This window comes from Emydura macquarii, unplaced genomic scaffold (genome assembly GCF_026122565.2).
Source record: "Emydura macquarii macquarii isolate MOO-44397 ecotype Brisbane River unplaced genomic scaffold, CSIRO-AGI_Emac_v2 contig_1937, whole genome shotgun sequence".
Taxonomy (NCBI): Eukaryota; Metazoa; Chordata; order Testudines; family Chelidae; genus Emydura; species Emydura macquarii.
In genome coordinates, this window is record NW_027132074.1 from 1 (window position 1) to 109,227 (window position 109,227).

General features: G+C 46.1%; 1 protein-coding gene across 1 annotated transcript; it reads right to left on the reverse strand.

Moving 5' to 3' along the window:
• Window positions 1–28,927: 28,927 nt before the first annotated feature.
• On the reverse strand, window positions 28,928–97,947 carry LOC137159814 (complement factor H-like; the record flags this gene model as incomplete). Its single annotated transcript, XM_067558277.1, has 9 exons — window positions 97,539–97,947; window positions 93,832–94,044; window positions 92,027–92,200; window positions 88,357–88,566; window positions 87,385–87,561; window positions 61,965–62,141; window positions 57,648–57,824; window positions 30,294–30,476; window positions 28,928–29,128 (listed from the first exon to the last, which is right to left on the reverse strand). Coding segments are annotated over exons 1-9 (1,921 nt in total), but the record flags the coding sequence as incomplete, so codon positions are not given.
• Between the last annotated feature and the right edge of the window lie 11,280 nt (window positions 97,948–109,227).

Below are 109,227 nucleotides of genomic sequence, written 5' to 3' on the forward strand. Positions count from 1 at the left end.
CCTGAGAGTCAACATTTCACCAGGGGAGGCTTGCAGTGTCTACTTCATTGTTTATCACGTTGATCAGAAGTTCATTGACCAAAGAGCCACTTTGAATTCTGGCATGAAGCAGCACTAAATGTGGTAAATCATGTTTAAAATAGAGAAAAAATTGGCATCATGGATGCCTCTGAGGTGACTTATCCTGGGGTTTTGAGTGGAGTCACCCACTCTTCCAGCTACAATAAAGCCAACCAACTACCTAAAGAATCTGACTGTTGACTACAGTGTTTCACGGTGGACACCTCTGCACAATGTCTGCCAGAACTGACCCAATGCTTTCTAACCTTCAGCGAAACATCTTCATGACTATTTATGTGGAAACTTTTTAGATAAACCAAAGAGTCTAAGCATATTGATTCAAACCCCAAATATGTATTCAGTTAATAGAATGAACAGAAAATAATACAATTGACTGCAAAAGAAAAGAAATTAATACAATATTAAAGTGAAATTTCCATTGCACACAATTTAGAGAATGCAGAATTACTGAGATGGTGCTCCTAATAGACTCATTTGCATTGAGAGTGGAAGGATAGCAGCAGCTGCAGGAAAGGGACATGTGTGACCCAAGATCCTCTGGAAGCCAACTGGCAGAGAGCACTGGGATCTATTGGGGTATGGATCCTCTGAGTTCACCAAAAGATATCTTGTAAGGTCTCTAACGAGGCCTGTGTCACTCCAGACAACTAAACCATTGCAAGATATATGTATGGAAAATATGTGAGGAGTTATATATATACACTAATAATTATGTTTGCTATGACAGTCACTAAAAGTAGGTCACTCAAAGTTCTTCAGACAAACTCCTCCAGACAGGAGGTTGGAGACACTCATCTCAGCGTGGACCATTGTGATTGTATGTCACACAGTCTGAGTCTATTAGCATTTTAAGTCAACTGCTAATGAAGAGCTGGAGGAGACTTCTGAAGGAAATTAACAGGAAGAGGTAAGCAGTTGCAGGGGAGCGTATTTTGAAGTGAATATAAAAGGCCTTTTCTGAGGTGCAGAATGACCTGGCATTCCTTCAGTGTTTGAGGACACAGTGGCAACAGGCTTAATCTTATGAGAAGGGTCTTTGAACCAAACTGATTGAAAACACTGGGGAAAGAACTTGGGGTAAGCTTTCTTGCAGGAGATAGGGGAATGCCTTGTTAGTTAGGTTTAGTCGCCACAAAGCATATTTTGATGATGCCATATATGTAACCTCTCACACTGGTTTTTATTTGAATTTGTATTGTTTCTTAAATAAATTTCCTTTTGTTTTATAGTTGAACCCAAGCAGTGGCATAATATGGGAACAGTAGGCGAAGGTGAAATTGGTAAACTGGAGTACACTGTTACTTTGGAAACAGGATCTAGGATTTCTGTGGGTATCCAGTGATCAGGGGCTGGGTACCACATGTGGATACTTTGAAGAGACTCAGGGTTGGGGTGCACCTGTTGTCAACCTGCAAGGCAAAGACAGGGCTGGTGAAGCCCAGAGGGGAGTGGTAAGAAGTTAATATCCAGCTAGTAAAGGCAAGACTCCCTTACACTAGAGGCAGGTGGTAACAAGGCACCTCACAGCCCAAGGCAGCCCATGAAGTGTCACAGTGGTCTAGTTGGCAGGACCAGTACACTGTGTGCTAACTAACTTTAAACCTTGTTTTCAACACCTATAAACCAGTGACTAAGAGATTCAAAAGGAAAAAGGGTCGAAGCAAACAAAGAAGAGGCTAGGGTATGTTATTTTCTGTTTGTTGATGTGGTATAAAGAGAGATTAAAAAAAGAAGAAAGTATAAGTTGAAAGCAAAGAGTTCAGACTGATCCATCCAAAGGGACTGAGCACAAGGGTGGAACAGGCTTATAGGACCAACATGACATGGTTCTCAATGAAGTAGCCATATATATCAATCTGGTTAAAATAGAGCTCCAGAAGGCAGAGATAGCAAAGCAGACCAAAAGACTGGAAATGGAAGGTAAAATTAAAAGCTGGGAACAGAGAAGCAGAAATGGGCAGCAGACACAGCAGCCCACCAGTGAGCATTGGAGCCAGAAGACAAAAGATGGGAAGCCTGAGAAGCAGAAACTTGAGTAAAGAAGAAGAGGCAAGAAAGAGGAGAGGCTGTATGCCCTGAGCATACTGGAAAAACAAGGACAGATGGCTTCAGCAGCCAGGTACTTCTCCTCTCTAGAGATCCTATAGATGGGATACATTGTGCACTAGTTACAGGGAGATGGATTTCACTGAAGAATATTTAACCTTCTTCAAAGGGATCTGCAGTGTACATAGCATCTCTGATGACCAGAGAATGACTGTTTTGCTTTCCAAAATGACTGGCAAAGCTTTGCAAATGTTTAAAATATGGACATAAATGAAGCTATGAGGTATGATATTATTAAAACAGTTTCAAATTACACCAGAGGCATATCGCCTCACATTCAGAAACCTCAAAAAAGTTGATAAATTACATCACAGGGAATATGAGCATAAAATAGTGGATTATTTGAGAAAATGGATAAAAGAATAAAGGGGCAGACACTGTGGGCTAGCTGGTAGATCTGATTGCTCAGGGGCAGTCCTATGAGGTCTACTTTGAGGAGGTCTTAAATCACTTTGTGGGAGAAAACTCCAGCATCAGTGGAAGCAGATATAGCCAAAATAGCTGCCTTGGTATATACAAATGAGACTATACAGTGAGCACAAGCCCAAAAAGGAAGGGCAAAAACCTGGAATAAAAGGAGGTTCCTGGTTTATCTCTGGGAAGAGGGAATGAAGTCCACACCACCTCAGTACCAGACTCTTGCTAATAACCCTAATTACCAGACCTCAGCTCAAGAAGAGGGCCCAAGAAAGTGTTACTCATGAAGGTCCCATGTTCACATGAGTAAGTAGTGCCCTAAGTATAGGGGTTCCAATTCACTCCCCAATTTTGTTCAGGTTAACACAGCTTCCCTTGTTGGAGACTTCAATAATAGCAAAGAGAGTTCTGGTTAACTTTGTCAGGTTAACCAGACCTCCTGGAGGTAGACAGAGTTCATTTAAAAGACCAAAATAAATAAAAAGTGTGCTGGGGTGATGAGACATTGGTGCTCAGATTTCTGGTCAGGAGATGTGATTCAGAGAGAGACATGCTTCCAGGAAAGGAGGTAACACTACTAGAGGATTTAGGACAGTTTAAGACAATGGTATCTTTAGCCTGCATCAGATTGGAGAGGGAAGGTTTAAGGCATACTTTGAAAGTGAGTTCCTAAGAATTTACCGGTTGAAGTGGTTGGTTGGTAATGTGACCTATCACTGCCCAAAGCTGTTAATATTGTGACCCAGAGTAAAAGGAAATGTCTCTGAGGCAATATCTACAGGGCATGCTTCTTTCAGCAGCATGTAGAGTACATACTCAAGTAGCTCCCTTAGTTTTGGTTTTGGTAGCTGTGTAGATTGGAGAGGCATGGCTTTGGAAAGTAGAATACAGATACCTCTGTCCCCTTATCAGCAGAGAATAGCAATGGCAGGGGAAGGAGAGTCTCTCTCTCCCCTACCCCCTTGTGACAGTCTCTCCTTACAAGAGGAATGGATTTCACTGCAGAACAGGATATCAACCATCCTTCAACCTCCAAGAAGCATTCAAATGGCAGTCCTTGGTAACACCCCAGAGGCAAGAAGGGAATGTTCTTTACAGAAGAGGGAAGGATATGCAGTCTGGTGGGCTGTGGTGCTGGAAAGCCCTATAAACATTTGATCGTGCCCACTAGGCATTCTGCAGAGTTGATGCTACTAGCCCACGACTGCCCTTTTCAGGTCACTTGGGAACAAAGAGGACATATGAAAAGATGAACGAAAATGTATTTTGGCCTATTATTCAAAATGAAGGTAAGGTATACTGCAGGATTTATGTCTTGCAAGGCTCCCTTGTATCCATTACCAGTAATTAAGGAAACATTTTTCAGAATGGCCACAGATATCATTGGGTCATTCCCCATCCAACCCAGAGGGGAAAGAAATTTATATTGGTCGCAATAGACTTCGCCACCAGGTACCCAGAGGCAGCTGTTCCGGACTAATGGGAAAACCAAAACAGTGGTTAGGACTCTGTGCACTATATTCAACTGAGTAGCTTTTCAAAGGAGTTCCTGTCAAGATCATGGAACAAATTTCTTGTCCCAGCTAGTTAGTGAATTATGGAAGATGGGTGTGGTAAAGCAATTGAAATCTGCCACACAACACCCTCAAAATAATTGTTTAGTGGAGAGGTTTAATGGGACCCTAAAATCTATGCTGGAAATATGTGAAAAAAAGAGGGCAAGCTGTGGTGATGTAACATTGCCTTATCCATTACTTGCTTACCTGTAGGTACCCCACGAGTGCACAGGGTTTGCCTCATTTGACCTTTCTAAAAAAACAAGGTTACTTACCAGTAACTGTTGTTCTTCGAGATGTGTTGCTCATATCCATTCCAATATAGGTGTGTGCACGCCACAGTGCACGGTTCCCGGAACTTTTTTCCCCTTAGCAGACCCCGTGGGGCCGGCACTAGTGCCCCCTGGAGTGCCGCGCTCATGCCGCAGCACATGAGACACTGCCGGCCCTACCCCCCCTCAGTCGCTTCTTTCTGCCAACTCTGACAGCGGGGACGACAGGTGGGTGTGGAATGGATATGAGCAACACATCTCGAAGCACAACAGTTACTGGTAAGTAACCTTATTTTCTATCTTCGAGCGATTGCTCATATCCATTCCAATATAGGTGATTCAATAGCCATTCCTCGGAGGTGGGTAGGAGTTACCGGTGAGCTGCCCTCAGCACGGCTCTGCCAAATCCTACGTCCTCTCTCGCCTACTGAACGATGGCATAGTGAGACGTGAAGGTGTGGACCGACAACCAGGCGGCTGCTTTGCAGATGTCCTGCAGGGGCACTCTCTCCAGAAAAGCCACAGACGAGGCCTTAGCTCTGGGTAAATGCGCTGTGATGACACCTGGCAGCAGCACATTCGCTTGTTCATAGCAGCACCTGACGCAGGATGTGATCCACATGGAGATGTGCTGGGTGGAGATTGATGATCCTTTCATCCGGACAGGTAGTTTCCTTGCAGAGCGGCAGGGAGGACGCCCCTCCCTGCCTCTTCATGTGAAATGGCTGCAGTGTAGTCCGGCAGTGCCTGCACCACTCTGCCTGTCAGGGATCGGAGGAACAGCCTGCACGCTAGGCGAAGGGCTCTCAGCTCCCCCACGGTGACCTGCAAGCACTTTTCCTCCACTGACCAGAGCCCCCGAGTGCTCAGGTTGGCACCCATGTGGGCTCCCATCCCACATATGAGTGTCGGAGCTTAAGGTGACCGACGGGCTCAGTTCCATGAAGGGAACACCTTTCCCTACTGTCTTGGGGAATCTCCACCAGTCCAGGGAGGCTAGGGTGGGCAGGAAACTGGACCATTCAGTTCAGTGGGTGTTTGCTCAGCAAATATACCGAGGCCAACCATGCCTGAAGCAGCCTGTGCCTCAGGCGAGCTAACCTCACTATGTATGTGCAGGCCGCCATGTGGCCTAACAGCAGTAGGCAGTGCCTGGCTGTTGTTGTGGAGTATCTGTGCAGCTGGGAGATGACAGAGACCAGCACCTGAAAACATGTCTGACGCAGGAAGGTTCTGGCCTGGGGAGTGTCCAAGGTGGCCCCAAAGAACTCTATGCGTTTCACTGGGGTCAGTGGACATCTGTTCGTTTATGAGCAGACCCATTCTGCTGCATGTGGAGCAGTATAAGTCGCGCTGACCTGCACTGGGAACCTGGACCTACCCCTATCAACCAATCGTCCAGGTAGGGAAAGATTTGCACACCCTTTCCCCTGAGGTGGGCCGCCATTACCGCCACGCATGTTGTGAACACCCTTGGAGCCAAAGATAGGCCAAAGGGCAGGCTGTAAATTGGTAGTAGGAGCCAGCCCCTGTTGGCTCCGGAGGATGGATCCATGAAAGTATGCGTCCTTGTAGGGCAAGGCCAGCATACTAGTTTCCTGGATTCTGGATAGATTGCTGCCTCTCCTAGACAGGCCTGATGGTAGCAGCCATGAGCAAATCTTCATGGAACTTGAGCGATCTATGACCCTACCCGCCGCAGCAGCAGCGTCGTTTGCCGTTTGGAGCGTTGCCTTAGCCAGCGTGATTCCTCCATGCAGGATGGCTGAAGCCAACCTCAAGGTAGGGGACCCACTCTTGGGCAACTCCTGGTGTGCCCTGAAATCTTTCAGTGGCACCACATGGCCCCGGAGACTGCCTCGTCCGGGAAGGGGTAATAGGACTACCGAGGCAAGTCTTGCGGGTGCTCCCCTTGCCAAAGGGGTGCACCAGTAGGAGGATGTTTCCACGGGGTCCGACTCCTCAACTGAGGAACGGTGTTTATGGGCCTCAGACTGTGCCAGGGCACGGACTGTATCCCTACTAGCACTTTTTCCACCTGCTTGGATATCTTGAGGGGGCGTCGGCTGTTCTGACGACTGCCCCCCCCGTGGAACCGGAGCCTCCACACAGGCAGTTGTCCTAGGTCCCGGATGCCTTGTCCACGCTGGGGAACGTGCTTCTGCTGCCTACCGCTGAGGGGAGCTCCAAAGAGCCCTCAGCCTTGTGGCATGCTGCAGCACGGCGTGGAGTCCCGGTGCCGCGTGGACCCCGGTGCCACGCGGAGCTGCGGGGCAGCTGCAAGCTCCGGCCCCGCTTGGGGCTGCGGCACCGTTGCAAGCTCCGGCCCCGCTTGGGGCTGCGGAGCCAGCAGGGAGTGTTGAGCTGGCAAAAGCCCCACTGCCGCAGGGGGCTCCAGCCCCGCTTGGGGCAGCGGTGCCGGAGGAAGCCCAGCTGCCACCGGGGGCTCCAGGATCGCCTGGGGCTGCGGAGCCAGTGGGAGCCCAGTTGCCGCCAGGAGCTCTGGCCCCACTTAGAGCTGCGGAGTCGGCAGGAGGTGCAAGCCGGCGGGAGACCCACTGCCCCGGGGAACTCTGGCCCCGCTCGGGGGTGCAGAGTCGGCTGGAACCCCGCTGCCACCAGGGCTTAAGTCCGTCAGGGACTTCTTCCTAAGCTACAACACTTAACAACTACTTAAACTAACTAGGTACTTCGATTAACAAAGAGATAAAAGAAGGGGAATGGCACTTGCAGAGAGCAAGTGCTAGTTCCATCCAACCGTCATGGGCAGAAAGAAGAGACTGGGGGGGGTAGGGCCGGCAGTGCCTCATGTGCTGCGGCATGAGTGCGGCACTGCAGGGGGCACCAGTGCCGGCCCCACGGGGTCTGCTAAGGGGAAAAAAGTTCCAGGAACCGTGCACTGTGGCATGCACACACCTATATTGGAATGGATATGAGCAATCACTCGAAGATAGAACACTCTCTTCTGAGGGTGGTAGGCTCCATTATTCACTGATGGAGGATCACATCTAACTTCTAAACAGAAATAGACAAACAAGTGAAACAACTGGAAACAGGACTTTGGGCTGTAATAAGTCTACAGCTCTTCTCCCCTCTTTGATGAGGGGAATATTGGCTTGGGGTATTGTATTTTATTTTGGGGATGAGAAGGGGACAGTTCTTGTTCTAAGTGTCATTCTGATTGTTGTGGGAAAACTTCACCAAAAAAATGATGTCTTGTAGTGAGACCTAAAGGTGATCAGATAAAATTTGTCTAATCTATTCTGACAGTTCGTTCCACACCGCACCCCTATTATGTTTGGTTCGATATAATAAGTGGGCCAAGAGCAGGGTGACCAGATAGCAAATGTGAAAAATCAGGATGGGGGGTGAGGGGTAATAGGTTTTTACATTTGACAAAGCCTGAATATCGGGACTGTCCGTATAAAATTGGGACATCTGGTCACCCTAGCCCAGAGAGCCCAAGGACTTAATATGACCTTTTCATGGTACAACACAAACATGGTTCAATGTTTTGAGTACAGAGTCCTGGGCCTGCTTGGTACCAAGACAATCACATCATAAAAATAATTTTAACCTTTTAAAATACAAAAAAAGAAGGAAAAGCAGTTAAAGCATTTGAAATGTAAAGTATGAAGAAAGGCTTTTATTTTAACAATATCCTTATGCCCTTTCCCTTTAGCTGCAGAGAGGTTTTTTTAGAAGGAAACCCCCGACTGACAGTCTTTTAAAGATGGTAATAACTGAGATGGGCTGGAGCTTGCTGCTGCTCTTAAAGTCTGATCCTGCTTCCTTTAAGATGAAACAAGACGAACACATACAAAAGAGGGGAGAAAGGAATAGAGAAATAGAAAATGCAGCTTCTGTCTCTGGTGCTGACTCTTACTTGCAACTTTTCTCCTGGAGAAAGACAAGCACAGCATACCTGCTTATCGGCCACGTAGAGACCTGGCAAACTTGTACCAGCATCAGGTTATTTAGGGCATTGCTTTTAGTTGCCTTTCTGTTCACAGGCTCACAGCAGTGTTAAAAATATTCAATCTTGGCTGGCTAAGGAAGACTTTTACAAAGCAGAAGGCAAAATGAGAGACAGATAGAAAAAAGAATAAGACAAGGGTGTCAAATGACACAAGGGAGGGAATGAAATGGAGAACAGGAACCAAAGTCTCACAACCCAGGATCTAGCTGGAGACCGTGAAGGTGGTGTTGTCTTCTGTGTCTGTATCTCTGGCCCAGTCTGGTCAGCACATCTTTCAGGATCAAGATGAAGGCCCAGCGGTGTCATAGAATCCCAGGAGATGATGGGGGTTGCAAACCTGATGATGGATGCTCACTCTTTCCAATCCACCTGTCTCTCTCTAGCCAGCTAACTCTCCCTGAGCTCTTTAAAAGAAGGTACCCAGTCACTGGATGCTTGCTCAGCTACCCAGTGTGCTGTACTGCCTGGTCCATTTTCATATTCATTTAGAACGTTCAGTCCATTTCTTTCCCCCATGCGTAGCTTTAATCTTTAGATTCCAAGCATTGCAGAACATAACAGAGGCATGTCAGGCGGATTCTTCCACCTAGCTTTCTGTACCACACCTCAGCTCACTGTCTGAGCTCTCCACTACTTCCTGTTCCTACCAATTATGTATCTTCTCCTTATTGAGCTAGCAACCTAACTAGCCCAACCATTGCCCCCAAACATCAACAATTCCCACTGAACAGGTTAAATTATTCCAGTTAAGACCATAATCTTCTCTGTTATGCAATTACCTAAGTGACCAGTGTGCTACAACAGAGACCCCCAAAGGATGAAAAGGGTGGAACAGCCCATCCCCTCATTATTTTGTCCATCAATTAGGCTTACTTTCTGACACACCAAGTTTTCCCCACTGATTTCCATTCCAACACTCCTCTGGTTTACCAGACATGACCTTAACACAGTCCTTTAGTTACATTAATAGGTCTTTTGTCGCCATTTTGTAATTTTTCCCATTAACAACTATTATGAGTAGACCATTTTATAGGCTTTTTCCTACTTTTTCAGAGTTGAGTTTATAATTAGGGTACTCTTGCTAGAATTCAATTATTACAATACATCTTTCAGCAAAAATGTTTTATATCTGGTTCACATACACTTTTTCCTAGGCTTGGTGATTGACATTTTCCCAGAGTGCAACTGTCTTCACAAGTCATAAATGGAGATGCAATTTGTTGTATAGCTGGGACCTGATCTATTAATGGCTTTGTGATCAACATCAAGGCCTTGAATTGGCACTGGAAATATTTTTTAGTCAGGGAAAGGACCAGAATACAGGCTTTATGTGCTCTTGACATATTTATGATACAGAAGGCAGGCAACAACATTCTGCTTTGGCTGGAGCTTCTGCATTGTTTTCATATTCAGCAAAATACAGTGATCCAATATGCAGGACATAGATGCATGGAGTGCTGTAAGCAGTCCTGAGGTGGAAGGAAGGTACTTTAACAAGCTGAAATGGAAGATTTATTTTATTTTATTGTCATTGTTGCTTCTGGATCCCCTGGAGTTAGAGTGATGACTTAAACATGATGGTGAGGTTTGCACCTCTTCAGAAGCTGAATGAGATAGAAATTATGGCACTCATTTTGTAGATAATTCAAAAAAATTAAGAATGCATCTCACAGGGGACTGAGAGGATTAAGAGATTTGTAGAGAAATACAGATTCCTTTCACCTCTGGTTTGAGTATGACCCAGTTAGGTTGATCCGCAAAGTAATAACAATATCATGGTTGGTTGGTAGTTGATGAAATGAGTTATGTTCTGTTTGGCACCTAGTGGACAGGTACCTGTATCTTATAAAAGTGCAGCACAATTAACACTAGTTAGCACCTTTATTAGCGTATGAGGCAGAAAGGCTAAGGATTGAATAGGCACAAGGACTAATATACTAAATACTAAAATATCCTGGCCAATTTCTGGCATGAGTGCCAGAGCTCTATCCTCACCCCCTGCTGCTCCTCCTCCTCTCTCCCAGGGCCCTAACACCCTGCTCCTCCCTCTTCCCCCTCCCCCCTCTGCACAGAGCTGGCCTGGCCAGCCTCTCTCTCCCCTATCACTCCTCTGCTCATGAACGTTGAAAATACGAAGGTCAGCTCTAGGCGGGGGAAGCACTGAAGGTACTATGCCTAGAGATGTGCAAAGTGTAAATCTAGCTCTGAATACACCCATGACCTCTCAGTGGATTGTAGTAACAGGGAAAGTAGAGATATCATATTAAGTTCATAGATGAGCCTTTAGAAAGTTAACTCCTATAAAAATAGGAATTTGGAAATGGACTCTGATAGTTACTGACGGGAATTTTGAAGAATATAGATGACTTTGTTGTACAATTATCAATCTTGGTGCATATTAAACAAGTTGCTGTCTTCATTCATTTATGGTTATTAAATACAGAGATCCTCACATCATGTCACTCTTAAATGATCCCACTGGCTAAACTTGACAAAGGGTTTGGCAGGCTGCAAAGAAAAATGTGTCCAGTTTTCATTGGCTGGGAGGATGTTTCCTCAGTGTAGGACATTGGAGGGTCTTTAACAGTGGCCACTGGAATCAGGAGCTGTTGACCTTTGTAACATGACAGGGTATTCATCTTTGGACCCAAGAGCAACCAGGAATCTCATGTGGTTTCAGTACAAAAAGGAAAATGCAAAAGCTCCACTGAGTGCAGATTTTACATTTGGGGATGTTCTCTTCAATAGCAGCATTCATGATTGATCAGAATAGGATAACTTGAATTCTGTACTTACAATTCTCAATACCCAGATGGGCACTGAGGATTATAGTTAGCATTTCTGACCTTCTGCTGTGTCGTATGATGACATAATATCCTTTATACAGAATCTCATTCTATGCGGCTTTATGTGCACGTACTTTCTACTGTTCCAATATAATTTTCTCCATTGGCCATTCATCTGTCTCAGGCTATTGCAAGGATGGGTCATTTTGTATTTATTGTTTCCGGTTGAGTTTATTTTGGAAATGCTCATATTAAAGTCAAATTAGTCTTCCTGTAGCTCCTTCTTTTTACTATTTATAAGGCACTTCATAAGGCTATTTATAGTGTTCACTTCAAAAAATTCCTTACCCAGTCTGTATTTCATATGTATAATTAGCACTTTGTCAGTTTCATTATTATTTCCTGAAGGTTGTGTGGTGCATTTATAACTCATTATTTCCACTGTGTTGTTGGGGCGGGGACCCTTTTTCAACAGTTGCTCTTAGGTTGGAGCTGATTAGGTCAGATATAGGAATCCAGTCTTTTTCTAGACAGGCTACATTCGTTAGCAGGCAGGCATTTGTTCATCTTACATTGGGGTAGGAATGCTCAACGGACTGAGGGGAAAATATCATGATCATCTTATGAAATACAGACAACGTTCTACTGAACATATTGAGTGGGAAAACAGCCACTTAAACATACTGCATACATTCAGGATAGCAGATAGCTTGTTGTCCTTATATATACACACAGGTGACAAGAGAAAGAACTAACCAGTCTTTCTGAGACGAGGAGGGAAATGGCTACAATGAAAAAAACTCTGAGGTAGGGCAATAGCTGGAAACAGGGCTCAACCAATTGCACTAAATAATGGTAGGTCAGCAATTAAAGGGCTCTCTGAAAAGTCTGTATGTTGAAAATAGTGTTTCTGCATCCATTATAGGGTTAGAGTAGTAAGTATTTTTTAATGTGGGGCAGGTTTTTTTTTTTAAATGAACAAAATGTGATTGGTGGACTTCTCTTCTCAGGCAATGATGATTGATACCCTCATTGGGATTTGTTCACTTAAGCTGTTTCACTCTGCCTATCAGCAAGACTGGTTAACACATTAATACATAATAATATAATAAAGTAAGTAAAAACACAAAATGGATCAATATCTAAGATTAAAACAGATAAATATGTAGACCTCAACTGATGGGGAAAAAATTACATGCCACAGCTATACAATATTTTTAAGGCAATAGGTCAATTAGAGATAACACGGGTATGTCCTTAAAGTGTACATTCCCTAAGAAAATTATCCTGAAATGTAAACACTATGTCCTGTAGCCCTACAGTGGAATCAGAAATCATATATTTTGAGATTAATAAAGAGTCTTAGATCTCAATTAATGGGGAAAAATTACATGCGTAGGGGCTATCCTGCAAAAGAAGAACTAAAATTCACATAAAACACAACAGAACTCTGCTCAAATTGAAAAAGAAATGTTGTCAATTGCTTTTGAATGTGACTATTTTCCTATATACATTTATAGGCAAAAATTGGTCTAAGTAGAATTAAATCACAAAACCATTAGAAGCATGTTGAATAAACCAATCTGCAAAGTATAGCAGAGATATAGGTTATTTTGCACAACTCCATTAGATTCATTCGATATCTGGACTGATCTTTTTCCTCTATGTTATGAAGTGAATTTCTGTTCAGATAATAACTATATACTGCATTACACAAACCTTCATTTACATTAGAAACGATGTGTCACAGTAGCTGACTGTGATATTCCCCTAGTGCAATCTGGGTTGGTGAATTGCTGTTTCACCCCAATCTCCCACTCCTGGAGTCCGTCTTACCCTGCTTTGCTGTGAGATCCCCCACTCCTGTGCACTTCACGCACAGCCTTCAGCATGCAAGTGGCTCCAAACCTAGTGAGAGTGCTCCTAGCCAGCTTCTCTTTGGATTATGCAACAGAATGACCCTAGTCAGACCCCAGTCCCAGATGCAACCCTAGGAAGTTCCATCATACAATGTTCAATGCTGCCCACTGAACAGTGCAAGCTCATATAAGTTTGTCAGTTTAACAAACAAATTGATATGCACCAGCCTTGTTACTCCTAGTGTAGTCTCTCACACACTTCAAACCAAATACATTGCTTTCGATAAAACAAATTTATTAACTAGAGAAGGATTGTAAGTGATTATAAGTCAAAAATAGCAAGTCAGATTTAGTCAAGATAAAACAAAAGCAAAAAAGCTTCTTAACTACGCAACCTTACAAACTCAGGTGTTTCTCACCATAGACTGGCTGGTTTCCCTTCAGCCAGGTCTCCCCTTTGGTCAGCACTTCAGTTGTTTAATAGTGTTTGTAGATGGAGGAAGGAGGGAGAGAGCATAGCCAATGTCTCCCCTTTTTAAAATGTTCCTTCTCCCCTCTGGGCTTTGCCCCTGCCCTCAGGGTCAGGTGAAAAACAATGTCCTTAAATGGACTCATCCATGTCCTGAGTCAATGAGCATTATTACCTCATCCTGGTTCCAAGCTGGCTAAAATAAGGGAGAGTCTAATTGGTTCTGTGTTGATGCCTAGGCCAGTCCTTTGTTTCTGGAATGCTGAGCCGGGTTTGTCCTATACAAGCCTTGATGAGATGTTAACTGCCCCTCTGCTTCCAGAGACTTTTGCTTGGATATGTTTTAAGCTATGAGGACACATCTTCGGGAATATTATATAGCGAAGCTCCATACCCATACACATAACATTGCAATGAACATATCACTATAACAATAATCCTCAGTATGTCATGAGCATTCCAAAAACATCTTACATGACATACTTTGCATTAAACAATACACAATTACACTATAAGAGTGACCGGGGGGAAGGGGTCCAAAGAAAATAAATGAGTTAATCACTAACCCCAGTTGTATTTGGAGTCCAGAGCAAAGGAAAAAAATACAACATAACCTTTCGAGATACTCTGTTTAGTCAATCAACATGGTGTTTAGTATGAGGAGGACGCTTCTTGCAATCAGTTATGATCACTTTCTATTTTGTTCAATTTCTGCTCTAAATACATTATGAAACTGCTCACTATCAGAAAATAGCCAACATTTCTTTTTCAATTTGAGCATGATCATGTAGGGACACATTTTATCAGCCTTACTCACATTGTGTAGTATTAACCTGGTAATTAGTCATGTGAATAGGGGTAAGCAGAATCTGGCTCATTTTGACATAATATTTCAAATACTGAACATGTTTCAGTAGTTTCACTTGCATCTGCTTTATATTCATGCAGTGAAGAATCCCCACCTCTCCAAACCCTTGACTCTAAAAGCTTTGCCAGTAGATCATGATAGGCAGGTGATGAAATGCGACTGTTATTCCCCTTTCTTTTCCTAATTCTTAACATCAGAGATTCATGATTTTTAAGGCACTGCTCACCTAGTTTGACTTCCCATGTAACACAAGCCATTGAATTTGACCCAGACGCTCCTGTTTTGAGCCAATAACTTGTGTCTGACTAAAGCATATCTTCCAAAAAGGCACCCAAGTCTTGATTTGAAGACATCAAGAGATGAAGAATCCACCACTTCCCTTGGTAGTTTGTGAAATGATTAAAATGTGTGCCTTATTTCTAATTTGAATGTGTCTGGTTTTCACCTCCAACTATTGGGTTCTTGCTGTGCCTTTCTCTGCTATATTAAAAGTTCTCTTTAATACTTGGTACCCAATAAACGTAAAACAATGCAATCAAGTTACCCTTTGCTCTCCTTTTAGTTAAGCTAAACAGAATAAGCTCCTTAAGTCTCTCACTGTAAAGCATTTTTTCCAGACCTCAAATAATGTGTGTCTCTTTTATACATCATCTCTAATTTTTAAACATTCTTTCTAAAACGTGGACACTAGAACTGGATGCAGTAATTCCAGTATTGGTCTCATCAATGGCTTATATAGAGGTAAAATCCTCTCTCTACTTCTACTCACTAATCTCCTGTTTATGTGTACAAGGACTGGATTAGCCTTTTTTGCCACAGCATCATACTAGGAGCTCAGGTACAGGTGTTTTTCCACTACGACCCCTAAATCCTTTTCAGAGTCACTACTTTCTGAGATACAGTATATATAATAATTATGTATTTGAATTATTGTACCACCTAGGAGCATTAGTTGTGGACCAGGACCATAGCTGGCTAGCTAGATAAAAATAACAGAACATGTAGCATAAAATTAACAAAAGCTGACCTTTACAAAATGGTAGTGGATTCCATCCTTTTTCAGTACAATCAGCATCAGGTCTTTCACTGAATGTAAATCCTGCATTACAGGTAAACTGCAATCATTCATTCTCCCTGTAAACTCTCTTTGGTGCCACTAAGTTTCCATTCTTAATTGTTGGTGTCTTGCAGGTTATCACTAAAGATAAAATAAATAAAATCCATAAACAGTTGTGATGCCTGACTCAGAAGAATGCACCCACTGGAAAATAATTACAAAACTTAATTTTGATATGACTATTTTAAAATTATGTTAATGAGGAAATAGTAAATCTGTGCTTCAGCACAGAATTTAAATCATAAGTCCCCATAAGAACTGTTACTCAGGTTGATTGTGGTGACTGAGCGGATGGTAAGGTAAGGGCTTGTCTACACATGAAAATTAATTCAGAATAAGGGAAGGTATGAATTTAAAGTGGATTAACTATTCTGAAATAACTCCCTGTGTAGACAAGCCGTAAGAATATAAAAGCCCACCTAGACCATGGGATAGATTTCATGAATCTTTCTTTGGATCTTTAATGTCTATTTGCAAGTTGGGGTAAATATACAGAAGACAAAGTCGGCTTACTGGCATATAAACATCAGGACCCTAACAGCAGTATTAAACACATTTTTAAAACACGTTAAACCAAAAGCAATTTACAGATACACTTTGGAACAGGTAACCAGCCATTGTTTGTGCATTCTGCTGTATTTTCCCTCTTCTGTTTCAAAGTTAAATCCATGATTACAGTCTACTCTGATTCCATCCTCTTCTCTTAGCACACTCTTAAGAACAGTAGGTTCCATTATTCCAGTTTAACAACTGGAAACAGGAAATTCAGTTGTAAATCCCCCACTTCGTTTAAAATTATTTGTATCTATCTTTTTTTTTACTAGCTTAACTAGGATTGTCATAGCTGAACATCTTCGGCATAAAACTGGCATGGTGAGATTCTTACGGACTAGATGAAGTCGACAGCTCTTCTCCCATCTTTGGTGAGGGGAGTATTTGCTTGGGGTAGTGTATTTTATTTTGGAGTGAGAAGGGGGAAGTTGTGGATATAAGTGTCCTTCTGATTGTTGTGGGAAAATATTGTAAAAAAATGCAGTCTTGCACTGAGACCCAAAGGTGATCACCACTGGATTTACCCAGTCTCTTCTGGCACATCATTCCACGCTGCATTCCTGTTGTGATCAGTTCAATGGAATAAGTGGGCCCAGAGAGCTCAAGGTGTTGTTACGTGCCAGAGTTAATGACAATTAGAGATTGTTGACTAACAGGCTCAACTGGAATTATTTAATCAAAGATTATCAGAGATTAGTACAGCACGATACAAAATGCAGAAAGAATAGATACATTACCACTCTCGGGGTAAGATAAAAAGCTGACTCTGTCTCTTCTTCATTGTAACTGGTGGGACACAGCAGTTCATTCCCTCAATAAATTCCAACATCAGTGTCATAATATAGGGTTTTTAAATAAACAAACCCCCTTTGCTAAAAGAAACATATGTTCTGATGTCATTGCTTATATTCTGATGAGATTTCCTTTAATATCTGTACACTCTCAATGTACCTGATTTAGGTGTAAAGATAATTACTTACAGCTAAGAGGACTAACAATTCACGATAATGTCTTTCAGTGAGTTTTTCTTCCCCCATAATTATTCTCCCCTGTTGATTCTCTAATAGGAAAAATCTACTGTAACAATCATCCCTTATCAGTTTTCTAGGTTTATATGTGCTTATGTAAACATTATATTATCTGGAGTTTTATAACCATGGAATCATGACAAATTGTTAGATACAGTCTAATGCATAGAATTCCTGAATAGGGTTACTTACAGGTCAAGGACCAGTGTTCTGAGCCTTAGAATTCAACACACTCTTTGTTAATATTCTAGTTGATATATAAATCAATCAAATATACAGAAAGAGAAGGACTAACAGGGTTAATATTTACCAATAGATACCAACTGTGTTAGCATAACCCTGTTTTGGTACAACACAAATATGGTTCAGGGTTTTGAGTACAGAGTCCTGGGCCCATGAAAAACACACCATTAAATATCATTTTAACCATTTAAAGATATAGAAAAGAAAGAAAAGCAGCTACAGCGTTTGAAATGTAAAGCATCAATTAAGGCATTTTTTTTAACAATATCGCTCTTCTTTCCCTGTTCTCTGAATCAAATAAGATCCATGATTACAGGCTACACTGCTTACATCCTCTGTGGACATGAAGTCTATAACTCTTCTCCCATCTTTGGAGTTGGGAGGATCTGCTTAGGGTAATTTTATTTTATTTTTTGGGTGGGGAGTGGGTAGTTGTTGTGGTAAGTGCTGTTCTGATTATGCTGGAAAAGCTTTATCAAAAGAAAAGTGAGACTTAAAGCTGGTCTGACTGGACTCATCTAATCTCTTCTGGATGTTCAGTCCACATCTGGATTCCTTTAATCAAAAATGCCTTGTATGCAGCTGATGCACCCTTTCTCCTAGGCTTGGTGATCTCACTGTCCCAGAGAAAGCCACTGTCTCCCCAAGTCCTAAATGGAGATGTGATTTCCAATGTAGGTGGGACAGGATCCATTAATTCCGTTGTGATCATGCTCAGGAGACCCCCACACAATATGCGAGTTCTGGGGACAGAACCTTCTGCTCATTCCAAGACAATTTCTATCCTTTGCTCTAATGGGATTATCTGGGTAAACTCTGAGTGGGCCCTTTAAAAGTGAACCCTGAGGATAGAAATACTAAACATAATCCTTAGTGCTCAGATGAGGCAAGGGTCCTATAAATAAGACCGTCTCACTATACAACCCTGATTCATGCCCACAGCAGATCCACTCTAATAGTCAGGTTTCAAATGGACCTTCCTTTGACTCTACCAAACCCAAATAGCCCTGATCTACTCAGGAACTCCTCCTCCCCATCCCCAGGCCTCCTGGAAAGTCATCCCTACATCACATATTTTACTATATGTCATCAAGGGAATGGACAAAGCAGGTTCGGTGTGAGAAATTAAAAGGCTCACTCACTCTATAGGACTTCTATTGTTCTACCTATCAGTATATGTCAGGCACCTATCCCCACGGTACCTATATATCAGGCCCACATGCCAGGGCTTTTACTATAATCCATAAAACACTGCTATGGGAGTGATACAAAACACAATTTCTAATCATGAACACAATGAATATAATTACAATTCCCTTAGTGGAATAGATAACTCTGGAGAAGAACCGGAAACAGGCATTTGAGTACATAGTAAATCTCATGGCTGTTCTGAATACAGAAGTAACACACAGAAATACTAGGAAGGCTCACCTGCTTTTGCACTCTGAACTGTGCAGTATTTGGGGGGATGCACTCAGCCCTGTTTTATCAGGCAGCAGCAGCTCTGACATGCAGAAATATTCTGTAGAACTACACAAAAAGGAGGCTGAATAACTTACCTTCCCCCTTCAAACACGTTCATTCATTCTGTTTTTAGCTGCTTTCTCTAGCTTACTGTGCATTCTACTGTTTTGCCCTTTCAAAGTGAGGTTGGAGATGTCACCACTATGAATTGGTTCAATATTATGTTAAATATTGTGTGTTCACTGCCCTCACAGTTCCCCACACACCACAGAAGGGTTAAGCTAAAGTTTTGTTTAATCTTTTCATTCATTTTGCCTCTTACCTTGTCCCTTAGCACAGAAAGCCCAGAGTATCTGAATGATGATACAGCTCAGCAAAGTCATCCTGTGTTTGACTAAGTAAACCCAGCACTTGTAATGGCTAATGTGCAGCCCTGATCATCTCTGAATCCTGTCTCACCAACTCCTTGTAACCCTCTACCCACCATAACTCTCCCCACCCCACTCAGTCAATATCAAGGTACAGAGATAACATGTGTAAACTCCACCAGGAATGCAATCCAACTTATTTTTCTTCAATGCTTCTCTTTGATTATGTGGAAGGGCTTTCTCTCTTGGGTTGCTCTACTTGCCAGACTTTCACTCCCCAAGTCTGTAAGCCTGTACCTATAAATGTGAATATGCACAGCCACTTGATGAAGAAATATACATTAAAGAAAGAGGAGAAAACTAACTGAGGAAAAAATATCCCCTTTGACGGTCCTTTACCCCATCTCTTCCCCAAGCCCATCATAAAGGCACTGTAAAGGACAAAAAATTGTTTTGCCTCAAAGTTCATCTTTAATTATACCGATTCAGCTAGGGAAATGACTGGTTCAGCACACTTATAAAGACCCAAGAGCAAGGGAAAACTTTCTATATTGAATAACTTTTCCACGAGACCCTTCCAAAAACAGGGGGGAGAGAAGGGATGGTGGAGAGGAAGGAGGAAAGAGCAGGAAGACACCATGAGAATTCAGAAACAAGACACAGACATAACCCTGATCAAACCACACACACTAAAAAGATCTCTACCACCAGGCTTCTCATTTCCTGGGCAAAGCTGGCCAATAGTGGGCATCCACTCATCATTGAGTGCTGCAGCCATATCCCACTCAAATAGGCTCTACCACAGAAAGCAGAAGAGAGAGATGGATCTATTATAAGGCTCCCAGCCAGCTATCTGTATAAACTAGGCTACAGCTAGTTTACCTGCATCAACAGCCTGCTTCTCAACAGCCGGCTGCAATCCAGTGAGGAGTGTAGGGGGCCGCTTGCTGGTTGTCAGCATCTTCATTTGTGCAGCACTATTGATGTAACTCCTGTGGGAAGCTGTAGAACCAGTTTGAGTGAAAGGAGATTCTTGTCACCACAAGGCTCCGCCACAATGTCCTGTTCCTGTAGCCTCAGTGTTCCGCACAAGCCTGGGGTATTTGGGCTGTTCTCTGCTCTACAATTCCTGGAGGTGGTTCAGTGTTGCAGTGTAGTCTGTGTTGGCCACATCCCTTTCTCCAGCCTTCTACCAGGTTTTCTGCCTCCACAGCAGCAGGGTAGGGATTTGCTTTGCTTTAGGTGCACCTCACATTCAGCATGGGGCAGACTCAGAGGAGAGAATCTTATATTCAGGTTGCTCTCTGGACCTGCACCCAAATGCTCAACTCAGACTCCCAGCCTGTGGCATCCCTGCAGCCGCCAAGAGAGCCTTCATGTGTTTTCCACTTCTGCCTATGGTATCCTTTCTTTCAGTGAGTGCTTGCAACATGGAATTGAGACAAGATTTCCTGTTATCTCCTGCTACTCAGCCACAGCTCTGTCCATCAGACTTCCAGATTCCTTTTCTGGAGTTACATGCCTCTGTTCCAATAAGGATTAGCTGGTTTATCGCCTGTCTCCACTTGGCCAGAGCTCAGGATCCATGCTGCGGAGTGAAATTCCTCCTTTCCAGTGAAAGGAAAGTCAGTAACAGGAAGTAGAGGTAGGATTTCCTTCCGGTCCCCTATGCAGCTGTGGATCTGGGCTGGCTTCACTCCTGATTAGTCAGACCTTGTATAGATAGGGCTTTTCCTAGTCTGGGAAGTGATTGCTCTACTCTGCACTATTGACCTAACTGCCAGGAGAAGCCACAGAAGGAGTTTGGGTGAAAGGTTAGCCTCTACTCCAAGAATCAGCTACAACTGCCAGTTCTAATCGGTTCTAATTCAAAAACCTTGATTAACTTCCCAAAGAGAGAATGGCACCTCTTCTGTGTCTTAATTGCTGCTTTGTAAGCACCCCGGGTGGCTAATGCCTGCAACTAGATAGGGTCCCTTGAGATAGCTGGGCCAACAAATTTACTATAATTGTGAATTTATCTATAAAAAGTGAGTAAAAATTGATAAAATGTCACAATAATCTGGAATAACAAATGTCGATGGTAAAAAGTGTGAAAAGGAGACAGACTAAATTAGTCCAAACAATATGATTTACTGATACAACTCAGAGACTGTGTTAAAATCATGCCTGATAAACAAGAAAATGTGGGCTCAGAAATTAATGAGTCAAAATTGCTCTATAGCCTATGAGGCCTAATTGGTGAACAAAATAATGAGAAATGGGCTATTCCACCCATTGCTCCCTTTTGGTGTCCTTAAAGGAAGAGAGGGTTTTTTTGGAGGGGAGAAATATGGAAGACCAGACTGAGGTTGCTGGAGCAACAGACCTTCTTCATCCTAATCCTGAGGGATGTCCTGACTAGACTGGGCCAAAGACAGGGACCCAGATGACATCCCAGAGGAGCCTTCTCCGGGTGCCAGCTGAATCTCAGCCACAATCTAAGATAAAATGGGATTGAACTTTAACAACATTAGCAACACAGCAGCTTCAGTCCATCTCACCTAATACCATCTAAGAACCTGTCAAACAAGGGGGGTTTTCCTTCTAAAACTGTCTCCAGCTAACTGGAAAGAGGACACAGTATGATGTTAAAATGAGAGCCTAATTTAGTACTTTACATTCATGCTTTAACCATTTTCCTTCTCTGTATCGTTAATAAAAGATTAAACAATTTGTAATAGTGTGTTTACCATAGTACTAAGCAAGCTGAGACCCCTTCCCCACCCACCCTTCAGACCAAACCCTGAACCTTGTTTTACACTATTTAATGTTAAACAGTGACTAGATTATATTAACACCTTTAGCCCATGTATTCCACCTAAATTAATACAACAGATCTAACAAAGTTAAGACAAGCTCTATGTTTTGCTTTCTCAGTACTAGGTGAAGACCTGAAACTTTTAGTCACTGGATCCTCCTTGTGTGTGTGAAGGCTTTGTCAGCAAAGAGCTCTCACGCTTCATCAGCAAAGAGCTCTCACACTTCATGGAGATTTGTCTTTCTGTTTTGTTAAGGACAATTAATGCAAAAACGTCTGTGTATCTGTTTATAGCCAGCTATGTGTTGTCACCTGAGGGTCACGGAAAGTGACTCAAACTGTAATAACTGTACATATGCACTGCTAGGACTGACCCATATATTCATATTTGTGGCTTCAGGGACAAGGAAAAGCTCACCAAATGTATGGAAGTTGTTAGCAACGGTCTTCATTACTGTGTATTTGATAACCAACCTTCCCACACATGCTTTCCTCTTTCCCTGCTTGGCACTGCGCATTTTGCATATTCCCTTATTGGTTGGTTTTTTTTCCATAAGAACCTTGTATATGTCGTATATTGTCGTATACTGTACACTGTAATTGAACTCAGACAGCACCCTCCACCCCCCATTTTATACCTGCCCTCTGGACGCTTGAAGCTCTTCTTCTCAAAGAAACCTCATTGCTTAATAACATCTGACCCTGTTGCCAGGGAATAGGCAATGCCAATCTGAAGCCAGTACTCCGGTCACTGACAGATCCAGCTTCTGTTCAACCTTGTATTTAGCTGTGACGCTCTGAGAACCTTTCCTAGACCTGAAGAACAACTCTGGCGCAAAAGCTTGCCTTTTCTCTTTCCAACACAAGTTGGTCCAATAAAATATATTATCCCATCCACCTTGTATTTCTAAGATCCAGACCCCTCATTTATAAACTAACACCACGTGGGGAATAAAGTTACATGGGGAATGGCATTGTACGTGTGCTTGGTGAGCGCATGGATCTCAGCTGTACATGGACGTAGGCCAGTGTACTGGGATATGGGTAGAAAGCTGGAACATTTTATCACCCAACTTGGCCATCAAATTAACATAGTGTTGATGTTGTTAAATTTCCAAATATACCTCACTATTTTTCTTCTGAGTTTTAGCATTTTGAAATATTTTTGCCTTAGATTATTCTAGATCTTATCATCTGCTTCTTTGGAGAAGCTGAATGCTTGGTAATAATTTCTGTTTTAGACTATTTCTGAAAGTAATATATCATACTGTACTTTATACCCCCTTTTAGTCCTTTTCTTTTAGGAAAATAAGGATCCCCTCTTCTCCAAAGAATGGAAACATCCCTCTCTGCTTCTGCTGAAACTGAAGTTTACTCTGACAAATGGAATACAATTGACAGACTTCCCAGAAAACAGTAGGATCTGAAACCCCAGTTCAGCAAAGCATTTAAATATATGATTAGTTTTATGCATGAGCAGTATCACTAATATCAAACAAACCATGTAGATTTCAAGTAGTAATAATCTTTTAGTGTGAGCCATTCAGGAGCAGCAGCAGCAATATCGGTGTGACACTATCCCAGACTGAAACTCTTCCTATTAACGCTGCCCCCAGATAAACATTGAAAATAACCGGAGATGTAAAAAGAGGATTCCATTAGGACACGACTTATCAAAAAACTAAATGACAGTGACCAAACTGTGATTCTAAAGTCAAATATATACTTTAGCTACTATCCATACAGTTCCAGAATAAGAACACTGCACAGATGTATGAACTGATGTCTTCAACGTTTGTTGTAGTTGCCTTTGTCTATGCTCCCATGGCTCTTATATTTCCCTTGTATTGTGTGTATACCTGCTTTCACATAAACTCTTCCAATCCTTAAACTGTATCTCTGATTTCCCTGGAATTATAGTTTTAAGTATTTCTTCAGAGCTCAAAAACTATAGTACAAGTAGACTCCAAACAAGACAGGGTGTACGGTGAAACTAGATTCTTTTGGAATATCTTTGGTTCACTGTGGGATACAATATGGCCTTGTTTTTTAAGCTGCCTGAGGACTCCAGTATGACTGCAGCACTAGATCAGGCCAGATCCACAAAAGGGACCTAGACTCAAAGTTACAAAACCAAACAGACTCCACAGCCTGAGTTAGACATCTAGGTTCCCTATACAGCGCATGGGGAGAATTAGGTGGCTAAGAATGAGATTTACAAAATCCAGCACAGTAAACAAGGAGCCACTGAAGCCAACCAAGACAAAATGCCAAGGAGTGGGGTCTGGCCTAAACCCATTCCTCAAAGGGCTTAGACACCTAGCTCCACTTGGCATTCACCGCTGTGAACCTTTTCCTGGAATTAGGTGCCAAAGCTGTTTCTCACAAAAAAACTGAGGAGGAGATGCTGCTGCTCTATGTTGTAAGTTTTAGCCCTTTTGGTCAAGTACTCACCCTTACTGTAGGAGACTTGGGTTCAGTCCCCCCGATATGGAGCAGGGAGTTGAAACACATCTTTTTCCGCCCAAGAGCATGCCCCTAACCCCAAGAGACAGTACAAGTGCTCCCCGAACAGAAATACAGCATAGGGAGGCAGTACAGTGAAGAAGTACAGGCTCTCCCCCTATAGCATAGGGAGGCAGTGCAGGCTCACCCCAAAACACACCTGATGCACAAACACAATCATGAGAGACAGTACAGAGGCACCCTGACCTTCAGATAGACGAAACAGGATGATGGATGAAGACGTTATACTTGATTTGGAGACAAGATATGGAACAATAGCCGACGTCAGAGATGCAGTGTGAAACTTGTTTGTATCAGGGATTAAGAAGGGGATCCCAGAAGGGGCATCTTTGTCCAGCCTAGGGAATAACGGAAACTCCCGCCGTTAACTGAGCCAGTCCATTGTGATTAGCATACATGTCCTAGTGTACCTGTAGCTCCTATGGGGCACTAGCACCGTGCTTTGCTTACAATAAACCTGGCCAAGTGCCTTCACCGCCTAACCGAGTCTATGGTTATTCCTGGGCATTGCTAATGAGGTCTGCCAATTCAGCTAGCTGAAGAAGCTGAGAAGTTTCTGCCAAGTTCCTGTGAATTTACAAACAGGCTCACAGCTTAAGTCCTGCTAACTTTGCTTTATAACTGCAGGGCTTGACTGCTGCTCTAGTTCAGGCCTCATACCCGGCCTGTTATGCTAGGACTCACATCTCAGGATCTCACTACTACAAGGGCAATCACTTGGGGGACCTGAGTTCAAGTCCCTGTTCCACATCAGGCTTTGGACTTAGGTCTCTACCTACGAGGTGTGCGCGCTTTAGGGTAAAATGGCACCATCACACAGTCGTGTGAGTTTTATGAGAAAAGGCTGATCTGACTTAGGTACCTAACTCCAGGAAAGAGTTCACCACTGTGAATCCTGAGTGGAGAAAGGTGCCCAACTCCCAGAGAGGGGCCAAGCTTGGGCCACATCCCTGTCCTTGGCATTCCCTACTGTCTGGCTTAGGTGCCTCCTTGCTCAAAGAGTCTGGCTTTTGTGAATCCCAGTCTAAGGGTACATCTACATTTGAGCTGGGAGGTGTGATGCCCAGCTCCCATTGGATGTACCCACACTAGCTCTGCCTGACCTAGTACCTGAAAGCAGCAGTGTGTTGCAGCAGCACCGGCGGTAGTTTGGGCTTACCCACAGATTAGGTAGCTGGGGGTCTGGCAGGGTTGTTCTCAGGGCAGTTAGGCCCAGATGCTGCCTGTGTGGTGCTAACCTGAGCAGAGCAAGGGCACGTATATCTATACAAACTGGGAATGACACCTCCCAACTGCAATGCAGATGTATCCTAGGTGCCTGACTCTCCATGCATTGAATGTATTAGGACTGTGGATTCCCCTAGGAGAATCAGTAACAAATGCTACAGGCAATCATACAACAATGTGAAATACTTCAGCCTTCACACAATTTTGGGGAAAACACATGTACATTTTTTCAGCCTTTACAGCACAAGTGAGTGCTTGTTTGTGTTTGCCACAGCTCCAGAATTTGGTCCAGTCACTATATACAGCATCCTATCGATATTTACTTTATCTTTATTAATTTGTCTGTGTAGATTCTGATAAGTTCATTTCTATCACAGTACTAGTCTAATTTCCAGCTTATTGCAAACAGGGGAAGATAAAAATACACAATTTATTCACACACTGTAAAATGCATGCATCACATTGCTATTCAAATGAGCTGCAGGCTTTCATCTCTTGTTTCCAGTTTTTTTAACAAACCCTAAGATTCCATCCCACTTTACTTCAGGATGATGGTGTTAATAAAAACCTGAAAAAGTACAAACAACAGAATTTTTAAGAAGAGTGGTAAATGATCTACACAAATTTTTATTTTTAAAATAGGGAAAATAATTAAGATACTATGTGAGTTTGAACTTCAACCAGAGAAGTCAATGTTTTCTATACACCTGTGCTAGATTATTTGATCATTTTTGGGTTGCATGGACTAAAACGTCTGGAAGAACGATGACCAACTGCAAATAGTGATGAGCAGAATTCAAAAAGGGCTCAGTGCATACCCCAAACTTTCTGGTGTGGTGATTGGGCTACAAGTCTCCTGAGGTTTCTAGTTTCTGATTTGGGCCAGATGGAAATAAAGCTTCTTTATGTTTATCCTTTATGCTTTCTGTTTCAGCAAGCAGGAAATGTGCAGTTCAGAGTGTGCAGATGTGTACAATTAAAGTTAAAGTTTCCTTTTCCAAATATCACTAACAGTTCTAGTTTGAGCTAAGTTTGAACCTATTTGCCCATCTGTTGTTACTATTTTATGACTGATTTAAAATTAGTTTTAAAATATACATTGTGACCAAAGACCAATAAAAGTTATTATAAGTATCAGTTCAGTCAAGCTATGCTAAAATACTGACAAAGGACATAATATGTAAACATTAAGAGTAACTGGTCAATGGAATCTGAGATCGTCAGATGTGAGTTAAAATGATTGCTTGATGCTTCTTTTTATTCACCCTGAAGTATCTGTCAGAGAGAGAACAAATAGAACAAAATTAATTTAGTACTTGTCAATTTTTTTAAATAAGTATTAAATACAAATCCCCTACGGGTCTTGCACAGAAACAGAATATTGATTTCAACAGAATGGCATAAAATTCACACTGGATGATTTTAACCATCTTTGGAAAGTAAATGGGAACAAACTCCATTCTATTTAATTGCAGTTACTGCTGAACTGCAGTGTTTCAACTACTTTTCATACTGAAAACAAACATTTTATATGAAGTGGAACTTAAAAGCAGCACAGAAAACAACGTATTGATTTTATACATATCACTGTATTTTATCAGTATCCATGGTGCAGCTACCAGCTGTTGAAGGTGATGGAATTTTTGAAGCAGAGATCTTCAACCTGTTTCATCCTATGATTCCTTATCAGCTGCTTCCAGCCAGCCCTCTTTTTATGTATGTATGAATTATTTGCTTCTGTTCACATCATGCTATAAAGGTGGTATTTCTCACAGCAGTTTACAAGAGGTGGTGTGGAAATTGCCATAATGATAAAGGAGTAATCCTAATATGAGAGGAAGATGGGTAATTATTTTTTTTCTTTATCAGAAAGAGGAGAACTAGAAGGATGCAAGACAAAATGCATCTTTACATCAGTAGGTTTTTTATAGTACTGTTGTGCTGGAGGTTGCACAGTTTGCAGTAAGTATGGATTTGATCTATGGGCAGTCACAGACCCCAGCGAAGCTGATGGTGAAATAGCCATCTTTCATTCAGGTTAAATGAGGAAGCAGTTACATGTCCCTTTGTTCAGTGATAGCTGAAACAATGAAAACAACTGCCCATAGACTAGATCACATGCAATACCTGGGCAAAGAACGGAGCAATTTTGGATGAACTTATCTGGAGACTGACAATAGAAGGACTGGGGATGAAATGGTGTGTGTGTGTGTCTGGTGTGTGCACTTGTCAGAGTAACAAGCAATCAGAAAGCTGCAGAGAGTCAGCAAACCACAAGAGAAGTACAGGTAGCATGGCCCTGACAGAAATCCAAAAGAGAACTTTTTTGTTCACAGTGGTGAATGTAAAGGTAGACTTTGAGCAAGGAAACACTTTTTTTTTTTTTAAACACAAATTTTTTTTACACAAATTTTTTCCTTCCAACACAAAAAACAAGGTGTAAGACTTATGAGCAAGAAAATTGCCTCCTGTTGTTTGATCCAACTGTGTTCAACAAAACAGGAACTTATGTACATTCTTTGTCAATAAGGACTGTGCCAGGGAAACACCTGACTCTATCTCCATTTTTCCTTCCAACACAAAAACAAGATGGAAGAACCTGAATATTCACTACCCATTTAGAGAAAAAAAGGACTAAGTCAAGGATGGGCAAAAGGAATTAAAACAAGACCTAAAACAGGAGTTGGAGACTTTGCAAAAGGTATTGAAGTAACAGTGGCAGGTTTCCCAGAAAGGACCGAGAGATGACCTGCTGTCTAAAATAAAATCTTTCATGGAGCAGCAGCTACCAAGTGTTTGGGGCAATTGAGAAGCCCAGCTGTAATATCACCAGTCTGGAATGGCAAGGTAGATAATTGACGTGACCAACAGACTCTCATGAATCAGAAGGTTTCCCAGAAACTAGAGGAGATCAGGAAAGCTTTGCCCAAGTTGGAACTTGTTCAGAGTAATAGCTGAATCAAGGATTTAGGAGCTAACAATTACCCTCAAAGGGAAATCAAGAGTGCAGATGACCATGGAAATCAGCTGCCTACATGAGGAATTAGGCCAGCCAGAGAAGTTGGATAAGACAAGACATTAGCAAAACTTTTCTTCTCTGCTTTCAACCCACAAAGGCCCAGATGTGAGAGGATCATTATCCCAGCTCATGCATTTTTTAAGTCTTAGAATTCCTCAGTATAAAGTAAGTTTAATTGGAGATTGCTTACCTCTTCTTTTACATTTAGGATATGCCAATTTCCCCTCCACACACTGCACTCTAAATGGAGAAGATGTTGGGTCCTCTGTATGTTCCTCTTTACATACAAATTCAATTGAGTCTCCACTCTCAGCGTACAATTTTGTATCCGATCTCCATTTCAGCTGAATATTGTTTTTATCCATATCTTCTGGGGATGCTGTACATGGCTCTGGAAACAGAAAAATGTAACATAATATGTACATATGGACCTGTCTCTGGAAAATCGATTCACAGTAACTGCTCCAAATGTTTGCATAGTGAAATAAAACAGGGAAATACTTTGAGAGAAGATTTGAAAAGTAAAGGAGAGAGGGTAAAGTTGAGAGAAGCAGAAGGAACTTTAGAGAAGGAGGCTTTCAACCAACAGGGGTGATATTGTGGGAATGACCAGAGCAGAGGAGAGAGAGACAAGGTTAGCTTCTATTTTACAATCTGGTCCTTTTGTTCCACTTAGCTGATGCAAGTGGGCCAGAAGCTAGCCATAAGCTGGCCAAAAGAATACTCACTTTGCAGAAAGATACTCTTTGCTGGTATAAAGCTGGCAGATCAGACTCCCCAGTATCCTCCCCCACCTCCTCATACAGGTGACATGGCAGGAGAGAAAGGGGACATGAGAGGCTATTCCTGAGTTCTGAAGTGAGGTTCAGGACACACTGGGACATACCAGCCCACATGACCAGTTCACCATAATTTAAGAGCCCCATGGACGCAGCTGTACAGCTGGGGATCACTGCACCCCAATGTACTCCATTCCCCCCTCTCACTCTCAACATATGGAGTTTGGAGAGAGGTGGTGTAGAGTGGGCTATGTTAGATTTATGCCAGGTAGAATTCCCTCTAGGCAAAGGTGGAATCCCCTGCTGCTTAGACCAGCATCATGACTACTCCCAGCACTGATGAGCAGTGGCCAATATTTATCATGCTTTTCCATCACTCACTGGATAAGATTCATAGCATCTGCTGTAGTTGAAAGCTTTTCAGTTAATGTTTGAATATATCTGTCCATCTACTGTACATGTTGATTTCATTATAATGGGTTTTTATAGGGTTTAGTGGAGATATTTTGGGGGTGCGTTCTAAATGCTAAGAACCAGTGGGCATGTGTCATTTTCTCATCTTTTCTTTTGAAAAGTCTGCACTGACGTCCCTATAAAGAATGTGAGTCTTCCCCTCATATATTCTGGTGTAAAATAGGAGCAACTCCATTGAGGTTGATGGAATTAATCCGGTGTTACGCCAGTATAAGTGACTTCAGAACTAGACCCATAATATGAAAAACACAGCTGTATAGCACATCAGTTTTCTTTTTTCATATAATACATATTTGTACCTACCGAAGCAAATTGGTGGGTCTGTCCATTGGCCAGATTCACAGCGAACATCTGCAGATCCCTCCATTACATAAAAACTTTGGCATTTGTATTGCACTCTTGAACCTGATACATATTCTTCCTGTGGGAAGGCAGTGTTGTCACCATTATCAACAACAGGTGGGGGCCCACACTTTCCAGCAGCCGCTAAAATTAAGTATAGAAATAGTGAATATAGACAGTGATTACTTACAGTAAATTCTGTGAGATCACAAATATTTCACAACAGCGATATCAATGTACTCCGATTGAGCAGGAAAAAAATCCAAATGAAAATGAATAAAAAGCATCCTGATATGGTACTGAATACAAAACACTAAAAGTTATATCTTTAAACTCAAAGCAGCCTGATATTTGTTCATTAACAACTTACAGTATCGAACTGATGGCAAAATTGGCAGATGAGATTTTCTAGCTTTTTCAAGACATGAATCCAGATTGCTTTTCAAACAGGGAATGTAGGATAATTTAGAATTGTTTGTCAATCATCTCTGCCCTACTAATCCCACCATTCTGCCTTAAACACTGATTGATTGGCAGGGGAACAATGTGAGACCCTTTGGTCCGGCTCGTCCCCTCACAAGGCTCAAGTGAACCAATCAACCTGCTTCTTGTCACTGAGAAGTGCATCCATGTACAATGCTTGCTCTGTCCATGGCTATATTACCATGAGGGGTATTTTATGCACCAGCACTTGTCTCAGAGTATTGTGAATGATGACATTCCCATGGTATCCAAATACTGAGAGAAGAGAGAGATTGAGAATAAAATAATGGTAAGAGGATGCAGGCTAAATAGAAGTTTGGATAATACAAACCAAAGGAGTGGACTTTAAAACACAATAATGCTAAATACATAAATGAGTGTGAATGGTAAAATAAAGAAACACCACACAGAAATGAAATGAAGGGAGCAAGGAAAGAAAAAGCAAAGAAAGGATTCAAGGACAGAAAAACCTGTTGATGTCTCTAATTGATTAAATCATAGATACAACTAAAGCTTTGCCATTTGGAAGGTCCTGGGCCCAGGAGGATTTTAAAAATAATTCAAAGTGAAGCCAAATACATCATTTGAAATTGACTCAAATGCCAGTGGCCATTTCCTCTCACTGCTCCTCTGATGATAGAAAATGTAATGGGGTTGAAAATAAGGTAATGTTTAAAAAATAATAAGGCTAAAAATTAACATGAGTAGGAAAAATGATTTCTTTATTCATCATATAATTTTTGACAGGTTTCCCTGCCCCCCTTTTTGCTTTATGACCTGCCACTTTTGCCTAATGTCTGTCTGTCCTCTAGGATCTCATTTCTGGACACGTGCATTTTTGGCACTGGTGGCCATTTTGAAAAAGTTTTTCCTTTCTACTTTATTGATTTTTATTAGAAGCATAAAAACTAAATGGATAAATAAAACTTTCTTGCCTTTTCCTCATTTTTAACAAGAAAATATGTTCATGTCTTTATTGAAATTCTAATAGTCTAGTCAACAGGCATACAACGTTTTAATAACAGAAGACTAAAGAAAAGGAAAATTGCATTTAAAAAAAAATAAATTTTGACACAGTATATTATTAATTTACAAAGTCATTTAATGCCAGAATAAAGTATTCCTCTCTCTCTCTTTTTATATATATATATATATATATATATATATATATATATATTCCTCTCCTTAGAGAGACAATTTTTAATTTTTAGAGAAAAATATTTTTATATGAAGTTAATGTATTCCTTAATAAAGCCATAAGATCAGAGGAATAAAGGATGTGTTAATAACATACACATTTATAAATAAATCACACATTTTTATAATAAAGTATCCTTTTATGCTTTCACTGTATTTAAAATAAAGTAATTCTTAATTGTACCAAGTCTTAATGACAGGGGAATTAAGAAGAAATTTACGTATGTGCCCTATGCATTATTCTTATTTTTAGAGAAAACTATATTATGCATTTAGTACACTTTTAAATAGTCAGATAACTTAATTACTATCACTAATACTTTGACCTTTGTGGAATTGTTTCTTTAATCATCTTTATTTAGAATTGCACTAACTGAATACAATTATTTTTTCTAAAAAAGCATAATTGGAAATGTATTAAATGCATAAAATAGTTGTCCCTAAATATGAATGATTCTCTAGATGTATTAACAGTTCTTCTTTATTTCTCTTACCTTAAGGCTTTATTTAGAAAGGCACTGATTGCATATATAAGAATATTCTAAAATGAAAGAATGCATGTGAACATATACATACATAGCTATATATATATATATATATATATATAGCTAACACTTTATTCTGTCCTTACTAAGATTTTTGTAAATTAATACGTTTCTAAATAACTGCATTAAAATTTTTCTCTTAAAAATACTTTTTTTTCCTTGTCATTAGCACTTTGAACATCTGTTTATTAGATGGTTTCAAAATGGCTGCCTAAGCTTAAAATGCACATGTTAAAAATGAGAGCTGGGGTGGGATGTAAGGCAAAAGTGGGTATCGAAATCTGCCGAAGAGCATATGATGAGTGACAAGAAGGTTACTCACCCTGTGTAGCAACTTACGTTCTTTGAGATGGTGTCCCTGAGGGCGGTCTACTTCAGGTTTTGGTGCATCCCTGCACCTTTGATTGGAAAATTTCAGCAGCAGTGTTCATCTGGGTCGTGCATGCACTCTCCCCATCTCGCACTGTTGTCAGCACCTATCTGGTGCATGACCAGAAGCGCCCCCCGCCTCAGTTCTTTCTCCACCTTGAATCCATAGATTGAACTCCAAAGTAGAAGGAAGGAGAGTAGCTAGTAGAGCACCCACAGGGACACCATCTTGAAGAACTTCAGTTACTGCACAGGGTGAGTAACCTTCTCCTCTTCTTCAAGGAGTGTCCTTAGGGGTGCTCCACTTAAGGTGACTGTCAAGCGGTGTCCTCCAGTGGATGGAAGGGGCTTTGGAGTTGTGTGGGTAATTCATGATAGTAAAGTAAGTCCTACCAATGCAGGGAATATGGATTGGTTGGTTCAAGTGGAAAGTGGAGGGTACTTCAGGTAAACATTTAGAATGAGGTCTTAAGGTAACCTTGTCCTTGAAAAAGATGGTATATGGTGGGTATGCCATGAAGGCCCCTTACTCTTGCCATCATTGGGCAGACATGGTAATGACTAAGAATGCCACTTCATTGACAAATGTCTTAGAAAGCATGTTTAATGGTTTGGAAGGGGCCCTGGTAAGGCGGTGTAGTACCAAATGAAGTCCCTAAGTGAGGTAAGTACTCCTATTTCAGGGTAGACATTTCTGATATGCCTAAAAAGCATTTGGTGATAGGATGGGCAAATATCGATATCCTGTCCACTTTGTGGTGAAAAGCAGTAATAGTGGCGAGGTGTACTCGAAGCAAGCTAAGGGATAGGCAGGAGTTCTTTAGTTTTAGCATGTATTCTAAAATCATTGATAAGGGGGCAGTAACAGGCCAAGCTAGTTTGTTTGGTACCACATGGTGAATCTCTTCCATTTGTGCAGTTAAGTATTATGTGTGGTTGTCCTTCTACTATTCACTATTATGTCCTCCACCTGCTCCGGGCTGGGTCAGTTTATCATGCTGGAGCTAGGTGGGAGCCATGCTCTCAGGTGAAGCCTTTCCAGGTTTGGGTGGTAAACCTGTCTGGCATCTTGTGATAAAAGATTCGGCAAAAGTGAAATAGTGTGCAGTACACATATTGTCATTCTCAACAGGCATGAGTACAAAGTTTGTCTGGGCCATGTGGGGGCTATCGGGATGATTTTGTTCTTATTGTCTCTTATTTTGTGTATTGCTCTCGATAGCAGGGGGTCAGAGGGAAATGCTCATAGCAGAGGTCTGTTCCATTCGAGGAGAAAAACGTCGCCCAAGAATCAGGAGCCCAACACTGCTCTGAAGCAGAATTGTGGGCATTTGTAATTCTTGGATGTCATGAAGACGTCCATGGATGGGTGACTCCAGTGTTTGAATATGTTCTGCAGAACTCTGTTGTTTAGCTCCCATGCATGCTCCTAAAATAATTCCTGGCTCAACATATCTGCTTGGTGTTTTGATGTCCTGGGAGATACGGGCTGATATGTTGACTTTATGTCGGATACACCAGTCTTATAGTTTCATGACTTTGGTGCATAGGGAGCGCGACTTTGTCTCTCCTTGTTGGTGCATATGAAACATGCAGGCAATGTTGTCCATCATTACCTATATAGTCTCGTTCCTGATCAATGGCAGGAAGTACAAGCATGCAGTGCAAACTGCGCACAGTTCCAGGATATTTATGGGTAACAGTTTCTCAGGGAGAGCACCACCTGCCCTGAATTGTGTGGTGCTCTGGATGGGCTCCACAGCCTATCAAGGAGGCATCAGTTGTGAGAATCATTGAAGGTGGAGTTTATGTGAAAGGGATTCCCACACACACATTGTTGGGTGGTGTCCACAAGTGCAGCTCTTTGACTTTGAGAGGTATTATGAGGTGTCTGTTTAGGATGTGTTTGTGTGCTATATAGCCAGCCTTGGAGGCAGGTACGTTTCTTAGCCAGCCCTAGAGATAGTGCATGTGAAGATGTGCATCTCATATCATGAATGTGGTTGCCACCATATGGCCTAATAGTTGGAGGCAGATCTGTGACAATATCTGTAGGCTATTCAGTACAGTGGAGATCAGATTGGCACCTGTGTAGAAACTGAACTTCATCATGATCTCGATCAGGATTTAGAGGCCAAAGTGTCACTTCCACCAACCGGATTCCTCACTATAGTCAATGATGTTTTTTGTATGTTTAATTGTAATCCCAACCACGAGAAGAGGGTGATTTTCCTGTGCGCAATGCATATGGGATCTGCCTAGGTGAGTGCTTTTAAGAGGCAATCGTCCAAATAGGGAGAAATTGTCACTCCCTGTTTGCAGAGGTGTGCTGCCATTACCACGAGAACTTTCAAAAACATGTGTGGTGCTGTTAAAAGGCCATAGGGCAGAACTTAGCATTGATAATATTCTGTCCTCAGAGTAAACCTGTGGAACCTCCTGTGCGCGGGATATATGAAAACAGGTGTATTGGAGGTAAAGGCTGAAAACTAATTCCCTGTTTCAGTGCTGGTATTGTTGCTAATGTGACCATCCTGAACTGTTGGACCCTTATGAATTCGTTGGGTTTTCTGAGGTCTAGAGTAGGCCTCCATCCACAGTTCTTTTTCTGGGTTAAGTAGTAGTGGAAGTAAAAACCCTTCCCTCTGAATTGTGATGTTACTATTCCATGATGCTCATATGTAGGAAATAGTTTACTTCTTGCTGTTGAAAGTGTTCATGAGATGGGTCCCTGAAGAGGGATGGGGAGGGAGACTGGGGAGGGGATTAGAGATGAATGGTATCATATAGCCTGAATGGATTATTTCTAGAAACTATTTGTCTGTGGTGATGGATTCCCATGCTGGGTAGAAAGGGGTCAATTGGTAATGAAAATGGGAGTTGGTTAGTGATGGTGTCAGTACTGAAGAATGGGGGAAGTCTCTCGGGCCCTTGACCAAACCCTCATAATTGTTGTTTTGCAGAGGGTTGGTGGGATGTTGATGACTCAGCTGGAGGTTGGCGACACTTTGGAGGTCTCTGTCTTTGCCTTTGTGTGTCATAGCGCCTTTGATGTGAGGCATACGGGACAGACATTGCATGCTGAGTGGAATAGCATTTATCCTGTTTTCTTTTTGATGCAGGTGTGTATATACCCAGGGAGCAAAGCATTGCCCTTGAGTATTTCAGGGTATGAATAGACTCATCAGTTTTTGCCATGAATAGCTTCTGGCCGTTAAAAGGGAGGTCCCCCATGGTGGATTATACCTCCTTTCGGAAGTCGGACAAATGAAGCCACAAACCACGACGCATAACTATAGCAGTGGCTGTAGAGCGTGCTGCTGTATAAGCCGCCTGTAAGGCTGTTCTGGCTAGGTGTTGGCCCTCCGAAATGATGGATTGAATACGTCTTTTTTGTCCTCCATTATGATGTCAATAAATTCTGCAAGTTTGGAATAATTTGTGTCGTATTTTGCCATTAGAGATGTGTAACTGGCAATTTGGAAATGAAGAGTGGCTGATGAATAGTCCTCGCAGACAAAGAGATCTAACTCTTCCTACTCTTTATCATACAGAGTGAATCTGGGTTGTTGTTGCCTGCCTTTTTGGTTGACAGCACCAACTACTAAGGAGTTTGGTGTGGGAAAATAAGAAAACCAGTCCTTTAGAAGGGACGTAGTACTTTTTATCTGCCTTCTTGCAGGTGACTGGTATCGTAGCCGGTGTGTGTCACATGTTTGTAGCCAGCTCCATGAGTGCGTCATTTATGGAAAGCACAATTTTCAATGGAGAATGTCCAGGAACTTGTACTGGGACTCTGGGACCTACCCTAGAGTGATCTCTAGAGTATCAGCGATTCTTTTAAAACATTATTGAAAATCTTTGAAATAGTCTGGTGCTGTGTGTGGCAGTGGCATTATGGCCTCGTCCAGGGACAAGGAAGAAATGTTGGTTGCTGGTGTCGTGTCCTGTGCCAGGGCCTCCTCCTGTTCTTCAAAACTTTTATCAGGGGGCTCTAAAGCTTCAGCCACTGAGGATGATGGGGGAGATCTCATCCTCTCTCCGGCTATGTCTACACTGATCCACTCAGTCAATCCAGAAGTCAATGCTATTAATCCACCCCCGCCAGTGGCACAGTGCAGTGAAGACAGCACACAGAAGAGAAGCACAGAAGTCGACAGGAATTACACAAGTTTTTTGTGTAGTTTGCGTAACTCCCGTTGATTGCCACCAAATCGCTGGGGTAAGTGTAGACCAAGCCTCTGTATGGGATTGGGTGTCTAGGGTACTGTCTCCTGTATGCCCTGCAAGGGATCCAGTGGAACCACTGGGTGGGGAATGGCACAGGTGGTGGTATCCATGCCATAACAGGTCTGGGTATCAGCCCTGTGACAAGCTTTAGGCTGTACAGATGGTCCTAACGCTGCAGTAAATTGGATGGGAGAAGAGCGGTGTGATAAAAAGGCCGTATTCTCCTCAGTATATTCCTCCTTGCTAGAGAATGGAGGGGCAAGAGTTGAAGTGGACTGACACAGTGCCGGGTGGTGCCAGAGAAACATCGGTGCAGAAGAGAGGTGATTCTGGTGTTGATGAAACAAAGGCTGCATGGTATAGAAAAAGGTGCAGTGCTGATGGTTTTGGTAGCGAGGTGGTTGGTGCCAATGATGTTTTTGGGGCAGGAAGTGGGACCAAAGCCTGTGTAGAGTGTCTCGGTATAGCATCTTTAGGCAATTCTGTCGGTGCCGTAGTGGAGGAGGTAGGTTTCTGTTTGACCCTCGACTCCAAGACTGCTTCTTTGGGGTCAATAGCTTTCATGGTACCCATGGTACCAGAGGATCCAGGTACTTTGTAAGTACTCAGCCATGTTGTGGTCTGCACCGAGGAAGTAGAGTGGGCCAGAGACTGCTTCTCTTTTGGCAGCTTCTTAAGGGGGAAGTCAATGATCTCTTCCTTGCTATTTTTTTGGAGGACTGAGCCTTCAGTTGTGAGGAAGGTGAAGTCGCCAGATACTGGTATCTAGAGGGTTTCTGTGGACCGGGATCAGATGCAGGGAGCAGAGACTTCTCCATTAATAGAAGTTTGAGATGTAGGTCTCTTTCCTTCCTGATGCGAGGCTTTCAGTTGGTGCACTGAGAGCACTTTTGAGGAATGTGGTCTCACGGGATGCACTGAGTGTGTCTGTCCGAGATCGGGATTGCCTCTCAACAGGAAGCCCAGCTTGAAGCCCAGTGAACCGGGGGCGACTCGAATTATAGTGGTTCAGCCCTAACAATAAACACTAATTATGCTAAGGGGGTAAAAAGGAAAAAATACGTATATTGTTAGAAACAAATGGTAAGAAAGGTTTACTTATCCCTAACTGGGGTATTAAAGACTGCTATAAGCTATTTTAAGCACGAAGTATAGCTATCAGTCTTAACACTACTGGGAGCTTTGTCTCAGGCTGAGGATGGTTGAGAAGGCACTGAGGGGGGTCTGGTCACGTGGCATCAAATAGGCACCGACAATAGCACAAGACGGGGAGACCGTATGCGTGACCCAGACGAGCACTGCTGCTGAAATTCTCTGATCAAAGGTACAGGGACACACCAACACCTGGAGTGGAGGGACACTCCTCAAAGAAGGTATAGCTTTTCTTATTACGAACACGTCGACTTTCTCTAGATATGGAGAATGAAAGGCATCCAGTAGGTGAGAGCAAAAACTCTCAAAAGGGCACAGAGCTATGGCTTTCTACATATCACTCAAAATTCTATAACAAAAAGTTAGTGTTTCAAAGTTAGCTGATTCAACCTAGCATGCAAGCACCTGGACATTTACAACGTGAGCCTTTGCTGCTATTCAACAGCAGAGTACTGTGCTCCTGTCTGGTGTTGTTCATCTCACATGAGGCTGACCGATGTAGAGCTGAGCAAAGCTATGCATATTGTTACAGGGACTTTATAGGCAACTCCATTGCCATGGCACCTGATACTTAGCAACATTGCACAATCCTACATTAACTGTGAGAAGGCCTCTGCCACGCTGTTGGCCAAGACCCATGAGTATAGTGACCTGCTGTTGTACACATACCTATTCAACTATCCACCAGCTCACCCATCTTCTAGATGCTCTTTATGTTCATTTATGCTACCACAGGACATGAGTGGAATCTGCTTGGTGCAGAGAGTGGTGAACGATGACAGTAGTTAATCATTCTCTAATCACTAATCCAACCATCTGTCCACCAGGTTTTGATCTGGCAAGACACCTGTGGTCACCTCTGAACCACTTTTGAATAGGACAGGGCAACTATGCAGCCAATCTCTTTAACGGGTTTTTTCTAATGACTCGCGATGCAGCTGCAGTCAACTCCAGACTATGTCGCATATTATTGTCGAGTGCCCACTGACTTATTTCAATGGCGGGCACCACCGGATCTCCACCTGGCTGATAACTCTATTAAATGGCTGGGCACATTGCACATACACTGTTTTATAGTGTTTAAGGCAGGGAGTACATGTTTGTAACAGCATGGAGGCTCTCCATCCCAGCAACAGCTCCAAAGCCAAATGTGTCTTCCTTCAACACAATGATTTATCTTGGTGTTCTGTGTGTGCACAGGGTGCATTGCATGTTGCACTACAAGTTTAGAGGGAATTAAATGTACATCTTCTCCTTTGTAGTTGCCTAGCTCTTCTCCCAAGGCCCTGCCCATTTCCATCCCTATGTGTGGAGTAGCAATCCATGGTGAGCAGCGCTAGCGTTTGGTACTGAACCTCCTTTGTTTAACAAAGACACATCTGCTGAAAGGACACCCACTTTGAGAGGCTCTTGGAATTTCTTTCCTTCTGTGACCTGCCATATCCTGAACTCTTTCACCGCTAGGAAATGCTGCAATTACCAGCTAGTGTCAAAAGGGGACTAGGGTCATTGCAGTTGTTAGACATGGTGGTCAGTTTGTTTCTATTTGTGTATTTTTTGCCGTCTTGAATTATTTTAATGATGTGACTGACCTGTGTATTTAATTGTGTATAATCTAGGATGAATATTTTTACCTGTTTATTTTTATTGGTATTAATAATCACAATACATTGACTCTGATATTTTAACTTTGCTTGAAGGTCTTTTATATTTGTAATTTTTTTCCTATTTTGCTCTCTATGCTGTATCTTGTGCTGGGAAAAGCTAAGTAAGGCCGAGACATTAGGCAAAGCTGAGAGGCTCTGGTTTGAGAATTAGTAAGACTGTAAGAGGGAGAATTCAGAAAACAGAAACATGAATAGGGACCACAGTCTACCACAATGGAGGTGATATTAAATCATCTGGTCTTTCTGCATCGTTCTTACTCTAAACCTGTGCTGTTGCTTCGTAATAATATGAGCCTGACTGTGCCATACTAATTTATATTGAATGGTGCCTTGCAGTGGGAGTAACTGCATTGATTTCCACAATATTAGTCATGGTACTATTCAGTGTGAACAAGGGTGACAGATTAGTATCTAGCTAGTTTTTTAGAACCACAATTTTGGCTTCCAGAACAAACTGGTGTTGCTCTGCTACCCTATGATATTTGTTTTTTAATATTCATATTCACCCTGACAGCCAATGAAAAACAGGGTTACTTGCCAGTAACTGTTTTTCTTTGAAATGTATTGCTCATATCCATTCCAATATAGGTTAGTGCGCGCCCCGTGCACTAGTTCCCGGAACCTTTTTCCCCTTAGCAAGCCTTGTAGGGTCGGCTCAGGCGCCCCCTGGAGTACCGCGCTCATGCCGCGGTCCATAGGGCGCCGCCGACCCCGTGGGCCCTCAGTCCCTTTTTTCTGCCAACTCCGGCAGCGGGGATGGAGGGTGGGTGTGGAATGGATATGAGCAAGACACCTCGAAGAACAACAGTTACTGGTAAATAACCCTGTTTTCTATCTTCGAGTGATTGCTCATATCCATTCCAATATAGGTGATTAAATAGCCATACCTCGGAGGTGGGTAGGAGTCAGCGTTGAGCCGCTCTCACCAGCACAGCTCTGCAGAATCCCATGTCCTTTCTCACCTGCTGCATGATTACGTAGTGGGATGTGAAGGTGTGCACCGACAACCAGGTGGCAGCTTTGCAGATGTCCTGCAGGGGCACTCTTCCCAGGAAGGCTGCTGATGAGGCCTGGGCTCTGGTTGAGTGCGCTGACACAGCTCCTGGAAGCAGCATCTTCACCCGCTCGTAACAGGTCCTGATGCAGGCGGTGATCCAGGGGAGATGCGCTAGGTGGAGACAGGTGAGCCCTTCATCCGGTCTGCCACTGCTACAAACAGCTGTGTCGACTTCCAGAACGGCCTGATCCGCTCGATGTAGTAGGCCAGGGCTCGTCTGACATCCAGAGAGTGCCATCTTCGCTCCTCCTCCGTACCGTGCGGTTTAGGAAAGAACCTGGGGAGGAAGATATCCTGGTTATAGTGAAACTGAGACACCACCTTAGGCAGGAAGGCAGGGTGGGGCCTCAGCCGCACTTTGTCCTTATAGAAGACAGTGTAGGAGGGCTCCGAGGTTAAAGCTCTTATCTCAGAGACCCTCCTAGCCGATGTAATGGCCACCAGGAAGGCTACCTTCCAAGAGAGGATGAGCAACGGGAATGTAGTCATGGGCTTGAAGGGGGGTCCTGTCAGCATGGCAAGGACCAGGTTCAAGTCCCAGGGAAGCACCGGGTCATAGACCTGCAGATATAGCCTCTCCACCCCTTTGAGGAACCTGACTGACATGGGGTGTGAAAATAAAGATCTCCCTTCCATCAGCTGATGGAAGGACGAGATGGCCGCCAGGTGCACCTTCAGGGAGGCCCGTACTAGACCTTAGAGCTTCAAATGGAGGAGGTACTCCAAGATCACCTGTATGGACGAGCAGCTCAGTGGGATACCCCGGGATTGCACCCAACAGGCAAAACGCTTCCACTTGGCTTGGTACACCACCTGAGTGGAAGGTTTTCTGCTGCTCAGCAGAACCTGTTGGACTTGCATGGAACAGGCTCTCTCTCCCTCCATCAGCCATAGAATCTCCGTGCTGTCAGGTGGAGGGAGTCCAGGTCCAGGTGGAGCAGGTGACCCTGGTCCTGGGAGAGCAGGTTGTAACGCCTCGGGAGCGGCAGCGGGGGGGCTATGGACAGGTCCAGCAACATGCTGAACCAGTGCTGCCTCGGCCAAGCTGGGGCAATCAATATGATGTCCGCCTTGTCTCCCTTGATCTTCAAGAGGACTTTGGGCAGCAGCAGAATGGGGGGAAACGCATACATCAGGGTCCCCGTCCATTTTATAAGGAACATGTTGGAGATGGAGCCCGGCTCGCGACCCCGGAGCAAGCAGAACCTCGGGCACTTCCTGTTCCAGGATGATGCGAACAGGTCCAGTTGGGGAACACCCCACTTGCGGAAGATAAAACTTAGCACCTCCGGGTGTAGTGACCAGTCGTGTCGGGGTAGAAACGACCTGCTGAGGCGATCCGCCTCGTCGTTCTTGACCCCCGGGAGGTGAGGGGCAGATATGTGGAAGTCGTGCCTCACCGCAAAGTCCCAAAGTCGAATGGCCTCCTGGCAAAGAGCCGAGGAGCGCACTCTCCCCTGCCTGTTCATATAGAACGTGGCCGCTATGTTGTCCGTAAGGACCTGCACCATTCTGCCCCTCAGGAATCTGAGGAAAACCTTGCAGGCCAGGCGGAATGCTCTGAACTCCCGGACATTGATGTGGAGGCACCTCTCGTCTAGCGACCAGAGCCCCTGGGTACTCAGGTTGCTGCTGATGTGGGCTCCCCATCCCACATCCTAGGCGTCTGTAATCAGGGTTACTGATGGTGTCAAATCTCTGAAGGGAACTCCCTTCAATACCTCCCCCTGGTCCTTCCACCAGCCCATAGAAGTCAGTATTTGCGTGGGAACCATGACTACTCTGTTTAAGGGGTGCCTGGCTAGTGCATACACCGAGGTCAGCCACACCTGGAGAGGCCTGAGTTTGAGGTGAGCCAACCTCACCACGTATGTACAGGCTGCCATGTGTCCCAACAGCTGGAGGCAATGCCTGGCTGTCGTCATGGGGACCTGTAAAGGTTGTCGATTATGGCAGCCATCGCCTTGAAGCGAGGCTGTGGGAGGAAGGCTCTGGCCTGGGTGGCATCCAGGATGGCCCCAATGAAATTTATGCGCTGCACCGGGGTGAGAACAGACTTCTGCTCATTGATGAGCAGCCCCCGTCTGGTGCATGTTGCGCAAGTGAGTTCCAGGCTGTTCCTTACATGGGCCCTGGACTTGCCCCAGATCAGCCAGTTGTCTAGGTATTGGAATATCTGGACCCCTCTGCAGTGCAGATGGACCGCCACCACCACCATACATTTCGTGAACACCCTGGGGGCGAACGAAAGGCCAAAGAGGAGGGCCAAGAACTGGTAGTAGCAGCCAGCTACCACAAACCAGAGGAACCTTCTGTGACCAGGGAGGATAGAAATATGAAAGTAAGCGTCCTTTAAATCGAGGGCAGCATACCAGTCCCCTGGATCTAGAGCAGGAATGATGGAGGCTAGGGAAACCATACAGAACCTGAGGCGTCTGATGAACTTGTTCAGACGGCGGAGATCTAATATGGGCCTTAGGCCTGCCTTGGGAATGAGGAAGTAGCGTGAATAAAATTCCCTTCCCCTTTCCTGTGGAGGATCCTCTTCCACAACCCCTAGCTGGAGGAGGGAGCAGACCTCCTGTGTGAGGAGATGCTCGTGAGAGGGGTCCCTGAAGAGGGACGGGGTAGGGGGAGAGTCTGGGGGGAAGGCCATAAGCTGGAGGGCACTCCACCGCTCCGCCACTCGGTGTAGTACGGCCAGAGTCTGTGGGCAAAGGGCCAGGCGAGATCCAGGGGAAAAGGAAGAGTGCCACCCTCGTGCGTACCACCAAAATGGCTTTTTATTACTTTGGCCCTTGCCTGGGCCATGCTGGGGCCCCGCCGATGAACCCAAGCGGTCGCGGCAGTTAGGCGCCCGGTACCGGTCCCAACCCCTCCTGGGCTGAGCAGGTCTGGGGGGGGCGGCCTCGAGGGAGGCTGAGGCTGTCGCTGGGTCTGCGGCTGAAACTGATGCTTCGAGGCCTGCGGGGTATAAAGCCCTAGGGATCGCAGCATGGCCCTAGAATCCTTAAGGGAACGGAGTTTGTCATCGGTTTTGTCCGAAAAGAGGCCAGCGCCATCGAACGGCAGATCCTGGATGGCTTGCTAGACCTCTTGGGACAGCCCCGATGACTGTAGCCAGGAGCAACGACGCATGACAATGGCCGAAGCCATGGCCCTGCTGGAAGAATCCGCTGCGTCGCTGGCTGTCTGTAAGGCAGCCCCTGCCACTGCAGCGCCTTCCTCGATCACGGTAGTGAAGTCCGCTGCCTGATCCTGGGGTAATACCTGGAGTAAGATCTTTGCAAGCCTCTGTAGTGAGGACCAGAGGTTAAGATTGCACCTCCCGAGGAGCGCCTGGTGGTTAGCGATCCTCAGCTGCAGGGTCGCAGTCAAATAGACCTTGCGGTCAAACAGGTCTAACTTTTTACAATCTTTGTCTTAGGGGTGTTACCCTGGGCCCCCTGCCTATCCCTCTGGTTGGCAGCATCCACTACAAGTGAACCTGGGGCAGGGTGGTTATATAAGAACTCAAACCCTTCCGCGGGTACATAGTACTTTTTTTCAGCGCCCTTCGAGGTAGGGGCATCCAAGGCAGGGGTCTGCCAGAGGGCCTTGGCCAAATTGTACAGGCGTAAATACCTGCCCTTTCCTGGTTACTATGCGGCCAGTCCGCCATCCAATCTAGTATTCAGTAGCTAAGATAATCTAAAATCAAGATCTAACCTATAAGTAATATTTATTATTCAATTAATTTAATTAAATTACATGAAAGAACAGTTAAACATAGCCAACAGGTCAATAGTATAAAAACTAAAGCCCATTGATAAAATTTAAAATATGGAGAATAAATATATCTATATCTAAAATATATCTAAAATCCACAGGATACACGAAATGAATGTTCGGGTTCACTGTTTATCACTAAAAAGAGCCAACATATCTGTCGTAGCCTACATAGCAAGTCTGCACACACTTTCTTTAAAACTTTTAAATTTATCAATACCTAAAATTTTTAAAATTTCATCATTTCTTTCACTCCATTTACCTCTTCCCCAACCACAAATCCAAGGAAGTGGATGATCTTCCCACCAGTGAGCTGCAGCACCTCCTCCTCCAACTCAGAGTAGTATGCCTCCTTCTCACTGTGGGCTGCCCTCCACACTGTCAACGTTGTCTTCCCATCTAACTGTGATATCCACAACGGCTACCACTCCTTCCTTTTCAATAATGAGGTCGGGTTTTCTCAACTTCCCTTCTTTATTATGAAGGTAAGGTTCAATCCAAATTTTACATCCTTTATTTCCTACTTTATCAATTAGTGCTTTAACTATTCTATTATGTCTTTTAATTCTTGCTTCTTTCGTTTTTATGCACTGACCAGAGATATGAGGAATTGTCTCTTTGACCTTACCACACCATCTACATAACCCTTCCTCCAACTTCCGTCCTCTTGCTAGAGCTTCCCTGGTGGGAAAAACATTCGCTCTCATTTGCAATGCCGCAATCAGAGAGGAGGACCTGGCCAAGCAAGGATATTTTAAAAACGAATTACTAATACAATCATTTTTAAAATATTTAATACCAATTCCCTGACATCTTAAATTACTCTATTTTAAAAACTCTTCATCTCTCCACGTTTTAGGATTAGCCGTTTTAGCACTATATATTAAAATTTTCTCCACTAAATTTTCCCCAGCATATAAAAACGAGAAATCTATCCAATCATCTTTGGAGACAATATGTCTCCTCCATTTACGAATTAACTGTCTGGAATTTGTAAATTAAATTTTGTAACTGCTAAACCCCCATCTCTAGTTCTAGCATAGAATAGCCCATCAGTTGTACACTGGGGGAGATGTAAAATCTTTTTAAGAGTGTTCCTAACTAAAACATCTAATTCATTTAACATATAAAGTGGCGGCTCGATTAAAAGTAATTCATAAAAAACTCTCGTTAAAATGTAAACTTTTAAAATTATCAATTTCTGCGCAGGTTTTAACGGAGCCTTACATAAACTTTCACACCAATCAACTAATTTTTCCTTAGGGGAATTATTAGCCACTCCCACCCATGGATCTATTCTTGCACCTAGATATCTTTCAGACTCACCAGGTTGAATATAATCAATTAATTCATCACCTAATCCCCATTTATCTTTTGGGTTGATAACTTATGTTCCCATGCTTGGGAAAATATAAAAGCCCTTTGTCTTTTTAACATTTACTTTTAAACTTGAATTTTTACAAAACTGATTAAGAATTTTTAAATTCTTAACCATCCCCTTATAGGACCTACTTAATATAGCGATATCGTCGGCAAAGGCCAATGAAGTTATCTTTCTACCCTGCACTATAAAACCATCTCCTTCATCTTCCAATTTATATAAAAGAGGGTCCATGGCTATATTAAATAAAATAGGGGAGAGCGGATCACCTTGCTTAACTCCACTCTTAATTAAAATAGATTCTGTCTTATCCTCACCAACACTAATTTCAGTGTAGCAATCTATATACAAATCCTTTACAATATCAATAAAACTCTCCAATATCCCAAATCTCTTTAACCCCTTTAAAATGTGACTATGGCCAACCGAATCAAATGCCTTAGCAAGATCAATAAAAACAACAGCTATTTCGTCTTTATTTTCCTTGGCCCCTTTAATTAACTTTTCTAAAATCGATATATTTTCCTCACAGCTAGAGGCTGCGATAAAACCTTTTTGTCTGGGGCATAATTTAACAGCACTTGATAATCTTTTAGCTAAAATTTTTGTATACAACCTAATCCAAATCGAACCAATAGTCAATGGCCTCCAAGATGATATTTTCTTCAACTCTTGTGGATCCTTGACTTTAGGAATTAGAATTGTACGATTGCCTTTAAAACACTCTGGAATCTGTCTATTTAAAAACCAAATATTAAAAATCCTTACTAAAATCCTACTGTCTAAATTATAAATATCCCATAAATCCTTAACCTTAATTCCATCTGGTCCAGGAGCACTACTATTATCAATCTCTCTTAAGGCTTCTCTAATTTCATCAATTGATAAAGGCCAATTTAAAATTTCATTATCTACCACTTCTTTTACTTTTGGCCATCCTCTGGTATTCCCATGTCCTTCTCTACCCAAAATTTCTTTATAATAAGTTTCAATCTCCTTAACTGCTATCTTACATGTCGCTTTATCAGGTTCTCCCATAATGATCCTAGCCAACCTTTTCTTATCTTTTTCAAAGAGGGTTTGATAGAATCTAAATTTAGCTTGTCTCCCAGCATATTTTCTATTTCTATTATATTTATCAGGAGGCTTACCCACTTTTCTTCCTTGTTTCCCATTATCATTCTGTATATTATTTTCTTTATTATTTTCCAAATTCTCTACATCTTCATGAGGAGAGTTGATCAACAATTTACATAATTCCTCAAATAATCCCCAACTTTCTGCTACAGTGGCAGAAGCATTTAATTGCTGTTCAATAAAATCCAATTTCTCTAAAATACGAGCCCCATTACACCTAACTCCTGTTAAAATCCTATCAATTAAAATTTTATCTTTTAAGGGTTTAATTTTTTCACGTGGAGGAATATCTTCTAAAATATCTCCCATCCCGCCCACTTCCCATAAAACCATAGAATCTTCATCCTTTTTAACCTTATTCTTGGCCAGGTCCCTCCTCTTATCTGATATTTGCTTATTTGTTTTTGTTTTTAATTCACTTTCTATACACTTATTAATATTTCTAGTCCCTGCATATTTTATTTCAAGCTGAATCAATAATTCAATTTCCTCTTCTGTCCATACCCGAGAGCGACTTGTTTTCCCAACCACTCTAGCTTCCTTTCTTTCCTCATTCCTCACCGCAGGATGCCTATGTCTGATGTGTTGACTCCGCCCCGAGCGAGTGTAGAAGGCAGACCCACAGACCGTGCAGGCATACTTCTTCTCTGAGTTATCCACCTCCTTGGGCCTGCACTTGGGGTAGTGGCAAGCTATGTTATGGAACTGCAAATGTTTACCACATTTTTTGCAAATAACTCTTACTGAAGTGCTTTTATGTACATTATTTATATGCTTCGCCCATTTACCGAAACTAGCTAAAATTTGTGAACATATAGGACAATTAAAATAATCTTCGGGATATTCTAAATAAAATATTCCCTCTTTAAATGAACTACTCTCTTTAAAACTAGCTGTATTCATAAAATTTGTATTAAAATTATCTCCTAAAATATTTCTTCTATTTTCCATAAAATCATGTTGTAAATTATTAAAATTGGTAGTATTATTATTATTAAGATTATTAAATTCTATTAAATATGGATCATCAAAAGAATCTAAATATTTGTCATAAAAGCTAGATTTAGAATAACAAGGTTACTTACCAGTAACTGTTGTTCTTCGAGATGTGTTGCTCATATCCATTCCAATGTAGGTGTGCGCGCGCCCCGTGCACAGATTCCCGGAACTTTTTCCCTAGCAAGCCCCGCATGGCCAGCTCAGGCGCCCCCTGGAGTGCCACGCTCATATCGCGGTATAAAGGGCGCTGCTGGCACCGCGGGTCCCCAGTCCCTTCTTTCTGCCAACTCCGACAGTGGGGACGGGGGGTGGGTTTGGAATGGATATGAGCAACACATCTCGAAGAACAACAGTTACTGGTAAGTAACCTTGTTTTTTATCTTCGAGTGATTGCTCATATGCATTCCAATGTAGGTGATTGCGTAGCCGTACCTTGGAGGAGGGTAGGAGTTATCGGTGACCTGCTCTTGACAGCACGGCTCTGCCGAACCCTGCGTCCTCCCTTGCTTGTTCCACGATGGCGTAATGCGATGTGAACGTATGGACTGACGACCAGGTCACTGCCCTGCAGATGTCCTGCAGGGGAACCCGCTCCAAAAAGGCTGCGGAAGAGGCCTGGGCCCTAGTGGAGTGTGCTCTTACCGCACCTGGGAGGGGTACCCCTGCCTGCTCATAGCATGCCTTAATGCAGGCAGTAATCCACTTGGAGATACGCTGGGTGGAGACAGGTGAGCCCTTCATCCTGTCCGCCACCGCTATGAAGAGCTGTGTCGACTTCCAGAAAGGCTTGGTCCTCTCAAGATAGAAGGCCAAGGCTCGCCTGACCTCCAGCGAATGTCCTCTCCTTTCCTCCTCCGACCCAGGGGGTTTTGGAAAGAACACAGGAAGGAAAATGTCCTGGTTACAGTGGAACTGAGACACCACCTTAGGCATAAAAGCCGGGTGAGGCCTCAGCCGGACCTTATCCTTATAAAAAACCGTGTAAGGGGGCTCCGATGTTAACGCCCTCAGTTCGGAGACCCTTCTAGCCGAGGTGATAGCCACCAGGAAGGTTACCTTCCATGATAAAAGGAGAAGGGAGCATGTAGCTAAGGGCTCGAAGGGGTGGCCCATCAGCCCATTGAGGACCAAGTTGAGGTCCCAGGGTGGCACCGGGTCCCGCACCTGAGGGAAAGTCCTCTCCACCCCTTTAAGGAACCTTACCGACATGGGGTGAGAGAATAGGGAGCGGCCCTCCATGGGTTGGTGGAAGGCCGAGATGGCCGCTAGGTGTACCTTGAGGGAGGCCAAAGCCAGGCCCTGCAGTTTAAGCTGCAGCAAGTACTCCAAGATAGCCTGTATAGGGGATAGGCTTGGGTGCAGCCCTCTCTCTTCCGCCCACCCCGAAAACCTCCGCCACTTAGCTTTATATGTGAGTTGCGTGGACGGCTTCCTGCTGCCCAGGAGGACCTGTTGAACCTGCATGGAACAGGCTCTCTCTCCCTCCGTCAGCCACAGAGTCTCCAGGCAGTGACGTGGAGGGAGTCCAGGTCGGGGTGCAACAATCTCCCATGGTCCTGGGAGATCAGGTCGCACCGTCTGGGTAGCGGAATCGGTTCGGTGGTGGAGAGGTCGAGCAGCACGCTGTACCAATGCTGTCTCGGCCACGCTGGGGCGATCAGGATGATGTTCGCCCTGTCCCTCTTGATCTTGAGGAGAACTTGGGGCAGGAGCGGGACGGGGGGAATGCATACATTAAATCCCCTGTCCAGGGAACCAAAAAGGCATCGGACAGAGAGCCCGGCTCGTGACCCCTGAGCGAGCAGAACCTCGGGCATTTTCTGTTTTTCGCTGTAGCGAACAGGTCCAGACGGGGAGTACCCCACCGCTGGAAGATGAAAGCCACCACGTCCCATTCGTGGCGGGGAGAAAAGGATCTGCTGAGGCGGTCCGCCTCGTTGTTTCGTACCCCCGGGAGGTGAGAGGCAGATAAATGAAACCCGTGTCTCACCGTGAAGTCCCAGAGGCGAATAGCTTCCTGGCAGAGTGCCGAGGAGCGTGCCCCTCCCTGCCTGTTCACATAGAACATGGCTGCCGTATTGTCTGTGAGGACTTGGACTACCCTGCCCCTCAGGTATTGAAGGAAAGCCTTGCAGGCTAATCGGACCGCTCTGAGCTCGCGTACGTTGATGTGCAGAGCTCTCTCCTCCGGTGACCAAAGCCCTTGGGTGCCCTGGTTGTGAGAAATGTGGGCTCCCCATCCCCGATCGGATGCGTCTGTGATGAGCGTCACAGATGGGGTAAACTCTCTGAAGGGTAAACTCTCGCCTGTCATCACTTCCCTCGGGTCCCTCCACCAATCGAGGGACGACAGAACCTGTGGGGGAATCAGGACCATTCTAGTTAGAGAATGCCTGTGCGGTACGAATACCGAAGCCAGCCAGCTCTGGAGAGGTCTAAACCTCAATCGTGCCAGTCTTACTACATATGTAGAAGCTGCCATATGTCCCAACAGCTGCAGGCAGTGCCTGGCTGTCGTCATGGGGGACAGGTGGAGATCAGATATGATGGCTGCCATCGCCTCAAACCTCGCTTGAGGGAGGAAGGCTCTGGCTTGTAACGCATCCAGCCTGGCTCCAATAAATTCTATACATTGCACCGGAGTAAGTGTGGACTTCTGCTCATTAATAAGCAACCTCAGTCTAGCACACAATTCGCGTGTGAGAAGCAGACCATGCTACACATGTGAACTCGACCTCCCCCTGATCAACCAGTCATCCAAATAGGGGAAGATTTGAACACCTCTACGGCGCAGGTGGGCCACCACCACGGCCATACATTTAGTAAACACCCTGGGAGCTGAGGAGAGCCCAAAGGGTAGGGACCAAAACTGATAATGGCGTCCCGCTACCACAAATCTCAAAAACCTCCTATGGGCCGGTAATATTGAGATGTGGAAGTATGCATCCTTCAAGTCCAGGGCGGCATACCAATCCCCCGGGTCAAGGACCGGAATAATAGTGGCGAGGGAGACCATACGAAACTTAACACGCCTAATATACTTATTTAGGCGACATAGGTCCAAAATGGGCCTAAGGCCTCCCTTCGCCTTGGGGATTAAGAAATATTTAGAATAAAATCCCCGGCCCCGCTCGGGCACTGGGACTTCCTCCACCGCCCCCAGCACAAGGAGTGACTCGATCTCCTGCACTAGGAGTCGGATCGAGGCTAGATCCCCAATGGGGGACGGCCTTGGAGGGGTGTTGGGGGGGGAGGCTGTAAGCTGGAGGGTGTACCCCTTGGCAATCACCTCCAGGGCCCACCGGTCTGTAGTAATGGCTTCCCATTCTATAAGGAAAGGGCGAAGCCTATCCGCAAACGGCCGGCCAAGATCCCAGAGAGAAGGAAGAGTACTACCTTCCTGCTCTGGGTCAAAAACGTTTATTAGATTGATTACCCCCTTTTGCAGGCCCCTGCTGGCCCCCGCAGAGGACCCCTGACGGCCTCCTCTGCTGGGACCGCGGTAGCGCTCACGACCCCTCCTCTGCTGGGCGGGTCTAGGAGCCGGCCTGGGCGGGGGTGGTGGTTGCCTCTGGGCCTGAGGTCTGGACTGCTGCCTGGAGGCCTGAGGGGTATACAACCCGAGTGACTTCAGGGTGGCCCGAGAGTCCTTGAGTGCATGGAGTTTGTCGTCTGTCTTCTCTGAAAACAGACCCAGGCCATCAAACGGCAAGTCCTGAATGGCCTGCTGAACCTCCTGGGTGAGGCCAGAAGCCTGAAGCCACGAACAGCGGCGCATCACGACCGCCGAGGCCATTGCCCTACTGGCGGTGTCCGCCGCGTTGCTAGCAGCTTGTAGCGCAGCGGTAGCCACCACAGCCCCCTCCTGGAGGACAGTGGAGAAATCTGCCTCCTGGTCAGGGGGCAGCTGGGAGGCAAACCTCTGCATCGAGGCCCACAGGTTCTTATTGTATTTCCCAAACAGGGCCTGGTGGTTCGCTACTCTAAACTGCAGCGCCGCAGTAGAGTAGATCTTCCTCCCGAATAAGTCCAGCTTACGGCCCTCCTTGTCCTTAGGAGTGCTACCCTGGTTCCCCTGACGGTCCCTCTGGTTGGCCGCATCGACCACCAGGGAGCTTGGCGTGGGGTGGTTGTAGAGGAACTCAAATGGTTCCTTGGGGACGTAATATTTCTGTTCCACCCCCTTGGAAGTGGAAGGCAGGGAGGAGGGGGTCTGCCAAAGTTTCCTTGCGATCTTCATGACGTTGTCATGTACTGGCAAGGTCGCCCGGGAGGGACCCAGAGAGCTCGAGGGCCCAAAGAGGAGGTCCTCCTTCTCGGACATGAGCTTAAACTCCATGCCCAAGTTCTCAGCAGCCCTCTTTAGGAGGTCTTGATGGGCCCTGAAATCGAACAGGGGCCCCTTACGGTCCCTTGCTGCAGCCTCATCAGGCGAGGATGAGGAAGAGAAAGGTAGGGGTGCAGTAGAGGGTCCCTCCCCTGGGTCCGAATCCTCCGAACCCTGCTCTTGAGCCTTAGGGGCCGGGGGTACTAGGGGGGCCACCACCGATTGTAGTGACACCGAGCCCTGGGGCATAGGGGCATTCCAAGGTCCCCAATACGGCCACTGCCAAGGGCCCTGGGTCCACCCGGCGGCCTGCAGGGAAGGCTGATGCAGCCGCACCGCCTTCTTATCACTGGAGCCCCCCGTGCGCCGCTTATGTCGCCGGCGCATGGAGTGGTCCGACGAGGACGACGTGGACCGGTACCGACGTCTGCGGTGCCGGCAATACGAGGAAGTCGGGGACGATGACGACGATGCACCCGACCTGCCCCTGCGGCGAGAGGACTTGCGGTGCCGCTTACCCCCTCGAGACCGAGAGCGGTGCCGACGATGGCGACGCTGAGGGGAGTCCAGTCGCCCTGATGTCGGTGCCCGGGCCAACACCGGTGCTGGGCCCAGCGGTGCCGGAGCAGGCAGCGGTGCCGAGCCCATCGGTGCCAGAGCGGGCAACGGTGCCGGGCCCATCGGTGCCGGAGTCAGCGGTGCCGCCAGATGTGAGTCGCTGCGTCTCGAGACGGCCGACAGTGACCTGGATCGGTGCCGGGACGGGCTCCGCACCGAAGATTGCGAGCCCGAATCCCGGTCCCTGCTCAGATCGGAGCTGGACCTGCGGCTCCGGCGATGGACTCGGAACCGCCCACGGTGCCGCGGTGCTGAGTCGCTCGACGACCTAGAGTTGGAGCTCGGAGGGGAGCCGACGCTCTCCACCCTCCGTGACCGTCTGGAAGGAGACTTAGATTGGGATCGTCTCCAACCACCGGGACCACCCAGCGCGGGTTTGCCCCGACACGCAGGTCCCTTGTCCCTCGGCCGAGGGGGGGACGGAGGCGTAGGCAAGGCCATGAGGGCTCGTGCCGCAGTAAACGCCTCCGGCGTCGACGGCCCTTGCAGGTGCACTCCCCCACCCCCAGGAGTCGGGGGAGGCAGCCCGCGCGGAGACCCCGGTGCCGGAGTAATCTCTACGGCCCTTGGCTGGGGCGTCTCCGTACTCCCTCCGCGGGCCGGGGGGAGTCCTTCGGTGCGGCCAGGGGCCGTGCCGTCTTCTTGGGCCCCTTCGAGGCCCGCGGCGGTGCCGAAAGCGGTGCCGGTGGGGGGGCGCTCCGCACCGACGACACACTCGGTGCCGACGGAGACCGGGATGGCTCGGAAGCTGGATGGAGCGCCGACTCTTTCAGAATTGCCTTTAGCCTCGCGTCCCTTTCTTTCTGAGTCCGAGGCTTAAAGGACTTACAAATTTTGCATTTGTCTCGACGGTGTTCTTCGCCAAGGCACCGGAGACAGCGGTCATGCGGGTCACTGAGCGGGAAGGCTTTACCACACAAGTCACAGTTTTTAAAGCCTATGGAACCCGGCATGACTTCCTCGTAGAAGGAACCCCGTCCGGGGTTCTAACCTTATCACTATAACTAACTAACTTATCTAACTATATGACAACTAATGAACAACAACTCTGAAACAGTAAGAAAAAACTAGGGAATGAGCTACTTGCACGCAGCAAGAGGCGATAGTTCCAGCAACCGTCACAGGCGGAAAGAAGGAACTGGGGACCCGCGGTGCCAGCAGCGCCCTTTATACCGCGATATGAGCGCGGCACTCCAGGGGGCGCCTGAGCTGGCCATGCGGGGCTTGCTAGGGAAAAAGTTCCGGGAATCTGTGCACGGGGCGCGTACACACCTACATTGGAATGCATATGAGCAATCACTCGAAGATAGAACAATTATCTTAAGGTCACTATATAAAACATTCGTAAAAGCCATCGGTAAAAGATTAAAATCTAAAACTTGGCTCTCACTAAAATCCTCTTGTTCCTCCCAAACAACACTCTTCTCTCCAACTTGGAGATTAAAATCATCCATAAAACCAGCTATTCCATCTTTTACTCTATCTATAGCATAAGGAGATAGCATCAGTCCAGCTCTATGAATAATACCCCTAATCACTTTAACACTACTAGCCAGGGTGTCGAAACTAGTAGCGGGGGTGTTTTTAACCCGGTCCAGTGCCAATCCGGTATGAAATAAAATTTCTGTTTTCTCCATAGATTTAAAAGATACTACCCTTCACAGGGGGAGGCTTACCCTTACCAGGGGGAGGCTACCCTTTCCAGGGGGAAACTAACCTGTTACCAGGGGGGACTAAGGGTACCAGGGTTAAGACCCTCTTGTGTACCAGTAAGGCCACCCTTGATGGCCCTGCCACCCCCGACACCCCAAGAGGGGGTCTTCCTCCTCCGACATCTCCTTGAGCTCCAAATTTAAGTTGCTCGCCACCCTCTTGAGCAGATCTTGGTGAGCTCGGAAGTCTGGTAGCGGTGCCCTATGGTCCCTGTTGGCCACATCGTCTGGGGACGAGGAGGACGACTGTGGGAGGGACCCCCTGGAGGGATCCTCCTCAGGGTCCGATCCCTCCTCGGAGGGATGGCCCTTGTCCAGCTGGCTCAGTGGGGGGGTGCTAGTTGGGCAACTGACAAGTGGACCAACGTCGTGGCCTGGTCCAATTGGGTACCCCAAGGCCCCCAGTATGGCCACTGCCACGGGCCTTGTGGCCACGCCAGTGCTGGCATTGGTGCCGACTGGGACACCTGGTGGCGGGTCCAGGACCCAGAGCTGCTGGACCTCTGCTTACTGCTCCTGACAAGAGAGCGGCTCCGAGAAGATGATGACGACGACGACCGCCGGTGCTGACATCTACAGTGCCGTCAGGGGGACAAGCTACTGGAGGAGCTGGATGACCGCCTCCTCCACCTCGATGTTTTGCAGCGACACTTCCTACCTCGGGACTGGGAACGGTGCCGCAGAGAAGCTGACCGCATGGAACATGACCAGCTGCAAAGTGCCAAAGACGCCAGTGCCGAAGCCGCCGGTGCCGAAGGCTGCTGTGTCTGCGGTGATCGACAACTGGTCTTAGTGGGCACTGGGATCTGCTCTGGGCTGCGTGCTGGGGATCGAGACCGTTGCCATGTGCTTGTCGGGGTGCACGCTGGGGATGACAATCGGTGCCGAGCAGGACTCTCTACCGAGGAGCGAGAGATGGAGCTGCGACCTCTGCGCGAGGCAGAACTGGAGCAGCGTCGCCTCGCGCGTGAACCTCTCAACCACCCTCGATGCTGAGGAGCTCAACAACTCGGTGTCAGAGCTGGGAGGGGAGCCCACATTCTCTGCCCTCTGTGACCGTCTGAGGGGAGACTTCGACTTTGTCTCTGCCACCCACTGGGGCCTCCCAGCACGGGTTTACCCCAAGACGCCAGTCCCTGCACCCTCGGCCGAGGGGGGGACAGAGGCGTGGACATGCCCATGAGGGCGCATGCCGTGGCGAACGCCTCCGGCGTTGACGATCCTTGCAGGGGCGCTCTCCCACCCTGAGGAGTCGGGGGAGGCTCCCTGTGCGCATCTCTTTCCTTTAGCGTGCGGGGCTTGAAAAATCCTGCACTTATCTCTCCTATGATGCTCTCCGAGGCAGCGGTCGTGAGGGTCATTCACGGGGAAAGCCTTTGCACACGCGGTGCATGCTTTGAAGCCGGTTGAGCCAGGCATGGCCCAACCTGAAGCCCCGAGGGCTACTATCTAAGTATTCTAACTAATTAACTACTTAACACTACTAAAACACTATACTTAACTATAACAATCTACTTAAATGACAACAGTCTATGCACAAAGGGGATGCTACTTGCTGAAGCAAGAGGCAGATGTTCCAGCAACCGTCACAGGCGGAAAGAAGGAACTGAGGGCCTGCGAGGTCGGCAGTGCCCTATGTACCGCGGCATGTACCAGGGGGCGCCTGAGCCGACCCTACGGGAATTGCTCAGGGGAAAAAAGTTCCGGGAACTAGTGCACGGGGTGTGCACTCACCTGTATTGGAATGGATATGAGCAATCACTCAAAGATAGAACTGATATATGCAAAGACAGACAAAATGAATGAGCACAGTGACACCTCTTTTGTCTGGAAGCTTAAATGGAAGTTTTTCCACTGACTTCAACGGAGTGGGCATTTCATCACTAGTGTATTGTCTAGCTCACCTGGAAGGGATAGTGAAATTGTGGGCCTTAAAAATCAAAAATAAAGAACAATCAACCACTCTTAGTCCAATTATATAGTGGGTCAAATCCTGAAGTCCTAATATTGGACTAGGTTAATCAAAATCAATGTTAACTATTCATCGTGAGCAGGGTTGGCAAAATTTGGTCCTCTGCCTTTACTCAGGATTTGCTCAGTCCAAACTCCATTTGAAATCTACTGGGAATTTGTTTAAATAAGAAGCTCAGGGTTTGGCCCAGTGTGAGGATGCTTTCATTAAACCTATATCACCATTGCCATGGAACATCACAGAATGGAAACAGATTTGTTTTCGGGCTTGCAAGGGATATTATATTTGTGCATTATAAAAGACAGAGAGTATGTCTTCACTGATGGCAGCAGAGTCAATGCCGCTGGATTGATTCTTCTGGATCGATTGAGTGGAAGTGGAGACCCGCTCAATCGATCAGGAAGTCGACAGAGTAAATCCACCCCCATAAAAAGATTAACCCTGCATCGATAGGAGGGCATTTCCCATCAGCACAGCATAGTGGGGATACCGCACTAATTAGAATTTAGGAAGCTGACAGGAGATACGCTAGCTACTCTATGTAGCTTGCATATCTCCCGGCAACTGCCTCCGAATTTCGTGGCAAGTGTAAACTAGGCCAGAAATACAGGGAAGTAAAATACTTCTCAGTGAGAGTGAAGTTTTTGATTTCAACAATATCCTCAGTACTAGGCTATGTTAGAAATAGGAAATTAAAATACCTTTGCATACTGGTGGCTGGGACCATTTCCTATCCTGACATGTTGCTGTCAGAGATCCAAAAAGGCTCAGACCTCGGTCACATCGATAACGCACCCTATCGCCAGGCAAATACCTTTGCTTGGAAGCACCTTGAACCCAACCATCATGAATCTGAGGTGGAGTTCCACATGTCATATCTGAAAAAAAAAAAGAGATGAAAACTCGTACAGTCACTGACACATTCCCATGAAGGACCTCAAGTTTACAGAATCACTTATGGCATTCCACTAGATGTGTATAAAATCAATTCAGATCATCTAGTACTTAACTAATCCTGTTTATACAAACATTTTAAATTGCAGGGAGGCATAAATAAGGTTATCCACTAGTGAAAAAATTTGGGTTAGGATGCATAGAATGAAAAATGAAGGTCAAACAATGATGAGGATTTGTCAAAATCATAATGTTTCTGCAAAACATTTCAAATTTGATGAATCAGCATTTATTCTGTTTGGAAATTTTTTGACCAGCCTATCCACATCATCCTCTGCTTTTCCTCCCCAACTCCCAGAAACTGGTCTCTAGTTTTCCCATGGAGTTCATGCTCTGTAGCTGAGGTGGCTATGCCAACTAGTTTCTGCCAGTTTTTTCTTTCTCCACCTCCTCAAAAAAACACCCAAAACCCAAGGGCAATGCCATGTAAGCTACTGCAATAACTTGTCCTGTTTCTTCTCCAAGCAAAAGGGGTACGGTCTTCAGACTTCAAATCTGTGGCTCTCAGGTGATTGTCTCAAGCAAAGTGGTGTCTTTGCAGGGGCCACTTGTCTCTGCATAGCTGACTCTATGTCCTCTTACAATGCACCTCCAACGTGTGTCCAGCTAATGGTTCTCAAACTCACAAGGAGATGTTGTAGAATGTTAGTAGGCCAGTGTTACAGCTCTGCCAAAGGAGACATTGTAAAAAGAGCAGACGGAAGCTGGGACGCTCCCTTGGAGCGTCAAAGTTAAAAAGGAGGGTGCTGTTCTGCATTAGTAGCACCATTAGCTACTAAAATGATCCACATTTTATACAGCTACAGCCTAAGGCATAGTTTCTCAACCTGGGGGTACGCGAGACACAGGCAGGGGGTAACCAGAGAAAAACTGAGTGAAGGGTTGGTGGGCAGCAGCCGCTAGCTTCTGGGGAAGCCGGGCAGCATCCCCCCACTTCCCGTCGGGTCCCAGCTCCCAGGTGGGAGTCCGGTGGCAGCCTCCTGAGTCTCGCGAGCTGGCCTCGCAGCTGGGTGGCAGCCACCTGTGCCCCGGCTCCGAGCCGAGGGACAGCCTCCAGTGCCCCATCTTGAAGACCTGCTCTTATCCATGGGTCCCAGCTGGCATGCAAGCCTCCTCTGCCCCAGCTCAGATTGCGTGGCAGTTGCCCACCTCCCATGCTGGCAGCTAAGTGGCAGTCCCCTCTCTGACCCAGTGCCCAGAAAACTTGTTAATTTCACTGCTCTAGATGAGCAGTGAAATTGACAACTCTGACAGTCCCAGATTTTACCAGTTACCCTCTTTTCCTGTCTCTCTCTCACCCTCCATCTCTGTCTCTTTCTCATCCCTTCCTCCTCTCAAATCTATGGCAAAAAATTTGGCACCGTGCTTTATATTCCCCAGCATTGGCATGTCACTCAAAGCCTCTTAGCCTTGGCCGACATCACCTCTAGCCCAGGTACATACTTGAGTTGTGCACCCCGGGTGTAAAGATGGTAACCCTACCTACACTAGATCTGACATCTGTCATATCATGGCCTTATATACTCAGCCCTTCTTCCAACATCTGGCTCACATTAGTCTGTAAATATAAAATCCCATGCAATATTGAGTGTTGGGGTACTTATTAAAATTTTGAGAAGTTAGGGGATACTTGCTCCTTAAAAGGTTGAGAAACACTGGCCTAAGGAACAACAAGCTGCCTGCCTGCTTGAGAGACTGCATCCTTTCCCAAGCGATGTAGGCACTATTGCAAACAGTGGAGGTACTTGAGCTGTGGCAAGTGCAAGGGCTTCACAACACTGGCCTGTAGCTGACCACTCAGTAGGTCAAAAGATTCTAGGAAGTGCAAATTAAGCATCTGCAAGACCCCTCTGCACTAAAAGTAGGAAGCATTTACTTCTTGAGTGTTCAGGTAGGTCCTGCAGAATGCAAAATATCCAACAGTTTGTGTGGTTTATCCAAGACAATTCCCTTTGTATTCCCAGGGAAGTAGTTATCCTTTTAATAAATTCCTGGTATGTCTTGTAATCATCTAAAACAGGGGCCTCATCTAGAGATTATGAGAAAGTTTTGAGTGGAAGCATTACATTGTCAGTCTGCTCTTCTCTCTGCTGAACATCCATAACTGGAAGATAAGATACCAGAGGGATATCCTCCCTCAGCTCCTGGGTACCGGAATTGGTACTGAGAATGATAGCAGATGGAAAACGATGCAGAACAGTGACTAGGAGAAGATGACCTGGAGTCTGAGAAACCCTCCATAAATTCAAAGAATGGCCACTGCTGTACTTGATCTCATACTGGGGCCCAACCCCAAGGGACGCTCTCTCTACGTCTCCTACAGTAAGAGTCACATGAGGAAGAATAAGGAGATGCTTGAGACTTCATTTAATGGGATCCCAGTATGTGGCATCCTACTTCTAGTCTGAAGAAGAGTCAGCATTAGAATGCCAAGCTGGCACAGTACCATGTGGAATAAAAAGATGGTGGGACCTGGACCAATGCAAGATGGATAGTACCAAAGGAAGATTCTGAGGCTTTCCTAATAAAGGTATCTGCTGCATAATAGAGCTTCCAGACTCCGGTGGTACTGAAAAAGGCTCAGTTCGTGATGGCACTAAATATGTTGGTGCCAAGGAAGATGCCAGTAGGGCTTGCATGGTAGGAATTGTTGGAGCCTGGACCTTGTCCTGTATCAGTGGTGAGTTCATCATCAACAGGCACAAAAGGTCCTTAGCTGCTGGGTGTGGCTCAGATGTTGTAGATACCAATATAATAGCATTAATCGCAGAGGTATTTTGGTGCTGTTGAAGCTCTTGGCCATCTTGGCTATCTCAGTGGTACCCTCTGAGGTGCTGAAGTCAACAATTCTACAGTGTGCAAATGTGGGAATACTGGGAACAGTCTCACAGAAGCTGGTTATCCTTCACCTGACTACTGGCCTTCTTATATAAATCTATTGGGAATCTATCCCTAGAAGAAGATGAAGATGAAAAAGAAGAGGACTTCTTCTGGCCTGAGTAGGTCAAGGTGCTGGATGACTTCCTTTGCCTTTGTGGTATCAGAAACACAGAATGTCTTCTCTCCAGCTGTCTTGGACATAGGGTTGTCACCAAGTCTGGTGGTGTGCTCTGAGACAGAGTTGAGTCCGAATCACTGTGTGCTGAGTGACTGGGCTCCAAATGGGGGACATCCACTAGGATGTCTCAAAGTCAAACTTCCCTCAACTTCCTGGTTTTAACCCCAACGTGTCCTTCTCCCAACATTTCACGCAATGGGAGTAAGGATCGTTGACTGGCATAGATTTGTTACAGCCAGAACAGTGCATAAATCACAATCATTTAGGCATACCCTGATATCCAGCCAAACGTTTGAAGAAAAACAAGATAAGAAGAAAATATTTGAAAATGAGTACCATGACACTATTTACAGTTAAAGACCTCTAAACTGATTTCTAATGGAAATATGGGAAAGTGTAGGAGAATCTCTCATGCCTCAAATATTGACTACTGTGTCAAAAAGGAATTGAGGAAAACATCCACCCCTTCATTCCCGTGACCAGCAGCACAAATATGCGCCACCCTGATGGGTACCACTATGGAAAAAAAGTTCTCTGGTTTAATGAACTGGTACACTCACAACCAAAGTGCAATGGACAGGTACAAGCACTCAAAGAAGGTCTACGTGCTATAGTGGAGCAGAAATTGAATATAAGTAAAAAATGTGATGCTGTTGCCAAAAAGGGTAAATGTCATTCTGGGATGTATTTTTAACAGGAATGTCTCCTGTAAGACAAGGAAGGTAAATATTCTATCCTAACTACTTTCTAACTTTATATATTGTTAAGTTCTGAAACAGGTTATTTTAGGAGGTCCTGGAATCCCAATCTTTGGAGGCTTTTAACAACAGGTTAGACAAACACATGTGAGAGATGTTCTAAGTATATTTAATTCTGCCTCAGTAGAGGGGGATGGACGAGATGACCTCTCAAATTCTCTTCCAGCCCTACATTTCTATGATTCTATGCTCCCAGCTCACCAATGTGCACTTTGTCTTACTTGTTTAAATTAAAATACAAACTCTACCTTCACAAATTGGCGGTTGTGACCATTCTCTACCTTCACAAGTTGCATAATTCAATCCCATACTTTGAAAACCTTCATGACATTTATACTGCACTTTATCACCAGGCAGATATCTTCTCTCTTCATTATTTACAATCTGAGCATTGGTAACTTCAGGTGGAGCTCCACACGTTGCATCTAAAAGGGGAGAGATACATAAATGTATTAGTAGTGAAACACAATTAACATAGTATCTTATTTTAATGAAATATATTATGTCCCATTAAAAAAGTGCACTTACATAAATGAAGGTTACTTGCTTGTAATCAAAGTTCTGCAAGATGGCTCTGTATATGCCCACTTATGGGGTATTGTGCTGCTTACGGGTGCCTAATGGTAGAACCTTCTCCAAACAGAATCCATAGGAGCACTTGTACATTCTCCTTCTATCCGCGCCTCTGAACATTCAGAGGACAAGGGTACATAAGGAGGTATAGCACATTCTATCACCTCAGTTCCTTTCACTGCCAACCCAGAGATACAAAACAAAAGAATGTCTGGATGTATACTGATTAATACTGGAAGATTGTCGAGTTTTAGCCTGTAGTCCTGACACATTCAGTGCTGCATTGGCCTCTTTTTTGAGATGCACAAATGGAGTCACATAAGAGGTTACTTACCTTGTGCAGTTACTGCGGTTCTTTGAGATGTTTCCGCCTATGGATGCTCCACCTTTGGTGAATTTGCATCCCTGTGCCTCAGATCAGTGATTTTAGGTAACGATGTCTGTTCGGCCCACACATGCACTCTCCCTATCTTGCGCTCTGCCTTGATGCTAGATAGCGCCATGAGGGCAAACAATCCCCATTTTCTGAGATTGCAATGCATAATTGATGCCTGTCCTATCTGAGGAGAAAAGCATCTCAGAGAATGGTGACCCAGTCCTGCTCTGGAGCAGAATTAGGAGGATTTCTTGTTCTTGGCTGTGGCGAATAGACCTTTTGGAGTTCCCCAATGTATGAATATGCTCTGAAAGATGGTAGTGTCTACTTCCCATTCGTGATCTTGGGAAAATTTTCTGCTGAGAATATCTGCTGTAGTGTTCTGTATACCCGGGAGGTAGGTTGCTGAGATGCTGATGTGGTGACAAGTGCACCAGTTCCATAGTTTCACTGACTCAGCAGACAAGAAAGTTGATCTTACTCTTGTTCTTCCCAGGCAGATTATGTAAAGACACATGCAATTTTGCCTTCAATCAGCAGAAGGAAGTCTGAGCTCCAGTAAGCTTATATGTAATGTGGATTCAAGAGAGGACCATTTTCCCTGAATGTTGTAGGTGTCCAGCAGGGCATCTATTCCATTAGGGATGCATCTGTTTTCAGTATGAATGACAGAGGTTATTGAATGAAAGGGACTCCCATGCAGACATAGTTAGGATCTATCCACCAATCAAGAGAGTTTTTGACCAACAAGGACATTGATAGTAGTTTGTTTAAACTGCTTGCTTGTGACATATGTCATGCGGGCTGGCTTGAGTGGGGGGGCATTTAGTATATTGGGTGACATCAGTATGGCAGAATCATAATAATCCATGTGGGATATGCCATGTCAGGTACTGTCAGGAAGGTTATAATGTGCTAAGTAAGATAATAATACTTATGTTCATGTGTGATATGTGAAATGGAAGTTATAGATGTATTTGAGATGTCTGTATTTCAAACTGCTCTGCCTGGGCAACACCCCAGATAGGAAGGCTGTAGAACAATGGCCTGCGTAATGGCCCATTAAGGCATTCCCAGGTGCAAGGGGCCCTGAGGGAGAAGCCAGCATCACCACTGAGTCACCAGAACCTGCTGACGTGACTCTGGACTCCATGGCAGGCAGCATACCTGATGAAGCATCAGGACTGTCCCATGTGACTATGGACCCCTGGCACACCGGAGGAGTCACCAGGATTGGCCCATGTGACTATGGACTCCATTTTGGGTCTTGTGACTTCCCACAGGCCACATGGCCGGGGGGGGCGGTTTATAAGATCAAACCACAGGATCCATCTTTGTCTTTTTTCCTGTCCAGTCTGCAGACACACACCTATCTCTGGACCAATTCATCTTGCAACTGAACCGAAGGACCTAGACCCATCCAGATACTGGATGTGAACCAGAGAGAACTACACAAGCCTGCAACTCCACATTTCTTCCAGAAACCTGAAGTATATGGACTTTTAATCATTTGTATATCTGTGATTTACTTTAACCCTTTAACATTTCTCATGGTTTATTTCTTTCTTTTTACAATAAACCTTTAGTTTAGATACTAAAGGATTGGCTGCCAGCATGGTATTTTAGGTAAGATCCAAACTTATATTGATCTGGTGCTGTGGCTGACCCTTTGGGGTCAGAGGGAACCTTTTTAGCAAAGAGCAGAGAGTTTAAGTAACTGGTCTCTTTGCTGGACCTGGTGCTGATTTGGGAGCCTGGAGCTGAAATGCAGTAAAGGGGGCTGTGGGCAATTGTGGACTGGCTTCGTGATATCCAGTGTGGGGTAATCAGAAGCAGTTCGTGGCTAGTTGGGAAGCCAGGCTTTAGTGTCACCCACCAGCATGGGGAGAATCTGCTCTCCTTTTGCAGCCTCTGCCCTGACCTTGGCATTGTCAGTTGGCTACCCTGGGCACGGGTCGTATCACAACATATACCATTCGGAGCCATCCTTGAAGGCAATGCATATGGAATCTCACATGATTTATGACAAACGTGCCCATCATCTGTTGCCCCAGTAGTTGAAGACAAGTTTGGGCTGAGATCTGAGGACTGGCCTGAACCATTGAGATTAAGCTGGCTAAAGTGTTGAACCAGTGCAATAGGAGGAAAGCTTTGGCTCCATTGCATCTAGGTAGGTTCCTATGAATTCCAGCTGTTGGCCTGGGATCAAATTGGATTCTAGGTATTTAGTTCTAGTCCCAATTGTAGGAATAAATCTATAGTCTTTTGTATGTCTCTCAAGGCATTGGTGAAGGAACATACTTTGAGGAGGCAATTGTCTAGATATAGAAAGATATGTCTAAATATGGAAATCATATCTTGTTTGTGAAGTTGAACAGCTACCACAAAAAAGATCTTTAAGAACACCCTGCGTGTAAATGATAGAACAAACGGGAACACCTTGTATTGGAAATGATCTTGACCCAGAGTGAATCTTAGAAACCTCCTGTGAGATGGGGGGATTTGATATGAAACTAAGCATCTTATAGGTTGAGGGACAAGAACCAGACCCCCTGGTCCAGAGATGGGATTATTACTGCCAAGGTAAACATCGAATTTTTATCAATTGAGCGGCCTTAGATCCAGAATGGCTCTCTAACAGCTGTTTCTTTTTCTGTATTAGGAAGCATTTGGAATAGAAACCTTTCCCTCTGTGTTGGGTGAGAACTGGTTCTCTAGCACCTAGAAGGTGGTTTGTTTCCTCGCGTAAAAGGTGCTTGTGAGAAAGGTGCCTGAAGAGGGACAGGGATGAGTAGAGGGGAGGGAGGTAAAATGGATTGACTATCCCTTGGCGATGATCTCTGATATCCACTCATCTGTAGTTATACTCTCCCAGTTTTGACATAAGGGAGTAAGGTGGTTGCAGCAAAGTAAACTGGGTGTGGTAATTTGGGGCCTCAATCAACACATCAAAATTGTTGTTTGGATGTAGATTATAATGCCAATGATTGTGGGAGCTGTCTGTCTCTGTTTTTGTAATCTCTGTGTCTTTCTTTGCGGTTCATACTGTCTCCGGGGAGGAGGAAAGTAAATAGACTGAGAGCTCTGTGTCATCTGGTACTTTCCTTATCTCCTTTTTGGGTTGGGGTGTAAATACCCAGATAACATAATGTGGCCCTGGAATCTTTCAATGTGTGGAGGGATTTGTCCTTTTTTTCTGCCAGCAATTTTGATCCTTCAAATGGGACCTCCTCCACTATGGCTTGTACCTCCTTTTGGAAAGCAAGAGAGGTGAGATCAAGCAGCTCTCCTCATGGCCACTGCTGTTGAGATGGAACAAGCAGCTGTATCAGCATCATCCAGAGAAGCCTGTAATGCTGTTCTCCCAAGGAACTGACCCTCAGCAATAATCACCTGAAATTGCTCTTTTTGATCTGATGGGAGGTGCTCAATAAAGATGTTCTAATTTAGAGTAATTGGCATGGTTGTATTTTTCCCATGGGGGCTTCATAATTAGTGATCCTAAATTGTAGGGTCACTGAAGAATGATTTACATCCAAATAAATCCACTTGCTTCCAGTCCTTGTCATATGATGGTGTTTTAGTATGGTGCTGTCTGCCATGTTTGTTAACAGCGCTGATGATCAGTGAATTTGGGGATGGGTGAGAGAATAAAGAGTCCACATCTTTAGAGGGCACATAACATTTTTTGTCCACCTGTTTTCACATTGGGGGGGTATTGTGGCTGGTGTCTGCCATATAGTTTTTGCCAGGTCAAGCAAATCCTCGTTGATGGGGAGTGCAAATCTGGCTGATGACTATGTCTGCAATATGTCAAGCAGTTTGTTGTGTGACTCTTTGACTTCTTCAAGTGGGATTTGTACCAAATCTGCTACCCTCTTAAAGAGGTCTTGGAACTGCTTAAAGTCATCTGCTATAGGTTGTGGGGGAGGCATAACCACTTCAAGAGGAGAAGATGAGCAAATGTTGGTCACTGGAGAAGCCTTCTTGTCTAGTCTTCCCTCCTGAGCCTCAAAGGTCTCGTCTTGAAGATCCAGAGATCTGGGTAATGAAGCTGAAACAGATCATGCTCCTTTATCTCTTTAGGTGATGCTAGATGTCCTCAAAAGTGGGTGTCTATATGCCAATCATGGGTCCAAGTATGGCCACAAAAGTGGCGCAAGGGATATGTGTAGGAACATCCAAGTCACAAACCAATCCATAGCTGAAAGTGAAGGAATTATGGAGGCCAGAGTTTCAATGTAGAAGAATTGTTCTGAATTCTTAAATCTAAAACTGGACAAAATCTCCCATCCTTTTTATGCAACAGAAAGTATCTTGAATAAAACCCCTGGTCCCTCATCTGTTTGGATACCTCCTTAACAGCCCATATCAGAAGCAATTTCTGCATTTCTGACAATAGAATGAAAAGATTCCCTGAAAAGGGAGGGTCGGGGTAATTGAATGGGATAGTTCCTTAAACTTACTGGCCTATCCCCCGCTAGAATTTCTAGGACCCATTTGTCTGATCTATTGAACCTCCATTTTCTGGGAGTGGGCTAGCCTGTTTCCAAACAGAGAAAGGGAAGGATCCTTGTTGTTTGATTCTTGACATTCTGTCATCACATCAAATCCGAGGTCTCGCATTCAACAAAAACAACAGGTAGGGAGCAGATTGTTTAGATTTAAGCCTCAGTTTGACCTTGTATTTGCTCTGGAAAGATGTAGATTGCCAGAGTTGTTTCTTGCGCATCTTTGATTTGACAAGACATAAGCTGAAGAAGATAGGATAACACTGTCTCTGATTGTGGAAAAAAGGAGTAAAAGGTCTCCTTATTGAAGAAATCAAGCCCAAAGAGTTCTTTAAAGCTGTCATTCTAATCTTCTTCAGCTTTCCCAGCAACTCATCCATCATTTCACTTAAAGGACCATCCTTTTCGAAGGGGAGATCTTCCACCTTAATTCTGGTATCCAGAGCTAGAGAAGAGGAGCAAAGCCAAGCACATGTCCTCAGAATAACTTCAGAAATCAGTGCTCTGTCAGAAGAGTCTAAAATATTAAACAAAGCCCTGAATGTGTGCTTTGCCACATTTTGATCTTCAATTAGGATTGTATTTGCCTATCTCCTTTTGTCATCCACCAAATCCTTCACAAACAATGTCATCTTTTCCCACAGGTGGAATTGATAGAAGGCTATAACTGCTTGATAATATGCCACCCTAATGATGAGAGAGGAAGAAGAGAACACCTTTCTCCTTAGGGAATCATTCTTTCCTCTTTCAGCAGAAGTGGCATATGCTTGTCTCAACCCCAACCTGCTACTGGCAGCAGCCACCACGAGCAAATTAAGAACAGTATGTGTGTAGAAAATATGAGAACTGTTCTGAGGGTATGTGATATGTCTGTTTCTCAGAAATAGGCTGGCAACAGGCAGAAGTGGACCAAACAGTCTTAGCAGGCTGCAGAAGACTACTAAGAATTGGTAACAATATCCTACATTTGTAGATAGGTCCAAGAGTTTCCCCCAAACACCAGGTTTTTTCCATTGCTACTGAAGCAAGTTCAACATGGATGACCTGTAATTCACCAGGTCATAGACCTGCAGAGCACTGCCAGAAATAGAAGAGGCAGAAGTCTTGCCCACATGGTCATCTGGCAACAAATCAGGAACGTAGTCTGTGTCAGTATGTTCTTGTTCAAAAAGAGGAGATATTTTCTTTTCTTCAGATAGAGTATCAGGCACCACGGACTGAGAAGCAGATGGATCCAGTTACACTCTGGATGGCTCTGTAGCCTGATCCTTTACAGAGAAATCATCAGATTACAATCATACAGAGGACAGTTGGAAAATTGCTGCAAAGGAGGAGGAAGTGGTAGTGGGGTGATGGTGGTATAGATGGATGAATAGAGACTAATGATCTCTCTGCCCTTCTACGTTTTTCAAGTGAAGACTATGTAGACTTTGGAACTGGTGATGAGTGTCTCTTCCTCAGACCCTGTTTCTCACTTGGATCTTAGGAATGTTTGGAAACTGAATGATTGTACATCAGCCACCAGAGTAAGGGTCCTCGACAGATCCAAGGATGGACCCAGAATCAGATCAGAGGTTGAAGCCAGAGATGAAGACCTGAATGGCACACGATCTGGTGAAATACTCAGATCCAATTGGTCCTTGAAGCTAAAACCGGACCTGTCTTCATTTGCTAAGTCAGAGCCATACAGGCCTTGTCAGAATCAGATGAATCTAACAACTCTGATCTATGGGATCTGGAAGTGCTAACAGCAGCCATCTTCTCCCTTGCCTCTTTCTTCAGAACTGGCACAGAACCGGAGATGACAATGTGGCTCTTGGTGCTGTAAAAGGCAGTCTTGTCTTTCTCCATCAGTGTCTTCATAACCCTGATTGAGCAGCAGGATCTAGAGTCAGCCCTGATGAAGATTATGCTTTCCTGGAACCTTTAAACTGCTTTGACTTGCTGGGAGAAATCACAGGAGCAAAAACTGGCTTCTTAGATCTTGAATCTGACAAGTGCTTGGAACCAGAGCTTCTTAAGAAGAAGCACCTACAATCCATTCTTACTCTCCTTGGGGGCTTTGGGCATGGATGTCTGGCAGATGAAACACCCAGAAGTAGAGTGATCTTCTCCAAAGCACTTCAGGCCCCTAATGAGGTTGTCTGACACCAGGAAGAGAGCCAGGCACAAAGCACATCTCTTGAATCCCAGCTACTTCTTTTTCTTCAGTTCCTCCATAACCCAGACCAACCTACTAACTAACATAGCTATCTATACTTATCACTAAACTATAAAAAAATGTTTACTAACCTTTTGTAACTATTCTTCAGGATGCGTTACACATGTGCATTCCATTTTGTGTGCATCCCCCCCCCCCCCACACACACACACGCATACATTCACTGGATATTTCTACCTCAGTGGTATCTGTTTGGGGCAGCTTTTAGTCCCTCAGCTGCCACCAGTATAAAGGGCCCAGCTGAACCCAAGACCCCTCAGTTCCTTCTTTTTGGAAACTCCGAGGTAAAGAGTTAGAAGGGCAGGTCATTGAATGGTCAAGTGCAACACATCTTAAAGAACAAGTTATGAAAGGATAACAATCTTTTTTACTTCTTGGAGTGATTGCACATGTGCTTTTCACTCTTGGTGACTCTTAAAGCAGTTAAATAGGCAGAGGGATCAGAGTTCATGTACACACAGATTGTAGTACAGCTCGACCAAACTTGATATCTCTACAGTATTAGGAGATGGAGTAATGGGAGGCAAAGTGTGCACTGGTGGCCAAGTTGCTGCTTTACAAATATCTGGCATAGGGATGTGTGCTAGGAATGCCTTTGAGGATGCTTGTAATTTTGTGGTGTAAGAAGTCAATTTGTCTGTTTCGTGAGATACCTACCAGATCATAAGCCTGGATACAAGCAATTATCCAAGATGAAATTCTCCAGGAGGAGAAATTGGAAGACCACAAACAGTTGAATGGACCACCAGAATGGTTTGGTTCTGTCTATGTAGAGTGCCAGTGCTCGTCTAATGTCCAAGAAGTGTAGTTATTTCTTGTCCCTATTGCCTGTGGTTTGGGGTAAAATGCAGATAAGTAAATTAATTGATTTGAAAGTACCTTAGAGAGAGATCTTGGATCAGGTTATAAATATACTTTATCTTTAAATAAGACCCTGTACATTGGACCTGGTTCTCATGGGGGACTTCAATCACCCTGACATCTGCTGGAAGAGCAATACAGCAGAGCACAGACAATCCAGGAAGTTTTTGGAGAGTGTCGCAGACAACTTCTTGGTGCAAGTGCTGGAGCAACCAACTAGAGGCCGTGCTTCTCTTGACCTGCTGCTCACAAACAGGGAAGATTTGGTAGGGGAAGTAGAAGTGGGTGGCAACCTAGGCAGCAGTGACCATGAGATGGTCGAGTTTAGGATCCTGACAAAAGGAAGAAAGGAGAACAGCAGGATACGGACCATGGACTTCAGAAAAGCGGACTTTGACTCCCTCAGAGAACTGATGGGCAGGATTCCCTGGAAGGCTAATATGAGGGGGAAAAGAATCCAAGAGAGCTGGCTGTATTTTAAAGAGACCTTATTGAGGGCTCAGGAGCAAACCATCCCGATGTGCAGAAAGAATAGCAAATATGGTAGGCATCCATCTTGGCTTAACAAAGTAGTCTTTGGCGAACTTAAACACAAAAAAGAAGCTTACAAGAAGTGGAAGCTTGGTCAGATGACTAGGGAGGATTATAAAAAATACTGCTCGAACATGCAGGAATGAAATCAGGAAGGCCAAAGCACAATTGGAGTTGCAGCTAGCAAAGGACGTGAAAGGGAACAAGAAGGGTTTCTACAGGCATGTTGCCAACAAGAGGAAGATTAGGGAAAGTGTGGGCCCCTTACAGAATGAGGAAGGCAACCTAGTGACAGAGGATGTGGAGAAAGCTGAGGTACTCAATGCCTTTTTTGCCTCTGTCTTCACAGACAAGATTGGCTCCCAGACTACTGTACTGGGTGGCACAGAATGGGAAGGAGGCGAACATCCCGCAGTGCTGAAGGAACTGGTCCATGACTATTTAGAAGGAGTGGACATACACAAGTCCATGGGGCCGGATGCAATGCACCCGAGGCTGCTGAGGGAATTGGCTGAGTTGATTTCAGAGCCATTGGCTATTATCTTTGAAAGCTCGTGGCAACAGGGGGAGGTCCCTGATGACTGGAAAAAAGCAAATATAGTGCCCATCTTCAAGAAAGGGAGGAAAGAGGATCCAGGGAACTACAGAGCGGTCAGCCTCACTTCAGTCCCTGGAAACATCATGGAGCAGGTCCTCAAGGAATCCATTTTAAGGCACTTGGAAGAGAGGAAGGTGATCAGGAACAGTCAACACGGATTTACCAGGGGAAAATCATGCCTGACCAACCTGATTGCTTTCTATGATGAGGTGACTGGCTCTGTGGATGTAGGGAAGGTAGTGGATGTGATATACCTTGACTTTAGCAAAGCTTTTGATACTGTCTCTCACAGTATTTTTATCAGCAAGTTAAAGAAGTATGGGTTGGATGAATGGACTATAAAATGGATAGAGAACTGGCTAGAGCATAGGGCTCAACGAGTAGTGATCAATAGCTCCATGTCTAGCTGGCAACCGGTCACAAGTGGAGTGCCCCAGGTGTCAGTCCTGGGCCGGTTTTGTTCAACATCTTCATTAATGATCTGGAGGATGGGGTAGATTGCACCCTCAGCAAGTTTGCGGATGACACTAAGCTGGGGGGAGTGGTAGATGCCCTGGAAGGTAGGGATAGGATACAGAAGGACCTAAACAAACTGGAGGATTGGGCCAAAAGAAATCTAATGAGGTTCAACAAAGAAAAGTGCAGAGTCCTCCACTTAGGTAGGAAGAATCCCATGCACAGCTATAGACTGGGGACCAATGAGCTAGGCAGCAGTTCTGCAGAAAAGGACCTGGGGGTAACCGTGAATAAAAAGCTGGATATGAGCCAGCAGTGTGCCCTGGTTGTCAAGAAGGCTAATAGCATATTGGGCTGCATTAGGAGGGGCATTGCCAGCAGGATGCGAGAAGTGATTATTCCCCTCTATTCGGCATTGGTAAGGCCGCATTTAGAATATTGTGTCCAGTTTTGGGCCCCCCACTACAAAAAGGATGTGGACAAGTTGGAGAGAGTACAGCGGAGGGCAACAAAAATGATTAGGGGGCTGGAGCACAGGACTTATGAGGAGAGGCTAAGGGAACTGGGCTTGTTTAGTCTCCAAAAGAGAATAATGAGGGGGGATTTGATAGCAGCCTTTAACTACCTGAAAGGGGGTTCCAGGAAGGATGGGGCTAGGTTGTTCTCGGTGGTGGCAGATGACAGAACAAGGAGCAACGATCTCAAGTTGCAGTTGGGGAGGTCTAGGTTGGACATTAGGAAAAAGTTTTTCACTAGGAGTGTGGTGAAGTACTGGAATGGGTTACCTAGGGAGGTGGTGGAATCTCCATCTTTAGAGGTTTTTAAGCTGAGGCTTGACGAGCCCTGGCTGAGATGATATAGCTGAGGTTAGTCCTGCCTTGAGCAGGGGTTTGGACTAGATGACCTCCTGAGGTCCCTTCCAACTCTAATATTCTATGATTCTATAATTGGCTTGGATGCGAGGGCACACAGTTCGGAGACCCTTCCGGCAGAGTGATGACAATTAGGAAAACTACCTTCCACAAAAGGTGTAGGAAGGAGCATGTTGTAACAGCTCTAAAGGTGGTCCCATAAGTTTAGAGAAAACCAAGTTCAAGTCCCAAGAGTGAACAGGTTCCCTTAACTGAGGGTACAATCTTTCCAAGTCTTTAAAAATCTAACTGTCATGCCATTAGATAAAAACAGAACAGTTATCCACACAAGCGAGGAAAGTTGATTCTCCTGAAAGATTAATCTTGATAAAGGAAATTGCTAAGCCTTGTTGTTTCAGGTGCAGCATATAGTCAAGCATATTTTGGATGGAGGAATGCATTTGTGAGACTGCTGTTTGGGATTTAACCATGAAGCTTCCCGGCTGTTAAATGAAGGAATTGGAGGTTTGGGTGGAAAAGCCAACAATGGTCCAGAGAGATCAAATCTGAGTGCAATGGGAGTGAGATTGCAGTTGCCTTTGAGTGGTCCAGCAGGGTGGAGGACCAGTCTTGGCAGGGCCATGCTGGGGCTATTGAAATAACCCAGGCATGGTACTGCTTGATTTTTAGCAGCACTCTTTGAGGGAATGGGATTCAGGGAGAAGTGTAGTAAAGCTTCTCTGTCCAGGATAGCAGGAAGGCATTTGGGAAGAAGCCTGAAGCATGGCCTTCCAGGGAGTAGAACTGATGACATTTTCTGTTGTACTTGTTTGCAAATAGGTCTAATGTGGGGTGTCCCCCACAGCTGGAAAATGCGTCTGGCTACATCCAGGCAGAGAGACCACTTGTGGTGACTGGAAAATGAATTGCTCAGACAATCTGCTCACTCTTTCTGCACCCAGGAAGCTAAGAGGCCTCAAGGTTGATTGAGAGGGCTATGCAAAATTCCAACAGATGAATTGCTTCCTGAAAAAGGAGAGATGAGTGAGCTCCTCCCTATATGAGGTAAACATTGCTGCAGTGTTGTTTGTAAGAACAACTAGGTTTCTCCCCTTGATATGAGATACGAAAGCCTGATAGGCAAGACAAATCACTCTGAGCTCTCGGATGTCAATATGAGGAACAAGCTGTCTCAAGGACCAAAGTTTGGAGGGGCCACAGGTGAGCTCCTCATTCTAAACCTGACATCTGCCATCAGAGTCATTAACAGTTAAGGGCAGATGAAGGAAACACCTGCACAAACACTGAGAAGATCCAACCACCAATTCACCAAAATCCTCTTGGGACTTTTGCAGGATCTAGAGTGTCCAGATGCAGACAGCTTCGAACACTTACTGACCTTGGTTAAATGGAGGTCTCAAGACTGCATCTAGGAGTAGAAACTTTAGCCTGGCTTCATGATCTTTCTTCATGCAAGACATAAAGACCCTGCAAATTTGGTAGTACTTTGCTTCCTTGATGTACTCCAAGCAACTTGAGTGTGGATCGCTTGTGGGCATAGTCTTACCACAGGAAATGCAGGGCTTGAAGCCTGCTGAACGAGGCATCCCTTGGCACTGGGAATTGATCAAAACCCCCTCAGATGGTTTCAATAAATCATTACCTAAATACTAATAATCTTAACACTAAACTAGTCAAAATAAAATACAAGAGAACATAAGTCCACTGAGACTACTTGCAAAAGCAAGAAGAGCAGTTGCAGCAACCACCGCAGGAGATAAGAAGGAATTGAGGGAGCTCAGGGTGGCCTACACCCTTTATACCGGAACCAATAGTGTGCCGCACCAGGGTGTGTGCACACCAAGAGTGGAGTGCACATGTGCAATTACTTGAAGTGGATTTTAGTGGTTCATTTCCATTTGACACAGAGGTTGGAAGGAACTGAGCTGGTAAACAGTACTGCACACCCTTATATAGCTTTGCCCTCCGAATATGTGGAAATACTGAGGAGAGGAGTAGGGAAAGATGTGTGAGAGTGCTCTAAAGGATGCTGCTTGGAAAAGATTCTACTGTTAGGTACCATGAGGCAACACAATACCCCATACGTGGGAATATGCAGAGAACAAAGAGTGTGAGAATAACTTCTAACAGGATGAAAATGGAGATGTCAAGACCTTATTTCTGAGGCCCTTACCCAGGCAAAAAACCCATTGACTATAATGATTAAAAGGACAGGGGAACTGAGCTGTATGTAATGACAAATACATCCTGTCAATTGTAATATGCTAAGAGAGTATGCGCCATTTTTTCTTTTCAAAAACAGGGTTACTTACTAGTAACTGTTGTTCTTCAAGATGTGTTGCTCATGTCCATTCCAATATAGGTGAGTGCAAGCCACCATGCACATTCCGGGAACTTTTTTCCCTTTAGCAGACTCCGTAGGGTCAGCTCTCGTGCCCCCTGGACTGCCACGCGCATGCCGCGGTATGAGGCACCGCTGACCCTATGGTCCCTCAGTCCCTTCTTTCTGCCAACTCCAACAGTGGGGACGGAGGGTGGGTGTGGAATGGATATGAGCAACACATCTCGAAGAACAACAGTTACTGGTAAGTAATCCTGTTTTCTGCTTCGAGTGATTGCTCATATCCATTCCTATATAGGTGACAAAAAAGCAATACTTTAGAGATGGGTCGCAGTTACTGGTGAGCTGCCCTCAGCACGGCTCTGCAGAATCCCATGTCCTTTCTCGCCTACTGCATGATTACGTAGTAGGACGTGAAGGTATGCACCGATGACCAGGTGGCAGCTTTGCAGATGTCCTGCAGGGGCACCCTCTCCAGGAAGGCCGCAGACGAGGCCTGGGCTCTGGTTGAGCGCGCTGTGATGACGCCTGGAAGTGGTACATTCGCCTGCTCGTAGCAGCACTTGATCCAGGAGGTGATCCACACGGAGATGCACTGGGTGGAGACAGGTGATCCTTTCACCCGCACCGCCACTGCGACGAAGAGCTGCGTCAACTTCTGGAACGACTTCGTCCTGTCGATGTATTAGGCCAGTGCTTGCCTCACATCCAGCGAGTGCCATCACCACTCCTCCTCCGAACCATGTGGTTTGGGAAAAAACACGGGGAGGAAGATATCTTGGTTATAATGAAACTGGGAGACCACCTTGGGGAGGAAGGCTGGGTGGGGTCTCAACCGCACCTCATCCTTATAAAACACAGTGTAGGGGGGCTCCGAGGTCAAAGCTCTAATCTCGGAGACCTTCCTAGCCGAGGTAATGGCCACCAGGAAGGCTACCTTTCATGAGAGGACGAGTAGAGGTCATGTAGCCATGGTCTCAAAGGGGGGCCCCATAAGTTTGGAGAGGACCAGGTTGAGGATCCCAGGGAGGCACCGGATCACAGACTCTCAGATAGAGCCTATCCACCCTCTTGAGGAACCTGACTGACATGGGGTGGGAGAAAAGGGATCTCCTCTCTAGTGGCTGGTGGAAAGCCGAGATGGCCACCAGGTAAACCTTAAGGCTGATGGAAGGCCAAAATGGCCGCCACATGAACCCTCAACAAGGCCAGTGCCAGACCCTGGAGTTTTAGCTGGAGCAGGTACTCCAGGATCGCCTGGTTAGGAGAGAGGCTTGCCGAGATACCCCAAGACTCTGCCCAGCAGGTAAATTGCCTCCACAGGCACAAGCTGTGTTGAAGGTTTTCTTCTGCCCAGCAGAATTTGTTGGAACTGCGCCAAGCAGGTTCTCTCCCCCTCTGTCAGCCACAGAGCATCCAGGCTGTGAGGTGTAGGGAGTCCAGGTCTGGGTGGAGCAGGTGACCATGGTCCTGGGAAAGCAGGTCGTGTCGTCTCAGGAGCTCCACTGGTGGGGCGACTGACAGGTCCATCAGCATGGAGAACCAATGCTGTCTCAGCCACGCCGGGCAATGAGTATCATGTCTGCCCTGTCCCTCTTGATTTTCAAGAGGATCTTGGGCAGGAGCGGAATAGGGGGGAACGCGTACATGAGGATCCCTTTCCACTCGATGAGGAACGTGTTGGATATAGAGCCCAGCTTGCGACCCTGGAGCGAGCAAAAACTTGGGCACTTCTTGTTCCAGGATGACATAAACAGGTCCAGTTGGGGAACATCCCACTTGTGGAAGATGGAAGTCACTACCTCCGGGTGCAATGACCAGTCGTGACGGGGTAAAAACGACCTGCTGAGGCAGTTCGCCTCGTCGTTCCTCACCCCAGGGAAATGAGAGGCAGACAAGTGAAAGTCGTGCCTCCACAGGTGAATGGCTTCCTGACAGAGGGCTGAGGAGCGCTCCCCTCCCGCCTGTTGATATAAAACATGGCTGCGATATTGTCCATCAGGACCTGCACCACCCTGCCCATCAGGAACCTGAGGAAGACCTTGCATGCCAGTCTGACAGCCCTGAGCTCTTTTACGTTGACGTGGTGGCGCCTTTCCTCCTCCAACCAGAGCCCCTGGGTGCCCAGGTCAGCACTGATGTGGGCTCCCCGCACCACATCCGAGGCATCTGAGCTCAGGGTGACTGACGGGGTCAGATCCCTGAAGTGGACGCCCCTCAACACTGCCTCGGGGGTCCTCCACCAATTCAGGGAGGCTAGGACTGACGGGGGGGACCGTGACCACCCTGTTCAAGGGGTGTATGCTCAGCTTATAGGCCAGCCATACCTGGAGCGGCCTGAGGCGAGCTAGCCTCACTACGTATGTGCAGGCCACCATGTGCCCTAACAGCTGTAGGCAGTGACTGGCTGTCGTCATGGGGCACCTGGGCGATATTCGCAGCCACAGCCTCAAACCGAGATTGCGGGAGGAAGGCTTTAATCTGGGAAGCGTCCAGGGTGGCCCCAATGAAGTCTATGCACTGCACTGGGGTTAGAGTAATTTTTGCTCGTTTATGAGCAGACCCAACCTGCTGCACGTGGCACAGATAAGGGACACACTTTCCTGTACGTGGGATCTTGGCCTGCCCCTGATTAACCAGTCATCCAGGTAAGGGAAAAATCTGTATCCCCCTGTGTCGCAGGTGGGCGGCCACTACCACCATGCACTTGGTGAATACCCTGGGGCCAGACAAAAGGCCAAAGGGCAGGGCCATAATTTGGTAGTGGGACCCAGCTACCATAAACCGGAGGAAGCGCCTGTAGCTGGGAAGGATAGAAACATGGAAATATGCATCCTTTATGTCGAGGGCGGCATACCAATCTCCTGATAATGGAGGCTAGGCAGACGATGTGGAACCTGATCTGCTTGATTAATTTGTTTAGGCGGCGCAGGTCTAATATGGGCCTCAGGCCCCCTTTGCCTTGGGGATGAGGTAGTGTCTGGAGTAGAATCCTCTCCCTATTTTCATTATAGGGAACCGTTTCCACTGCCCCCAGGTCAAAGAGGGTGATTACCTCCTGCAAGAGGAGTTGCTCATGAGAGGGGTCCCTGAAGAGGGACGGGGGTTGTTTGGGGGGCAGGATGTTAGCTGTAAGGCGTATCCTCGGAGGACTATTCCGAGGACCCAGCGATCTGATGTAATGCTTGCCCATTGATGGTAAAAGGGCTTTAGTCTGTCCAGAAAGGGACGGGATGGATCCAGGGAGATGGTAGGTGTGCCACCCTCGGGCACACCATCAAAATTGCCCTTTTTTGTTGTCTGACCCTTTGGGAGGTGTCATGCTGGGTAGATGTGGGGGAGAGCATTGGTTATATTGTTTGACATCAATATGTCAAAATCATATTAATTCATGTGAGATATGCCATGTCAGGTACTGTTAGGAAGGTTATTATTATATGCTAAGTAAGATAATAATACTTATTCCTTAAGATAATAAGTTATACTTATACTTAAGATAATAATACTTATGTTCATGTGTAATATGTGAAATGGAAGTTATAGATATATTTGAGATATATGTATTTCAAATTGTGCTGCCTGGGCAATACCCCAGATAGGATGGCTGAAGAACAATAGCCTGCTTTATGGTCCATTAAGACCCAGGTGCAAGGGGCCCAGGGGGAGAAGCCAGCATCACCAATGAGTCACCAGAACCTGCTCATGTGACTCTGGACTCCATTTTAGTTCTTGTAACATTCTACAAGGCCGCATGGCCAGGACAGAGAGTATATAAGATCAAACCAAAGAAACCATTTTGTCTATGTTCCTGTACAGCTGCAGACACACACCTACCTCTGGGTCTATTCACCTTGCAACTGAACCGAAGGACTTAGACCTATCCAGGTACTGGATGTGTACCAAAGGGAACTATACAAACCTGCAACTCCACATTTCTTCCAGAAAAACAGAATTACTTACCAGTAACAGTTGTTCTTCGAGATGTGTTGCTCATATCCATTCCAATATAGGTGAATGCGCGCCCCGTGCACTGGTTCCTGGAACTTTTTTGTGCCTAGGAAGCCCCGTAAGGCCGGCTCCAGCGCCCCCTGGAGTGCCCCGCTCATGCTGCGGTATATCAGGCGCCACTGGCCCTGAGGGCCCTCGTCCCTCCTTTCTGCCAACTCTGACAGCAGGGATGGAGGCTGGGTGTGGAATGGATATGAGCAACACATCTTGAAAAACAACAGTTACTGGTAAGTAACCCTGTTTTCTATCTTCGAGTGATTGCTCATATCCATTCCAATATAGGTGATTAAATAGCCATACCTTGGAAGTGGGTAGGAGTCAGTGTTGAGCCGCTCTCGCCAGCACGGCTCTGCCGAAGCCTGCATCCTCTCTCGCCTGCTGCACGATGGCATAGTGGGATGTGAAGGTATGGACTGACAACCAGGTCGCTGCCCTGTAGATTTCATGCAGGGGCACACGCTCCAGGAAAGCCACAGATGAGGCCTGGGCCCTGGTTGAATACGCAGTCACAGACACCTTCGCCTGCTCGTAGCAGGTCCTAATGCAGGTGGTGATCCAGGTGGAGATGCGCTGGGTGGAGACAGGTGAGCCCTTCATCCGGTCTGCCACTGCTACGAACAGCTGTGCTGACTTCCGGAACGGCCTGGTCCGCTCAGTGTAGTAGGCCAGGGCTCGTCTGACATCCAGCGAGTGCCATCTCTGCTCCTCCTCCAAACCGTGCAGCTTAGGAAAGAACACAGGGAGGAAGATATCCTGGTTATAGTGAAACTGAGACACCACCTTAGGCAGGAAGGCCGGGTGTCAGGGTCCATGTCCAATCTATAAGGAACGCATTGGAAATGGAGCCCGGCTCGTGACCCCGGAGCTAACAGAACCTCGGGCACTTCCTGTTCCAAGACGACGCGAACAAGTCCAGTTGGGGAACACCCCACCTGCAGAAAATGGAAGTCACCATCTCCGGGTGCAGTGACCAGTCGTGGCAGGGTAGAAACGACCTGCTGAGGCAGTCCGCCTCGTCGTTCCTGACCCCCGGGAGGTGAGAGGCAGATATGTGGAAGTCGTGCCTCACCACAAGGTCCCAAAGTCAAATGACCTTCTGGTAAAGGGCTGAGGAGCACGTGCCCCCCCCCCCTTTCCTGTTTATATAAAACATAGCCTCTGTGTTGTCTGTCAGGACCCATACCAACCTGACCCTCAGGAATCTGAGGAACACTTTGCAGGCCAGACGGACTGCCCTGAGCTCCTGGATGTTGATGTGGAGGCACTGTTCCTGCGCCGACCAGAGCCCCTGGGTGCTGAGGTCGCTGCTGATGTAGGCCCCCCAACCCACATCCGAGGCATCCATAATAAGAGTTATCAAGGGTGTCAATTCTCTGAAGGGAACACCCCTCAGTACCTCCTCTGGTTCCCTCCACCAATCCAGGGAGGACAGTACCTGAGTGGGGACAGTGACCACGCTGCTCAACGAGTGCCTGTCTGGTGCATATACCGAGGCCAGACACCCCTGGAGAGGCCTGAGCTTGAGGTGAGCCAGCCTCACCACATACGTACATGCCACCATGTGTCTCAACACCTGAAGGCAGCGCCTGGCTGTCGTCGTGGAGAACCTGTGGAGATCAGCGATTATGGCGGCCATTGGCTTGAACAAGGCTGTGGGAGGAAGGCTCTGGCCTGGATGGCATCCAGGGTGGCCCCGATAAAGTCTATGCGCTGCACCGGGGTGAGAGTGGACTTCTGCTCGTTGATGAACAGCCCCAGTCTGGTGCATGTCACGCAGGTGAGTTCCAGGCTGTTCCTCACATGGGCCCTGGACCTGCCCCGAATCAGCCAGTCATCCAGATAGGGGAAGATCTGAACCCCTCTGCGGCACAGGTGGGCCGCCACCACCGCCATGCACTTTGTGAAAACCCTGAGGGCAGACCAAAGGCCAAAGGGCAGGGCTGAAAACTGGTAGTGGCAGCCAGCTACCATAAACCAGAGGAACCTTCTGTGACCGGTGAGGATACTAATGTGAAAATAAGCGTCCTTTAGGTCAAGGGCAGCATACCAGTCCCCTGAATCTAGAGCAGGGATGATGGAGGCTAGGGAAACCATACGGAATCTGAGGCACCTGATGAACTTGTTCAGACGGCAAAGGTCCAAAATGGGCCTCAGGCCCCACTTTACCTTGGGAATGAGGAAATAACGGGAGTAGTACCCCTTTCCTGAGGAGGAACCTCTTCCACCGCTCCGAGGAGAAGAGAGTTCACCTCCTGAATGAGGAGATGCTCGTGAGAGAGGTCCCTGAAGAGGGACAGGGTAGGGGGAGAGTCCAGAGGGAAGGCCGAGAGTTGCAGGGCATAACCTCTGCGCACTACGCCCAGCACCCAACGGTCGGAGGTAATGCTCTGCCACTCTGCGAAGTACGGCCTCATTCTGAATGCAAAGGGAAAGTTTAGATCCAGGGGGATGGGAAAGGTGCCCCCTCGTGCGCACCATCAAAATTGTTTCTTATTATTTCTCTTGAGGGGCCCTTGTTGAGGACCCGCCAAGGGGCCTTGGCAGTCCCGGCAGTTAGATGCCCTGTATCTGTCCCGACCCCTCCTGAGTTGAGCGGGTCGGGAAGGTGGTCTTGATGCCAGCTGGGGCTGACGCTGGGGACACGGTCGCGCCTGACGCCTGGAGGCCTGCAGCGTGTATAGCCCCAAAGACTTCAGGGTGGCCCTGGAGTCCTTCAGGGTGTGCAGCTTGTTGTCTGTGCAGTCCAAAAAGAGGCCAATGCAGTCAAATGTCAGGTCCTGGATTGACTGCTGGACCTCTTGCGACAACCCTGATGACTGAAGCCAGGAGCACCCGATGCATAATGGTGCCGGACACCATCGCCCTACCAGCGGCATCTGCAGCATCACTGGCTGACTGGAGGGCCGCTCCCGCCACCGTCGTGCTCTCCTGGATGAGGGTAGTGAAATCTGCTGCCTGGTCTTGAGGCAAACCCTGCGCGAACCTCTGGAGGGAGGACCAGAGGTTCAAGATGTAGCGGCCAAGGAGCGCCTGGTGATTTGCGATCCTCAGCTGCAGGATAGACCTTCATGCCGAAAAGGTCTAACTTTTTGTTGTCTTTATTCTTGGGGGTATTTGCCTGTCCCCCTGTCTGTCCCACTGGTTGGTGGCATCTACTGGAGCAGGATGATTATAAAGGAATTCAAACCCTTCCTGCCGGAACATAATATTTCCGTTCGGCGCCCTTGGAAGTGAGGGCAACCGAGGCAGGGGTCTGCCAGAGGGCCTTAAGTTTCAGGACCCGCTCATGCACAGGGAAGGCGACCCTGGACGGCCCTGCCGACCCCGATATCCCGAAGAGGGGGTCCTCCTCTTCGGAGAGCTCCTTGAGTTCTAGGTTCAAATTGTCCACCACCCTCTTAAGAAGCTCTTGGTGAGCTTTAAAGTCAGGGAGGGGTACCCTCCGGTCCCTGGCGGTTGTATCGTCCAGGGAACAGGAGGAGGACTGTGGGTGGGGCCCCGTAGAGGGACCCTCCTGGAGGTCAGATTCCTCCCTGGAGGAATGGCCCTTGTCCGGCTGGCTCAGAGGGGGCGGTGGCGTGTTGGCCGTCGAGGAGGGGACCGACATTGTGCCCTGGGCTGTCTGAGTTCCCCAGGGACCCCAGAGGGCCATTGCCAGGGACCCTGGGGTCAACCTGGGACCGGTCCCAGTGCTGAGTGGGGAGGGCCCTGGTGTGGATGGTGCCCCGAGCTACAGGTCCTGGGCCCCTGGGACTTGCGGTCCCTACTGGTCTTCCCTGATGACCTACTCCACGATGAAGAGGAGCGGTCTCGGCGGTGCCGGCGGTGCCAGCAGGGGGGCGAGTGGCTGCAGGAGCTGGACGACTGCCGCCGAGGCACCGAGGTCTTCTAATGGCATTTCCTGGGAGACCTGGAACGGAGCCGACCATCAGGACTGCGTCCCTGCCTGGCCTCCGAAGAGTGGGAGGGATGATGCAGTGCCGAGGGCTCCCTTGGTGCCAAGGCTTTCCGTGTCGGGCCCGGCACCGGGCTCCAGACCGGGGATCAAGAGCGTTGCTGGCGCTCTACGGCGCTGGATGAAGATCGCAGGCGCCGATGGTGGCAAGTGTCCTCCAGCTGGCTGTGGAACCGGGATCTGGATTGGTGCCAAGCACGCCGGGTGTCGGAAGATGGGCATGCTGGGGATCTGGACCGGTGCCGAAAGGGCCGGGTCCCTTCAGGCACTGAAATCCGTGCCGGACTGTGCACCGGGGACCAGTAGTGGTGTGAAGCATGCCCACTGTCATCGGGCACTGGGATCTGTGCCTGGGATCGGGACCAGCACCGCGCATGTTTTTGGACCTTGGTCGCCGAGTGGTGTGTCAGGGATCGGGAGCGGTACCGAGTGCCCCGAGACTCCTCAGTCACTGGGATCCACGCCGGACTGTGGACCAGGGATCGAGACCAGTGCCATGCCCCCTTGTTGGCTTCTGGGGAGCGGGAGCAGTGCTGGGTGTTTTGGCAGTCGGGCGCTTGCGTCTGTGCCGGGCTGCACTCCGGGGATCGGGACTGGCACCAAGTGCCTCCAATCTGCTCGGCCGCCAGGATCCGCGCTGGAGTGTATGCTCAGAATCAGGACCGGTGCCGTTGTGTGCTCAGTGCCCTGGTACGGGATCCCGAAGATCGATCCCCTCGCGAGGCGGAACTGTAATGGCATTGCCCCGCGTTGGAGCCTCGAGACTGCCCTCAGTGCCACGATGTTGAGGAGCTCGACGATGAGATGCAGGTCCCCGCACCCTTGGCCGAGGGGGGGGCAGAGCCATGGGCATGCCCATGAGGGCACGTGCCGCAGCGAACACCTCCGGCATTGACGGCCCTTGCAGGGGCACTCCCCCACCCCCAGGAGTCAGGAGAGGCTCCCTGCGAGGAGATGCCGGTGTCGGAGCACTCTCCATGGCACGTGGCTGGGGCATCTCCTGTGTAACCCCCAGAGGTACCGGTGGCATGGGGGAGTCCATGTGAGTGGCACCTTGCCAGATTTTCTTTTTCGGCACCGCCGACTGCTGTATCAATTGTCCCGGTACTGGCGGTGCACTGTGCACCGAGGATACACTCAGTGCCGCGGGGGAGCGAGACGGTTCCGAGTCCGGCCAGAGCGTGGACTCCATGAGCATGGCTCGTAAGCGCGCGTCCCGCTCCTTTTGTGTGCGAGGTTTGAAGGCCTTGCAGATCCGGCACTTGTCCTTACGATGCTGCTCCCCGAGGCAACGGAGGCAGCGGTCGTGAGGATCGCTCACCGGAAAGGCCTTGCTGCAGACAGCACAGACCTTAAACCCGGTTGAGGCATGCATGGCTCAACCCTAAGCCCCGAAGGGCACCTATCTATTATATTATCTAACTCTAACTACTTCACTTAATTAACTTAATTACTATACTTAACTCAACTGTAACAACTAGAAAAACAGGGATTGCTGCTTGCTGAAGAGCAAGGGGCAGACGTTCCAGCTACTGTCAACGGGCGGAAAGAAGGAACTGAGGTCCCCCGCCGGGCTGGCAGCGCCTGATATACCGCGGCATGAACGCGGCACTCCAGGGGGTGCCAAAGCCGGTCCTACGGGGCTTGCTAGGGGCAAAAAAGTTCCAGGAACCAGTGCACAGGGCGCGCACTCACCTATATTGGAATGGATATGAGCAATCACTCGAAGATAGAACCTGATGTATATGGACTTTTAATCATTTGTATGTATGTGATTGCTCTAATCTTTTAACATTTCTCTCATGGTTTATTTCTTTCTTTTTACAATAAACCTTTAGTTTTAGTTACTAAAGGATTGGCTGGCAGTGTGGTATTTTAGGTAAGATCCAAACTTATATTGAACTGGTACTGTGGCTGACCCCTTGGGGTCGGAGGGAACCTTTTTAGTAAAGAGCATAAAGTTTAAGTAACTGGTCTCTTTACTGGACCTAGTGCGGATTTGGGAGCCAGGAACTGGAATGCAATAAAGGGGGCTGTGGGCATTTGTGGACTGGCTTCTTGATAACCAGTGTGGGGGAATCAGAAGCAGTTCATGACTGGTTAGCCAGTTTAAGGACCCTGTCATGAACTGGCAGGGCCACCCTTGATGGGCCCCCTGTTCCCAGAACACCAAAAAGGGGATCCTTCTCCTCAGAGTTCCCTGACCTCCAAATTCAAATTAGAGGCCACCCTTTTGAGCAGCTCCTGGTGCGCCCTAAAGTCTCTCAGAGCCGCCCTGTGGTCCCTAGAAGCTGCTTCATTTGGGGAGGAAGAGGAGGACTGTGGGTGCTCTCCCTCCCGTTGTCTGGGCCCCGTAGAAGGTCCCTCCCCTGGGTCCGATTTCTTGTCCGTGGAATGGCCCTTGTTCCTTGTCTGGTGCACCCCTGAGGATGGTATGGACACTGTCCCCTGTCCTATATGCGCCCCTCATGGGCCCCAATAGGGCCATTGCCAGGGACCCTGGGGCCAACCTGGGGGTGGCATCAGCACCGGCTGAGGAGCCTCCTGGCAATGGCTAGACCCCCGAGCATTCTTGCCTTTCCGGGACCCGGAGCTGCTGGAGTGGTGGTGCAAATCTTGTCTCCGGCCCTTGGTGCCACTCCACACTGGGTGACCCCTTGATGACTCCGAGGAGGCGGATGAAGAACACTGGTGCCACCTCGAACAGTGCCGGTGCAAGGTGGTGTGCTCCAAGGAGCTTGAGAACGACGTCTGCCATCTCAGCACCGACGACTTGCAGTGCCACTTGCCCCTAGGGGACTGGGAGCGGTGACATTGGGTGCCTTACGGTGCCAACCCCGACTCCGAAGACTGGGATCTGTGATGCGCTGTGGGCAAGCCCTTCAGTGTCAGATTCCGGGCTGATGACCGGGTCCAGTGCCGCCTGGATGAATGGCTCGGTGCCGGGGACTGGGAGCGAGGGCTGTCTCTGCGCCGCGAGGTGGCCCTCGAGCGGCACCATCTTGTAAGTGTTGCCTCCAGTGACAGGGACCGACTTCAGTACCGCGGGGAGGATCCGCTCGACGAGCCAGAGTCGGAACTGAGAAGGGAGCTTCCATGCTCTATCCTCAGTGACCGTTCAGAGGGGTTCTCAACTAGCCTCCAGGGGGACCCAGCGCGGGTTTGACCCGGATGCCGGCCCTCTCTCCCTCGGTGGAGGGAGGCGTGGGCAAGGCCATCAGGGCTCTTGCCACCTGACAAGCCTCCGGCGTCGACAGAATCTGCAGGGGCACTCCCCCACCCCCAGGAGTTGGGGGAAGCTCCCTGCTCGGATATGCAGGCACTGGAGCATGCTCTAAGGGCCGTCCCTGGGGCACCTCCACACTCAACCCCGCCCATATCGATGGTGTGGGGGAGTGTGTGCACTCCATGCACTGCCACCTCTTCTTCTTCAGCACCGGAGATGTTTCCTTGCATCAAGTTGACTCTGATGCCGGTAGTGCGCTATGCACCAAGGAGACACTTGGTGCCAAGGTGGAACGGGGCGGCTCGGAGGCCAGTGGGAGCACCGCTTCCATTAAAATAGCTTTCAGCCGAATGTCCCGCTTTTTCTGAGTCCTAGGCTTGAAAGCTTTACAAATCCCGCACTTTTCCCTCCGGTGCTGCTCTTCCAGACACTTGAGGCAGCGATCATGAGGGTCGCTAATTGGGAAAGACTTGCTGCAAGCACCGCAAGGCTTAAAGCCAGGTGACCTGGGCTTTCCACCTACTTAACACCTAACTACTAAACAACGATAACAAAGTTCTACAAGGGGAAGGTACTTGCGAGAAGCAGGAGACGTTCCAGCAACCGTCACGGGCGGAAAGAAGGAACTGAGGGGCCGTAGGGTCGCCAGTGCCTCATATACTGCGGCATGTGCGCTGCACTCCAGGGGTCTGCTAAGGGGAAAAAAGTTCCAGGAACCCGTGCACGGTGGTGTGCACTCACCTATATTGGAATGGATATGAGCAATCACTCAGAGTAGAAACATATTTTTCATTACTACTCATAGCAGCTTGCAAACAAGGTTTATTGTCCTATGATTTGTCTTTTTCCTGTTTCAAACACTGATTCCTTCCAATTCCCTCTGTATTTGAAATTATCAGTGCATGAGTTGGCTATTTCTTGTTTCTGTATCAGCATTCTCAGTGATGTCAGCCCAGACATGAAAGAGTTTGTTCGTTAAATTATGTGCCTTCTTGTTTCCACTGAGCAGCCAGGGGCAAAACTTTGTTCTGTCTGTCCGACCCATCCGTGTAATATCTGAGTGCCCATAACAACAACAACAATATTGTAAGAAAGGATTAATTACGTTCTTTAAAATTAGATCAAACCACTCATTTTACCTTCACATACAGGTTGTTTGGTCCACTTCCCTGCTTTACATGTAACTGTAGCTGATCCGGTGATGATAAAACTTGGATGGCATTGATAACGTACTGTTTCACCAGGCTCATAACTATCCTTCATGTTGCCTTCAATTTGAGCATTGTCAATATTTGGAACACCTTGACATGAAGTTTCTGAAAAGATACACATACACGATTAAAATGAGTGCAACCCTCCCACAAGACACCTTATCTAATTAAGCCCTTTGTAACAGTAGATAACCACATAAAGACAGCTATTAAATAGCAATTGCAACCTACAAATATACAATAAGCTGCAGAGGGATAATTACATTTATAATATGTGCACTGTTAAAAAGTTGTCAGAAAATTAAATAAACAGCCCTAAATTCACTAAGAATTCAGTTGCTGATGAAATGTATTTTTTGTCTCTGTCTGAGATCAGCATTTGCAGTTGCTTCTCTTCTTCTGGACATCTCATGCAGTGAGTGACGTGTTCACTTCCTTGAACAGAACTTTGATGAAAATACATCTACCCATGTAGGTATTGATGTGCCCCCCCACACACACCATAATATGTAAATACCTCCCCCCATTAATGGATTTATCTTCATAACTCCACTGTCAAGAATGCTACTATCCTCATTTTCCAGATAGGAAACTAAGGTATGGAGTTTAAAAGACTTGCCCAAAACCACAGACGGAATCTGTGGCAGAGCCAAAAACTGATTCTAGATCCCCTGAGTTCTAGCTGAGAGTTTTTAAAAATAACCACTTTTTTTTTTAAAGTCTCTGAAACCTTCACCCAGTCAGAAGCTTTCTGAAGACCCTAAGCAAGAAAACTAAGATATCACAACAATCTGAACAAATCTAGAGAATCATTCTTTCCTATAATTTAGCCTGCAGTTTAAATTTATTGCCTTCTTCTCTAAATGAGCCACTTTTGAAAATTCTACATAGTGTAATTACCAACACATGTAAGAGCTGAGGTCCATTTTCCCATCTCACAAGTTATCTCAGGTGTTCCACGTAATTTGAAGCCAGTATTACAATGGTACATTAACACAGTACCATTCCGATAAGTAACTGCTCCTGATTGCTCCATTCTTAAATCCTGATTTTCTAGATTGATAATCTCACCATTTTTTATGGGAAGTGGCTGAAAACATGCTTTTTTTTCTGTTTGGGGGAAAAAAAAGTTTTATTATGCCATATGCACATATAGTCTAAAACTGAAAGAGAAACTAACAGTAAAGTGAAGTGAAAGTAAATTGTGATGATTTTTCAGGCTGGGGAATACTACAGAATTACACACTCCCACAGAACGTCATTTTCCATTGCCCAAAAAGACTTGGATCCCAACTCATACTGATGGGACGCATTAAATGCCTATGATCTATAAAATATGGTTCATACATTACAAGCAGAGTAGCATTTATGGTGTCATGACGTTGTTGCAGAAGTTAAGAACTGAAAGGGAGTCTCCAGTGCTTTGTATACATTAAATTTTAAACTCGTTTTCCAGCACCAGTATAACTGCACCTGTGCACAGCAGGGTTTCATGACTTAGTGCTAAAAATATGAGAGTCCAGTCTACACCAGGGTTTAAAGCAATACTGGGGCTGCACCAATCCTGGGAGCGAGCTCCATATCATTTCAGTATAAATGCACCTTCAGCATGCAGAAGATCAAAACCCTAGATCTCTTCTGATCTCTGGTGAATCAGGTAGGTATGTTTTAATGGGAGCCAAAGGACTCTTTACTCCTAATGTTACTCTAGATATGATAGATTTCAATCATTCCAGTAGGTGTGCATTAGTTTGATATCAGTGAATTAAGTTTAGTTTCCCAAATATGTTTAACACATTGTATTGGATTTATGTGATTATATTGGGTTTAACAACAGAGATCATTTAAATATTTTCAAATTTAGTTTGATTACAATCAGAATAGGGAAGGAGGAAATCCAAATTTGTCCCATAGAGTTACACTCAGATAAAATAGGATCCCGGATTATAAATCTAAATGGGTTAGCACAAATGGAAAATAGTGGCAATATAATATTATGAAGAAGCTAGATCCATTAGTGATTCTTCAAATTTCTCTGTTTAAAGAAGCTAGTCTACAGATCATTATGAGACAATGTTGGCCACTCAAACAGAATTATATAGTAAAATTAGTTGGATTACAATCAGAATTTGATTCACTAAAAGAAAATGGATGGGTTCTATTGCAAGGAGATTGCACGTGTTCCACAGAAGCAATTAATAAATATTACCAAATTACCAATTATTACCAATTAACAAAAATTACCAAATATGGTTATCAGCTAAACTCTGAGCATGTGGGAAGACTCACCAGGCAAACACTCAAGAAAGAATTGTCGGTAGTAACTCACAACACACCCCATCAAATATCTCATCCCAGGTCATTGGCACATCTACCACCAGTAGTCAAAGATCAATTAATTGCAAAATTAGGCTAACCCATCAAACTATCCATTCCATAAATTTATCAAGCTCAGTTTTGAAGCCAGATAGGTTTTTTGCTGCTACTGCTCCCCTTGGAAGACTCTTTCAGAACTTCACTCCTCTGATGGTTAGAAATCTTCGTCTAATTTCAAGTCCTTCAACTTCACTCCTTTGATAGCTCTTGTTCCAACATTTACAGCGGAACTGGACTAAGCGGCTCATCCTCCAAAACTAGTTACAAACACCTACCTGATGATGCCTAAAGCGGGGATAGAGGTGAACCTCTCGTGCTGAATGGGAAGACTCCGAAGGTAGATATTGAGGCGAGGAACCCCAGTACGGCCAACAGGACCAATTTGGCAGATGCTGTGGAGGACCTCATGGAGTGGGATACCAATGGCTTCTCTGCTGCGGGAGAGAAGGGTATTGCCATGAAGCTGGTGGTCCCTTAGGATATTTGTAGCAATGATAGGGGTTGGGCTGCCCTTGAACTCCATCTGAATCTTCTAATGATGAGAACTCGGATCCCAGTATCAATGGCGGTGCAGCTGATGGAACCATATAAACCGTAGGGGAAAAGGTGGCAATATAACTTGACCAAGGCGAGTCCTGGGTTGGACTCCCTAGGCACAGATGGCAGAAGGCCTTCCCAAGGGCAAAGAGTTCTTGTAGCTCCAAGGTTGTCTGTAACCTCTCTGATGTTAGTGCCATGGACTCCATAGCTGGAACTGAAGCTGGAGGACTGTCACAAAACTAGTGGTTCCCTTGACTTAAGAAGGGACCAATATGGAAGGCATGTGCGGCTCAGTGCTCAGTACTGGCAGATTCGCCAGTCTATGCGATTTCTTGTCCTGTTTGTGAGCTTTGGAATGCACTGCTTCTTCATGGCTGGAACTCATGGAAGGCACATCCTCCTTTGTAGGCCTGGAAGACGACTTATCGCCATGCTTATGCGCATGCTTCCTTGCACAGGGTCCATAGTACTGGTACTGCTGAAATTGGACTTGACCTCTGTGGTCAGAGGCACGCTCCTGGGTTTCTCAGGCCAATCCATGAGGTGCTTCTTGAGGTGGAGAGCCCGACCTTCTTGGGTATGGGTTGGAAAGGACAGGCAGACACTGCACCTGGATGAAATGTGGACTTCTCTCAAGCAGCAGAGACAGCATTGGTGCTCATTGCTGAACAAGAAGGAATGTGGGCAGAAGGCATAGATCTTGAACCCAGGTTCCTTCGGCATAATCCAGTACACAGGCAAGGTAGCTGGGCTGGGGGAGAAGCACCAGTAAATGGATTTCCCAAAGTCTCTTACCTGCTTAAAACGACTACTAAACACTAAACTAAACTAAAAACAGCAAAACCTAGAATAAAACCAACGATATACAATTCTAAAACATGGATTTTTAAAGTACGTCAGAGATGAGAGAATACTAGCAGCTCTGACTTGGACTGTGCAGTGGTGAGAAGGAACTGAAGGTTCAGTCAGTCCACTCGACCCTTTATCTCAATGAGCAAAACCATGAGGCAAGCCAAGCGTGCATGCGTGGACCAACAGATACCACTACTTGCAAATTCTCTGACTCTGGACGCATGGTGCAAGAATACAATAGGGACCATGACTTGAAGGAAAAAGCAGCAGGTTGTTCATGTGGCGGTAGTGGTGAAAGGGTGTGGGGTGAGGATGTGGAGAGCGAAGATCATCCTCCAGTTTTCAAAGTTGCTGTATTTGGCCTGACAAGCTACCATCTGACTGAATAAAATACATAGCTTCAGCTGTTCGCTACAGAAGAGACTGATCCCAGTGCATTTTACCAAGTGAGCAGCCTACTATATATGGTGACTGGAGCCATCTACATTTGCTTATACACTCCCAGTTTCATCTATAGCTTATGTAACATCCCTTATTTAAGGACAAGAAAAATAAGTTATTTTACAAAATAAATGGTCTTGAATACAGACCCAACCGGTTTTGTAAAAGACAAAACAATACAAATGTTCCTGTCAGTTCTATGTACTGTCAAGGTCAGACCTTTGGACCTATCCTAAGTACCCACAATTGACATTTTAAAAAAATACTAGGTTAGTAAATATGTTTTCATTCTCACATATTTAATGTACTGAGTTGGGTTTTAACATTTGTTAAGCAAGATAGGACATAAAATGCAACTTACTGCTACAACTTGGAGGAGGTAACCAGCCATTCTTTGTGCATTCAGCTGTATTATATCCATTATGAATGTGAAATCCATGATCACAAGTAATTATAATGACATCACCACCCCGATACATATTCCTTTGAGGTCTGAATCTACCATTAACCACTCCTGGAGGATCACATACAATTTCTAACGAGAATAAGACAAACATTTTACAAATGAAAATAGGCCAGTAGGCTATACAATCCATCATCAGTTATGGTGATTCATTGCTGAATAAAACATATGAAAATTGCATGGGATGAAACCTACTGTGTTCCCTACTTTTATTGTAATGCTGTTTAAGAAGTGGCCAAATAGAATGTGAATTAGCTGATTTTTAATTGAGCTATCTACATACCAGAGGTGATAAAAAAATTTCATTCAAAACTGTTGCTTTTAAATGAGAAATGGTCTTTTTCTAAACCAGACACTTTCACAAAAAAGTGTTGGTTGTTGGGTGTGTGGTTTTTTTTGTTTGTTTGTTTGTTTGGAATTTTTCCAGTTTTTCATAAAAAGTGGATATTTAAAATTTTGTTTTTTCTCCTCTCTTCCATTTCCCCCTTTTTACTACTAAATACATTTGAATGAATGATATTGGGGGTTTTTGCTCCACTTTTTCCATCTTTCTTTTTTCTACTCTGTAACTATTCCAAAGTTGGAGAAGTTTTGAAAATTTACAGAGTGGAAAAAGGGAGAGGAAACCCAGGACATTATTCATTTATTTGCAGTAAGATGCAAATAAAAAAAAAAGAGGGGGATGGATAGGAAGATACAACATTCAAAATTTTGAAATTAATGTGTATATATTTTGTGAAAAAAAAATAAAAATGAAAAAGTGCTCTATTTCATACCCTGCACAATGGAAAAAACAACAGATGTCAACACTTTTCACAAAATTGCTTCTCCATTTTTCAACCAGCTCTAGTAGTGGGATACTCTTTGTCACGGATGGTACCATAGACATTTCAAGGATTTTGTGTTATTCTGCAGTGACAAACTGTTATGCCCAGCAGCTGACTATACCACCTCTAGTGCTCCCAGCACTATTATACACAATAGTGACAAATGAAACTCTAGGCAGAAACTCAGTTTTCCCATTATAGACTCAAGTTGTGCTGTCTATAGAAGGCTGAGCTGCTCCAAACGCTGTGTTTCTGAGAAAGCCTTTGAGTATTGCCATTAAATATTCTGTAAATGGAATCAATAACATCTTAAATAGCCTTAAATACACCTACTTACAAACAGTAACTGATTTCACAAATAAATGTCACTTGCTTATTAAATTAACTCATAGGATCAGAGTGGAGCCAGGAGAATCTGCCTTAGAGTCTATTTGCCCCTGAAATGCAATTAGCTTAACACAAGAGTTCTCAAACTGGGGGTCAGGACCCCTCAAGGGACCACAAGGTGATTATGCAGGGGTCACGAGCTGTCAGCCCCCACACATGCTATGGCTGACAGCCAGAGGGGTGGCTGGAGAAAAGCGGCTGCTGGCCGGGTGCTCTGAAGGCAGCCCTGCCCCAGCAGTAGTGCAGAAGTAAGGGTGACTGCATGTGGGGGTCGTCACAGCCTGAAATATTTTCAAAGGATCTCCCAGAAATAAAAGCTTGACAACCCCTAGCTTAACAGAAGTCCCATCTGGAAGGCTTTACCATCTGCATTGTAGTGATGAGAGCAAAGAAGCAGTTCCTTTACATTCACTTATTCCTATCATTGCAGAGTGCCCTCTACTGAAAGCAAGATATTTGACATGCCTTCTAGAGCCTGTTTCTACCTACCTTTACATTCCGGATAGACAATTGGATTTCCATTGCACTGCACCATAAAAGTAGATTGAGATAAATTAGTTGCTAGTGCGTATCCATGTTTGCATCGAAGTTCGAGAAAATCACCATGTTCTAGGTACACACGTTGCAACATGCTCTCGTTTGCTCTCCCATTCAACTCTACCATCTGGTTTTCCATTTCTTCCACTGAGATAGCACATGGCTCTAAAACAAGAAAAAGGAGCAGTTGTCTTGATAACCCTCAGGTAAGCACACTGAAGTAATCTGTTTACACAAGTGATGAGTTTTCTTTCGTGAATCTCTAAATAAACCTCAAAGCCCAAGAAAGCAGGGTTGTTGTTTTTTTTACCTAAGCAAAGTGGTGCTTTTGTCCAGTTTCCATTGTCACAAAAAGAGATGTTCTGTCCTTCCATTGCATAAAATTTATGGCATTTGAATTCTACGAAAGAGCCAGATGTGTATTCTTTTTCCAAGAAAGTAGTTATGTTTCCATTCTCAACAATAGGGGGACGGCTACAATTTTTTCCTGTTTCTAAAGAGGAAAAAATGACAATTATAATAATCTTATGCAAAAATGGTTACTATGCAATTTTTTGGCTTTGCTACTGCATGTGATAAAAGGCTCCTTGTCCAATGTTAGGGAAACCACTTGTACAAATCGCAGGTTTGGTAATGTACACATACATGTGGCTGAGCTAGGCACAATGACCAAAATACTAATGGTTTTATCTTCAATTAGTGCTACTTCATCTAAAGACAACAGAATGCGTCAGTTTACAGCAGCTGGACCTGGGGTTGAATTTCTTGGATTTTATTCACTTAAATCAGACACTAATTTTTATATGTAATGTATTTAGTTGTTGTGTATATTGTCCTTACAGATGGCAGGGTGCTGTCCAAAGTGCATGCTTATCACGTGGCTTTGCAGTTTAGCACAACCACTATATATTTTCTGTGCAACAAAACTAAGTTAAAAGACAGTTAAGGCTACAAAGTGCAACACCCCAAAAGTCAGAAAATGCCAAAGTTAAGGCAGACTGTAGCACCTCAACTTTCCCCCTGTATGTATACATTATGATTGGCCTTTAACTGCACAATCATACTGTATTTTTTCCTAGGGCAGCCCTGCCTCATTCAGAGTGAAAGATGAGCAACGACTGAGGCAGCTGATTCATTTTTACCCACAGCGTTCAATGTGTGGGCCCTCTTTGATACACTGCACATTCTACAGTGATCTGGAGCACCCCGACTCATGCAATCCATAAACTTTTCTTTCACCATCTAATCTGCTCAGTGAGGGAGAAATTCATCCCTGCACAGAGGAGCAGCATGGGGCTTATGCACCATTTATGCCTTCCCTTCTGCTGGCCATCTGAACATCAATGAATTCACCCTGAATGAGGCAAGAGCCCTGTGCAAAATAGAGTATATGATCATGTAATTAAAGACTGTATCATAATGCAAACACACCATAAAGATATGTTGCTTAATATAACGTTGGCATTTCCAGTCCTCTGTGTGCCTCACTTTGCAACTGTATCTTTCTTTTAAAGCAATTGTTGTATGAAATATCCTGCCAGTTTTATATAAATAAAATACACTATTAAAGAAATTCCATCTTATGGAACTGTTTCCAAATTGCAGGTGACTGCTCTTTCCTGCACAACACGTGCATGAAGTGATGCCTGTAGAAGGTGATGTAGTGCCTTATGTGTGATTGTCTGTAATGGAAGGGACAAGGGTTACCGTCCAGAACGCTCATAGTGCAATACAGGCACATAATTGATTGTACACAAGAAATCAAATACAACTAAAACAGAAATGATCAAAATACGGTGCAGATTTACCAGAGATACATGAAGGCAAATCCATGTGCCCATTAACACACTTCCTGACTGAAGGGATTGTGAGGGTATATCCTTCACTGCACATAAATCCCAGAGTGTGGTCACTTTGAATCAACCGTGCAAGTCTTCGACCATTGGACAGAAGCAAATTTTTGGCCTCCAGTTGTTGTTTTGTGATGCTACATGGTGCTAAAGAAAAACAAGAAAAAATGAAAATGAAGAGGCCTGCTTCTCCAGTGTCCTGCACCTTGTGCAGCTTTTTGCCTGCTCTGTGCAAAGTGACTGCAAAACATGACCATTCTGCAGAGTGTAAAAGTGCTATGTAAGATGCAAGACAGTGGAGAATAACACCCAATATCTTTATCAAGTTATAGGTTAAAATATATTTATAACTATAAAACTCACCTGGCTAGCAGGGAAAATGAAAGAAGTGTTTATAAATGTTATTATAGATGAATATATACACACATATATGCACATGTTGCCAACTCTGATGATAGATCTCTAGTGATATCTGGGGCTTTTTTGAAGCCTAGCTTCTGGAGTCAAGTGAATATAGATGAATCTCATCTTTCACTTAATGAAGTGTCTAGTCCGCTCAGTTGTCGAGAAAAGCTCAAAAACATTACCCCAATGTATCTTAAGGCTCAAAAAGCAGAAGGTAAATAAAAACACCCCAAAAGTAGTATTTTTTAAAAAGGATTTCATGATTTTTCAGCCAGGTGTCATGACTTTTGGAATCCTGAGGTTAGCAATACTGAATAGATAGCACTCTCCTGATAAAATCCTATTTTCATACTAACTCAACCATAACTAGCACCTAGGTCACTAGTTTGATGCTATATTCAGTGATAGGGTGCATTGTCTAATAAATATATTTATCATATATAAAAGCAAAATTTAAAATACCATATATATCTGGGAACATACCCTCTGGAAGCCCAAAATCCCATATAAAATTAACGAATCACTCAATAAAACAGAAATCATAATTTATTTGATTACAAATGCCAAAGAAATAAGCCATAAAAAAGAGTAATCCCTAAAGAGGAGAAATTTGGATGATGTATGTTAATTGGACAAAGTCTATTCTTTCCACATATGTGACAAATGACGACAAGGGTCTGCTCCTGCAAACCTGACACATGCCCAAGATCCCATTGAGGCCAATGAGACTGCTCACATTAGGAACACTTTTGTGGGTAAGAATTTTAGAAGTGCATCTAGGGCCTGCTCTTGGTGCTGGTGAAGTCAATGGGAACAAGATTGGTATAGATTTTATAAGCAAGCCCATTTGTTCCGCCATACTGTAGCTGGTATTTTCCAGGACTTGCTGAAATTAGCCGCCCCCCCCCCCCCCCTTCTTTTTTTTGTTTTAATGGAAAGATCTCAGGCTTTCCCTTCCTGCACTAATAAAAGGCGTGTCAATCATGTGAAATGAAAAGAGGCACTAAAAAGCTGTAGATTGGAAACAGAAGTTCTAAAAAACAAGGTTACTTACCAGTAACTGTTGTTCTTCGAGATGTGTTGCTCATATCCATTCCAACACAGGTGAGTGCGCGCCCCGTGCACGAGCCTCCGGAAGCTTTTCTGCCCCTAGCAACCCCCTGCGGGTCGGCTCCTGTGCCCCCTGGAGTGCCGCGCTCATGTCGCGGTATATAGGGACAGTGCCGACCCCGTGGACCCCAGTCCCTTCTTTCTGCCGACTCCGACAGCGGGGACGGAGGGTGGGTTTGGAATGGATATGAGCAACACATCTCGAAGAACAACAGTTACTGGTAAGTAACCTTGTTTTCTCTCTTCGAGTGATTGCTCATATGCATTCCAACATAGGTGATTAAATAGCCATACCTTGGAGGCAGGTAGGAGTCACTGTCGAGTAGCCCTTCTTAGTACGGCTCTGCCGACAACCGCGTCCTCTCTTGCCTGTTGCACGATGGCGTAATGAGATGAGAAGGTATGGACTGATGACCAGGTCGCTGCCCTGCAGATGTCCATCAGTGGCACACGCTCCAGGAAGGCCGCTGACGAGGCCTGGGCTCTGGTCGAGTGTGCCGTCACGGTTCCCGGAAGTGGCACCTTCGCCTGATCGTAACAGGTACGTATGCAGGCGGTGATCCATGCAGAGATGCGTTGTGAACAGACAGGTAAGCCTTTCATTCTGTCCGCAACTGCGACGAACAGTTGGGTTGACCTCCTGAATGGCCTTGTACGATCGATATAATAGGCCAGGGCCCGCCTGACGTCCAAGGAATGCCATCTCTGCTCTGCCTCCGATCCATGTGGTTTGGGAAAGAACTCGGGGAGGAAAATGTCTTGGTTACAGTGAAACTGTACAGTGAAACCACCTTAGGTAAGAATGCTGGGTGGGGTCTCAGCCTCACTTTGTCTTTATAAAAGACCGTATAAGGGGGTTCCGAGGTCAAAGCTCTCAACTCGGAGACCCGTCTAGCCGATGTAATGGCTACTAGGAAAGCCACTTTCCAGGAAAGGACTAGCAAAGGTCATGTAGCCATGGGCTCAAAGGGGGGTCCTGTTAATATAGAAAGAACCAAGTTTAAGTCCCAGAGAGGTACCGGGTCACGGACCTGCAGATATAGTCTCTCTATCCCCTTCAGGAACCTACAGGACATAGGGTGAGAGAAGATAGACCTCCCTTCCATTGGCCGGTGAAAGGCCGAGATGGTCGCCAGGTGTACCCTCAGGGAGGCTAATGCAAGGCCCTGCATCTTTAAGTGTAGAAGGTACTCTAGGATTGCCTGGATGGGCGAAGAGTTGGGTAAGATCCCCCGGGACTCCGCCCAAAAGGTAAAGCGCTTCCATTTAGCCTTATACAGCACCTGAGTGGAAGTCTTCCTGCTCCCCAGCAGGACCCGCTGAACTTGTGTTGAGCAGGCTCTCTCTCCCTCCGTTAACCACAGAGCCTCCATACAGTCAGGTGGAGGGAGTCCAGGTCCGAGTGCAGAAGACGACTCCGGTCCTGGGAGAGGAGGTCGTAGCGTCTCGGGAGCGGTGTTGGCTTGGCTATGGACATGTCCAACAGCATACTGAACCAGTGTTGCCGGGGCCAGGCTGGTGCAATGAGGATGACATCCGCTTTGTCTCTCTTGATTTTCAAGAGTACCTTGGGGAGTAGTGGGACGGGGGGAAATGTATACATCAGGGGCCCCGTCCAGTCTATTAAGAAGGCGTCCGAGAGGGAGCCCCGCTCGCGTCCCCGGAGTGAGCAGAACCTCGGGCACTTCTTGTTCCACACCTTGGCAAACAGATCTAATTGGGGAGTACCCCACTTGTGGAAGAGAAAAGTTGCCACCTCCCAGTGGAGCGACCAATCGTGGCAGGGTAAGAACGACCTGCTGAGGCAGTCTGCCTCGTTGTTCCTGACTCCCGGGAGGTGAGAGGCAGATAGGTGAAAATCGTGCCTCACTGCAAGGTCCCATAGTTATATGGCTTCCTGGCACAGAGCCGAGGATCGTGCCCCCCCTTGCCTGTTTATATAAAACATGGCTTCTGTATTGTCCGTGAGGACATGCACTACTCTGCCCGTTAGGAACTTGAGGAAGACCTTGCAGGCTAGTTGGACAGCCCGGAGCTCTCTGACATTGATGTGGAGGTGTAATTCGTGAGGCGACCATAGATGCTGCGTGCTGAGGTCTCGGCTCATGTGGGCTCCCCAGCCCACATCTGAAGCGTCTGTTATTAGCGTCACAGAGGGGGTCAATTCTGCAAAGGGAACCCCCCGTAGCACCTCCCTCGGGTCTGTCCACCAGTTGAGGGACGTTAGTACCTGGGCTGGGATGGTGACCATCTTGGAGAGTGAATGTCTGGATGGGGTGTACACAGACGTCAGCCAACCTTGGAGAGGCCTGAGTTTGAGGCGAGCTAACCTCACCACATATGTACATGCCGCCATGTGTCCCAACAGCTGAAGGCTATGCCTGGCTGTCGTCGTGGGGGACCTGAATAACTCCGAAATGATGGCGGTCATGGTCTGGAATCGAGCCAGAGGGAGGAAGGCCCTGGCTTGAACTGCATCTAGGGTGGCCCCGATAAAGTCTATGCGCTGCACCGGGGTGAGTGTGGACTTCTGCTCGTTGATGAGCAGACCCAATCTGGTGCATGTCGCACAGGTTAGGGCCAGGCTGTTCTGTACATGGACCCTGGATCTTCTCCGTATTAACCAATCGTCGAGGTAGGGGAAGATCTGGACGCCTCTGCGCCGGAGGTGGGCAGCTATCACCGCCATGCATTTTGTGAAGACCCTGGGCGCTGAGGAGAGGCCAAAGGGTAGGGCCGAAAATTGGTAGTGGGCACCCACTACCGTAAAGCGGAGGAAACGCCTGTGCCCAGGGAGGATAGAAATATGGAAGTAGGCGTCCTTTAAGTCAAGGGCAGCATACCAATCCCCTGGATCCAGAGCGGGAATAATAGAGGCTAGGGAGAGCATACGGAATTTGAGGCGCCTGATAAACCTGTTCAGACGGCGAAGGTCTAGAATAGGCCTCAGGCCTCCCTTTGCCTCGGGAATAAGGAAATACCGGGAATAGAACCCCCTGCCCCTTTCCGTAGGAGGAACTTTCTCTACCGCCCCTAGACGGAGAAGAGAGTGCACCTCCTGGACGAGGAGTAGCTCGTGAGATGGGTCCCTGAAGAGGGACGGGATAGGGGGAGAGTCCGGCGGGAATGTTGAGAGTTGGAGGGCATAACCTCGTTTCACCACGCTGAGCACCCAGCGGTCTGAGGTTATCCTCTGCCACTCTCGGAGGAAGGGATGCAGTCTGTCTGTAAAGGTTAGAGTGGGATCCAATGGGATGGAGAGAGAGCTGCCCTTGAGCGTCCCATCAAAAGGACCGCTTATTGTTCTTCTGCTGGCCTTGCTGGGAGCCGCCTGCAGGGCCTTGGCGGTCTCTGTGGTTCGCCTGCCTGAAGCGGTCTCGGCCCCTCCTTGGCGGGGCGGGTCGAGGAGGCAGTCTAGGGACAGGCTGTTGCTGCTGCTGCCTTTGAGGGCACTGTTTGCCCTGACGCCTTGTGGCCTGCGGCACATACAGGCCTAACGATTTTAGAGTGGCCCTAGAGTCTTTTAAAGCATGGAGCTTGGTGTCTGTTCTGTCTGAAAACAGGCCTACGCCATCAAAGGGCAGATCTTGGATGGCCTGCTGTACTTCCAACGACAGCCCGGAGGATTGTAGCCACGCAGTCGGTGGCATCGCTTGCGGATTGGAGAGCAGCTCCAACAACCATCGCTCCCTCCTGGAGAATGGTGTTATAATCCTCCGCCATATCTGGTGGTAGCGCGCGAAGGAACCTCTGGAGGGAAGTCCAGAGATTTAAATTGTATCTGCCAAGGAGCGCTTGGTGGTTCGCTATACGCAATTGTAAAGCTGCAGTCGAATAAACTTTCCTCCCAAAAAGATCTAATTTTTTATTTTCCTTGGTTTTGGGAGTGCTCGACTGGGCCCCTTGTCTGTCCCTTTGGTTTACGGCATCTACAACCAATGACCCCGGGGGGGGGTGATTGTAAAGATATTCAAAGCCTTGGGAGGGAACATAGTATTTGCGCTCGGCCGTTTTAGAGGTGGCCGATACTGATGCCGGAGTCTCCCAGAGGGGCTTGACCACCTTAAGAACCCGGTCGTGGACTGGGAGCGTGACCCGGGAGGGTCCCGCTGAGCCTGAGACCCCAAAGAGAGGATCCTCCTCCTCTGAAAGCTTTTTAAGTCAATCTGTAGGTTATCAGCTAACCTCTTTAATAATTCCTGATGTGTTTTAAAATCAGGAAGGGGGGGTTCTTTGGTCCCTGGATGTAGTATCCGGAGGGGAAGAGGAGGATGACTGGCGGAGGGGACCCGTGGAAGGACCCTCCATAGGGTCAGACTCTTCATCTGAGGTCTCTGGTTTGTCCTGGCTGGGAAGCGGGGGTGGCGGTTGGACTGCCACTGAGGGAGCTGACACTGTGCCCTGGGTGGTTTGTTGAGGCCACGGGTCCCAATAGGGCCATTGCCAGGGCCCCTGCACCCACATCGGTACCGATCCCGGTGCCGTATATGATCCAGGCCCGCGAGGTGCCGGGCTGCGCGATCTAGGGCGCTTTGTCCGGTCCCTGTCTCGGTCAGGCAGTGATCTGCTCCGGGATGATCGGGAGAGGCTGCGGCGCTGTCTATGACGACGGCGGGGGGGTGACCGGCTGGAACTGGTGGACGAATGCCCCCGGGGCCTCTTGGTCCTATGGCGATCAACTGCCAGCGACCTGGAGCGGTCCCGCCCGCGACTACGCCCTCTATGATGCGCCGGAGAATCCCTCGGTGCCGAAGCGTGCGGTGCTGAGGGCCATACCGGGCTGTGTATAGGGCTGGTCTTTGCCGATGTTGAGCGGCGACGGTGAGGCTCAGAAGCAGCTGGACCACGACGGCTGCTAATAGACCGGGAACGATGTCTAGTTTCCCGGGAATCGGCACGGGTACGATCCGGGGACCTAGACCGGTGCCGAGGTGTCTTGGTCGCTTGCGGCACCGGGATTCGCGCCGGGCTGTGCACCGAAGATTGAGATCGGTGCTCACGCGAACGCGCCGAAGATCTAGGCACCGGTGAACGGGATCGGTGCCGAGAGCGGGGTCGGTGCTGAGCATCCCTAGGAGACGGTGACCGGTGCCGGGAGCTGCGCACCGAGGATCGAGAGCGGTGCTTGCGTGTGCGCTCTAAGCGTCTCGGCTCCGCAGGCGAGCCAGATCGGTGCCGGGAGTCCTTTGACAATGACCGGTGCCGGGAGCTGCGCACCGAAGGTCGAAGAGGGTATTCCGCCTCCCTCGGTGCCACATGGCTAGTAGGGCAGTGCTGGGACACCGAGGACCTGTTGGCCGAGGTGGAGCGGCTGCTCTCGGAACCTCTAGACCGCTCCCGGTGCTGCGGTGCTCAACGACCTAAGGGAGGGAGGAGGGGGAGTTCCTGCTTCCCCCGTCCTCAACCGTCTGGGGGGAGACAATGATCCGTGTCTCCTCTGCCCACCGGGGTAACCCAGCACGGGTCTACCTCGAGACGCCGTCCCTGACTCCCTTGGCCGAGGGGGGACGGAGGCATGGGCATGGCCATGAGGGCTCGTGCCGCTACAAACGCCTCTGGCGTTGACGGCCCCTGCAGGAGAGTTCCCCCACCCCCCGGGGTCGGGGGAGGCTCCCTGCGCGGAGATGCCGGTGTCGGCTCTTGCTGTACCCCCTGCTGTACCGGTCGCAGGGGGGAGTCCATAGACACGGCCTCCGGCCGCTTCTTTTTCTTCGGCACCTTGCACATCGGTGCCACTGCCAGTGCCGGGGGAGCGCTGTGCACCGATGAGACACTCGGTGCCGACGGTGACCCTGAGGGCTCGGAGACTGGACGAAGCGCCGACTCCATTAAGATAGTTCTGAGGCAGGCATCGCACTCCTTTTGAGTCCTGGGTTTGAAGGACTTACAAATTCATCATTTGTCCTTCCGATGAAGCTCCCCCAGGCAGCGGAGGCAGTGATCATGCGGGTCGCTGACCAGGAAAGCCTTTGAGCACTCGGCGCAGGCTTTGAACCCCGTGGAACCCGGCATGGCTCCGCGTAGCCCGTAAGGGCTAAGTACTATCACTAACTCTAATAAACAATTTTTTTTTAAAACTATTATCTTTTAAAAATATAAACTTCACTAACTACTAACTACACTAACTACTAAATACTAAAGAGGAGATTGCTACTTGCGAAGAGCAAGGGGCAGCGTTCCAAAGACTGTCACGGGCGGAAAGAAGGAACTGCGGTCCACGGGGTCGGCACTGTCCCTATATACCGTGACATGAGCGCGGCACTCCAGGGGGCGCAGGAGCCGACCCGCAGGAGGTTGCTAGGGGCAGAAAAGCTTTCGGAGGCTCGTGCACAGGGCGCGCACTCACCTATGTTGGAATCATATGAGCAATCACTCAAAGAGAGAATCCGACATCATGCACACAATGTATGTACAGACTTAGACATGAAAAGGGCAGAGTAAAAGGAACAGTAATAAACCAATCAAATTAATTCCTGCAGTACTTACCTGCCAGGAGTGAAGTTTAGGATAAGTAAAGGATACCCCTTTCCAGATAACATCACAAATACCTAACACATGGAATGCAGCTCTGTTCTGTTTTAGACGTTAGTAGAGTCAAGAGATGGCAGCAGTTATGGAAGACGCAGCACAGATCACTGAATGCAGATTCTTGCAAGTAAGCAAGACTATCATAGACTCTCAGACTCAGACTCTAAGGTCAGAAGGGACCATTCTGACCATCTAGTCTGAACTCCTGCACAATGCAGGCCACAGAACGTCACCCACTCACTCCTGTAATAGAGCCCTAACCTATGACTGAGTTATTGAAGTCCTCAAATCAAGATGTCAAGATACAGAGAATCCACCAACAAATGACCCATGCCCCATACTGCAGAAAAAGGCGAAAAACCCCCAGGGGCCTCTGCCAATCGGCCCTGGGGGAAAATTCCTGCCTAACCCCAAATATGGTGATCAGCTAAACCCTGAGCATGTGGGTAAAACTCACCAGCCGGACACCCAAGAAAGAATTATCTGTACTAACTCAGAACCCACCCCATCTAACATCCCTTCACAGACCATTGGGCATATTTACCGCTAGTAGTCAAAGATCAGTTAATTGCCAAATTAGGCTGTCACATCATACCATCCCCTCCATAAATTTATCAGGCTCAGTCTTGAAGCCAGCTAGTTTTTTGCCCCCACTAGTCCCCGTGGAAGACTCTTTCAGAACTTCACTCCCCTGATGGTTAGAAACCTTCATCTAATTTCAAGTCTAAACTTCCTGTTGGCCAGTTTATATCCATTTGTTTTTGTGTTCACATTGGAGCTAAACTTCAATAATTCCTCCCCCTCCCTGGTATTTATCCCTCTGATGTATTTATAGAAAGCAATCATATCTCCCCTCTTTTGGTTAGGCTAAACAACCCAAGCTCTTTGAGTCTCCTCTCATAAGGCAGATTTTCCATTCCTCGGATCATCCTAGTAGCCTTTCTCTGCACCTGTTTCAGTTTGAATTCATCTTTCTTAAACATGGGAGACCAAAACTGCACACAGTATTCCAGATGAGATCTCACCGGTGCCTTGTATAACACCTCCCTATCTCTACTGGAAATACCTCACCTGATCTATTTTAGGATTGCATTCACTTTTTTCATGGCCACATCACATTGGTTGCTCAAAGTCACCTTGTAATCAACCAATACGCCCAGCTCCTTCTCCTCCCCTGTCACTTCCAACTAATGCACCCCCATCTTATAGCAATAATTCTTATTATTAGTCCCTAAATACATGACCTTGCACTTTCCACTATTAAATTTCATCCTATTTCTATTATTCCAGTTTACAATGTCATCCAGATCTTCTTTTATGATATCCCAGTTCTTACCTTCCAATTTTGTGTCATCCACAAACTTTATTAGCACACTCCCACTTTTTGTGCCAAGGTCAGTAATAAAAAGGTTAAATAAGATCAGTCCCAAGACCAGTCTCTGAGGAACTCAACTAGTAACCTCCCTCCAGCCTGACAGTTCAACTTTCAGTATGACCCATTGTAGTCTCCCTTTTAACCAGTTTCTTATCCACCTTTCAATTTTCATATTAATCCCTATCTTTTCCAATTTAGCTAATAATTCCTGATATGGAACGCCCCATATGGAATGCCTTACTGAAATCTGTAAATTAGATCCACTGCATTCCCTTTATCTAAAACATCTATTATCTTCTCAAAGAAGGAGATCAGGTTGGTCTTTCAGTTCATCGTTAACTAAATTCAGGGGTCATCAAAATTAGCTGTAGGCTGAACCCCAAAATCCTCAATGCTGCATTAAGAAAAAATTACTTTCCATTAGAATGACTCTCTTACATTTCCAAATCTCACCTTAGTATGAGTGAGCACAAACATCCCCTTGTGTCAGTGTGTGTGTGTAAAATCAAATCACTCACCTGCACAGTTTCTACATAGTCTGGAGACACTAACATATTAGGCTGTATACGGCCTTTAGTTTGGTGGGGGGGAGGTCAAATGCACATGATACAATAGTTTACATGGGTGTCTAAGCAACGTACCATTAGGGACAGATTTATGCAATAGCCCATATCCACCTCCATCTGGTTTGTATATGACTTTATCTAAGTCAGGTAGCCAGGATTTCAATTATCTGAGGTCCTAACAAGCAGTATAATCTATCAGTTTCCCCTAAAAAGCCAAAAGGCCCCTATACAATAGCAAGTACTTCTAGCACACTTTGCTTTTAATAAGACTCCCCGTTATGCAGTGTCAGTAAAAATATCACATACATTCAGCCTCCTAAACATCACAGTGCTAGACTAGCAGGGTATCAGCTAATTTGTTTATTAAACAGCATTAAAACCTCTTTCTAGTAACAATAACTAATATAGAATTTATGGACTTTCTAATGGAATTTTTTAATTTTAATCGCTTCCATGCCAATTACAGTAATGTATATGTAAAAAACCAAAATATAGTAGGTTGGATCTTTGCATCTATGTTGCATATCTCATTACTTTACTTACCATAGCTGTAATGTATATATAGTGCACATTCCCAGCTTTATGTAGGCATATCTGGTTACTACACTTCCCCCCCCAATCAATGGCTTTTTTAATGCTTTCAGGGAAAGGCTTTTACTAGTAAAGCTGGTCATGATATATGGGCTCCAAGATACAGCCTTATGGGATCACCTCATACGAGGTCAGTGCAATGAGTATCTTGATAAATATTATTTGCCACTTTCTCCTAGTGCTGCAGCTTTTTTCTCTTATGATGATACAATGGTGTTTAACCTCCATATTCTTTGTTATAGATATTTTTTTTACCATGCCTCCAGTATTCAGGTCCTGTGTCATTGCTCACATTTAGGGTTATTTTTAAGAAAAATCCTTGAGTTTGGTAACCTCTCTCTCTCTCTCTCTCTCCTGGAAAATAAATAAATTTATATGCTCTGTTGTCTTGTTATAAAAGAAACCTAATTCAAATTTCATATTTGAAACCATCTGCTAATCTGGAAAGATCTCATTAACTCACTCCTAGGGACTAGATATAGCTTGAGCCATACACCAGAGATCTGGGGATATTTGGGTTCAAGGATCAATTTTGGTCCATCAAAGATATGAATCTGCTCTGAATTCTGATACCACTTCCCCTACTCCCAAAGCTGAGGAGTATTTGGATTCTTGGATTTGATTTGGGTCCATCTCTACTAAAGAACCAACGTGTAGGAAAGAGGAAAGAATCAGTACCACTTACCCAGACACTGGGGTTCAGGTGTCCAGGTTTTCCCGCTGCATGTGATCCATTCAGGTCCTGTCAAGCTGAATCCAAGATCGCACTTGTACTGTACTTTGTCACTCTCCCTATAATCCAATTTCTCACCATTAACAATCTCTCCAAAATCAATGTCAGGTGGCTCTTCACATGCTGGAGCTGCAACAGATGCACAGATGTTATAGTTTTTGTTTAATGTAGGGAACAGTCGTAAAATCATTCGGCTTACTAATGAACGCCTAACTTTGCACAATTTATTTAATTTAATAATTCATAGTTATTCTATCATCATGGTGCCTGGGAACATTACTGCACAAAGACATACAGTTCTCGGTCACTGCAATAACCCGACATTAAAAGAGAGTAAAGAAAAGGAGAGAGAGATGCTTTAGATTAGTCTAAGGTTTGACTGCACTGGTGAGCCTTGCGCCACGCACTGAACATCAGCAACACAGGCCTGACTCATCACCACGGGGAATGAGCACCACAGCTGTGGACCTTCCACACGCAAGCATGTTCTGCTTCCAGCCCCCGAGAGCGTACAACAAGGGACTGTCTGCCGCAGTGCCCCAGCTGATCTGATGTGTCATAATGATGCCTAAGGAGGGAAGGAATCTCCAATGTGCCAAACCATGTATGGTTCTATAGACTAAAACGAACAGCTGGAACTGTTCACGCTACAGCAAAAATACATATAGCTGAAAGTGGAGGTCTAGAGACAGACAACAAGGATGCTGGGCATGGAAAGATCCAGAAAACTGAGATAATGAAGAAATTATTAACATGCTTTGGTCCTGCTCCAAAGAACATGCTTTGGTCCTGCTCCAAAGAACATGCTTTGGTCAGATTGACAATATTCTCTGAAATGGATAAAAGCCCTATTGCACTTCTTCCATAAACATCCTTGTAATTTAAGAGAATTACAAGAAAGATTACTATTTGTGTGATATTCGTGTAGCATGAAAAGTGCCTACATCCCAGTGAGAATCTTGAATTAAGTATCTTTGCTTGTGTAGCTCTTGTATTATTGTGACAAATGGGCACATTTTGGTAGTCTTTGTATGAATAGGAATGAAGATTTTACAGACAGTTTTGAAATAATGTTATCTGAAAAGCCATGTGAGTTTGTTTTTAGCAAAACAAGAGTCCTGTGGTACCATAAAGACTAACAAATTTATTTGGGCAGAAACCCACTTCATCAGATGCATGAAGTGGAAACTTCAGTTAGGTAAGTCTATATACACATGCAAGGATGGGTGAATTACAGAAAAGAATAAATGGACACAAATCAGACATCAAGAATGGTAACATTAAAAAACCAGTAGGAGAGCACTTCAATCTCCCTGGACATTCAGTAACAGACTTAAAAAGTTGCAATCCTTCAACAAAAAACTTCAAAAACAAACTTCAGTGTGAAACTGCAGAGCTGGAACTCATACGCAAACTTGACACTATCAGACTAGCTCTGGGAGTGACTAGCACACTACAAAAGATACAAAAAATAATGTTCCCTCTTGTGACATTCACACCTTCTCTTCGACTGTTGTGAATCGACCTCATCCACCCTGATTGAATTAACCTTGTTTATACTTGCCCTCCTCACTGTGATGCAACTCACCCATCCTTGCATGGATATATATTCCTACCTAACTGAAGTTTCCACTTCATGCATCTGACAAAGTGGGTTTCTGCCCATGAAAGCTTATGCCCAAACAAATTTGTTAGTCTTCAATGAGAGTCCCGTGTTGCACCTTATTTTGTTATCTGATAGATGACCAACTGCAAAGTAGTATGGCATGGGGCTGACTAGGCTGGTTCTGTACCACGCGAGTTTAGTTCTTACACCAGTGAGTTTTCAGTTGACCGTTTAGGTCAGCTTTAAATCTGCTTAGGATGGCTGGAATGTTGCAAAGCAGACTTAGCAGACTTCCCTATCCACAGCATCAGGCAGTGGCACTCCCTCTTACCACCACAAAAGGGCACAATAGACGAAGCACAAATACTGATCATCAGCAAACTGCAAAAAACTCTTAAGAAAGAATACCGTCCTCCACAGCAGGAAAACTGTGGGTGGACAGACATAGAGGGGATAAAAATTCCCTATCGGTCTCTCACCCTCACAGACACTTTCCTTATAAAACAAGGTTACTTACCAGTAACTGTTGTTCTTCGAGATGTGTTGCTCATATCCATTCCAATGTAGGTGTGCGCGCACCCGTG